The sequence below is a fragment of the Rutilus rutilus genome, assembly GCF_951802725.1.
Source record: "Rutilus rutilus genome assembly, chromosome: 6".
Classification (NCBI taxonomy): domain Eukaryota; kingdom Metazoa; phylum Chordata; class Actinopteri; order Cypriniformes; family Leuciscidae; genus Rutilus; species Rutilus rutilus.
The window spans coordinates 13,873,253-13,997,901 of NC_140214.1; the positions used below are offsets into that span (position 1 = coordinate 13,873,253).

General features: G+C 38.3%; 10 protein-coding genes across 15 annotated transcripts; 6 read left to right on the forward strand and 4 right to left on the reverse strand.

Moving 5' to 3' along the window:
* The first annotated feature begins 321 nt into the window (after positions 1-321).
* On the forward strand, positions 322-14,405 carry LOC311292835 (uncharacterized protein). Its single transcript, XM_084412643.1, has 46 exons — positions 322-564; positions 662-714; positions 1,656-1,691; positions 1,802-1,820; positions 1,987-2,046; positions 2,152-2,217; positions 2,344-2,427; positions 2,521-2,610; positions 2,724-2,783; positions 2,858-2,923; positions 3,052-3,138; positions 3,269-3,358; positions 3,489-3,575; positions 3,669-3,746; positions 4,238-4,327; positions 4,467-4,529; positions 4,756-4,818; positions 4,990-5,049; positions 5,182-5,256; positions 5,379-5,465; positions 5,535-5,612; positions 5,702-5,764; positions 6,453-6,542; positions 8,231-8,320; positions 8,405-8,494; positions 8,739-8,828; positions 8,995-9,084; positions 9,202-9,264; positions 9,355-9,414; positions 9,497-9,556; positions 9,718-9,783; positions 10,433-10,519; positions 10,605-10,685; positions 10,772-10,840; positions 11,099-11,188; positions 11,298-11,375; positions 11,453-11,542; positions 11,764-11,853; positions 11,946-12,035; positions 12,432-12,578; positions 12,734-12,823; positions 12,928-13,017; positions 13,145-13,249; positions 13,381-13,452; positions 13,566-13,592; positions 13,709-14,405. Exons 1-46 carry the CDS (start codon positions 492-494, stop codon positions 14,263-14,265), a joined length of 3,990 nt encoding a protein of 1,329 aa, XP_084268769.1. The 5' UTR covers positions 322-491; the 3' UTR covers positions 14,266-14,405.
* A 337-nt stretch (positions 14,406-14,742) lies between these two features.
* On the reverse strand, positions 14,743-16,491 carry cUnh14orf119 (chromosome Un C14orf119 homolog). 2 transcript variants are annotated; one of them, XM_084412655.1, is made up of 3 exons: positions 16,031-16,322; positions 15,241-15,659; positions 14,743-15,146 (listed from the first exon to the last, which is right to left on the reverse strand). In XM_084412655.1, the coding sequence occupies exons 2-3, from the start codon at positions 15,655-15,657 to the stop codon at positions 14,973-14,975; spliced, it is 591 nt and encodes a 196-aa protein (XP_084268781.1). In that variant the 5' UTR covers positions 15,658-15,659; positions 16,031-16,322; the 3' UTR covers positions 14,743-14,972. The 2 variants fall into 2 exon arrangements, with proteins under 2 accessions (XP_084268781.1, XP_084268782.1); XM_084412656.1 differs by having other exon boundaries at positions 15,241-16,491.
* Positions 16,492-16,628: 137 nt separating this feature from the next.
* On the forward strand, positions 16,629-39,806 carry acin1a (apoptotic chromatin condensation inducer 1a). Of its 2 annotated transcripts, none has more exons than XM_084412641.1 (18): positions 16,629-16,984; positions 20,430-20,495; positions 20,615-20,726; positions 25,331-25,389; positions 25,779-28,727; positions 29,436-29,588; positions 29,766-29,854; positions 32,555-32,615; positions 34,504-34,549; positions 35,553-35,701; positions 35,834-35,974; positions 36,057-36,240; positions 37,378-37,523; positions 37,665-37,772; positions 37,858-37,965; positions 38,061-38,370; positions 38,664-38,764; positions 38,872-39,806. In XM_084412641.1, the coding sequence occupies exons 1-18, from the start codon at positions 16,847-16,849 to the stop codon at positions 39,163-39,165; spliced, it is 5,214 nt and encodes a 1,737-aa protein (XP_084268767.1). In that variant the 5' UTR covers positions 16,629-16,846; the 3' UTR covers positions 39,166-39,806. The 2 variants fall into 2 exon arrangements, with proteins under 2 accessions (XP_084268767.1, XP_084268768.1); XM_084412642.1 differs by having other exon boundaries at positions 32,558-32,615.
* A 9,701-nt stretch (positions 39,807-49,507) lies between these two features.
* Positions 49,508-61,731, reverse strand: mmp14b (matrix metallopeptidase 14b (membrane-inserted)). The gene is made up of 10 exons (XM_084412649.1): positions 61,229-61,731; positions 54,816-54,964; positions 54,236-54,358; positions 53,559-53,866; positions 52,925-53,086; positions 51,765-51,931; positions 51,540-51,678; positions 51,274-51,424; positions 51,076-51,191; positions 49,508-50,158 (listed from the first exon to the last, which is right to left on the reverse strand). The coding sequence occupies exons 1-10, from the start codon at positions 61,313-61,315 to the stop codon at positions 49,695-49,697; spliced, it is 1,866 nt and encodes a 621-aa protein (XP_084268775.1). The 5' UTR covers positions 61,316-61,731; the 3' UTR covers positions 49,508-49,694.
* Positions 61,732-64,742: 3,011 nt separating this feature from the next.
* Positions 64,743-72,524, reverse strand: sall2 (spalt-like transcription factor 2). 2 transcript variants are annotated; one of them, XM_084412645.1, is made up of 3 exons: positions 72,008-72,524; positions 65,175-68,740; positions 64,743-65,036 (listed from the first exon to the last, which is right to left on the reverse strand). In XM_084412645.1, the coding sequence occupies exons 2-3, from the start codon at positions 68,430-68,432 to the stop codon at positions 64,899-64,901; spliced, it is 3,396 nt and encodes a 1,131-aa protein (XP_084268771.1). In that variant the 5' UTR covers positions 68,433-68,740; positions 72,008-72,524; the 3' UTR covers positions 64,743-64,898. The 2 variants fall into 2 exon arrangements, with proteins under 2 accessions (XP_084268771.1, XP_084268770.1); XM_084412644.1 differs by lacking the exon at positions 72,008-72,524 and adding an exon at positions 70,596-70,759.
* A 2,151-nt stretch (positions 72,525-74,675) lies between these two features.
* On the forward strand, positions 74,676-81,152 carry trim110 (tripartite motif containing 110). Its single transcript, XM_084412658.1, has 8 exons — positions 74,676-74,830; positions 75,574-76,058; positions 78,432-78,527; positions 78,642-78,878; positions 79,440-79,462; positions 79,828-79,973; positions 80,179-80,450; positions 80,776-81,152. Exons 1-8 carry the CDS (start codon positions 74,788-74,790, stop codon positions 81,046-81,048), a joined length of 1,575 nt encoding a protein of 524 aa, XP_084268784.1. The 5' UTR covers positions 74,676-74,787; the 3' UTR covers positions 81,049-81,152.
* A 3,469-nt stretch (positions 81,153-84,621) lies between these two features.
* On the forward strand, positions 84,622-86,349 carry cbln12 (cerebellin 12). Its single transcript, XM_084412654.1, has 3 exons — positions 84,622-85,021; positions 85,095-85,214; positions 85,531-86,349. Exons 1-3 carry the CDS (start codon positions 84,746-84,748, stop codon positions 85,726-85,728), a joined length of 594 nt encoding a protein of 197 aa, XP_084268780.1. The 5' UTR covers positions 84,622-84,745; the 3' UTR covers positions 85,729-86,349.
* A 1,324-nt stretch (positions 86,350-87,673) lies between these two features.
* chd8 (chromodomain helicase DNA binding protein 8) lies at positions 87,674-108,571 on the forward strand. 2 transcript variants are annotated; one of them, XM_084412639.1, is made up of 39 exons: positions 87,674-87,795; positions 88,453-88,628; positions 89,008-90,044; positions 90,172-90,450; positions 90,541-90,657; positions 91,175-91,650; positions 91,742-91,856; positions 92,037-92,240; positions 92,430-92,498; positions 92,599-92,654; positions 92,737-92,854; positions 92,990-93,073; positions 93,365-93,502; positions 93,672-93,793; positions 94,718-94,961; positions 95,322-95,498; positions 95,625-95,768; positions 95,883-95,981; positions 96,069-96,228; positions 96,941-97,151; positions 97,266-97,461; positions 97,578-97,748; positions 97,944-98,234; positions 98,335-98,555; positions 98,684-98,886; positions 99,414-99,570; positions 99,659-99,748; positions 100,062-100,165; positions 101,962-102,085; positions 102,193-102,268; positions 102,392-102,666; positions 102,735-102,967; positions 103,649-104,296; positions 105,266-105,612; positions 105,701-105,787; positions 105,928-106,029; positions 106,103-106,210; positions 106,588-106,692; positions 106,815-108,571. In XM_084412639.1, exons 3-39 carry the CDS (start codon positions 89,103-89,105, stop codon positions 107,190-107,192), a joined length of 7,671 nt encoding a protein of 2,556 aa, XP_084268765.1. In that variant the 5' UTR covers positions 87,674-87,795; positions 88,453-88,628; positions 89,008-89,102; the 3' UTR covers positions 107,193-108,571. The 2 variants fall into 2 exon arrangements, with proteins under 2 accessions (XP_084268765.1, XP_084268766.1); XM_084412640.1 differs by having other exon boundaries at positions 105,269-105,612.
* Positions 108,572-109,169: 598 nt separating this feature from the next.
* Positions 109,170-115,464, forward strand: tox4a (TOX high mobility group box family member 4 a). 2 transcript variants are annotated; one of them, XM_084412646.1, is made up of 10 exons: positions 109,170-109,282; positions 109,965-110,085; positions 110,229-110,288; positions 110,454-110,756; positions 110,931-111,176; positions 111,267-111,617; positions 112,645-112,725; positions 112,816-113,550; positions 114,156-114,307; positions 114,401-115,464. In XM_084412646.1, the coding sequence occupies exons 2-10, from the start codon at positions 109,981-109,983 to the stop codon at positions 114,456-114,458; spliced, it is 2,091 nt and encodes a 696-aa protein (XP_084268772.1). In that variant the 5' UTR covers positions 109,170-109,282; positions 109,965-109,980; the 3' UTR covers positions 114,459-115,464. The 2 variants fall into 2 exon arrangements, with proteins under 2 accessions (XP_084268772.1, XP_084268773.1); XM_084412647.1 differs by lacking the exon at positions 109,170-109,282 and adding an exon at positions 109,386-109,681.
* Positions 115,465-116,239: 775 nt separating this feature from the next.
* Positions 116,240-121,965, reverse strand: LOC311292843 (uncharacterized protein). The gene is made up of 4 exons (XM_084412652.1): positions 121,535-121,965; positions 120,108-120,262; positions 118,401-118,488; positions 116,240-118,173 (listed from the first exon to the last, which is right to left on the reverse strand). The coding sequence occupies exons 1-4, from the start codon at positions 121,806-121,808 to the stop codon at positions 117,308-117,310; spliced, it is 1,383 nt and encodes a 460-aa protein (XP_084268778.1). The 5' UTR covers positions 121,809-121,965; the 3' UTR covers positions 116,240-117,307.
* Positions 121,966-124,649: the final 2,684 nt, after the last annotated feature.

Consider the following 124,649-nt stretch of genomic DNA (forward strand, 5'->3'; position numbering starts at 1 on the left):
CAATTGTGCTTTCTCTCCAAGAAATGCGAAAAACTTCTCATTTTGTTTTCTTCCAGCTACGCTCCATTTTTCTGGCTGCTCTCTTAAGGGCCTGAGTGTGCCACAGTGTTGGACTATTTCCTTTAATATTCTTTAAGCGCAATGGAGCAACAGTGTCTAAAGCGCTTGAAAAGAGAGAGTTAATCATTTCTGTTGCAACATCAGAATACAGCAGATTAAAACTGCATGTACATGATCAAGACATGTAAGATGTTGTGACGGTGCAGATGACAAATGGCAAAATACATATGTGTCATTTGGCCCAAAGAAAGTAATGTCTTTGGTCATATAAGGAGTTAGTCAGAACTACATTAGCTAAGTCAGTCTACTGATGCTTTCTTCCGGCATGAGAGGTTAAATAGCCCAGTAAAAATGAGAATTGGGCAATAACGGACCAGTGTGTTTTTCATAAAGCACACAAGCTCACTGTGATAGTACTTTCACACACAGCAATGGGGTGGATAGATAATCTCCTGATTTGTTCTTTCTTTGTGTCAGTTTACCTGCTGACACAGGCTAAATGTGGTAAGCATTTCTTCCATTGTTCTGTCTGTCTCCTTTCTATGAGAGAAAGAAATAATTGTAAGACATAGATTGCATTGATATTTTCATTGTGATTTAGGTCCTATGAATGCAGCCTCATCTAGGAGTGATGAAAAAGACACTTTGTTTGTGGTGGGTTTCAAGTGCAACTGGTTAAACAGACATCCTTTTTTCAGATATGACTTCTTGTATTGTCATATGACTTCAGTTTACAAGTATAAGTGAAGTATATGAATCAGTATACAATCACGCTGTTTAAATATTTGGGGTCGTTATTCGAAATATTCAAGAAATCTCTTGTGTTCACAAAGGCTGCATTTATTTGATCAGAAAAACAGTAATAATGTGAAATATTGCTACATTTTAAAGTAACTTTTCTAATTTATTTATTTATGTTATTTATTCCTGTGATGGCAAAGCTGAATTTTCAGCATCTCTTCATTCTTCATTGTCACACGATCCTTCAGAAATCATTCTAATATGCTGATTTGGTGCTCAAGAAACATTTCTTATTATTATCAATGTTGAGCACATTGTGCTGCTTAATATTTGTGTGGCTACTGTGATACACTCTTTGATGAATAGAAATAACAAAACAAAACAAACAACTTTTTTTTTACATGAAATCTTTTGCAACATTATAAATGTATTTACTGTCACTTTTGATCAATTTAATGCATCCTGGCTAAATAAAAGTATTCATTTATTTCTACAAAAATTACTGAACCCAAACTTTTATGCCAAGTCAAGTCACCTTAATTTATATAACGCTTTATATATATAGATTGTTTCAAAGTGGGTTCACAGCAATAAACAGGAAAAGAACAGAATCAATTATGCAAACTTCAAATTCTGTTGTAAAGCAGCTCTGCAAAGTCAGTTCAGCGTGGATTCAGTGGTATACAAGAAGTTTAACTGGTGGTGTGAATGAGAAGTTTCTAACACAAAAAATGCAGCTTGAGAAATATATCATTGGCAAATTGTATATTTATATATTGTAATGTCTTTCACACTGTAAAAACTGAACAAAGTCACTCATTTTAGTCTAAAGTGAAAATTTCCACTCATTTTAGGAACGCAGGGATGTCATAATAGAAGGAACCGTAGAGGTGAGCCTGTTTTAATCTTTGTTTTTTGCATATTAGTTTTATAGGCATGCACTTTTAAATGTACGTTGTTAAAAAAAAATCACCTTTTTCATTATCTTTCTGTAAACTAGCCTACTAAGATCTATACAGGTATGTGAATTATATTTTATTCAAATTTTATTCAGATATTAAACCAATTTGGAGATTAGATTAGTTTTCACCCCAGGCCAGTTCTACCAGCTTGAAGTTTCCATCCCAGTAAAACATTGTACAACATGACTAGAAAGTGTCAGTCTTATCATCTGTACTTATTTAGACCACGCCATGAAGATTACATGTTGGGATTCTTACAAAGTAGCGAAGGATAATATTGATGGTGAGTCAACCATCTTCATCTACTCAAACTTAAATGTATCAACCATGCAGTTCCATCTTGCGCTCATATTCATTACAATGTTTATATTGGTGGACATGTTTTCAGGTCTTAAAAGGCAACTGGAGGATCTTTTTAAACAAGCCAGTGCCACCAAGAGTTCAGCCAAGGATGGTATGTTGAAAATGATACCTATGAACATAGCTGCTTTAAAATAATGAAATAAGTCTCCTTTTTTTGAAACATATTGTGAAAAGACAATAGATTGACACTTATTACCCTTGTTTTCCACCCATTCAGTCTTAAACATTTTCCAGAAAGTCATCGACCTACAGGAGATAGATGCGATAATGAACACTGAGAGAGATGTTGCAAGGACTGAAAGTGCGTTCCAACAATGTTACAATATTTTATCATTAACTTGAAAACCTGTACATTTCCTGTGTATAGTCATGCAGGTATTTTAAAAATCAACAGGACTGGAGAAGCGTCGACAGGAAGCAAAGAGAGACTTGTTAGAGATGAAGAAAAAAATGTCAGGAAGTGTTGAAATTTTCAAGCGTGCAGGTACAGAGACACCCCTGTGCATGGAGCAATACCACACTGACACTGCGTTTTGAGCCCTTGCTCAATTCTTAACCAGCAGGGCTAGAAGTAATTGTTTTTGTTTTTTCCTCTAGTTTCACAGATAAGCTCAGAGGCACTGAAAAGTGATAAGGCAACATCAACCACTCTTAATGGTGTGTATGATGAAAATATGTATGAATGTTACTTTACAGTTGGTTTTGCACATCCTTATGCATCTAATCCACAGAATTAAAGAAGTACCTGGAAGAAAAGCTCAAACAACCAGGGCAACAAGGTGGCATTGCAAACCAAGGTGAGTTTAATGAGGATGAGAACAGTGGATCCAGCCTTTCGATCAGAAATACTTTTATCAATGATTGTGGATAAAGTTCTGAAATTTTCCTCAATAGATGACTCAATACAGTTTGTTTTGTTTTTTAGTACTGCAGATTGTCACATTGCAAATAGAGGCAGTAGAACTAAAGACACGTCTCTCTGGTAAATATAAGATGCAAGTGCAGATGGATGGTGAGTGTTCATTCTTTGACGTTTACAAAATCCATATTAGGCTAGGAATTGTGAAGTTGCAGTTGTGAGATGATCTGAATGGATAATTTTATATGTGCACAATCATTTCATCTTATTTAATGTTTACCAGTAATTCAAATCAAACTGGAGTTCAAAAGTGGCCTCCTATCAGATTTGAAAGAGGAACGAGAAGAGAGGAGAGACAACATACAAAAAATTGGTATGTTATTATTCAGTGTTTGTTTTCCACAATAAATGTATAGTATCTATAATCCATGTTATGTGACAAATAAGAGGTAACTTGTGAGATCTGAAGCATTTCCTTCCCATTTTCTGTTATGGATTCACAGATAAACTCATTGCAACAATGGAGAAAGAAATATTGGACCTGAATGCTGAATTATCAGCACTTAAACAAGCACTTGCTCAGCTTATTGGTACTGGAATCAAACTAGTATTGATTTATGTATTATTTTGAATTTAGATATGTGAATCAATATTTCATCCTGCCAATGACTTGTATCTTGTAGGACAGACAAATGAATTTGATGGGAAAAGAACTGAAATAATTGATCAAATTGCCAAATTGGAGGGAAAAGATGAGTTAAGTAAGTTTCTTTCATTTTAACATACCTGATTCTCATTTTTCATGAATTATTCTATTTCGTGAATTCTAGTTTTACTAGGGGTTGACGAATATATTGTGTCTCAATATCACAATACATAAATGCAACAGTATGTATCGTGGATAGTGACAATCTGTATTGTGTGTAGTTCACCCAAAATAAAAATGACTGTGTTGGTCCTGATAATGCCAAATGTCTTATGTTAGCAGTAAAAAGTGGCCTACATTAATTTAAATATAGCCTATCTAGTCAGTGACAGAGTGAAAGCATATTCGTCTAAAATAATTCTGATGAATATTTGAATATTTTTATTCTGGTGTCACCATTGTCCAGTGCATTGGGTAACCAGCACCAAGTTCCGTGACTTCGGTATTGTGATATGTATCAAATTGTGACATGAGGGTATCGTTAGACCCCTAAGTTTTACTGTTGCATCATCAGTAATATTATACTTTTTTTGGTGCTATTTTTAGTTTCTAGAATTCTTACACTCCAGTTTGAATTTATGGAGGCGCTAATCACTGCACAGGGACAAAAGAAAGCAGACGAATTTAAGATAGCTGGTGAGATCTGGATGGTTTTTAATTATTATTATTTAAAATATATATATTATTTTGATTGATTGATTGACTGACAGGCTTTAAAAAGCAGCTTTAACAGAATTGTGATGTTTGGGTGTGATTTGGGGTTATGCCTTCTCAGATCTCCAGAAAGAGCTTGAAAAGGAGAAGGACAGGGCACTTTCTCTGGATTCTGACAACAAACGTAAGATTGATATATCATCTTGTAATTACTTGCCAACTAGGGATGCTTTTAAATCAATAATTTATATCCCACTGATGAAAAAGCTTTTTCTATATATGTTTACATTAATTTAAATGTACATTTATTCATTTAGCAGATGCTTTTGTGAAGCAATTTATCATAGGAGCCAACAATATTCGTTGTATATTGGGTCCTTCATTCCATCTGTAATCTTTTCTACACCCAGGTTTACGCAGACAGCTGATTGACCAGATAGAACAATGCGAAGACATGATGAATATGTGCACGAGTAAGACATTTTACTCTCCTTTCCTCCCAGCAAGTGACAATATGAAAGCTTTGTTGACATGAAAGCGACAAAATACATTTTAAATGTAGATTTAATAAAAAACATAAAGGTCCATCTCACGATTATTGTGTTGTGATTATTATGTATTTATGTATGAATCGTCTTTTCCAGATACAGAAACTGGCCCGGGTACTCAAGTAAATAAAATAACAGATTCAACCTTAAAGACAGGCAAGTTTAGTGACATTTTAGAGACACATGAAATATAAAATATATATGTATTATTTTTACCCCCATTATTTTCAGTTGAAATTAATACAGTACAGTTAATTTAATATACATGGCAACATTTCATTTCCACAGCCGTCCAGATTATTTTGCTGAGCTTTGAAATAGACCAGTTAACGAAACAAATTAAAGCATCTTCATCTAATGATGGTATGTCTATCTGAACCTTTTTTGTACTCGTGAATCTGTGAATTTGAAAAGCAATCAGCATTAAAAAATCACTCTGCTAATTGTACTATTTATTCTCTTTTTGTACTTTGAACATACAATAGAGTTGAAGCGAATACGGGATGAAAAACTCAAAGAACTTAAGGCAAAAAAGGAGGAACTTCAGAAAAGTGACTCTAGCTCTGAGAAAAGTGAGACTGGTTCTCTTTGCATTGATATCTGCCATAAAGTTTTGTGTACTGATTACCTCTGCTTGTCAGTTCTTAAGGTGATATCGGAGATGGAGGAAATCTGGAAGCTACAGAACAAAGATCCAGATAACTTAAATCAAATCAGCAGTGAGTGTATACAGTACACATGCAGAAATTATGTACTAATGGGGAAAATGAACAGTAAAATTTCAACTCATGTTCTATTCTGGTTTCAGAGCTGCAAAAGGATCTCTTGAAATTGATTTCAGAATTAGACGATAAAACGTCTGCAAAACCAAGTGAGTGGAGAATTATGGTTCTTGTGTGGACCTAAGGCTTGTGTTATTTGAAGTTGTTTACACTCATATTTGGCCAGTTTCACGAACAAAGCTTAAGCCTATAGTCCCAGACTAAAATGCATGTTTGAGCTGCATATCTTAAAATATGTCAGTGCCATTGTTTTGTCTCAAGATGCACACCCGTTATGTTTTTTCTAAGGCACTTTTATAAAAGGTACTTAAATGTCTGTGAAACCAGGCCATAGTTCAATAATTACACTTTCTGAAACCTTAAGGCCAGTTCACACCAAGGATGATTACTATGATAAAGACGTAAAACAATAGCAGAGTCCACAGCACAACTGGAATGATAACGGCACAGAGAAATTATATTGTTCGAATCACTTTCACAATGTTTTTTTCCAACTGATGAACAATAAAAACATTGACCAATTAGAATCCATCCTGCTTTAAAGAGCTGAAGCATTTAAAGCAGCAGACAACATATACTTAACAAAACATTATCATGAGTTTGTTGTGCATGCTATCTTTATAGGTGTGATCATTTGTGGTGTGAATGGGCCTTTTTGAGTATTACATTAGCTTAAATCAGTTCATCTAAATTTTATTATACCAAATTCATAATTTGTTCATATATTTTTGGCAGAACAATCAATATTACTTTTTTTTTTTTTTATGTTTGCCTCAGTGCTGAAAATCATGGCTCTCCAGTCTGATGTAACCTGGATAAAGGAAATGCTGAAAGAAGTGACTACACAGGCTGAGACGAAAAGAATTGGTTGGCACTGATACTTTAAAGAACTTTTAAAAGTGTTGATATTTCTTAAAGGGATCATGACATGAGAAATCAAATTTGCCTTTATCTTTTGACATATAAGAGGTTTTTGTACCATTAACTCTTTCCCCTTTTTTTGATCATTTTCACAAAATTTTCATGGCCCCCAGAATATATGGCTGTATGAATATCTGAACATGCAATATATTCAAAAGAAAGAACAGAGCCTCTGCTTTTAAACAAACAAACACACACACACAAAATGTTTTATTCTAGCTTCATGCATTATACATTTTTTATCAGCACTTAAATGTGGGTAAGTTTCATTAAAAAAGCAACATTTTGCATCAACGCATTTTTGTCAAAGACAACATCGAGATGGGATTCAGAACGATGATAAAAACATAGATGGAGTAGCCTAGATAGAGTCCATCAACACCCTCAAAGCTTCACAGCCCTATAGCTCGTCCTGGGTCGACATTTCATTCGACGATTTATATGCTGTTTAATGTTGATGATCGCGTTATTTTACACAAGCATCTGCTTATGTTTCTTCTTCCTTTCACCTGTGTTTTGATGTGGAGATTCTGTACTCTTTCAGAAGATGTCACAGCGCCCCCACCGTATAACAGTGAAAACACGGAAAGCCGGAAAATTACGTCAATGGCAGGGAAGCGTTGTCTCATAAATGAGGATTAAAACATCCTCCTCATAATAAACAAAGCATTTGTTTAATCAAGCTCCAAAAGCTCTGTCTTGTTTTGATATTGCAGGATCTGTGACGTCACCCTGGCAAACACATTTGCATACAACTGCATCGACGAATAGTCATACATCGTTACACCATATATAGGCCCCGCCCACTGGTTTTCAACCGCTTAACGGCTGACATGACATTTGCCTACACTGGATGTGAGTGTCGTGTCGCGTCAAAAGCAAATAGAACTCATTATTATAATTAATCACTGATGCTGTATACACCGGATACAGTATACAGATTAGCGATTCGTTTCTGACATACTTTACGCGCTAGTCTGTCGACCACATGACAAACGGAAGAGTGAAGAACGTTTGCTTAGACGCGTCTGTAGAAACTTCAGAAGGATCCCAGCGCCAGAAACAATTGGATGGTTTATTTTAATGCCGTCCCGGATCGCATCAGAGGATTATATGTTTGTTTGGAGAATTTTGTTTTGTAAACAAGGCACAGTGTAATGGAGAAACTTGTTGAAAAATGAAGCTGCCAACTGTATCGAATCTGACAGCAGCTGCATCACAAACCACAAGTTAATTATCACATAATGCTTCGTCTGTAAACCACGGTTTTATATGGATAATGTTTTCAAAACACTTACTTGCGTGCAATAGGGAGTGGGTATTGATTCTGTTTCCTTTGCAATGACTTTAGCCAATCATAACAGTGGCAAGTCTTAAAGGAGCCGCCCCTTAAAAACTGATCATTTCAGACAGAGGGACAGAATGAGGATTAAAAAGAATTGTTTTCCGCATACAGTATATATTGTTTATTTGTGCAAAAAATAAACATTATGAGTGAACCTCAAAGGAACTTATTAAAATAATTAAAAAATCCATTTCATGACCCCTTTAATATATATATTTTTTACATGAGCAGATTGTATTTGTTACTGCTCAGGTTGGATTATTGCTATACTTACACTGACTTCTGACAGAGCTCCAAAAAGCACTGGATGACGCGGAACGTATGCTGAAGGAAAAAAACAAAGAGCTGGCTGCTGGGACCGGTGACATCCGTCAGTTACGTGAGTGAAACCTTTCATTTTGACATCTGAGACAGTAACTAAATGGGAATCTAGTGGCCGGCCATTAAAATGCTTGATTTGCAGAGAGAGACATTGATCTTCTGAAGAAAGAAGTTTCGATGCTGAAAATGGAAAAGGACACAGCTGAACAGACTGCAAAGCAGAGGATTAAAGGTTTCAGTTTCACCCTGTACAGCAGTCAACATTTGAAGTGGATCAAAACCGTTCATCAAAGTTATACATGAATTTTGAACAATACCCATTCTTGTCTTAGGACAACTTTGATTAACTTTTTTGATCCACTTCAAATGTTGACTACTGTATTTCATTTCAGTCACATGAATTCAACAACGATCCATGAATTGATTTTCATTATTATTCTTTCTTTGATTAAAACTTATTGCTCAATCTGTCACAGATCTTGAAGGTAAACTAAAAGAGAGTAACGAGGCATTGGATGATGCAAATAAAACTCTGAAAGAGAAGAATGCCACACTATCAGAACAAAGTAAGTGGACAAGCACTGGAGAGATTCAGCCAATCAGAAAATGATGTCGGTTTGCAATAATGATCAGGATTGGAAGATAAAACATGCATTTGTCGATTTGTCTGCCAATGTCCTGTCAGAACATCAGATCATTGCTTTATAACGTTGTAACCTCATGTCCCCCTAGTTACAAAGATCAACGAACTCATAGGCAAAGTGAGAACCTTGCAACAGCAAGAGGAAGAAAAAGAATCACAAGTAAATGCTAGAATAGCTGGTGAGTTTATTCAATCCACGTATCCATCAGATACAACCTCCCTCACTTATTTAACAGTAAGCATATAAAAATTGGGCCTTTCCATTAATGAAAGAACACTTGATGTTGTTCTTTTAGAGCTTGAAAGGAAACTGATAAAGAAGGAGGAAGAAAATGTCAAAATTCGTGACGATAATGAAAGTAAGACCTTCAGCAATAAAATCTTCAACAATATTTAAAGTCATTGTCTAAAGAACAATTCCCCTTCTTCCCGATTCTGTCTCTCTCTAGAGCTGAAAGAAAAGTGTGTGGACACCCAATATTGCCCTGAACTCCAGGAGAAATATAAAGGTATGTCTGCTTTAAAGAGATTGTCCTTTCAGAACTTTCGGAGAGTTGTATAAACAGGATACTTGGTGGCTGTGTGTTACAGAAATGCAGGCTGAATATAACGAGACCATTTCTAAACTGAACGATGTACTGCTTCAGAAGGGTGAGTGAAGCCCTAATTTATAATTAAATGAATGACAAAATTCATCACAAAATATTGTAATTAAAAAAACATAATATTGTGTTAAACCTTATGTAAGTCTACTTCACTCTTATTTTGTCACATGATTCTCTCTCTCTCCAATGTTGTGTTGTTGTTTTCAGTTTTTATCATTAAAAATCTAATTGATGAAGTGGAGTATCTGGATAAGAAAGTTGAACAAGGATTAGGTAATGAAGGATGTATATCTATTGATTCTGATATCACAAACTGCAATACTTTTAGACATACATATAAAAAGAAGTCTCTTCTGCTAACCAAGGCTGCATTTATTTGATCAAAAAAATACAATAAAAGCACAATTTAAATTAACTGTCTTCCATGTTTGTGCTGCTTAATGTTTGTGAGAAAACGGTGATCGTTTTTGAGGATTCTTTGATGTAAAGAACATTCAAATAACAGCATTTATTTAATATATTGTGACAATGTAAAATTCTTTACTGTCACCATTGATCAGTTTAAAATGTCCTTGCTAAATAAATCTATGAATGTGTTAATTTCATTTAAAAACAACAACGTACTGACCCCAAACTTTTGACTTGTTGTGTACATTTCATACTATTTGACATCAGCAATGCAGGTGTAAGACTTTCCATAATTATTCACATGAATGAGCATCATTGAACAAATTACGCACAGACCTAACAGACTATTTTCACTGCACCTTTCCAAGACCTTAACTTTCAGAATATCAAAAACGTATTAATCTATTCGATTTTTCACTTTATGTGAATTTAAATGAAAAATTAGTAAGGGGAAAAGACCAAGGTTTATGTGTTTTTGTTCCATTCGCTCCATCTATGGTTATCTGCTTTTCAGGAGTGAGACAAGAACTGGAAGAAAAGCAAGAAGAATTGAAGGTGGCAATGCAGCAATTGAAAGCTGAGGGATCCATATCAGCCAAAAGTGAGTGAAACCCCATTTTACAGAATTTTGGACCTTCTTTATCTAAAGAGAGATCATTTCATACTTACACAGTGGTTTGTTACAGCTCTGGATGTACTTCAGTTACTAACTGAGCTATGGAAGCTGCAAGAAAATCCAACTGTAGAGAATTCAGAAAAGATTCAGAGTGAGTTGAAACAAATCCATTTTTCTTCCCTTTAAAAACATCTCATTCATTAGCTCACAATTAGTGATTTTCTTCTCTTCATTTAGAACTGGAAGATAAAGTAAATGGTTTGCTGACTGAGTTGAAAAACTCTGGAGAGAAGGGGCTTGAACTGAGTGAGTTTAATCTAATTTCTTTTTAAATTGCAATAGAGTAAAAACCTGTGGGTATTATCTTAATCTGTTGAATAATAGCATTGTAGCTCAAAGAGTGGAGCATGGTGCTTGCAATGCCAAAATCATGGGTTTGATTTTTTTTTTTTAGGGAATGCATGAACTGATAAAATGTATACCTTGAATGCAATGTAAGTCACTCTGGATAAAAGCATCTGCCAAATCCATAAATGTAAATGTTTTTCGTATAAATTCATACAGCCTTGAAGATCATTTCTATAAAGGAATCAGTGTCCAGACTAAATCAAGCAAAAGGAAAAATGCAAGAGGAATACAAAAGAGAAATCAATGGTAAGCCAATCTTAAATGCATCTCTTGCCATTAAATGATCTGAAGAGTGCGGATTGTTCATTTAAAATTAAAGCTTATACTAAACTTTCTTTTTTATGTTGTTGGTCAGGTCTAAAGAAGGAAATAGAGGACAAAGAAAAAGAGATTTTGATTTTGAAGGCTAACTGTGATCAGTCCACTCAGCTGAGTAAGTTGTGTTAGTTCCTACCATGTACTCTGCATTTTAACCCAGTATATTGCTAATAAAAACATGTTGCTTTCCAGAGGACAGGATAAAACAACTAGAGAAGGCGGCTGAGGAAAGCCAACAAAAATTGAAAAAACTACAAGAAGAATCAAAGGATAAGATTGCAGGTATACGTTTGATGTGCTATTAAGTTGTATAATGTATAAGTATAATAATGTTGAGACTCCTAAAGAACAGATCTTCATTAGAGGGAATGCATCCTGTTGGGATACAATCACAAATAACTTAAAAACTAAATCAAGAGTTTTATTAAACACGAAAACAATTATGATGCTTAATAAACACAGATTTGTGTTATTAAATATTATCGTTTCATTTTTTGTCTCAGCGCTAGAGAAACAAATTGAAACAAAGGACCAGCAGCTGGCAAACTCTGAAGATAAACTTCGGGAGACAAATGCTGAAAATGCTGCTTTGGGTAAGAAAAAAGATCATTTATGTTTGATTCCATATTGTGTCACCTATGACTGGTCATTCCAAGAATTCCAAGTTTTGTGTCTTTTGTTTCAGTCAAAAAGCTGAACAGTCTGAATGATGACATAAAGAAAATCACAGAGGAGAAAAATGACGCACTACAGAAAGCAAATGAAGAAGTCGCCGGTATGACGACACTATCAAAACACCAAAGACGTGCTTAAATTCATTATCTTTTATTTTTCATAATATTTTTTTAATGCTGACATGCTGAAAGACGCTCCAAAACAAAGAATAAAAATGACATAAAAGTATTCCTAGCATGTGAGAAATAAACAATTATAGTGCTATAAAGACATACTTCTAGTCAGTGTATGAAGTGAAGTATACAATGGCTAATGGGGTTCTCTCTATAATACTCATTTTCACTGGAGACATTAAGTCTTTATGTGCTTTTAAATATTTAACCTCAAATTCGACACATTATGTGTGCAGTTTGCAGCATCATTTTATATCAAGGTAGAATCAATTTGACCATTTCTTGTTGGAAATTTTCCTAACTTCATTTTTATGCACTGTCAGGTTTAAAAGAGAAATTGCAAAGACAGGAAAATGCGCTTTCTAAACAGAAACTGGACCTGAAGGCGAAGGATGATAGCATTGCTAAATTGAAAGAGCTACGTGACAAAATGGAGCAAGAGCTTGAAAAAGTGAAGAAGAAAAACGAAGGTCAGTGAGAAGAGATTAAAAGGGTTTTTGAACATGTGGTTCATAAACTGGGGAAAATTCAGAAAACTGTCAATCAAATTAACTACAGATAAAAAAAGAATGATGCTGCACATTGCACACTTGATGCATCATTACTTGTTGTTGTTGTTCTCCAGAACTAGTGACAGAGTCTAAAACAAAGGACCAGCAACTTGCTAAAACTGAAGCCAAACTTAAGGAGATAAATGCTGCAAATCAAGACTTGAGTAAGAATAAAATCTAGTAATGAATGACAGAGGTGTTCCAATATAAAATTGCCAAAATTAATGCATTATAGTAATTGATTCTTTCTTTCTTCCTTTTGTTTTAGTTCGCAAGCAGGAGGAAAATGAAAGGGAACTAAGAAAAATCATAGAGGAGAAAAACAATTTGCTAAAAAAATCACAGGAAGAAATCTCTGGTATGACAATACTGTCAAAACACTCACATGTCCATTATTTTTTACACTTTTATATTGCATTACATTGATTTGGATTTTATAATTTGGTCTGTTCTGTTTTATTCAAACCTCACTTTGACACTGGAAGCACAAAAACAAGACCTTGCTGAGAAGGACCAGAAACTCAAGGAAAAGGACCAAAAAGTTGCTGAACTTCAAAATGAGTTAAAACAAGAGAAAGATAAATTCAACGGTGAGTGGGGTGCCACTATCTTTTGGTACAGTCAATAAACAATGCAATGGTCAGGGACCAAAAAACTTTGATTTTGCATGTATCTGTAGAAGGAAATCTGACAGGTTTTAATATTTTCACAATATTTATAGGTGTGGTCATTGAGAAAGAGAAACTTGGACAACAACTGGAGGAGGCTAAACAGAGAGTGGAAGAACTTGAGAGTGAGATATTTCCTTTTTTCCTGAGCAAAAAAAACCTATTTGCATTATTTATTATCAGAATTAACAGTATGTTTTTGTTTCTTTTATAACTCATTTTTTATATTTTATTATAGAAGGGAAAAAAGAACTTCCAAAGGAAGGTAAGTTTGTGATTTCAGTCTGGTTGTAATAAACAGAATAAAAAAAAAAAACAATTAGTTACAGTCTGTAAAAATGCAATTAAACTGAAAAATGTCTGCCTGTGTGCCCATGCCAGAATGGCCGAGGTTTGACGCAAACACTGCCCACCGCAGACTCATCTTGTCGCAAAATGAGAAAGAGGCAAGAACCTCTTTATTTGCTCAGGGTGTACCTAACACCGCTGAGCGCTACGACACAGCCATTGCAGCTCTGGCAAAAGACCCATATAATTCTGGAAAACATTACTGGGAAATTGGGGTGGCTGGGAGAAATTGTTATGTTGTGGGAGCGGCCAAATCGTCCGCTCAGAGAAAAGGTATTCTGACATATGGCCCTTCGGCTGGCTATTGGGTTATTCTGAGGAGAAGAGATGGAGTACTTTTTGCCATTGACGACAATAATGTTCAAATAAACGTTCGTGGAACACCTTCTGTAATTGGGATCCAGGTGGATTTTAAAAATAAAGAGGTAACTTTTTATGATGCAGTAAAGAAATTTGAAATCTATAGGTTCACTGGCAATGAGCTGCAAGGTAACATTTACCCATATATTGAGACCTGCAGTGATTCCAATGATTTTGACCCTCCCTTGGTCTTAAAGCAAGTTCAATCCATAGATTGGCTCAAGCAATGATCTCCATATATTAGGAGTCTGCTTATGTATGCAAAGAAAATGCCCTCTGCTTTGAGATTTCGGATTGTTACTACTCTCAACTGCATTCTTCAATGTCTTGCATCTTTCATTTTAATAAAGCATTTACATTTGAAAAACAATATTTATCCTATATGTTGGTGTCTTTCAACATTAAAAAGGATAAAGTAATGCAAAAACTGTCATCATTTACTCACTTTAATATCGATCCAAACCTGTATCTTTCCTCATAAAAGAAGATATTTAGCAAAATGTCTTTTTTTTTTTGTCCATACAGTGGAAGTCAATGGTAACCAAAACTGTTTGGTTTCCTACATTCTTCAGAATATCTTATGTGTTCCATAGAAGAAATAAATGCAATACAGGATTGGAACAACAGAGGATAAACAATGACAAAATGTTAATTTTTGAATGAACTTGAACGTCTGAAGCAGCAAATCCACACAGAGGAAACATAAATGAAAAACATTATTTATTTTTTTATTTAGGGGAAAAAACAACAACAGGTTTTTGCTTCCAAACATGAACTTTTTAAGAGTAAACATAGTGCTTGAACTACGGTCACATGCATACCAAGCTCAGCTTTTCAAAAACCCATTTAACAGTATAATAGTCCATAGGAGACTTGATTTCAGTTACATTTTGAAGAGTGAAAAAGACAAACAAATAAAAAACACTGTATGAAGACCTCAATCTCTGCCTGCTGTTCCAGCAACCCGGCTATAGAAGTATGCAACAAAGGTTGGGTCCTTTTCCTCTAAGCTGTTCAAAAAGGCATTTCTCTCCTCTTCACTCCATGAATCAAACCACTGAGTCCACAGTCTTAACTGGCATTCAAAAATGTTGGGTGGGCGATCATTCACCTGAAATGAAGAGAAAAGAGAATACCCGTGTTAACATACAGATCTGCCTACAAAGCATCTTTTGACATGGATGGATGGGAAAAATATATAACACCTGTAGTGTGTTGAGCTGGTCTAATAAACTAGACACCTTTCCAGGCACTGCCTTTGAGATTAGATCTTCCAGAAATCGTTGCTTCTGGACAGCATTCCATCCAAAATACCAACCAAGTACACATCGTTGCTCCTGAAGCGTCACGAAAGTCAGCGGCACAGAGTTCTCTCTGGAGCCCATGTTGAGGGACGTGCAGGACAGAGCTTCCAGACGTTGGGGGACGATGCCTCCTGAGGCAGGGGGAAAGTCTGTGATGGAGACTGGAGGATGGGTTGACCAACCTTGTCCATCAGACATTCCTAACTGTGTAATGGTGTGCTTAGAGACCTGTGTATGGGACAGATCTTCCACTGTAGGGGGCATCATGGATGCATCTGGCTGGCCTGAGCCTTGTAAAGCCTGGTGGAACCAAGCCATTTCTAATAAGGTCAGAAAAAGAAGGATTTCAGCAGGCTTGACTTTGATGGTACTAAACAAAACTATAACGTTAAAAGAAACAGGTTACCTTAATGTTGAGCATTTTCATAACTTCATACATAAACTGAAACATTAAATAAGGCACCTTCATGCATTTAACATACATCATTACATCGGTTCAAAGGCTTCGTAAAACTGTTAGCTTTGCATCGTATCATATCATGACTGCAGTAGGCTACACTTGTATTCACTTCCTTGTTAAGACACACTGTGCTTGCTAACGTCAGATTGCTAGCTGACCAAAACAAACGGGTAAACTCTACATTACTACAACATTACTTGAGTCAGAGTGTCATTTTAAATAAAACGTCACCTTTTCTTAGCTGGATTTGTCACCTTCGGTCAAAAAAGCATGTTGTTACTTTCAAAATCGGAAATTAGAGGGTAAATAATCTCGATTGAGCCGTGAAGCTCAAACGGAGCCGCTCGATGCGTTCGGTTCAATAAACCGCTCGGACACTAGGGGGCTTTGCATGTTGTGATGTCCTATTCGTGAAACAACCCGTTTTTTAATTTTATTTTTTTGTATCGGATCTTTTCACAATGTTCACAATACTGCGCCTCGCTGACGAAACGGACTGAATGAGTCGTTCATTAAATTTACTGAATCCTTTCACCTTTCGAGTCACCAACTCACCAACTCGTTGAACTGAGAACCGGCTCTTCAGAACATGTCCGATTCGGAAAAATTAAGAAACAACACTTCGCCTCACTAGGCCATGCTATGTGATACACAAAATCTCAAGATCCGAAACTGCATCTATTTTTTTTTATATTATTAGGCCTATATAGAACATGCTTAAAAAGGTCAATGTGTTATTAAGACGGTAATATTGGAGGACACATTCAGCATACATCTTATTGATGATGTACACAAGAATATAAACAGTATAAACGCATAGCCTTAATGGATTTATGTTAAAAAGGAAAATGAAATAACAAGAAACAATAAAATGATGTAACAAGAATACATGTTTATTGCCTGTTACTTTGTAAAACATCAAACAACTTTGATGTTCTCTGTCTGAGCTTCCACCCCGCCTCTTCCGGAAGCGCTCGTGGCGCGCTGACGTCTGTGAGGAAGGCGTTGCGGTCCGCGCGAGCTACAGAACGAGCGAAGGGAATCAAGATGGCGGACCTCGAAGACGTTACGCTGGACGGGAGGCCGCTCCATTCGCTCCGCGTAGCGGATTTGAAAGCGGCATTGGAAGAGAGAGGGCTTCCGAAAAGCGGACAGAAGAATGCTCTCATCAAGAGGCTCAAAGGGGTGAGTGGGAGTTGCTGTTTTCTCTGCTCCGCAGAGTCCGAAGACCGTGATTCGGAGGCCGAGCGTCGGTGGTCTCGCTAGCTGCTAGCGCGCACTAGCTGGGGTGCTCATGCAGTTTGTAGTGTGTCATCATGCCCCCCCGCTGTTGCCTGTTTGTGTGTATGTGTGTGACATGCAAAAGCGGCGTTTATTTTCTATACATGTGAGTTTTGGGATGGAGCAGGCGTCGCTAAGGGTTCAGGGCGATGCGGTTGTGTTTACAAGTCTCTGGATGGCTGTGAACTGTGTTTTTTTTAAGTTGTCGGCGGGTTCGCGCTTTGTTAGTGCATACGGTGTTGGGGGGGTGGGGGTTATTTAACGGGGGGCGCACTTACTAAAAAGTCCTTAAAATATTACGTTTTTGTAAGATTGAACACGGTTTACCCCTTGAATATCATGTGCTTTTGTTGAAATAAACACAGGTCGCATCGCAGTTGCTTTGCGTCGGTGGGAGGATTTGATTGATTGTGCCGCGCGCAGCAGCTGCTTTGAAGTTTGATCTGAAAAGTTACTGTTACTGAACAGATGTAAACATATATCTGTCAATTTTCTGTTTGGATTATTATCTTATTTCGTGCACTTGCTTATTTGCTGAATGATGAAATCAAAAGGTAAATAAATCTACGTGCTTGATGTATTAATAATCAGTAAACAATCACTGAATCAGTAACTTACATGATTTCTTTTTGTATTTTTACTGCCTTTATTATTAGATCGTACGCTCTGATCCATACAAACCTTAATAACAAACCTGAATATTCACTTTTGACTACTACTGTACATAAGCAGTTATGTTAAGCCTAGATAAAATTGCATCTCATATACATTATTAAGAATGTGTAAAATATTTTGTACTTATAAGCATGTTGCATAGTTGTGCTTGGAGTCAGTTGTTTTATTTGTAATAATGCAATGAAACAATCCAAATTGTGCGGACATAAGTTTTGGCCAGGCTGACAGAAATAAATTATGAACACATGCAAAAACAAGAGAGAACCAATGAAATTTTAATAACTAATTATGTTGTAGTCATTGTATGCTTTTTCATGAGAGCTTTTTGTTTTCTATGCATTTATTTTAATTTTTTTGCATTGCAAAATGAAATCAAATCTCCTTCAGAGATTGACCTATATTTATTTATTTTTATTACAGATACCAATTATTTGTAGGTTTATGTTCCTGATTTACAGAACCAATATTTATTTATTGTTTTATTTCTGTTTTTGACAATTATAACAACAGCACTGAACTGAACAAACTGTTTTATTTAACACTTTTTAAATACTGTAATTTCTGAAATTTCATTCCCTCCTTGCATACAAACAAAACACACTTCTGCATCAATAAACAAATAAAAAGAGTCTGAAAAAGTGCAATAAAAACCCTCTTTCTTTTTAAATAAAATCTTTGATCAGGTAAACAAACAGGGATGGAATATAGCATGCAAAAATTATTCTAACAAATAAAAAAAAAGCAGGGGTCTATCAACTCCCCATAAATATAAGCATTTTTTTTAAACTACAGTTTTAAAAGGTTTATGTTTGATATATATATATATAGGCTAAAGAGTGAAGAGAATGGAATAAGCGAACATTGTCAGAAAAATAAACAAAACAGTGAATACATCATCGCAATTACCGAGTCCATCTCAATCTGGCATGTTATCAGAATTATTAATAATGTCAGTGTAGATGATAAAATAGCTGCTGACAGAGCGCTGTTTATCTGTGTTTACACAGAACTCCTCTCGCTGAGGTAATTTATTTCCACAGAGCTGTAATTATTTAGATGTTTATTAGCTAAATAAAGGTTATATAGTAGACAGACATTAATGTAATTTAAGGAGAATTAAACGAGTGGATCGTGATAAATATTTCTGAGCCTCAACCCAGTGAGTGAAAGGCACTATGAACGCGACTTCATGAGACATAGGGTGAGCATAGACTCATGACTGTTTTATTTAATTCATGGAAACTTGCATTTTTATTGGGACAGAGTCACAGGACTGTGAGTTTGTCTCTATTTTTTAGCGCCAAATTTAAACTACGCTAACATATCAACCATTTATGTAACATATCTTGTTTGTGCATTGAGGGCAGTTATGTTAAATAAAGTTTAATAATTAAGGGAGGCAAGTTATTTTACCTCTGAACACTCCTGTTGACTCATCTTGCCCTCAGGTCTTGCACACAATTTTCAAAACGCCCACAAGATGGCACCATTTATAGGTGAATCCGATATTACAAAACCACTACCCGATTATGGGAAAATGCTTAAATATGGGGAAAATATCGGTAAAACCGATTACCGGTCGATCTCCAGAGCTCGAATTTCGGTGCGGGTATTTAACACAACTTATACCGCGGGAAATTCCCTCAAACATTGATTCACTGATTCGCTGAATTAGTAAATTAATCCACACAGATTATAAAATCAAATCAGTCATTTTAAAACTTACTGCGAGACGCAATTTCACAAACAGCGTGAGTGATTCAGCGGGGCTGTGTCTTCTCTCGCTGTCTCTCAAAATAGGTTGCACAAGGCAAGCGTCAAGCGCGCTGCAGGCGGCAAGACTAGACATTAAAGTTTACCATTTGCACATATTTTTAAGTCTTACCAGTTTAAACATTCAAGCGATTCAGTACTTGCGCACTCTCAGAGAGTTTTTTTTCTGCGTCCATACACACAGTAAAGCCGCCTCACAAACTGCTCGCAAGTAACAAGTTATTTTTCGCGGATTATATCACTTTAACAGACAAAAACACACAAAATTGTCAAAATTCCAGTCTTGGTGGGCATCCTTGTAAACAGTAGGTTATGTCTTAAGCATAAAACGCATGTGACAGTATAATGAAAACAGTAATGGATCCGTGCACTAGCTCTTAAAGTGACAGCAGCCTAATATGTGTCTGTCATTCATTTTGTTGTCAAAACAACAAAAGATGGAATTTTAAGGAATCAGGATTAATAGCCTATGTATTTAATTTAGTCAAGACTAAAATACTATCCAGTGTTATTTTACATTTGATTACTTTATTCAGTTTCTGTAGTATTTCTGAATACTAGTGTTAGACCTATCCAAAAACATTTTTCTTTATTTCTCTGTATTTGTATCTTTATTCTATTGTATTTATTTGTGCTACTTTTTTCAATTTAATTCAGAGATTGAAATCAAGCTTCCTTGTGTAAACTCTTAACAACAAAATCACCCCATTGCAAAAACGCAATGAGTGAGCAAACATTTAGGTGAGATAAATGTAATAAAAAAAAAATAGTCTAACCCCCCCCGTCCCTCATGTGTCCATGAAGGTAAGAAATATAATCAGCTCGATTGTTTACTACTTCTTGTGCAAAGTGTATGTAGTATAGATAATAAAATGTGTTTGTCATTCTGCATGTGCAACAGGCTCTTATGTTGGAGAACCTTCAGAAAACCTCCACTCATCACATTGGCCTGCAGCCTAACTCCCGGGTGAGCCAAACTGAGATGTTTTACAGTAGAAATAAGCATGTTACTGTTTGTTCTTGTGTGGATGACTTAACTGCGCTATAACAACCGTACCATTTTGGATTACATGTGTGTTTGTTTAGATTGGGGAGGAAATGAGTCAGAACAGCTTCATTAAACAGTACCTGGCCAAACAGCAAGAGCTTCTCAGGCAGCGATTGGAGAGAGAGGCACGAGAGGCAGCTGAAACTGATGGTGAGTATCTGAAACCAAATAACGCTAATGAACTTAAATTGTACCAGTGCGTGTGTGTTTAAGCTAAATGTGTATAACAATGATGATAGCCAACACAAATGCTGCATCATTGTATAAATAGGGGTGAACGTGAACTATAGAAACACTGTTGACTCTAAAATGTAGAAGAACATTCAACATATGCTAACATGTAGCTTTTGTTAATATGCAGAACGTTTTGGTATTATATAGTGATGTGGACATGCCAAATATGTTTTGATTTGAGAATTGTAGAACATGGTTGTCTATTCTACATCATGAAATTGATATATATATATTAGTAGCGGGTGGTGCATTTCACACCTAGGCCTTCAGTGGTGTCCTACCTGAATGAATTCCACCTCTCAATACGCTTTTAATAGCGCACAGACTCTTTATAATTGTTGTGATATTGCTGTTTTATTTTGCACCGGCAGTTATAGGGTTAATGCGGTGAGTTCGGAAAAGGCCGGGTAGAGAGAAATGAAGCTGGTGCGTTTGTGTACAGTTGTTCTTGCGTTCCGATTAAAAAGTTCAGAAACGGAGCCTCCCTTGTCTGTCATTTTTCAGACGTTACAATAGTATGAATGTAAAAAAAAAAAGTTTCGATCATAAATTTACAAGAAAAATTAAGAAGAAAATCATATTCAGCACGGAAAAAACATGTACAAAAATAAGCATTATACTCACCAAACCTACTGATTATTTTTACACAAAATCCATCCTAATTTCTTTTCTCAAGAAGACTTCAATTACTCTGTTGTACAGGTTATCTGTGCATTTCAGTTCCAACAAGAAGTCTTTTCTATCGAGGCTAATACTGAAAGTCGAGTCGGTCTCGTCAAATTTCTGGCTTAAGTTTTAATTTGCTTTAGGGCTGAGAGAATGTCCGCTCGACAGAAGCAGTGGACACAGGGACAGTAACCGCCAAACATGACGATGTGTACAGCTGCCCCATGCTCTCACACAGATTTTTTGAAGGAAATCAATGAGATCTGCCTTCAAAATCAGACATGGCATACAGTACAGTCAGTTAATTCTGTTTTTACCCGGACAGATTGAATAGAGTTCCGTGACTTTGCGTTAAGCTGGATAAGGGATTTTTTTTTTTTCGGTAGGTTTGAAACTGCTGAGGGTCGAGGAGGGAGAGAGACATTAATTTGTGGGTTGAAAAACTATTAAATCTACAGAAATACATTTTAGTTTATGCAGTTCGCTACAGATGCGGTTAGCTAGCTCTGACTACTAGTAATAGTACGCGCTCTGACCATCAGTCAAAGGACGTGAAAATGCCAACGTTATTGAACGCCTGCTAGATGGCCCCGGTGCCAAAGACATAATAAATACATCGACGCCCTACTGACCACTTTCGGACGTTGCTGCGATACGTCAACGCGTCCGCCATATTGCTGAGGGCAAGACTGCGCTGTAAACAAATGCAAGTAAATGGGTGAGCTGCGGTTTTTCTGGATAAAAACTAAAATAACGTTTAACAAAGTGGTTTGTATGTGGTGTACAAAAAGTTCCATCTCTAGTTATTTAAAATCTCGATAGTTAGACTTAGACGAAACAAGCTTAGGCTTATGTATTTGGCTTTTTATTATTGGATAAGAATTGTGAAGACCCCCATACTGAGATATAATAAAATTTTCACATTTAAATGAAATAGTTTTCTCATTGTGGAAAAAGCATTTTCTGTCTTTAACCCGATTTGAGCTTTTCTTGTGCTTAGAATTGACCGCCATTGAGAAAATGAAACAAATCGGCAAATACAAATCACACTAGCAGGCTTCTTTCTGTATTTTTATAGCACTAAAATTATAGATATTTACAGATAGATACTCCAAATATACAATAACAAAGATAACTGATGGATCTTTTATGGTAATACATATGATATGGTACAACTACAGTGCAGTGCAAATAGTAAATATAAGATAAAGTGAGAAGTAATAGTAAATAGTTTAGTGTATAGTCAATAAAATAAAAAACAGCAAATAAAATAGTAATTAATAGTATTATATAATATCATAAGTACAATGATATAATAATATATTGATAATAGCATATAGTTTATGTATAATACTATAATAATAGCAAGAGAATATGAAATATCAATGACAGAATATAGACAATAAAAAATAAAGTTAAATAGTGAATAGTACAACTACAATAATTAAACAGCATAGCCTAACCATAATAGATTGATAATCGCAAGTGGTATAATATTATAACAATTATAATAATAATAAACAATAATAGCAAATACAATGTAATATCAATTGCAGAATAATATAGACAATAATAAAAATAGTAAATGAAATAGTGACACTTACCTACCTGAAACGAGTACTTGTCATAAAAGTCGGTTTTAAGAAAATATAGATTAATATTTCGATTTCAGGAAATTTACTTTATTATATAAAATATATTATTTAAGCTAAAACTATAATATAAATCATGTCAACTCATGGCTCAACTTTCACAGCTAAGTTAACTAGCAACATCGCTAGCTATTATAGTCTGACTGACTCCGTAACTAACACTATATAATTACCAAATACAACCAGAAACAAATGTTCAGTCTTGCTTGTGAAAGGTAATTCCCTGAGACCTGTTTTCAATTGTGCGGCGATTTGTACAGCCCCAAGCTGCACACGGAGCAGGCATTTTTCTCAATTCCTGTTATGAGATGTATGGGAAAATTGACCTCTGCAATATGGCTGCGCCGTTGACGTACGATCCAGCGGCCAATAGGGCGTCTGTGTATTTATTATGTCTATGCCCGGTGCAGTCAAATCGATATCTGATTAAATCTGACTGATTATCTGATTGATTATAGCAACAGTTTCATTGCTATTAATTTTAAGCTACAGGCGCCCGCAATATCGATTCTGAAGGCAGATTTCTTTGACCCTGGCAACACATGATGGCTGAAATATGATTGGATAAAAGCTCTAACATAAACATGCACTACTGGAAGCAGCGCAACCAAGAGAAAATCTTTGAAATTAAGAGAATGTACTATTGAGAATAATTTAATACACATTCATGGAAAAAATATATTAAAGCTCAAGTCAGTGATTCTGATAGTGTTTAGGCCAGCAGAAAAGGCCTGACGGCCCACCACTGATATATATATATTAGTGCTGTCAACGTTAACGCGTTAACGCATGCGATTAATTTTTGTCTGGTTTAACGTGTTAAAATATTTAACGCAATTAACGCAGCATCCGTCTTTTCTGCCATCCGTTGGCTAGCTTTACATTATATGATCACGCTCTTATTCATTTAAATGCTTTTAAACATTTCAAGCGCGGCAAGACAAAAGAGAAAGCGCTGTCTGTGAATGTCTTTATGTGACACACACACACACACACACACACACACACACACACAATGCATAGACAAGGCGCCAGAATCCAGTTCTCTTTCGCGCTTGAACTAACAATAACAATCCCAAAATGTCAGTTTTGTCGATTATCCTCATAAGAGCAGTCTTAAATGATTTATATAAAGTCTAAAATGAACGAAGAGTTGCGAGAGAATGAGGCGCGCGTGTGAGATCCATAGACAGTACGGTATATAAACGTTGAGATCCGCGTGTCTGTCTGCTCTTAAAGGGACAGCAGCCAATAAAGCTTCCTGTCAGTAAAGTTAAAGAACAAAGGGAACAGAGAAAATGACTCACTGCTGTTGACTAAATAACTTTTGTAGCTTTAATAAGGATTAACTATTTAATTTATAGTTTATGCAGTGCAGACTGCATATAACTTTGATAACTTTATTACAGTATATTTCCTAACTGTTAAGACAGGAAGGGCACGAATAAATATGACATTTATTATGGGTTTATGTTAGCATTGTTTTAAGTTCACTTAAATTAAAAAGTGTTATATTTTTGAAGCCTAATAAATGTGAAAAAGAAAAAAAAATCAGTAGCTGTATTAATATCAGTAATACTGGCCTTCATTCATAAAAAGATGCCATTAAAAAATTATTTAAAATATACTGTCTTTATGTTGTTTCTACATTAATTTGATTAACTGAAATTATTACATTATAAAATATATTAAAAACGTACAAAAACATTTCTTTTTTTATTGCGATTAATTGCGATTAATCACAGAAAAAATGTGTGATTAATCTAGTTAAAGTTTTTAATCGATTGACAGCACTAATATATATATATATATATATATATATATATATATATATATATATATAGCACTTTAACACTTAAAAAAAATTGGATTGATGTAGTATTTAGATTTGAAGTAAAGAAAATAATTCAATTTATATTTTCTTCATATGAAATGATGGGAAATTATAATTCTGTATATACCAATAAATTAAATCTTTGCACAGTAACTTTGTTCACTTTGTAATTTTGTTTCTTTTCTCTTTTTTTTCTGAAATACATTTTAAATGATAAATAAATTCCTGAAATACTAACATTTTTTAAAAACATTTTATTGCAATAAATGTACTGTTTAGACCTGAAATGGCTGTGGTCATGTCTATTATCATTTGATTCAAGCCATTAATAATTTAGACTTCATCATTTATTAATTTTTTTTTTTTAGGAACAGACCATGAAGATCACACAGAGGCCAATGACAGTATCTGTACTGCCCCTAACCAGGTTAGACATATTATCAATCCTCTGCTTCTACAGTGTTTGCTCAAGTTTGGACCATGAATTCTTACAAAATTAATATTTTGGGTAACACTTTATTTTACAGTGTCCTTGTTACATATGTTACATGTACTTACAATAGTATTAACAGTTAATTATGCATATTTACATGCAACTAACCCTCAACCAAACCCTAATCCTACCCTAACCCTATAGTAAGTACATGCACTTAATTAATATTACTCAGTACTTATATATATCATTACGCTTTAACAATGACACCATAAAATAAAGTGTAACCATATTTTAACATTTTTAGAACATTTTTATTTATTTGGACATTTGTTGTATGGCCTGAACTTACCTTCCATGTCCAACACATGTATTTCCACCAGGATGTTGCTCCCTCCTTAGTCGACCAACACAAAGGAGGTACAGCAGTTGGGGTGACTGCGAGTGAGAGTGATGAGCTCAAAGAAAAAGAAACACCTGGGCAGCCGTCCCCCTCCACACCTGCCCAGCCTGGCGCAATAGCCTCTTTGTCGGTACGGGTTGTTGGTGAAAGAGGACCGACTTCAAGCCATGTAATGGCCGACAGTGATGATGACAGTGAAGGTGGGGATGACAATGATGGCAAAGAGGCAGAATGGAACGCCAAAGCTCAACGGAGTCGTCGAGCACAGCCTCCAAAAAGCCAACCGGTGAGGGAAAGATCTGGTGGCTCACAGCAACAGCAGCAGCCACCCCCCCAACATATACCTTTACTTTCACAGCAGCTCAGACAGCCCACTCCTCCCCCATCTCCTCCTCCTGAACTCTCTTTCCCACTCCCAGACACCCCTAAACAGAGCCCCCCTAGTCCTGGAGAGCCCCCGTCTAGGCAGCGCATATCTAGCTCTTCAAGCTCTGGTAGTTCCAGTAGTGACAGTCGTAGCAGTAGCCCTGAACCAGCTGGGGACTCCACAGAACGCAGACCAGGCCCATTGACCTTACTGGCACGCAAAATGGAGTCTGAGGGAGCTTTCTCTGGGGCGGGAAAGCGTGATAGGGAGGGAACTGATGGACAGAGAAGCCACCAAGAGGGAGTTGTGTCCGCAATTACCCACACAGCTAATGCAGCGTCAGTTCTGTCATACCCTAGTTCAGTGATCTCCAACCAAGGTGTTAGTGTTGTTAGGACAGCGGTGACGGAGGAGAGTGATGGCACGAAGCAGGATGAGGGTAGTCATCTTTTATGGGAGCAAGAAAACAAAAAGAGGGAGAGGCAAGGGAAACAAGGAAGGCTGAAAGCCCTGGAGAAGGAGAGAGAGGAAAGGGAGAAGTTATTGGAACAAGAGCGAGCACGAGTTTTGGAACGGGAAAGACTGGAACGAGAAGAAGCTCTGAAACAGGAGAAGGAGAGGGCTTTACAGCGAGAAAGGGAAGAGAAAGAAAAGGCCTTACAGCGGGAGAGAGAAGAAAGGGAGAGGTTGGAGAGAGAACAAGCTTTGGAACGAGAGAAACAAGAAAAGGAGAGACTAGAGAGAGAGAGGCAGGAAGCTTTAGAGCAAGAGAGATTGGAGAAAGAGAGGCTTGAGAAAGAAAGACAAGAACGAGAACAAGCCTTAGAGAGGGAGAGACTCGAGAAAGAAAGACAACAAGCTCTAGAGGAGGAGAGATTGAAGAGAGAGCGGCTTGAGAAGGAAAGACAAGAACAAGAACGAGCTCTAGAGAGGGAGAGATTGGAGAGAGAGCGGCTTGAGAAGGAAAGACAAGAACGAGAACAAGCTCTAGAGAGGGAGAGATTGGAGACCGAGCGGCTTGAAAAGGAAAGACAAGAACGAGCTCGAGAGAGAGAGAGATTGGAGAGAGAGCGCCTTGAGAAGGAAAGACAAGAGCGAGAACAAGCTCTAGAGAGGGAGAGATTGGAGAGAGAGCAGCTTGAAAAGGAAAGACAAGAACAAGAACGAGCTCTAGAGAGGGAAAGATTGGAGAGAGAACGGCTTGAGAAGGAAAGACAAGAACAAGCCTTAGAGAGGGAGAGACTCGAGAAAGAAAGACAAGAACGAGAACAAGCTCTAGAGAGGGAGAGATTGGAGAGGGAGCGCCTTGAGAAGGAAAGACAAGAGCGAGAACAAGCTCTAGAGAGAGAGAGATTGGAGATAGAGCGGCTTGAGAAGAAAAGGGAAGAACGAGAGCAAGCTTTGGAACGAGAAAGACAGGAAAGAGAAAAGGCTCTTGAGAGGGAGAAGCAGGAGAAAGAAAGGCAAGAAAGAGAGCAAGCTTTAGAGAGAGAGAGACTGGAAAGAGACGCTGCTTTGGAGAAAGAGAGACAAGAAATTGAGAGGGCCAAAGAACAAGAAAGGCTGGAGAGAGAGAGGGCTTTGGAAAGAGAAAAACACGAAAGAGAAGCTGCTCTGGAACGCAAGAGGCAGGAGCGAGAAAGACTTGAAAAGGAGAAAGCTTTGGAAGAAGAGCATGAAAGAGAAGTGCATAGAAAAGCAGAGCAAGAGCGAGCGTTGAAAAAACAGAGAGAGGAGCAGGAGACTGCTTTAAAAGAAGAGAAGCAGAGAGCCTTGGAGGAGAGGGAAAGACTTTTGGAGCAAAAAAGAGTGCAGGAGGAGAAAGAAAAGGCTTTGAAACACGAAAAAAAGGAGGAACAAGAGAAAGAAAGTCGTCTTCCTCCATGGAAGCGTGGTCGTGATATCGGTTTCTCGAGTCCATCGGAGAAGCCAGATGAAAGTAAGGCTGGGGAACCACAAAGCCCCGGCAAAGATGCTCAATCTTCAGAGTCTGTCCCACAACAGTCACCCACACTTGCAACACCACCATCCCCTCAATCTTCCTCCAAGAAGTCCCGCTTCCTTAGAGATACCCCTGTGACAGTTCCTCTCCCATGCTCGCCAACGTCTGTGCTGAAGAGACCTCGTACTTTCTCAGACAGCCCGATGTCACAAGCCCCCTCAATTCCATTAGCATCTAAACCTGAGGAACCGGTGCAAGAAGATGCTCAGCCCCCTCAAACATCAGTCCTTGTTGCAGCACCCCATGATTTTGAGAGCAAGACCCCCAAGGTGGCCACCCAACAACATGCACCACAAGAGGAAGAGAAGATGGAGACATCAAAGAACAGCGTGGCAAGCAAAGACACTAAACATGAGATGTTCAGAAGAACTCAGGATGAGAAGAAAAGAGGAAGGGAAAGGGTAAAGAAGGAGGTGGAGAAAAAAGATAGGAAATCATCATCTAGCGATTCCTCTTCATCCGACTCAGATTCTGGGTCTTCATCCTCCTCGCGCTCCTCCAGTTCATCATCATCATCATCAGAGGAGGAGAAAAGTCGTTCCACTTCAGGTGGTAGGAGGGTGAGTTATTCAAGTGTTCCTCATCTTTTTGTCAGTCTTGCTCTCTCTCTCTCTCTCTCTCTCTCTCTCTAAACACTTTAAAGACATCGCCCATGAGAAAATTGATCAAATTACATGCTTCTCAAATAGCTTCAGCCAGCTGTGTTACAATAAGTGGCCAAAGAACTCAAGAGCATTAGAGAGCTGGCATAGTTAACTTAATAAGATTGATTGCCTGAGCTATAAAGATTTTTAATTTCATGACTCCATTTTCGAACCATTGTCAGTTGTTTTGTCTTTTGCTTTCCTCTACATGTGTAAATTAAACTTCTAATACTGAGTTACTGAGTCAGATGCTCACAAAGCAAACAAATGTCCACTTACAATGGAACTCTATGAGGCCAATATGGGGTGTTTTGACCCATAGACTTGGATTGTAAGAACGTAACTGTCCGTATGTGATGGGTTTAAAAAAAAAAAAAAAGTATACTAAATTGCAAAGAAAATAGTTGAAATATTCTGTTATAATTGAGCTAAAGTTATATGATGTAACCCAGAACATACTTTTAATTCAAGTGTGATAAATAGGCTTTCATTCTGATATAATTTCACTAATTGTTTATAATGCTCTTATATTGGATTGAATTGCATTGTATTATGCCTACATGCAACTCTCTTTTATATTCCCACAAAAGCATATCTTAAACAGTTACTTTCCATCTTCTTCAGTCTAAACAGGCCCAGAAAGATTCTTCATCTCAACCCACAGAAAAAGTTGGTCAAACTGTGACTGAAAAACTTCCTACATCCCAGCGCAAAAAACGAGTCTTCACAGAGCAGGAGGAGAAAGATGTTTGCAATGAGGATGTCATCCAAACCAAGGTCAGTAAGCAACCAACTTTTGGTAATATAACTTGGTTCTTAAACCCTGACTTAAGCCCAGTAGCAGTAATTATTATCTTGTACCACTTTCTTTGATTGACATCTGTTTGTCTCAGTCTACTCTAAGAAACTGGCCATAAACATTTTTATATACAGTGCTTTTTCTATACACTTTAGAAACCCTGCCTTGAACAACAAGATGAGAAGAGGGAAACAAGGAGAAAGGACAATATTGAGGAAGATGACACTAACAAAGACACTACCAGGTCTGTCTGTTTTCTACTTTGATTATAGCCTACTTGTTGTGCACCAGAAATGAGGGATTGAATGAACGCATTACTAAGCAGGAAAAAAAGGGATGGACATCTAGAGCTGCTGTAACAGCCAAAACAATCTTTGTTGCATTAATTTCCTATTATCACTGTAAAGCTGCTTTGAAACAATCTCTATTGTAAAATGCGCTATATAAATGAAGGTGACTTGACTAGATTCAAATTTCAGTTTGGTTGGAGGGTGAGATAAAATATGGTCATTATGAGGTGGTTTAAGATGAAAGCATGTGATTTTACAGTTGTAAGGTCTTTGTTTACAGTGTGAAGTTGGTGAAATGTTTGGGCTGCTCAAGTACTTGTATAGCCTATTTTTTGAATCCAGGAAATGCATTAAAAAAATAATTAATTGTACATGTACTGTAGAAATGTGCAATAAGAAGACAAAAACGAACAGAACAATGTTGAATCATCAAAGAACCACAGTGTTGTCTAATGCTGTCTATGCTACAAATAGCTTATTTATAATGGTCTTAGTTTGCACGGATTTGCACATTGCTGTTTTACACACTTCACAATAGACCTGCATGAGGTTCTGACAAAACGGTAATTAATGCAGTTTATTTAAAAATATTTTTAAAAAGTTGAAATTAATTATTTGAGTCACTCATAAAAATGTCACTTGTTTAATGACTGGATTAATCAGTGTTTTTGAATGAATCTCTTGAATGAACGATTTAATGAAAATCATTTTTTAACAGTCACTTGTTGCCACCTACTGGTGTAACAACGTAATTGATACAATCTTTATTTTGAACTTATTTTCAAAAGGTGATTTATTATAATTTGATATCTACCTTAGACATCAGTGTTTATATCCTAACTATAAATGTTTATCCCAGTACTTCTGTGATAATTAGAATTTTGGTAACACCGAAATGATGATACTGTGTGGTTTCATACCCTTCCATGACAACTGCTCTCTCTGGATCAGCTGCAGCGCCAACGCAGATCTGAATGTTCGCTGTCATCAGACTTGTCAAAGCTTTAATAGACAAAGGTGAATCGGAATAAGATTGCTTCAGTTTTTGAATCTAGATCACAATCTTTTAATGATTAATCTTGCAGCTCTACTTAAGATATTAAATACATCACCTTTGTAGCATGGAACAGAATTTTTATGGACTAATAAAGAAAGCAAATACATCGTATAAAACTAGAAAACACTTATCTAACTAAGTTAAATATTTTGTATGTTGCTACGAAACTGAAGATTTAATTAAATTAAATAAGTCAGCGAGTCATTTTTGAACAGCTTGTTATACGTGTTCGAACAAACCGATTCACCTCAAACGATTTGGTCTTTCCAAGGCGATACAATACAACACCACAGTTTTGCTCTGTTTTGAACAGTTGCTATTGGGCTACTAATGTAGTTTAGTAGCGTCGCTAGCTTGTTTGTTCCGCCCCAAATCGGCACGTAGCTTTACTAGTTTATTTTGAGAGCGCGTTATTGAAGTATGTGTGGATTACTGACAGGCAATCAGTGCGGCTGCCTCTCAGCCGGTGATAATGGGGTCCTGCTGCAGTGAGTCTCGCGCACCTCCCTTTCTCTCATCCAAACATGGCTTTACTGCGCGTTTGACCAATAACACGGGGCTCAAGGTGGCCCGTTAGCTTTGGACGAGCGTTTTTCAATGAATTCGCGAAGTCCCGTCCGTTTGTAGCCATTAGGGAGGCGCTGATAGGTGCGTGATCTCACTGTTGTGCTGCTCATCGGGGAGGAAAGAGAAGATGCTCAGCGCTACGCTCATGCACTCGCGTCCCACAATGCGGCGGAGCGTTGTTTTTCTTATGCATCTTTATGTGCTAGCGATATGTTAGTATCAGGGCGCACTTTATTTGAATCGACTAGTATTTTGGATAGTTTTGTCGGCCGTTCGAACGATCTAAAAGGGAATGAGAGTAAAACAGTGACGCCTCGCCACGCGTGTCACTTCACTCTGCGGGATGAGCTCTGATATGTAGCCTGGAGCTTTAATTTAAAAGGTCAATGAGAAACTGAATTAGCAAGGTTATAGATACAACCCAGAATTCCCGATCCTTCTTTCTTGAGCTCTTGTTTGTTTTTAAAGCAGGCCTGTAATTGTTGCGAGTGTTTGTAGAGGTGATTGATCAGTCTCTGTTTTGGCGGTAGTGGATAATGTAGGGATTACAACAAGATCTGTGTTTCAGGATACACAGTGTCTTTTTAGGTATCTAAAATGATCTCTTTCCCCCCCCACACATCTGGAATTGACAGTGAATCTGACTGAGCAGATTAGGAACTTGTTCTTTTAAAAGTCACTTAAAGGGACAGTTCACCCAAAAATCGAAATGATGTCATCATTTATTCACTCTCATGTTTCAACCCGCATGACTTGTTTTCTTAAATGGAGCAAAAGATGAGATGTTAGGCAGAATATTAACTGCAGTCACCATGCACTTTTCATTGCATATTTTGCATACAATGAAAGTGAATGGTGACTGAGACTGTCTAACATTGTGTTGGGGGTGAGTAAATGACTTTTCATTCCTTTAAATTCCAAAAACACCTTTACTGTGGGGGCTTTTTACTGTGGCTTTTGCAAATTTTAATGACTTATAATATTCACATACCACATTTTCCCCTGTTCTCTTTGCACCTGTCTTTCTTAGAAGTGAGGTGAAGGAGGCTGTCATGGCGGAGCCTGAGAAGGTTCCAGAGAGCAGTGAGGAGGTAAGAGTGCAGAGTGCTAGGCTGACCCATCTCTACCATTCGCCAGATATCCTCCACATAAAGAGGCAAACAACATTTTATAAAGGGCTGTCACCCTTCCCCCTAATTCAATCCAAATTAATTATTATTACAGGTATATGCAGGCATTACTAAGCACCTGTATGTAGTTAAAATCTGGTCACATGCTAATTTAGCAGCTCTATGTTTTGTTTGCCCTCTTTGTGGTCACAGATGATGTTTTGTGAACCTTTGCTGAAGCTGTCATAGACAGAAACAGCAGGGGGCACTCTGTCACTTTGGCTGATGTTTAAAACCCCCTTGATTGCTTTGTTGTAAAGGTGCTCATGACTCTTCCATTGCCCTTATTGGTACCTGCATACAACTACTACTACTTCTACTACAGCACCTGTTCCACTGTCTCCAAGTGCCATGGCTTTACCTGATAAGCCTTGAGTCTGCTCTGAAGTGCAACACACCTGGCAAAAATGGCCACATTTCCAGAATGGCGTTGGCTGGAAGCATCTGTTGATTGGACTGATAATGAAAGGCTGTGTAATGTGGGTTTGACGACTCGCTGAGTGTCTCATGAGCCTGTGTCAGTTTGGCTCAAGATGGCGGCGAGTGTGGAAAAGAAGTTGTAAGAGACCGTAAGCAGATACATGGACTTCTTTCAGGACTTTGTGATGTGACTTTTTTTGCTTTAAATGGAGACGTTTTCCAGTGATTGTTCCAGTTGCTCGCTATATCATGGGACTAGTTTTTCCGTTTATCCTGCAAAGAAAACATATTTTCTTTATTCCCAAGGAAACGTTGGACTCGTATCATTGCACTACTGCCTTGATGGCTGGATTTTACAGCTTTCTCATTTTCCTGTGGACTATCACAATCAAACTTAACTGTTAGTTTGAAAAAGGACTCCGTTTTGCTGTTTTGTGGCTGCTTGACTGAAACCCCTTCATTCAGCCTGAACAGACAAAAACCATGTGCAATTGTGGAGCTTCACAAATATATCGGATGAGAGATTGAAGTGACTCAGACTCTGCAATCTAACAACATTTCGCAGCAGTTTGTTTGAAAGACTCCACTCACGTTCCGGTTTCATGCCAATACGATGGACTTCAAAAAAGACACTCAGAGCCTCGCAAACTCTACCCACGTTGTTCTACGTGAGCTCTTCTGCCATCCAGCTCTCAGATCTCTGCCCAAACTTCCCAGCCTTCTTTCATTGGACTGTTGTTTCCTAGATACAGTACATACAGACGTGCGATTGGGCCATTCCCTACCCAGTGAAGAACATGTCAATGGTACCGGGAAATAAGTAGTCATTCTCCATTTTCTACTTTAAACGTTTTGCCTAGACAATGCAAATATTTGCCCAGACTCCCTGGTAACCCTAAAATGGAGCTATTGACTACAGGATAAAGAGTAGATGTTTATATGTAAGGCCACTTCAGAGCTAATTTAAAGCAATGCTTTATTTTAATTCCCCACTACAGTAACTACCTTAAAGGATATTTCAACCCAAGTAGTGATAGATAACTGCAGCATGGCCTTTAAGAAAGTATTTTGGTGTTAAGAGAGGACAAGACCGCATCTTCAGAGCAGAAATAGACCTTTTGAAATAGTCAGAAGACCGCTAACCACATTAAGAACATGTACACAGTGTGTGCGTGTACTCTGTGACTGAAGAGGCGGTCTTTCCTAATAGATTTCCTTTTATTTCTTTAATCAAGTACTTGTTGATGGCTCATTCTGTTTTGGTCTCTATTTGTCATTCAGTCTTATCTCCCTCATGCATACGCACATTTCCCCCCACTGTGAACCTTTCCCTATTTATTCTATCTATCTCACCTTTTCCCCTGGCTTGGATGTGTTTATTCTCTTTCAGAGCACCACGCTAAAGACCTTTTCGGCCCGAAAGATCTCTCTCGGCAGTAAGTATTTCCACAGGTTTCCCCTTGAGTGATTAATTTAGAGAGATCTTTCACTGTATTCACTGTTGAAAAGTTTTTGGTTGGTAATTCTCAGCAGGGCTGCATTTATTTAATCAAAAATACAGTACAATTTTTTGCAATTTAAAAACGTTTAAATTTTTCTATCATTTATTCATGTGATGGCAAAGCTGAATTTTGAGCAGCCTTTACTTTAGTCTTCTTCATTCTAATATGCTGATTTGGTGCTCAAAAATGTTTCTTATTATAAATGTTGAAAACAGTTGTTCTGCTTGAAAGGATAGGTCACCCAAAAATGAAAATTACCTACCCTGTTAATTTACTCACCCTCAGGCTATCCACGATGTAGGTGTATTTTTCCCCCCTTTTTTTTTTCAGTAGAACAGTAAAGAAACTGTGGTCCTTGGTGATTCATAAAATGCAAGTCAATGGCTACCGTTACTTTTAAGGTGTCAAAAAAAAACATATACAGGCAAAACAAAATAACACCTGTGGCTGACGATACATTGAGGACTTATGAAGGTGAAATGATCCGTCTGTGCAAGAGACTGAATATTATTTACAACATTATTACCTGTAACCCACAGCCTTGGCAAACGGTCCTGAGTGTCTTCACGGCAGTATGGAGCGCAAGCTTCCTGTTGCATTATTTCCTGTCCACTAAAACAGCAAATTTTCATTTTTGGGTGAACTATCCCTTTAATGTTTTTGTTGAAACCATGATAATTTAAGGATTCTTTGAATAGAATGTTCAAAAGAACAGCATTTATTTGCTAGTAGAAAGCATTAAAAAAGTTATAAATGTAGTCTTGATTTTGAGCAATTTAATGCATCCCTGCTTAATACAAGTATTAATGTCTATTTAAAAAAAACTCACTAACCCAAAACTCTTGAACAGTAGTGTATGATTTGACCGAGTTTTAATAACACACAATGTTTATAAAATTGAAATAAAAAAAGACGGCCATATGCTTGCTATCTTCAGGCAGCAAACCGTCTCCTGGGGTGGTGAGTTCGGAAGGGGAAGCAGAGACCGCAAGCAGTGCTAGTGCTGGCAGGAAGAGAAGATGGGGCTCCAGTACAGCTGTCACTGCCAAGAAACCCTCCATCAGTATCACCACAGACTCTTTGAAGGTCAGAGAAATATAAAATAAAAAGGAGTTTGAAAGATGATTTAATGCTGAAAAAAATGTCTCTTTCAAAAGTCTATTCCTGTCTGGCTTCTCTGATGAACAATGAACATAATGCAATCCTTACTCTTTACAGTCTTTAATACCAGACATCAAGCCTAGCTTGGGTCAGGAGGCTGTGTTAGACCTGCATCCGGAGGAGATTCATCTCTCTGGGGAAGAGGAAGGAGGAGAGAGGGGTGACCAAGACCTGAAAATTAGACGAACTGTAACACAGGTGCGTGTTGTTCTTCTGCTGTAAGTAAAAGTGTGTTTGATTACTTGCATGTGTTGGAATAACATTTTGGTAAACACAACAGGTTGTGCCCTCTGACACACAAGAGAATGGACAGAAAGAATCCAAAAGGAGTGAACATGAGGATGAGGAAGAAAGAAGTGAAGGGCGGGATAGACTTAGCCAGGAGGAAAAAATGGAAGGCTCCAATCAGGTTTCCATGGAGACAGAGCCGTTGTCCCCTTGGCGAGATGTAGATACGAAGACAGGTGAGAAATACAGAAGGAACAAATTCAAATTTATAAGGGTGCTCCGATTGGTCAGGCTCCGATCGTTATTGGTCGATAATAGTTTTATATAATTTGATCAGTGGTTTTTATAACAGCTGTTCAGATGACGCAAAACTCGCAAGACAATTTTTCCGTATCTTTTTTGTTTGTTTGTTTGTTTGTTTGTTTTTAAATGTAACCTAGGTTTTTAAGGAGGGGGATCTTGAGTAATTGTCTGTGTGTGTGTAGGAACGATAATGTTATTGGCTATTTGTGTTTAGGCATGTTAATTGTTATTGGTATTTTTTTTATCATATTGCTCCTTAACTTTTATTTACTTTTTATACACTCTTCTAAAACAATTAAGCACTTTTGACGAAGTTGTTTTTGCTATATAAATAAGTTGAAATTGAAGTAAAATTGCTTCACTACATTCACCGGTCTCATCTGGCAGTTCTACCAGATGTGTGAAAGACAAGAAACTAGTGCTGTGTGAATTTAATTTGATTTAATTTAATTTAATTTAATTTTTTCCTCATAGCGTTGCACTTTCGTTCCTCCCTAAAAGCCCAACCTTAACATCCAAATCAGCTAAATCAGTGATTGTTGTAAAATATAGTCTACTGTTGCTAAACTGCAGGACATGCTTGATAATGAAGAGTTAATTAAACTGCAGTTGCACATTTGATTAGCCTACTTTCTGTTGATAAAGACCGTTTTATTTTTTTATTATTACTAATTTCACTGGAAAGCTGTATTTGTTAAACTCTTAAGCTGTTCCTAATCACCTCTAAGAGAGGTAATGGAACATTTTGCTTGCCAATAAATAAAAAGTTGTCAATTCATGATACTTTCTAATCTTATCTATCTTAAATTTATCTAATTTGAACAGTTAACAGGCATTAAGAATAGCTAAATAACTGCCATGGGTCTATTTGAGGCCTTCTATTTATGTAGTAGTAGGATTTATTTTGGTGATCGGTATCGGACAATCCTGCTTCCAGTGATCGGCCCCAAAAGTCCTGATCGGAGCACCCTTACAACTTTTAAGTGCAGTATTGTGAAATTTAAGTTTTGGATAGAAAAATCTGATATGGGGTTCTCACCCTTTTCTCCTGTTTGTTTTCCCCTGCTTAGTCGCTCCCAGTGACACGCTGATTCGGCGTTCGATTAGTCAGCAGAAGTCGGGAGTGAGTATCACCATTGATGACCCTGTCCGCACAGCCAAACAACCCTCTCCTCCTCGTGGCAAGCTGTCTAACATTGTCCATGTCTGCAACCTGGTACGTCTACACACAGACACACATTGATGATTCTGGAAATGTTTTAATAAGCTAAAGATGCTACATGCATACAGTTTTAGCTGTGCCTGTGTCATTGTCCCAGGTTTAGTGACCTAAGACTTGCTTTGTGATGTTTCTAAGGTGAGGCCGTTTACCCTGGGGCAGCTGAAGGAGCTGTTGAACCGCACAGGGACTTTAGTGGAGGAAGGTTTCTGGATTGACAAGATAAAATCTCACTGTTACGTCACAGTAAGTCTCTTCCCTGCATCCCTCTGGATTTTTTTTTTTTCTTTTTTCTTTTTTCATACCTTTCACCATCTTTGCTTTCACTCAGTACTCAAATGCAGAAGAGGCGATGGCCACTCGTACAGCATTACACGGGGTTAAATGGCCCCAGAGTAACCCTAAGTTCCTCAGTGTTGACTTCTGCATGCAAGAGGAGGTAAGGTTTATTTTTTTATTTTTTTTGCTGAATTTAATCCTTTTTTTTTTTTCTATAAAAACTAATTCCCTTTCATTCCTGATACATCTGATCAGGTGGACTTCCACAGGGGTTTGGGTCCAGCAGGAGAAAAGCCACCAGAGGAGCCCCGTGGGGCGGCAGCCGCTGGACCTGGCCGTCCGGTACCCTTGCCTCTCCTACCGGAGCGTGACCAGTGGGCAGAACGAGAGAGGGAAATGGAAAGGAGGGAGAAATCGCGTGCAGAAAGGGAATGGGACAGAGATAAGGTGAGGGACTTCAGCAAACCTGGAGAGGAAGCTGGCGCCAGAAGATCACGTTCACGAGATCGTGAGAGGAGGCGCAAGGAAAGAGGGAAGAGCAAAGAGAGGAAAACCGATAAGAAGGGTGAGGACTTTTTCCTGTCTTTTTTTGCAGGATAGTAACTTCTTATTATTATTTGATATTTAAATGTATTATTATTTTAATTTAAGTATGTTTTATTTCATTTCTATTTACATTTGTAAATATGTATTATATAAATAATACTTATTTAAATCGATTACTATTATTATTTGTAAACTTAAATATCTTAAATATAAAATATTTATATATATATATATATATATATATATATATATATATATATATATATATATATATATATATATATATACATTTATATTTATTATTCTTTTTAGAAAAAGGACCCGAAGAGCCACCCGCTAAACTGCTGGATGACCTCTTTCGCAAAACCAAAGCCGCTCCATGCATATACTGGCTCCCCCTCACTGAGGAGCAGGTACATTTCTTTGCACATTTTAGTTACTTATAAAGTGGTAACGGTAAGGGAAAAAACTGATTTGATAATACAGTGGTACTCATTACCCACCACACTTTGAATTGCAGGCAGCACAGAGGGTAGCGGCTCGTGCTGAGCGCATGAGGGAAAGAGAGAAGAGGTGGAAGGAGATGGAAGAGGAGGATAAGAAACGTGAGGAGGAGCACCGGGAGAGGATGAAGACCAGCGGGGCCACCGGAGGGGACGGTGAGAGAGACCGCGACCGAGACAGAGGTCGAGAGAGGGAGCGAGAGGCGGACAAACGGAAGGAGGGATATCGCAGGCCTGGCGGAAACAGTGCAAGCGGGAGCAGGAGGTCCCGAAGCCGCAGCGGCCCTCTTCCCAGAGATCGACGACGCTAAGAGAAGTCTGGAACCGTTCAGTTTGTAACCCCTGTTCTTGTATGTGCTGTAACAGCTCTATGCCTACCTTCCTGAGGACCAACTCAGACTTCATACAAACACACATGCACACACACTCTGCGTAAAGACACACGGGTGCACACACACACACATTGGGACCACGTGGTGCTGTGTCTCCATATAGACTCGTCTCAATGTCTCTTGACTGGGCTTAAAGACTCCTGGTGTTCATTTCCCCTCCTCAGTGTTAATGGACTTCTGGTATAAGTGGGTCGGACTGCAAGACATTCACCAGGTTTGGTGACGTCCTCTTTCTCCTTCAGTGTAATGTCAACACAGATCTGAAAGAGTGAAGCTGCGTTCAGAAAGAGATGCTCTGAAAGCCTGTAGTGTCACTTACGTTTTCCTTTTCTGTTTTCCTCACATTCCTTGTATCCTTTTTCCCTTCTATTGTCTCCCTTTTATGACCCCTTTGTTTTTACCAGGTTGCCATGGATAATGGGATGCATATTTAACCTTTTCACATTTGGTTTTTAATTTTTTTATCGTTTTAGCATAAAAGCTTAATTTTGTTTTCTTTCAATTTTTTTGTTTACTCCTGTAAGTGCTGAATGTACAAATAATAAAAAGGTTACATCTAAGGACTGGAAAAAAAAGTTATTTGTCAGTTCTTGTAGGGGGTCAACTTGGACCATTTATCTGGAGTTTATCTGCAGATTTGCGCTACATCTACACGTCTGTTATGTGTCTAGATCCCTCTGAATATAATCAGCTGAGCTGTGCACATGGCACGCACCCAATGCAGTTGACCCATGTCCCACTTCTATTTTCGAGTTTATTCAGCTACTTGATTTTCCGGTTTGTCAGAAAAAAAAAAAAGCAGATTTTATAAAAGGATTTCTATGAATTTCATTCCCTAGGCTTGGTTACATCAGAGAAAGTCAGTGATTCTTCTAATCTCTGGACATAGCAATGTAATTTAGTCAAAACTGAAGTATGGAACGGGGATCCCCATTCACCATTTCACTGTTGCTGATGTCCAGACTCCAGCTCACAGCTGATGCTTTTATTGTGAACATAGTGTTGCTGGCCAGCTTGAATCCTACAGAATGTAAGATCTGCTCTCAGCAAATGGTCTACTGGCGTTTTATGACTTATAGCATTTTTCTGTTAGTTTTTTGAATGTGAATTGCTGCAATCAGCAATATCAGGTGTGTTGTGAGGGCATGAACTGTTAAGACCACGTATTTGACTTGAGTATTACAATTTAACTTTTTGCAATGTTCAAGTCGTTCAAGCATGATTACATTGTGTGAACTAACGATGAACTTTATTTCATTTAGGTTGTTAATTTATAAATATATTATTGTTAATTTGTTCATACATTTAATGTTAATTTACACAAATGTATTAGTATATTTAGAAGTTAACGTTAACCTAAATGTATGCTATTTATACTCTTCCAAAGTTTTGGGCCTTTCAGGTGTTCTTGAAAAAGTCATTTGATAAAAAAAAATTGATAGAGATAGATATAGAAAGAGATAGAGATAGATATAGAAAGAGATGGATAGATATAGAAAGAGATGGATAGATATAGAAAGAGATGGATAGATATAGAAAGAGATGGATAGATATAGAAAGAGATGGATAGATATAGAAAGAGATAGAGATAGATATAGAAAGAGATAGAGATAGATATAGAAAGAGATATAGATATAGATAAATATAGAAAGAGATATAGATAGATATAGAAAGAGATATAGATAGATATAGAAAGAGATATAGATATAGAAAGAGATATAGAAAGATATAGAAAGAGATATAGATATAGAAAGAGATATAGATAGATATAGAAAGAGATATAGATAGATATAGAAAGAGATATAGATAGATATAGAAAGAGATATAGATAGATATAATATGAAATTACTACAACTTAAAATAACTTCTAAAATGTAATTCATTCCTGTGATGACAAAGCTGAAGTTTCAGCATCATTACTTCAGTCTTCAGTGTCACATGATCCTTCAGAAATCATTCTAATACGCTGATTTGGTGCTCAAGAAACATTTCTTCTCAACAGTCGTGCTGCTTAATATTTGTGAATCATGAATCAGGATTCTTTGATGAATAAAAAGTCCAAAGAACAGCATTTATTTAAAATATATTTTGTAGCAATACATTTTTACTGTCACTCTTCATCAATTTAATTAAATGCATCCTTACTGATTAGAAGAAAAAAAAATTACTGACCCCATACCTTTGAATTGTAGTGTAAATGCTAATACTGTTAACAAATTGAACATTATCCCCTGGTTTCACAGACAGGGCTTAAGACTAGTCCTAGACTAAAATGTAAGTCTGAGCTGTTTCCACTGAAATAAACTTGCACTGACTGATCTTAAAAATATGTCAGTGCCTTTTTAGTTTTAAGATGCACATCGGCGATGTTTTTTTCTAAGCATGTTTATAAAAATTACTTAAATGTCCTAATTGATCTATGGTCTAATCCTGGCTTAGTCTAAGCCCTGTCTGTGAAACCGGGCCTAAGTGTTTTAACACTGTGTGGCAGGAGCCTAAAGGACTATCATTATTCAACACACCACAAGGAGGCAGGCTTTCCAAAAATCTAAAATCTACAAGTCACATGCTTCAGTTCTGCCTCTTAGACTGCCCTTTTAGTCCTGAAGGTTAAAGCAGCTCATATAGCCTACCTCAATTTTAAGCAACAAAACCTTGCAGTTGTATGTATAGGCTAATGTAATTGTGTTCCTTATGCAGCTCGTGATTGGTTGTGTGACGAGGAAGGTTCCAAACTCATTATCTCTGAAACCTATTGTTGTCTGGTTACGTATTGCACACGAGCAGGTAAATATAATGCCTCAAATGTTTACACCCTGTCTGTGTCTCAACTCCCACCCTTCTATTTTTATTGCATTGTTAGCTGCTTCCTCGCTCAGTTGCTTAGTATTCTCTCTCTTTCTCTCTCTCTCTCTCTCTCTCTCTCTCCTTCTCCTTTCTCTCTTGCTTCCCTCCATCCCTATGCTCCGTCTTTGACGTCCTTCCTGTCGAGCTCAGCAATGGTCCTCTGTAATTAGCGCCCTGGTGGCTGAGTGGAGCATTTTTCCGGCCTGATGCAATTTGAACACGCTGCATAGGGCAGCTGAACTGGGTCGACCCTCCCGTGCCCACACACAGCCCAGCCCAGCCCTGCCCCGCTCTGCTTCTGTGACCTACAGTTCCTTCTCGTAAGTTTGTAGATACTTTATGAGGAATTACTTGAGTCTTTTGCAGTTGTTGCATTTTCTTGATTAAGTCGCTTTAAGTAGGCTTAAAGGCCAGTTCACCCAAAAATGAAAATTTGCTTTTAATTTACCCTCAGGCCATCCAAGATGTAGGTGACTCTTTTTTTTCTTTTCTTTTTTTCTTCAATTGAACAGTAAAAAAGATTTTTAGCTGAAACCGTGGTCCTCTGTGATTCATATAATGGAAGTCAATGGGTCTCATACAAAAAACATGTAGACAAAACAAAATTAAAACCTGCGGCTACTGATGATACATTGAGGTCACTGAGGTACGTAGCCTACTTGAAATCCATTTCACAGAGTTCCTTTTTGTATGAAGTTTGTGTGTGTCAGACGGACTCTGGGATTAGGTAGCACTTGTTGCATCATTCTTTTCAGAAGTTTTGAATCTGGGTCATGTTTTTTTTTTTTTTTTTTGCCCAAAATAAGTTTTTCAGAAGTGGGTTTGGTTATCAGTGCAGCAGTGTACAGTAATTCACAAACCACACAGGCAGTTGAACCATACATAGGGCACATGGGAATAAATCCTAAAGGAATATTCCATGTTCAGTTCAAGCTGTCGACAGCATCTGTGGCATACAGTCGAATACCACAGAATTACTTTGGCTTTTCTCTCATTTTATAAAAACAAGTAAAAGTTGCGTTTACAGTAATGCATTTACAACGGAGGTTTATGGGGCATGGCATTTACACAGGGAAAAATGCTACAATACTGTGTATAGCACACACTACTTAAACATATCTTTAACATGTAACTAGTGTGATAAAAATCAATTACTAACTTTGTCTAATCAAAGTAATATGCAATTCTTCAATTCCTGTTATGGCTAATGCTTGTAAACCCTAAACATTACATAGAAAATCCACACGCATAATTGAGTCTATAATATATAACCAGATGTTCATTCACCTAGAGCATTACTTAGCCAGTGCTAAAAGGATGATTTAAACAACTTTATCGCCACAATAACAATTTGTACAGAAGAGATAAATATAAGCTCTTAAATACAAATAGACCCCCTGTACTTCTATTTTTAAAGGGTATTACTGTTGAAACATACATTTGTTACAAGCTGAGGAGGGAAAAAAATTACTCTAAAGAATACAAGAAAATGACAAAATCTATATACTCCATATGACAACAGTTCAGACCCGTCTATCAAGCTCCAGAAAATCATGAATAAAAAAATGTAAGCCTAGTCCATATGACTTCAATTCACTGTTATTCCCTTTCAATGAAGTTCACAATTCTTACAAGATTCAATTTAATTGTCACCAGGTTTCTATTGCATTGGTTCATGTTTTTGTAAGCTTTTTTTTTAAGCTGGACAGCTCTAGTCACTATAAACTGTCACTGTATGGACATTCTTCCAAATGTTTCTTTTTGACTTCTGAAATAAGAGCATGCAGGTTTGGAAGGATATGAGAGTGAATAATGACAGAATTGTCATTTTTGGGTGAACTATATCCCGGTAACTTCTTTTGAACCTTAAAAAAAAAAAAAAAAAAAAACACTTTAAGGGAAGCAGGGAGAAGAACAACTATGCATTTTGTCCTAAATCTTGTCCAGGTCGGGTAATGTAAGGATAGCATACTCCCCCACTGCCCTGGCCCTCAGATCAGGCTACAGTACCACATCCTGTCAGACTTGTGATAACTGCTGATGAATGAGCAGTGTAAACAGATTTTAAGCAATCTTCAGCAGACGCCCCCTTCCCACCGCACTGCCTTTTGTGTCCAGCAGTTGGAGAAACTAACCACAAGGCTCCTTTTTCAAAGCCCCCCTCTGATGTGGCATCTTAGAACTCTTTCTAACCTCCTTTCTTTCTCTCACTACCCCCAAAGCCGCTTGGTTCAAGCTGTAAAAACTTGAATTCTTCATGCAAAAATTCTGCTTATAGCACAAAATCTGGAAACCGCTGCTTTTCAGACGTTTTACGAACACGTTTAGAAAGAATCGATGTAAACCTCCTTGTATTTGTGCATCATGTTTCTCACCCGTTTCCTTTGCTTTGAGTTAGACTTTGATGACATAGATTTATATATGAGAACCATATGTGGTTTAGTGTTGGAGGAGGGGCGACGGGATCTAATGCAAGTCGACCTGACGAGAATAGAGGGAGCACATATAGGGGGGAGAATGGGGGGGAGGGAGGAAATATTAAATACAGACAAGGAGGGGAACATATACCTCATGCTTCTGATGTGGCAGTCCAGTCATTAAAGTCATAAGGTGAAGAAAGAGTCCAGTTAACTGTTGCAGGCCTGAACTGAAGCAGGGGGGTTTCCTGGAGGATGTGACTGGGTCAGAGTGAGGGTAGCAGGGTTTGGTGCTGTAGGAAGGGTGGGGGGAGGGTAAAAGACTGATTCAGCAGCTCCTGGTGGGGAGTCTTTTCCGGCCCAGTTTGGAAGTGTTTGCCTTTTAAAGAAGGAGGGAAAGAACCAACACTATGAGTTTAGAGATGTTGATTGTTTTACTTCCTATAACCTGTTTTTTTTCCCCCACATTCTCCTGTCTGGAACAGCAGAAAAAAACGACTCGCACCACACCCTGTCTTTAGTGTAGACGGTATGTTTCCCATAGCTCAACACGTTAATGCAGGTGCCTCTTCTTTTATGCACATTTCTAGCACACTCAGCATTACCTAACTAGATTTATTCTGTACTGGCATGTAAGAAAATGCAAACTCTCAAGAAAAGTAGTATATTGTGTTTGATTAGTAACAGAACATATATGATGTGTTTGCATTGATGGTAGCTGGAATATGTTCTAGGTAGAAATTTTTGAATGTTTTTTTTATATATATATATATATATATATAGAAGTCTCTTATGCTCACCTCCAAGGTTGCATTTGTTTGATTAAAATAAACAGTAAAATGACAAAATATTACACTTACTATTTTCTTCTATTTTAATGATTTAAAAATTTTATTTATGGTGACGGACCTGACGGTTGTATTTTGTATTTTATACATTGTATTGTCTTCAGTGTCACATGATCCTTCAGAAATCATTCTAATATGATGATTTGGTGCTCAAGAAACATTTCTTCTCAATGTTGAAAACAGTTGTGCTTGCTTAATATTTTTTGTGAAAACCGTGATACATTTTTCAGAATTCTTTAATGAATAGAAATATCAGAAGAACAGCATTATATATGTAACATTATAAATGTCTCTCTTTTGATCAGTTTAATCTGTCCTTTCTGAAAAAAAGTATACATTTCTTTCAAAAAACATATTACTGACCACAAACTTTTGAATTGTAGTGTTCATATGGAAATGTATTTAGAGAGATGAGTTTGCCAAATTTCATTGTAGCTGTTGTATGTAGGTGTTAAAAAGCCCATTGGAACCGAATGACTTATGATTTGCTGCTTTATGGCTTGATGAAACTAAAACCATGTGCATCCTACATTAAGACTTGTATTTTTTGTTAATTTACATCCTCTAGTCTACAGGATTGAAAGTTACTGGCTGTGGAAAAACATGTGTTTGCATTTAGGAGCATCACATTCACATGCCCCATATTTATTCCACAATTTTTCCGTAACATCGGAATCTTTTACCCCCATCACTATTAACAGATCCTTTTAAGTGTGATAACCTTAAAATGATTCGTATAATGGCTAAAAATCATTATTGTGGTCCAGGTTTTGTTTTGTTTTCCCTGAAAAGATTATAATTTTGTTTCCTTTTTTCTCTCCTTTCATTAAAGAGGTAAAATAGCCAAGATACCCCTTTGTCTATTTAACCTCTTTAATAAAAATAATTATTTCAGGGTTATTGTATGAAAAGAAAGTTTTCCCCCACTTCAAGGTCTGTCTGTTTTCTCATTAGGCTTGGAAAGACATGAATTCTCTCCATAAGGAAAGAAGTGGACACAGCTTGTCAAGTAAGGGTGTTAAATAGCATGTGACCGACTTCATTCGAACTAGCAGAGCGCCGTGAAGACGTAAAATGGATCGCAAAGAGCAGGCGAGTCAGCCAGAGACCTTCAAAAAAGAGAGAATGTGTTTTAAGAGAGAGACTTGAAATGTTTGTGGTGATACTAATGTTTTCAGTTAAGCCTTGTTTAAGAAAAAAAAAGTGAGTCACTTAGCAGAAACTGCAGGAAACTCAACTCTACTTGCCTGGAGAAAGAGAGAGAGAGAGAAATGGAGGGAATTGTGGGCAGAGCAGAAAGTGCTGAGGTTGTTCTTCGTACTGCAGAATCAGCTGGGAAAAGATTGAACTTGCTTAAAATGTGTGCAGAGTGAAATAGATTGAGCACTCGTGTAGCAAGATACGCTCTGGCTGAAATACGTGCATAAGTCAGTGCCTTTAGGAACAATGCATCACAAATACTTTATACATCTTTGAGGGCCTGTCATTGGGTATCTTATTAGAATAGATTGCAATGCACATTTATGTTTTGACATGTCTGATTGAAAAAAATAATAATTACATCAACAGTGTGTGCACAGATGAGCCGTGTTTTCCCCTCTCTCCTGTAGTGTGCTGGTATTAAGGCAGTTTGGATTCCAGATGTTGTTGATGGAATTCTCCTTGATCGTTGGCCTCCGAACGTCCGCCTCCCAAAAGCCTCGTGACTGGACCCAGAGTTGCCAAAACATTATCCATCTCCTGACGCTTATTCCAAACGGCAAATACATTCGGCTGTCTTCACTAAAATGTATATTAACACATTGAATTGAGTGTCATCTCTCACTTACATGTATGATTTTTCCCCAATCAGTATCTGGAAGTGTCATTATTCTCAAAGACGCACACGCTCGCATTACAACAGAGATATGTTTCCTTGTGAACAGTGCCAAAGGGGTTTGCAGAATTATAATCATTCCTGGTTTCGCTTAATCCTTGGACCTAGCCTGCTTTTTCCATCCCATTTATATGGCCAAGTGTTTCCGAGTGCCAGCAAAAAGGGAGGAGAAAGAAGTATGGACTGAAATGACATGAAAAAAGGTAGTTCTATGCAAAAGAAATATGCTTATGTGGGGGCATCAAACTGTATGTGTGAAAGAGCAGGATGTTTGTCTTATTCTGTGGTCATAACTTGAGGAGCAGAATGAGATGCGCTAATGCGAAATATGTTTCTTACAGGGAGTTAAAGAGCAGTTCGGAAAATATGGCTAAGGAAGGCAAGAAGTCTTGGAATCGGATGCAGGTTAAGAGGAGCAGCTGGAGATTAGGACACAGAGATGCATTTGCCTTCCCCTCGCTGTTGTGCAGGAAAGTGAGTGGGCTTAACAAACATGTTAAAGGGATAGTTCACCCAAAAATAAAAATGTTGTCATCATTTACTCACTCACATGTTGATTCAAACGTGTTTGACTTACTTTTCTCTGCAGGACACTAAAGAAGATATTCTGAAGAATGTTTTGGTGACCATTGACTACCATTATAAGTAAGAAAAGCACTGGGACATTTCTCATAATCAAAATCTCAAAATTCTCTGTGTTCCACAGAGGAAAGAAAGTCATACAGGGTTTTTTTGGGGGGGGTGTGTAAGTGATAACAGAATTTTCATTTTTGGGTTAGGCATTCAGCTATGACATATGTTTTAAAACAACATAGAAAGTATAAAAAAAAAGAAAAATCTGACAGCAAAGAAAACTTACAAAATATTTTATTTTTGACTTAAACATATAAAAAGGTTTGAAACAAGCACAATTTATTTTTAGATAATTATCATCATCATTTAAATATTATTATCATTATTGTTTTGTTTTAAATTTAAAAAAGCACCACAATTATCAATAATTGTAAACACAAGCAGTGAAAATGTTATTTTCATATTTAAAAATTTATTTCATTTCAAAAATACAAACCCACCCATTCACTTTCCCCCAAATTAAGGCCACTTCATAAGACATACATTATTGCCTGTCCAGCAGGACATTTTTAATGACAATTGTTAAAATAAAATAAAGAAAAACACATTCTTGACACGGAGAACAATAACAATAGTAATAATCGTAATGATACTGACATCATCATTATCAATAATAGTAATTATTTAAAATACAGTACAATATAAAGCCATACTACTGAAGGACACAGACAGACAGCACAGCTTTGCAGGCATTGTTAGTGGGATAAGTATCAATTATCTTTGGAAAGGCACATGACTTTGGATTCTTAACCTGAGTTGGGAGTTACATGGGGTGGGAACAGACCCTGTGTTGGTTTTAGTTATAAGAATTACCTTTCATGAGCCAATGCAGATAATGTTTCATGATATCTGGTGCACACTGAATCACTTACACAAGTACTATGGTGGTCCCATGGTTCAGAGATTACCCATGGTACGGAATTGTTAGTTTATTCATGCACTGTGGTATTTATATGGTACAACAGAGAATATCATATCATGGCACTAAAGCACTTTTTGACTGACTTTTCTAGTCTTATCCTGGAAGGATTTTTAAAAATTATTATCAATTATAAAATGATCACATCAATTTCTGACATTTTATAATATTTAGAGTATAACTTTAAAACTAGATTTACATTTTTCCTAATGATATTTCAAAAGCATTTTAAGTGTAATCATTTCAAACATTTTATTTCCATCACTGTGAGGACCCTTTACCATGGTACCACATCCAAAAACCATGGCTGTACCTGACAGTGGCACTTTTTTGTAATTATGGTTGCATAGAATGCGGAATGTGATGAGCATCGGCTGCAACCTAAAATAAGTACAAAGTCTTCTGATTGGGACAAACTCTGTTTTCGACAGTGGGTAAGAATTCACAATGAGTCAGACATACGACAACAATCACAACTTTAAAAGGACATTTACAAAAGGCTAAACAAACAGCGATGAGCTGGCGTCATGTTCTACACCAGAAGGGAAAGAAGAGAAAGACATTGAGAGAAGAGGGGAGAGATGAAGTGAATGTGACATGGGAGGGGAAAACAAGGACCATATGCCTTTGTACAGCGTGCAGGAAGAGCTCGGCACAGGTGTGAAAGCAAAATGTTCAAGACCACTAATTACAAAATATAAAAATGCAGAGATTTGTCTGAGTGGCATCATTTCTATAGTAAACAACAAAGGGTCCCTTTTTGACCAAAACCATTTTTTTTTTTTTTTTTACTTTTCTCAATGCTTTTCTCATTTTGGTTTTGCTTTGCTAGTAAGTCCCCTTCTTCCATATTCTCAATTCTCTCCTCTCCTCCCCTTCCCTTTCTTCCATTATCCCTTCTTAAACGTTTAAACCTTGTCCAGTAGGGAGCGTTGGCAGTAGAGCAAGCGTCTCGGTGTGCCGTACCTGCGGAAGAAGAGAAGTGCTCCGAGCGTAAGGATCACGCAGACCAGCAACATAAGTGGCACCACGACGGCAGCTGCTCCTCCCCCACTGCTGGGTGCATCTTCAACCTCGATTATGATCACCTCCGTCTCCTCCTTTTTGCCCTCTTCCTCAGTCTTGTCTTCTTCATGTGTGCGGTCACGGTCACGTTCACGCTCCCGTTCCCTTTCACGCTCCCGTTCCCTTTCACGCTCCCGCTCACGTTCACGATCACGGTCACTTCCTCCACCACCGCCACCTGTATTGGAGTCCTCATTAGGACAGCCCATCCAATCTTTAAGTGCAGACTTGGGGTATCCAGGCTCCACTTTTAATAACTGGTTGTTAAACTTCCAGTACTTATTGGCTTTGTAGAAGTAGGTATAACCTGTGAATTTAAGAGAGAAAAGGTCAGGACTATACAATAGTAATGATCCTTGGCCCAAAGCCTACATCCTGACTTTTTCAACAAAACTACAGTAATTTTAGTCACTATTGTTTTCCCTGAAAAGATTAGAATTTTGTTTCCTTTTTTCTCTCTCTTCATTAAAGAGGTAAAATAGCCAAGATGTACCTCTTAAATAAAAAATGTAACAAAATATTAATTCAGGGTTATTGTATGAAAAGAAAGAAAACAAAACCTGGACCACAAACCTTTTTTTTTTTTTTTGTATTAAACAGGACAGTGGAGAGAGTTATGAAAATATTTGGAAAGAGGAAGGGATGGGAGTCAGGAAATGACAAAAGACACAACTTGTGTCCTGATAAATGTGATAAATACTATATAAATCCCCAAAAAAGGTGTGTATATATATATGCTGATTTGGTGCTCAAGAAGCATTTATTCTTATTGTCAAAGTTTCCACAAAAATATTAACTGTTTTAAACCATGTTTTTTTCAGGATTCCTAAATGTATAGAAATAATAATAAAAAAACAGCATTTATTGGAAATAGAAATCTTTTGTAACATTATCTGAGTGAACTGAAAACATCTGATTGGCTGTTTTTGCTTTTTGTATGGACAGACAAATTGCTTAGAACCATTAGAAACGTGCTGTGTATGTTTTGAACATAGTAAGAGGTTACGAGGGTTTTGTTTTCTTGGGTTAATGCAGAATTCTGTGGGCCTATGTCTGATTGACAGTATACTATACAGAACTGACAAAGAACAACCATGTCAGAATAAAAAAGCAGATTATAAATCAAATTATAAAAAAATGTGTGAAGTGGAAGCTAAAACAGTTCAAGCACATAGACTGGAGGTTGATTTTTTTTTTTAAAGCAGAAGGTAGAAAAGGACTTACCTTGATCTCGACTCATGAAGGCAGCCTTTATGTTGTCTGGAACACCTTGCCATGTACTCACAGGTTTGGGGTAACCTGGATCCACTGACTGCGTGTCTTCGTTGAAACGATAATATCTGATTGAAGATAAGAAATGGTTTCAGATCTAAGCTCCCTTTGTGCTCATGCCTTATAATATGGGATATCAAAGCTACTAACTTGTTTCCTCTGAAGAAGTAGGTGTTGCCAGTAGGCGTGTAGAGGAGCGCTGCGTCCAGTTTGTCCTTCGGAAGACCATTACCCATTTCTCTCAGAGTCTTCGGGTAACCTGACTCCAAGTTCGACTCAGTGAACACCCAATGCCTGTCCCCTGCAAGCCAGAGATGAGAAAATACATTACTTCTGGAGCAATTAGCAGGCCTGTTAAAGCCTAAGCACAAATCCCCCTTTTTCCCATTGAAATCATGATAGAAGACTACTAGTACCTTTAAAGAAGACAAATTTTCCATCTTCCCTTTCATAGGCAGCATTGATAATTGTAGGCAGACCTCTCCAGAAATGTCCAATTGGCATGGGGTAATTTTCCATAACCCGATTATTACGTATGCGCCAGAACCACTTATCCTAAAACACAGGTACAGGAATTGTGATGAACACACATATACTGCATGATCTCCAACCCAATATGTCTACAAATATTCTGTTAGTACCTTAAACACAAACATTTCTCCTCTGAAAATGCCAATGGTGTCAAAATGGCCCTCGCAGATGTCAGGACCAAAGCTAGGTCCCCCAGGCCTGTATGGTGTGGGATATGGAGTGTGGTGGGGGGTCTGAGGGGTGACAGGTGGTCGTGGGCGTCCTCCTGTGTTTGGTCCTGCAGAGAGTAAAATTTCAGTGTAGTTAATTAGGTCATAAATTAAACCCAAATATTTAGTAAAATGCTGCTGTTCATCACTATATTTTCCACTGTTTTTTAGATTTCATTAGTTGTATAGATTGTATAATGTTCAAATCAATGCTTAATTAGCTTGTTTGCATTTACATTTATTCATGTAGTTTTTATCCGAAAAGAATAAGCTTTGGATAGCAAAGCAGAATAATTTGCTAATGTTATATATATTTATATACTATTACAGTTTTTATTAATTTTGAATTAGCTTTATTTTTATATTTATAGTTTTCATTTTTCATTTGTATAATGTTTTGTAATTTTGTTATGTGCTATTGTCATTTTTGTTAGTGTATTATAAAAATTTTTTGACTGTTTTAAATATTACAATTTAGGTTGGGTTTATTTTTTTTCAGTTGTAGTCTTAGTTTTGCATTTTGGCTGTTAATACACGACAATGGCAATTTGGGGGACTGAAAACAAACTTTTGAAAACGGTTTCAAAGTGTAAGTTCTTGAAACTGATACCATTTCTCTGTGTAAACTACAAAAATGCGCATTTGTGAAAACAGTGACTTCATGCACATGCGTATTACGTGTTCAGTCTGCAGGCTTGTAGCATTTCTTTACAAAGTTACATCTCCAACTACTGGCCTGGCATAAATAATAAAACAGTTTTAATCGTTTTCGCGCATCTGTGTGAATTTGGGATCGTTTTGACAACGTTGTCGTCTGTCCGTGAAAAACGCAAAGGAAAAACTTTTCCATTTTTAGTACATTGTTGTCATGTAAGCATACCCTGAAACTTATTTCAGTTAATTGCCAAGGCAACACTTATAATTTTCGTTTAGCTTGTTTTTCAATGAATATTCACTTTATTTAACAGTCGAATTAGTTTTAGTTAATGATAATAACCCAGACTTGACAGAACTATGGTGTGGTTTAACAATTAAAGTTGTGATGATATTGACTGCTATACCATAAAGCTGCTGAATCCCTTTACGGTCATCTTCAGGAAGCTCAAAGTTATCCGTGTCCATCCACTGGTAGAAGGGAGCCATGATGGCGGATGGGTCATTTGAATGTTCCATTCCCAGGGCGTGACCCAGTTCATGAACAGCCACCAGGAACACATCATTACCTGAATGAAAGTAAAAGATAACCATGTCAGCACAGGATAAATTTGGCTAACCTTAAATAGCATTCTGTATAATTGTGTAGTGCACATTAAAAACAACAATTTTAAGACGCAAAGAATAGATAGCACAGAATGACTGCTGGGAGCTATTATTCTTTTTCTTTCAAAGCTTGTTTTTAGGCATTCAGTCCACAGCAGGGAAACGTCAAAGAATGAATAAAGCTTTTCAGATAGAGACGTTGCAAACATTCTCATTAAAAGGCAAGGCTGATTCAACTCAATTACATAAAAGTGCGCACAAACACAACACTTGCTTGGACTTGCCTTACACTTTCTTACACAAATATTAAAACCAAGTAGGTTGAACTAATTTATGCATGTCTAAACAAGAACCACCATCAATACTGACACAAACAAGTGAAGAACCCTAGGAGGCCTAGAGTATTCCCTAACTTCTGGTGGTGCTGCTGCTTACCCAACAGGTCACGATTGCCAATTGTCCAAGGTTCTGCTGCATCGAAGTGTGTGTCCCCTCCTATGCCATTGCCTGGGAAGTAAGCATGAGCCAAGAAGCCTCCTTCACCGTCAAACGGACTGGCGTCTCCATGAAAGCCATCAGCGAAGAAGAGCATGATGTCGGCAAAGTCTTCAACCTTGTTTCTAATGTCACTGTAAGGGATCTCTCGGAATTGCAAAGGGGTAATGCTTTCCCACACTTTAAAGGCTTTTCTGATGGCCTCAAATGTCTCGTATTCACCAACTTTTGGTGTGTAGTTCTGTATGCTGAGAAAGAGATAAGAAAGAGGGATTGGAGAGGCAATTAGAGAAAAGTAGGCCATAGGAAAAAGAGGAATATAGAAAGGAGAGGGGGAGAGAAAGTGATTTACATTACAGACAAGTCACACAGGAATTTTGGCCCTGGCTGTAGTGGAGCAGAATCGTATAGTAAGGCCAAAGATGACTTTTCCATAAGTGTGGTGTGTGTATTTACTAAAGCATAGCCACAGCCATATCTAAACGTTTATGACAGCAAACCTCAATTAATTGGTAATGGTTTGGACGAGAGTTTTGCGCCTAAATTGACTTAAATGCAGTTTAAAATGCAGTACTTCTTTATTGATCCAGCAGAATAGAGTTAAGGTTGTCTCTTACCAGAATGTGAGCTCATTTTTATCCCATTTCAGTCCCTGGATTGCGTAGCGCTTCTTTCTCAGGTTGCTTTTCAGTTCGGCTCCGAACTTGTCTGGGACGCCACAGCGGGGCCTCTTCATTGCCCTGGCGATCACAGTCCAATACATTAGATCATCCACCGCACAACAGATTTAATTTCAGTGATTTTGGACAGGATGGCCGTTAATTTCTGTCCTCATATATTCTACATCTTCCGTGCCTCATTGCACACCAGTGGAGGATTGCTGACACAATGCTCTAGTTTTCCATTCTCTCCTTCCATGACTAACAAGCACATAACTGATGGGCCAAAATAATTCCACAGAGATATCTATAAGCTCTTGAATCTCCTGAACTAGCCACAGGTGTTCAGAAAATGCGACACGGATCCAATGAAGGAAATAGTGTATCATCTAGAGCCTTTTTTTTTTCAGGAACATATATATATATATATATAGTTTTTTCATTTATTTTTTAAGAAATGCAATCCTGGACATGGCAGCATTAATTACACTACAATACACTCTTGCTGTCTCCTCAACCATGTGGGCAGCTGACTTACTCTAGAGTATCGTTATCCATGCTGCCAGTGATTTTCAGGCCATAGAATCTCTGCATGGCAGCAATGGCAGAGGAGACGGAGTGAGGAGAGCGGGCCGTATGTGTGCGGAGATCACCAGGTGGCAAATAACCATATTGCTGTAGCCATGCCTAGAATGGGACAAAAATATTCATTACTGAACAATATTTCACAACTATATGAATAGATATTAGTTTGATGTTGAGGACATATACTGTCATGCAGATCTGTTGTATGACTGCATCATTAAACTCAGTTGCCAAAGTGTCCTGTTTCACCTGGTTAGTTTTTTTTTAGGTATCTGTATAAATTATTTTCTTGATCCTTATTTTGTCTTGTTTTCCAGTAAATTAAAAAAATAGTTAAATTTGAGAACATTTTTATTTTGTTAATGAACACTACCATTCAAAAGGGTCAGTAAGTGTTAGAAAGTGATGGTAAAGACTCTTAAGTTGTTACAAAAAATGGCTGTTTCCAACAAATTCTGTTCTTTTGAAAGCCCTGTTTCCACCTGATATTAAGATGAGTTCTGATAGATCAGAACACAAGTGGATGAGGCAGACACACCCGTTTACACCTGCTATATTAATCCATCTATTGACCGCTTTCAACCACTTCTGTCCTGATTTCTTTGAGGGGAGAGTCTATGGGCGGGTAAAAGTATGTTTTTTTCTTTTTTCAGATCTTTCGATCTAATGGACAAAATAAGCTTGTGCAATTTACATATGAACGCGCCCAGAGACGACGGGAAAAAAACGGAAAGCATCAGCTATAGTTTCTGCTCTGATAGCCACAAAACCACAGCGAACACGGTCAGTGTGAGTTAAAAATCAGGAATGGTTAGAGAACATTGTCCTTGGTAAGTTTTTTGACTACCTCTGGAAGTGGTCAAAAGTGGACAAGCTCAAAACGTTTTACACCTCATTTACACCTGTATTTAGCATCGTCCACTTGTGATCCTATCGACCAAAATGCATCTTAATACCAAGTGGAAACAGGGCCTAAGAATCTTGAAAAAGGTGTATAAAAATATAAAGCAGCACAACTGTTTTTAATGTTGAAAATGATGAATGTTTCTTGAGCTCCAAATCAGCACATCAGAAGGATCATGTAACACTAAAGACTGGAGTAATGATTTCAAAATTCAGCTTTGCCATTATATATTATATATTAAAATAGAAAACCATTCTTTGAAAACCAAGTTGTAATAACAAATTTGAGTCTTGAGTCTTCATTCAAAAACCATTTAAAAAAGTCTTACCGACCCCAAACTTTTGAACAGTAGTGTGTATCTTGATTTTATTTATCTTGCCCCATTCCAACAAAACTTTGCTAGATTTGTTGTAAAACAAGAAAAAAGCTATTTGTAATAGCTTAAGCTTAATTCAAGATTTATTTTGATTCTCAATTAAATGCTAACTTGTTTTAAGGACGTTTTTACTGGACAACCAAACAAAATACTGATTTAGAAAATGATTTTTTTGCATAGAGAAGATATGGTATATCACATATAGCTTAGCAGTTGATATTACTATGCATTTAATAAATAGCTTTGGTGAGTGTGAACTGGAAATTGAGTTGACAGAACAAGAACTTGGAGATGGTAGGAGATGGTCTCAAACCCAAGGGATTGGGCAAGGTTCCTTACCACAATTCATGAAACAAAAGTCCAGTAACAGGGCCTCTATTCAAAATTCACTTAAAGAAATACTTCTAATAAACAAATCTATATCTCAAGTGTGTGTCTAGACTGATTTATGACCTTGCTTTTCTTTGAGACAAAAAAAAGCTGCATTATCTCTGTCTTAAAACTGAGTCAGTGATGGCACAAATGCATTTCTGTTTGTAGCAATGTAGGATGATAGATGAGATAATGAAAGGTGAAATGTTATCTGTCTGTGACTCCCTCAGGGAGACAAGATACTGTCTCCAGTTAAACCAAACTGTCAGTAAGTAATTTCCCTGGGAATTTCTGGTTAATACCATTGAAACCTCAGAGACAGAGCCCTTATCCCGTAATCCCCCTGTCCCTACCTCCTCCACCACTCTCTCTCTCTCTCTCTCTCTCTCTCTCTCTCACACACACACACACACACACACACAACTGCAGGAATGAAGGGCAACAATGTAGACACACCCTGTGGGGCTTCACTACACCCTTGTTCAGCTGTAACTCATATAGAGAAAAACATGTGAATCACATGATTTGGCTGTCGTAGCATGTGGTCTTTGTGAGTAAAGTGTCAACAGAAAGAGGTTCCTCAGCATGATCAGCATGTTTTATGTCTATCTCTGGCTGAATGTGTTTTTGAGTGTGTGTTTTGGCAGCAGATGTGATTACGTCCACAGTCAGATGCTTCGGAGAATGTATTCCAAGTTGATGTAATCCTGGAAATTTAGTTTTTTTGTAATAACTTCCTGTTTTCTTGTACTCTTTATTCCCTTATTTTCTTCTATTTTTATTCATCTATTTACTCCATTCCTGCATCCTTTTTTGTCTCGGTATCTTTTCTCGTCTGGTTTTTCCTAACTTCCTCATAATGCTTCTCCATTCCTTTCTATCATCAGTCGGTGAATAGCGCAGTTTATATGGCTCTCTGTGACTCGCTCTTAGTCCTCCACAGCACAAACAAAGCTTCAGTGTGTTATATCCATATGAGGGAAGGAAGGCTGTTTATGGGATATGGATTGGTGGGGGATGGCTGAGATTGTGATAGATGAAAGTAGCGCGTAGTGAACTGGAGCTGGACAAACATCATGTGTGATGTATTTGCTGTTGCACAACATTTCTTGCATTTCCCTAAAAAACAAGTTCGAAAATTGGAGCTCAAACTTATCCCGGCAGAGAATATCTCTGTTTTCAAGTACTTGCTGTCTTCCTCATAGAGGAAGTCATTTCCAAAAATAAAAAAAATAAAAAGTCTTTAAATTTTCACAGGAAAGTTAACTCATTCTTCCCTACAGTTATAAATACAATGTGGACATAATATTCACATGAATTACTGGCTATGCCATCCTTGACTTCTGTGGTATGCTAAAGTGGTGGTACCAGCTTCACAAGATGACCGGTCTATGATTATGTCATTATACTAAGAATCAAGACTACTACTGGGGAAAACTATTTGCAAAGATCTGTTGGGTTTGTACCTATGAGTACCCAAAATAGCAAATGTTTTATCATTTGAAATAGCTGACGTCCCTTGTTTTTCATTTTCCGTTATTCAGTGGTTCTATGAGGTGATCTTGTCATAGCCATTCAGGATATTTTTATATTTTATTATAAAAAAATAAAAAAATACCACCCCGCACACACCTGGGTGGTTTCAAGAGGGTGTAATAAATCACTTCCAATGCAATGGAAAATACAGAAACAGTCCTGCTTGTAGTCATAGCTTGCAAATTGTATTAAATCATTTCAGTCAACATTCATTTTTGCCTGACATGCCAGAAAATACCTGAACCTTTTTTCAAAACGTTTTACGGGGTACGAAAGCATGCAATACCTTTTATAAAAAGGAGCAATAGGCACCATTTTGTGTTTGCACGCATATGCATAATAAAATCAGAGAGACTTGAGAGAAAGACATGCAATTTCAAGGGAAAATGAGTCACAACTTCCATTTACTCTGGGCCAATGGAATAACACAGAATCTGGGTGAGCATGTGGTGAATCCAAATCCAATGAAGCCAAATCATAAAAATGTAGTTCAGCTGCTCAGGTTACGCCATAGAGCCTCAACAGCTGGCTAAATGTGTCAACACCGTAACATCAACAGAAATATCCCCAAAAATAAATGGCTAATGTCATTGGAGTTTGCACAACCACGAGTTTATCAGTGAAGTTTACTTATCACGAACAAATATGCAAACTATGCAAATTCATGCACTGTGATGCACCTAAATCCCTTGGAATAAATTATATTCTTCAGTGGTATTTTATTATTTTACTGGTGAATGGATGCTGTTGAAAAAAATCTGAAGATATACCAGTTATAATTATATAATAACAGCCAATGTATTTTATAGATCACATTTTTTACACCTGGGGCACTTGGCTGTTTGATGACAAGAAAAATTATATTTTTAAATGGAAAGTGCATAATAGGAACATTAGGGAATCTTGGATATATAGGAAAGGCAGTTGGGAATTATCTTTCCAAGACTCTTTCTTACTGCAATAGTCTGTGGGTTGTTTGGCGTGAAGCGACAGGAACTGGACAATTTGTAGTCCAATTCAGCCTTTCATTTCTCTGTTATTCTATCATTTCTGAAATGACATCACTTCTCAGCCCACAATAACTTCTATTCTTTATGCAGACTTGCATCATTCGCACCCCACCACATTTCCTGCCTGAAAAGATCAATCCCATTTTATTCCCATCTCTTTGTGTCTCTTTTCTGTAACATGCCACCCCCTTCCACATCCCACGTCCTTCCTTACACTTTGACACTACATCCCTAACTGTTGGCATCATCTCACATCTGTTCTAAAGCCATGTGGTCAAGACCGTACGGAAAATCCCCAGGCCATTTCCTCTGGTTTTGTTCTATAAAGGATGTGACTTAGCCATATGTGGCCAAATACACATCCCAATAAAGTACTATGATGCACAGCTCCCTAGAAGTTCTTCATAAATGTAGTAGTACTCATCAGATGACTTATCCATGACCTGTCCATTGCTGTCAATGACGAGAAGTGCATCACAAAAATAACATGTCATGGTTAGTATTGAACCATAGTCTGACTTTCACAACAAAGGGAGGTGGATGTAGACAGACACTAATATTGTTTAAAACCACAGATGTGCATGAGTCTATAGCATAAGGATATCCTTAAGGAATTAGGAAAACTTCCTGCAGGATTGTGATGACTTCCTGTAAGCCAAAGTGAAGAAAGAGAGGAAGAAAAGAGTCCACATGGAGTTTACTGCCCTGTCTAAACCCCTCCTCTCATTTTTGACCATAACCAAGGACAGATGTCATACATAGCAGAAAAAACCTTTCCCCCCAAACTCATCCTCAGCATATCCTTCCACCCTCTGACCACAACATTACAGTTGAGGACTTTTCTTCCTGTTTTCTTGTGGTAATTGGTCGTTCTTTTTTGCGTCCTCAGCATCTTTCAATCTCTGTGGTCTCTAACTTGACCTTAATTCAGAATCCTCCACTCCTCTGCAATTTTCTAAGTGTTTACTTTGATCACTGAGCAGCCAGAGAGATCAGACATATTAAATCTAAACATCTGTGACTGAATAATGCTATACTGACTTTAAGCTAATAAAATCTTTCCCATTAGATTTTTAAAATCTAATGAAAACCTGTCACATGTTATTAACCCTATTTTAGGACTATTGAGTTGTTTTGCATCATGACATTATTTTCATGACACTTGAGCATGTTCCCTCTCAAATGTCTTAATGTGTATTTTTAAAGGATGATTTTCAAAATTACTGTAATGAAATATTTGTATTATTATTAATTTAATCAGCAGCATACAATAAAGAAGAGGGGTGAAATAAGACCTAGGCATAATGCATACATATACACACGCACATGAATATATACAAATCTTTAATGAGAATGAGATTTTTTGTGCTTCTGAAAAGAAAACTGGAGATAAAAATGTTTAATGCCACAATGCAAAAATGTTTCATTTTCTTTATGCCTTTCTTTATGCATTTCCTGATTTTGTGGTGAAATATGACCCTCATATGTTCTTGACAGTTATTGTCTGATTCACACGAATAAGACTTTAAATCAAGGGCCCTTAAAGGAATAGGTCACTTTTTTTTTTTTTTATTAAGAAGATATTTTGAAGAATGTCGGTAACCAAACAGTTGATGGACCCCCATTGACTTCCATAGTATTTTTTTCCCTATGAAAGTCAATGGGGTCCATCAACTGTCTGACTACCGACAATCTTTAAAATATCTTCTTTTTAGAAGAAAAAAAAAAATCATACAGGTTTGAAACAACTTGAGGGTGAGTAAATGATAACAGAATTTTCATTTTTAAGTAAACTATTCCTTTAATTCTCAGTCTCCCAAAGTCTGTACAGCATGAGTCTCATATCATAGGCTACAATCTGTTTTTATGTCAAGCATTGACCTACTTCAATGAAGGTCACACATGTGCATGCATGTATTATAGTAGTGTTGTACAGTAATTGCCAATGAAATGTAATTGCCAAGAGGACTAAGCAATGTTTGCTTAAAATTTTGCTTAAACTTTTATTAGACTATTTTATGGATTTAAGCATGCTGCTGTAGGCTACTGCTTCTAGTATGCATTGGTGATCTCCAGACACAAACACTTTGCCACCGCAGAATAGATCTGGGTGTGTTATCAGAGATAAATATCTGTATTAAGTCTCGACAATAATGCAGGATACTCACCTCAGGTTTCTGGTCTTGTTTTGAGGACGATCTGTGCGCGCACACAAATATTAGGAGCAACAGCTCCGTTAAGCCGCTCCAAATCATTCTTCAGTCGATGAGTCCTTTGTTGAAAAAAGTTTATTACTGTTAATAAAGTGTGGCTGCTCTTTGTAACTGTCAAAACATAACCACGCTTTAGAAGGAAAAAATATATACGCGGCTACCACTTTTGTGGTACGAAATTTCTCCAGGAGAAGGGAGAATACTGAAGGTTATCAAAATGTAAACAATTACTGCTATAGATTACTATTGCATCGCATTGACTGGAACTCTAAGTCCTAAAATCATATTGTTTTATGCACTACGCGCTAATATAGCACAGAGAGAACGCAGTGTAAATATAGAGAGTGATCCTTGGTAAATATCTCTTGTCTTATTTCTCTTTCATTGCGTTGTTAGATCAAATCTTCGGTTTCATATGCACAGCATCCCCTTTCTCGGGGCTGTAGACGTGGTCGCTCGATAGGTGTTGCCAAAAGCTGATCCTGAAAAGTCAAAGCCCTGCCTCCTCAACATTAGCCCATCCCTCTCCCTTCCACTGTTCGAACTTAATGGCCTTGCTGACTATCTTCAACCGCTTTGGTTGGCTCGACCTTGTGGACAAAGAATAGCCTACTTCATCTGGCACAGCCTTTTTTTTATCCCTAACTAGCCTATTGTTTAGCTTTTGCCATTTTAATTCATGGTTTTGCTCGACATTCGTTTGGTGTTTTGTGGTACTTGAATGACTGGTCAAAACATTTTGAAAGCAAACTGCATGACAAAATGATTTATTTCACATGATTGAATGGAAAAAATATGTGCATAATGCCAGGGCATTTCTTTAATCTAATTTATCTTTTTATGTTATTGTTTGTGTTGACAGTCATAAGTATGAGTGTGTATGGAAGTCATTGGAAAGTCCCTACCATTATAGAAAAACAAATAGGTCAATGTTTATTTCTTTTGACTCAGGTTTACAGGAAAGGGAATATTATAATTATTATCCATATCTACATTTTTAGATTTTAATTAGGTTAGCAATGGTGTATCTTATCCAGACTCTTTAACTTGTGACAAATTCCCACAGTCCATTATTTTATGATGTAACAGCCTTTCAGTTGCCAATGGATGCACAGTATCCCTTTTTTTGTTTGTAACCTACCGATTTTATGTCTTCAGTCTTGAGCTAAGGTTTAACACTGCCACCCACTGGTGGGATTCTGACATTACATGTTGCGTATATTGATAAAGAGAAAAATATACTGTATCAAGTGTCTAATCAGGAGCCTATCTTTTACTTTTAGAAGAGCTTCAATCCTTATTGCCTGGCCGCCCTGAATGATTTGTGGAAAGATAGAGGTGAAAATGTACTTTTATAAAAAGGTTAAATTGTCAAGGTATGTTGACGTCAGAAGACATGATGTGCGTTTTGAACTCATCCTGGTTTTTCTGAAACTTTAAGTTCTTTTTTTTTACAAATATGTATGTGCCATTATCAGTGCATCATTATCATCTATCTTGTGTTCCACACATCCATACATGTTGAAACAACCCTTGACCTTCTCTTATAGTAAATCCATTCAGTAGGTAACAAAGTAAAAGATTATTTATTAAGCCATATAAGTTTTTCTATTCCTCAAGTCCAAGTTTTTGTGCTTAGAATATTTTGCGACTCAGTGCGTTGGCCTTGGATACAGGATTTTTTTTTTTTTTTAAATGTCACTACGGCCATAAAGTCCAGCTTTGGGTTTACGAATAGTGAGCTTATACACGTGAACCACTTTGCATTTGTAACTGTAATTCTGTAGCCTTTTTATACAGTTTTAGTACTCACTTTTAAAACCCATACATCACAGCAGAATACACATACCCCTGCAAACAAACATGTAGACTATACACTTTCCCCCCCCGTCCTCCTTATGTGCCTCTGCATGGTTGTCATGGTGCAAGAGATTAGAGGCCAGTGCTCAGACAGATTGTCAACGCTTCCTCCAGTTTCTCCCTCACTGCGCTTGATGTGGCACACACAGAAGCAGTGCAGAGGAGTTTGATTGTGTTAGGGAGTGAGCGGATTAGGGATGCCTGTATGTGAAGAAAACTGTTTCCCACAGACCACCAAGGAAGAGTAACATCACTGTAAATGAGATTTATAGTCTTAAAAAAGGTGTGCGCAGTAAAAAAGAATGTCATATTCTGGTTATTGTCATGTATACACTGATTTTTATTTCCATTTTGATCTTTTAGCTGTACCATGAAATTACAACTCACAGTCAGACTCATACACCCAATTCATTTCTATGGAAGATACATGTAAAAGTATCGAGACAAAGAACAAACATCACCATAGAAACAAACATTTCCACCAAGAAATATAGAAAGGGTTATCTTTTAAGCTATAGTGGTTCATCTCAGAATCAGTCAAATTCTACCTTTTTCAATAACTACACTGACAATATTAAAGTAACAAGAGTTTACACTGACTAACATACAGGCATGTTAAACAATCTTTCCCGACTCTTTAATCTAGTTGGTGTTAAGAGCAGTATATTGTCTAGTACTGTACAGCTGGACAGGACAAACATGGATACAATGGACATAGGTTGACAGGTCATATTTACAGTTTGGTGTTTTGGTGCTTTCCAACTTTTAAAACTAAAATCCTGATGATTTAGTACAAATAAAGAATGTTTAAGTACAAGTCAACAATATTTCATGTGAATTTGCCTAGTGTAAATTGTATGAAGTGTATTAAATATCAGCTTGTCAAAAGCACTGGTTGGATCTAGGAAAACAATTGTACATGCATTTCCTCTGGGCTCCAGCTGTTCTGTCTGTGCTAAGAATTTTGAGAAGGATATCTTTTTAAACATTTGAGCTTATTAAGAAAATTGATAAGAGCTCGAATTTTTGGCCAAATGTTGATAAAATTGTCCACTTTGTGCATGACTGCCCTCCAAAACATAATGGAACAAGGTATCGACTCAGCCTAACAAGATCTTTGACCAAATAAAGACTTTCTCAGAATCTGTATTTAGTTAATTTTATACTTCTTCATTTGAAATGCACTCCCTCCCAATTTTACCATTCTTACAGAGTTAATAAAGAAATAGTACATCAATACAATAACTTTTAGTGAAGAACTAGTCTATTTTCATCATTGGCTTCATAAATTTTGCTCTGTTTCTCACCCAAATCTATTGTTTAAATCCTTAGCTACCTTCAGATCTTAACTTTGGAAGAGTAAACAAAACAGTCATGAAAACCTTGCACAGACAAAATAATTTACATTCATCAAAAAGAACATCACATAATATTAAAGGAAGTACTATAAGATATATTTAGACATTATTACATATATTAAAATACACAATGCAGGTATTTTAATATGAAAGATCAGGAACATTTTTTAAACCAAGTTAAGACCCTCTATGTGATTTCTGTGTGTACATGTGTGGCATTATGTGCTGTGTGGTTTTTTTTTTTTTTTTTTGGTGAAGTCAACCATCATAATTATCCTTTATAAGTTCCTTTTTCTTGTCAGCTATAAGATTGATCTCAACACTTTGTCTCTCTGTTTCTTTAACAGCGATTGGTGGAGAGGTCTCTGATGCTTGCTGATGTTTTTGGAGGGCTTGGTTTAAGAAACTCATTGATGCCCTGGTGGCAGGAAGGTTGCAAGGTGGTGAGTTTGTGACCGCTCATGATGCAACACTCTCTCTGGGCCCTTGGTCCTTGCAGGAGTTCGAGGTGCCTTGACAACTCCTCCATGGTGCTTCATATGTCCCTAGAAGTTATAGTAAGAGATGGTATTTTATTTCCATGTATCTCTCAAATTGCAACAAGACATTGTACCATGTTAAACTGTATATTCACATTGAATGACACTAATTGTTTAGCTTAATGAATTCAAAAGGCCACTCACCTTGAGTCCACTGCGACTTGCATACTCTTTTCCACATTCGGAACAATGGTAGATTTTTTTCTCTGGCATGGGAGGTGGAAGACTGGGAGTCAGTGATATGCATCCAGTTGATTCTGTTTTGTCCATTTCAGTTCCTGTTGCATCTTTAAGGTCCACTTTATCCTTTGAGGTTGAACTAGAGTGAGTTTCCTTCTTCTGCACATGTATGTCAGGCCTCTCAGTCTCAGCTGCGTCCTCACTTGTCTTGTCTACAGTGTCTGACCCCATATCTGCATTAATACTCAAATCTGGAGTTGTCCTTTGACCATTCTTTGGTGTTTTATGTATATTATCTTCCATCTTTTCTTCCTTAGAGAACTCTTGGGGGATTGATTTGGATGTTTGGACAAGGCTTTGGTCAGGCTCATCTAGGCGTACTGTATAAGTAGACACACTCTCAGATCTCAGCGCAAGAACAGAAGGTGGTGTTGATGTTGGATGTGGCCGAGGATCCCTGGATGCATTATGAGCTTGTATACCAAGAAAATCCTCTAGATTTGATCTGGATCCAGAGCAAGAAATGGGTGAGAGAGATGTATTTTCACTGAGTTCACAGTCATCTCTTTGTGGACTGGCTTTCATTACAGCAGAGGAGCATGAAATAATTTTGTCTTCCAAGGAGGCAGTGTTGCTGGATAGTTCAAAAGATAGTTCATTAGTGGCAGAAGGACCAGTTGTTGCTGATGCTGACTGAGTGGCAGGAGGGACAAGGGAGGCTGCAGATTCTACTGGAGAAGGTACACCGAGAGAGAGCTCAGGGGGATCAGGTCTGAATGTTGGAGGTGAATGGGGGGTTGGATTCAGGGAGGGGTCAGGGCTTAGGTCGAAAGGTGGTATACGACCTGAGCTAAGTGAAGCAGGTAAGCTGGAGGTTGCGGGACATACTGTGGGACCAGTGCTGTTAGCAAGGGATTCAGTATGTCTAGAATCTGATACTGTTTGTAGATCAGCATGTAATAACTGAACATCCATAGTGCTAGGGCTTATCTCTGAAGCAGAGAGCTCAATAGACTGGGGATGGGACAAAGTATCACATTCTGTTGAAGTATCAAGCATGTTCTCTGGTGGTAGCTGTCCTCCTAAATGCATGCGGATATGATGTTGCAGCACAAGGGCATTGGTAAACTTCCGTTGGCATAAGGGGCAAGAATTCTGGGCACGACTGTTTGGTGGGCGGGCTCGATGGGTAGCAAGGTGTGCTCGAAGGCTTCCTTTAGTTGAGAAGGAACGACCACATAGCTTGCAGGGGAAGGGTCGCTCACCTAAATGAGTAGCCTGGTGCAAACGCAACGCTCTTGGGCAGCTTAACACCCGCAGGCACACACTACACTGATTTGGGGCAAGTGTCCCAGCAGAGTTCATAAGTCCCAGGTAAGGTGACTCCTTGCTGAAGAGGGATGATGGTATTTGGATTGTAGATGATGGAAGTGAGGTGACCACATTTGTACTGAATGTGCTTGTGCTCATTAAACCACTGCTGCTATAGCTTAATGCACCTGCTACACTATGGCTGCTGGTAGAAGTCTCCCCAATGGATGAAACCCAGTGTGACTGACTGTGTGGTTCTTTCTCTAACTTTTCCACCAGTCTCTGCAGCTTTGATGTGTCCGAGGTGGAAGTTGAGATGGAAGGGGCCGCGGATGAAGCTGTGAATGGGGATGTGATATGTTGTTGTGGGGATGGCAGAAATGATCCGGCTGGAGTTGTCTGCCTCAGAAACCCATGGCCTGGAAGATGGTGAGTGGAAGATGCTGGGAAGAAGATTTTGGGTAAGTTTGCAAGCTGTGAGTAAGCAGAATGGGGCAGCATAGTAGGTATAGGTGGGGTGTTCTCATCAAAGCGCTGTTGTTTCACTCCTTTATATACCCCAGCAATGGAGGAGGTGGATGAGGCAGGAGCTGAAAGAAGGGTGGAGGCCAGAGAGGATGTTGATGAGGATGTTATTGAGGAGGTAGTGGCTGTAGAGGCTGCAGCAGCCGCAGCAGCAGCAGCACGGTTGAGCTGAAGGAGAGAGTGTGCAGTGGTCAGCAGAGCCAAATCAATACTAGGAGGCAGAGATGAGGGTGTGGCGCGTGTTGAGGCAGTAGTGCCCTCAAGACTGTCACCACACAGATCATCCTCTTGCTGGATCTGATGCTTCTGAATAGCATTTGTATTGTTGGAGGTGACAGTTTGAGTTTGTGCTGATCCTCCCATTGATCCCCCAGTTACAGATGCAAAAAGTGAACAGGGAAACAACGAAAAAGAAAGTTCAGGGTTTTGTTCACGATGGCGCAAGAAGTGGACCTTGAGGTTCCCTCGTGTGGTGAATCTACTGAAACATACTGGGCACTGGTAAGGACGCTCCCCTGTGTGTGAACGCAAGTGTATTTGCAGGGATGAATCGCTGCTGAAGAGTTTCCGACAAAATCGGCATGCATGATGCATGCGCCCCGATGATAAGACAGGCGTACCTCCTTGAGCAGAGAGTTTTGGACCCTGTGAGGGGGCAGTAGGGATAGCAGCTGTTGATAGAGATTGGTTCGGGAAGGTAAGACTACTGTTTCCACTGGCTGCTGTGGTGTTGGATGATTTTTGCGATGATAGGCCAAGGGAAAGTGTGAGTGGATAGTTTGAGGCAGCAGGTGTGGGCATTGATGAGGATGTGGCACCACTTGTATGATTGGTGAAGTTTGCTGGAGTAACTACCCCACTGTCATACTGTGCCTTATGGGGGCGTAAGACATTCAAGAGAGGGTGGGCATGTTTGGAGGACTTGGAGGTGGTCTGAGGTGGTAGCAGGGATGAGAAACAGGCCAAAAGAGGAGCCACAGAGGTAGGGGGAGGTGATGACTTTGGTCGGGAGGGTCTGGGGTTGTTATCAGAACCTTTTAAACAAAGCTGTGGCAGAGATGGAAGTATGAATGGCTTTGAATCCACTTCACAAGATCCTCCTCCCAGCCTCAGTACTTGCCTACAGATTTCCTCAGTCATCTGCATTTGATGGATTTGCCTCTGCTGCAGCACACGTAGCTCCTCCAAGATAAAAGCAATACTGACGGGTGCACATGCTGGGGCTGAAGGGACTGAGCTCGGGCTGGAAGAGGGTGTAACTGGACTTGGGGGACCCTGAGGCACAGAATTGGGGCTTCCAGGATGTGGAGGCACACAGAGAGAAGCAGCAATGGAGGAGGATGAAGAGGTTGTGGTTGCTGACACGCCTAACTTTGGAGAAGCCATGGGTGAGTGAGTGATGTTGTGGGTAGAGAGCACGGTTGGTGCAGTAGTAGTGATAGGCTGATTAGTAGAATGGGATGGTATGTCAGGAATTTTGGAAAGGTGAGACTCTGTTAGGTTTAAAGGAAATTGATTGGGCTGGCAGGGGATGTGAAAGATACGATGGCTTGGTCTGGTCAGAGAAGGTGTTGTGAGCCTCTCAACCGGTGGGATTAAAGTAGATTGGTAGCTTTGAGTTGTAGAGTATGAGGAAGAGCAGGAAGAGTTCTTTGCAAGAGTAGAGGTGAGGGACTTCACTGCCAACTGCTTCTCTAGAAAATTAGAGAGAAACTATTTATGCAACAATTTATGCCATACAGATACTAGTCTAGTCTAACGTTTAAAGTCCAATAAAAAGCAAGAATAAAAACGGTAACAGGTCAGGAAACTGATACTAAACAGTTATATAGTTGAAAAGACACTCATACACTATTTTAAGATTAAGGTAGCCACTACAATATCTAATAAGTATAATAGAATGTACAGTTTGATTAATCATTCTAAATGTATTATTTTAATTAATTTAATAATAATTTAATACATTCATTATTTTAAATCAGTCATTAGGTAATTGAGTAAAGAGAAAATAGATTGTATACATTTAATTACACAATTAGTTTTGTCATTTTATTCATTTTATTCTCGCTAGGTTCTTACATGTTCATTGTTTGTGGTCTGCCACATTATTGTTGTTATTGCACTTGTGACCTGACAAACCCAAATGTTTTTAGCCTTATGAACCTCATAACCCAATTTCGAATCTTTAGTTCTTTTCCTTTTATTTAGTTTGTTGCCGCCTTGATTGCTTCCAAATTGTTTTTACTCACTGCTTACACAAGCATCACCAAGGAAACATAGCATATGGAGAGGCTCACAGAAGAGGATACCTCTGGCTGACCTGTAACACTGTATTTCTATTAAATGCCAACCAAAGTATAGTATTGCTGTTCTATCCAAGGCTCCCATCAATGGCACCTACTGTGCCACTTAAACTCCCGTTATCATAAATCTTTTTTTAACATTTAACTTGTAATATAAATAAAAAAAATTAATTAAAACACAATTTGTACTTTTTATTTTTACCTCTTTTTTAAGTCAGTCTTGCACATGGCTGTCTTCTCCTCTCTCTCTATCCCCTCACTCCCTCGGAAATCCCATCCCTTGACCAGCTTACAATGCTTTTAGCACCGCTAACAGCCAACTTTGTTTCCACAGCAACAATGAACATGGACAATGAACCTCGCCACAAAATTCCCAAACCTCTTCACTGACCCACCTACCCACCCTCTAAATTGTGTAAGTGAATATATTCCATTACATCCCATATATAAAAAAATAAATAAAAAAATCTTCTCTCCTAACCCAGCAAAGCCTGAAAGGTCAGTGAGCCTTAGTGCCATAGTCTACCACTAAAAACAACTAGACTGCTTAAAATAAGTGACCTTTAGCATTGGAGCCATATCCAGACACCAATGTGAATTTACAGAGGACATAATAGCATGAATACAAAATTAAATAGAGATACATTCACACTCATATACTAGGGAGAGATGCACAAAGAGCTTCCCGTACTAATAGAACTCTAGAATTTAAGTCACAGATCAACACACTCTTATGCACATACTTCCTGGCAGTTAATGCCTGACTGCACGACCACAAAGCCTCACAGAGACAATTAAGTCTCATGCCATTCCCGCTCAAGTGGCTCCTTCTTTTTCAATGTTGTCCACCTTTTTCCACAACCTTTTTCTAATTCCCTTTTCAAAACCCAGTTCAGCATATTACGCATCTCTGTTCCCTTTAGGTTTGCTTTGCTATTTGGTCTTCTCATTCTCACTAGCTATACATACAATATCGTGGGTGGTCTCAATTCTTAGCTTGGGTCAGAAAAAGATGAAAGAACTAATTGGATATTCAACGGAAGCTGTTGGGATCTATGTATATGTAAATATTACTGAATTTCCTTTTATTTTTACTCTGCTTCATTTTACTTTTCTTAACTAGATCAGATATTTTAAACGTATGAATCTATTAATGTCACAGCAAATATCTCGAATGGCATTTGCAAGATGGCTCGCTGGCAGAAACAATGAAGCTTCTCTTACTAAACGGTAAAACATTTCTCACCATGTTGAAGTAGCCACGAAGTGTTGTGGATAGGGCTGAAAAAGTGCTGAGGTCTTTTCTGTTTCCGGCGTGACATGATGCAGGGGAAAGTCAATGGCTAAATGGCCCATGGGTTGAATCAGACTGAAAATCTTTCTCTTTAAACTAAATTACAGTAAGTCTCACTGCATTAGTTCTGAGAAACAATCAAAAATCCATGTTTCATTTATATAGAGAGCTACAAGGCGAAAGGCCAAGTGCATACATGAGCAAGCAACGTCTCAAAAGTGAACTAAGCACTTGGCAAACTAAATCTGTGTCTATTCAGTGTCTAACTAAAATCCAAAGACAACTCTCCACCTCCTTTTCCCTGTTTCTCTCTCAAACACAGTCTCGGCTTGTTCTCTCTGCATTTGCATTCAAATAACGCAGAACACCACCTACTCATGCATATACCCCTCCTTTCTCTTACACCCCCAAGTTTTAAGGCGTTCCCCTAAACCTGTTTTTAAGTCTCAAGGCATTCCCCTAAACCTGTTTTTAAGTCTCAGGATTGAGTATTTAATAATTAGACACCAAGAGCATGTAAGGCTGAGATACCGTACAATGTATGAAAAAATGTCTTGTAACCTGTTGCCAAAAAATGGCAGGGGACCAAATGTATTCATAGTTATCATATAGTGTTAAATCATTTCATAATGTCATATTCCTAGTAATGTGATTGCCTTTTTAAATCAATCTCAAATATGACTGTAAACTTTAGCTCCTTAATGTAATGCATTCAACAGGCCTGCATTAAGTTCATTAGAACTTAAAAGGACCTGCAGAGATTCTCACGTCAACGGCATTACTGTATAATTAAAATTTAAGCCAAATAATAGAATTTGAAACAATATCTAAATTATGATTGTCTATAATATCAATGTGTCATGTTTTCAGGTGAGTCCATTTCAGTAGCATAATCCAATGTCATGGTATTTATTTTATAAAACTATAATACATCCTTGTCCTCCTCAACAGTATGATGTATTTCATGTGCATGTTTTTTTATTTTTTTATTTTTAATCATTTGGCTTTCACAGCATTTGGTTAACCACATTCCTTACATATTACATTTATATTATTATATCATTTGTATAAAAACTCAAGACGTTATTATTAAAATAATATTACTGCCAAAACACAATAAAGTGTTTAGCTAGCATTTCAATTTATGCTATAATACACCTCGTAAAATTCTTGTACAAATGTCATAATTACGTCAGCAAAATGCTCGCGGGAACTACAGCTCTACTGTACGCGCGACCTGTTGCGTCCTCCGGCGCGCTCTATGATCATAACCAATTATGATTCATATTTCTTATGACTACATGAAATACTTTGACGTAACTGACATTTGGAGTCTACGGATTGTAAATGGTATAAACACTTACCAGCAGACGATAATCTTTCTCGGCTGTTTGTGAAATTAGGGTAGATTACGTCGTACAGTGTCTGGGTCGTAATATCATCATTGCTGTTCCGGCATTTTGCCACCGTGATGCGCAGTCGGCTTTGACAGCAGGCAGTTCGACATCTAAATTATTTATTTGCTGTACTGTCGTTACACTGTATATTGTTGTAGTCGTGACTGGTCACTTCTCACCCATTGTTCAGTGTTTGGTTTGATGGCACATTGCGATTTCGTAAAGTGATATTTCGCTATTCCTGTCATTCCCACAGTCATCCCCTCCCTCGCTGCTCTGCTTCCTTTGTATTTGGTAAAAATGGCCCTCTCCCCGGCCTGAGCCTTTGTTGAGCACACTAGCGCTGCGGCATCGACGGATGTCTGTCTGTGAGTCTGTCGGTCCAATCCGGACACTGTCTCCGCAGAGTAATTAACCAGCCATTACGAATCATGTTTGGTTTTTAACTGCCTAATGTGCGAGGCCTTTACGTTTGCCTGAGGTCTGTGACACAATTTTCTTTTTTAGATTATGTAATCTGGTAATAATTCTTAGGCTATTATGAAAAAAATGCATTTTATATGAGAATGGTGTAAATATGTCCAGGTGTTGTTCGCGTTGAATTTCACATACATGTGTTAGCCATAATATTGGAGTTGTACAAAAACTGTTCAGTTTACTGTGACACTGAGTAGCTACGTTGCTAACAAGTTGCTTAAAAGGACTACAACTACCACAAGGATGTTAATTTATGTGCTTGATGAGCTGGACAATGGTTGTAGTCCATGAATAACATGAGAGCAAGGCATAACACTTTTTGTCTTTCTCAGTTTGTGTAAATCGATTTGGTGTTAAGAGTATTTTCCCCCCCACATTCATTCTGCACATCTAGTACAATTATGTGGTCTTGCTTCATTAATACAGTTGAAAAAATACACACCCAAAAGAATGTAAACGTAACACCATGACCCATGTGAGGGGTACTTTGTTACATGACCCTATTACTGCTTAAAATGTTATCTGATCTAATAAAAAATATATATAAGCCAAACTAACATATTTGGTCAATAGAATACAATTATTAACTTTTTTTTATATATAAAACAATGGACATTTTTGAGTTTGGCAATGAACATACCAAAAGCACACAGCTATAAAGTATTATTCAAAACATAATAATTATCTCTGAACATTGACACTCAGTCTACTGTTCAGAAATTTGGGATGTGTACAATTTTGTAATGTTTTTAAAATGAGTCTCTTATATGCTCACCAGAAGCTGCATGTATTTGATCCAAAATAGAGTAAAAACAGTATTATTGTGAAATAAAATACCTGTTTTCTATTTGAATATGTTTTAAAATGTAATTTATTCCTGTGATGGCAAAGCTGAATTTTCAGCATTATTACTCCAGTCTTCAGTGTCACATGATCCTTCAGAAATCATTCTAATATGCTGATTTGGTGCTCAAGAAACATTTACTATGTTGAAAACAGTTGTGCACAATTTATTTTTAGGATTCTCTGATGAATAGAAAGTTCAAAAGAACAGTATTTATCTGAAATAAAAAGCTTTTGTAACATTATACACTACTGTTCAAAAGTTTGGGGTCAGTACGATTTTATTCCTGCGTTTTAAAGAAAATAAGAAATTAATATTTTATTCAGCAAGGATGCATTAAATTGATAAAGTGGCAGTAAATGCATTTATAATGTTACAAAAGATTTATATTTCAGATAAATGCTGTTCTTTTGGACTTACTATTTATCAAATATTTTTTACAAAATTGTAAACTGGTTTCAACAAATCAGCATATTACAATTTTAATTTTTTTTTATTTTTTTAATAGACAATTCAAATTCAAATATCCAATGTGGATTGACACAGAAGGAAATGAAGGGAAACACTTGAAAGTCCTTGGATCCACTGAGTATGTTGTCAATTCCCTGAAAAAAAACAAAGCTACAAGATTTTTTCTGCAGCACCAAATATTTATTTATTTATTCATTTGTTTATTTATTTAATGCTTTTATTATCTCAGACGTTCTATAAGACGCTTACAATGTTGACCTTGATTTTTATGTAAATCAGTGCAAATCAGTTTGTCCAAATGTGAGTGACTGAAATGTGAGAATTGCCATGCTTTTATTAAAGTTCACTTCATGAATAATATTATGTGACAAATGTAACTGAACAATTTAGCTGCAAGCAACAATTAAAAAGGTTGCGCACCAATGCACATTTTAAGACTGAGTGGATTGGTTTGGTCAGAGCACTCTGCTGAATTTTAAAGGCTATGTTTACATTTACCATTGTTTATATAACTTTGAATGAGTATGTAACAGAACATGTGCATGCTGTTCTGTTATAATAAAATACAGAGATCAAAAAATCGATTCTGACATACCTGTCACATGTAGTGCTTCCAATCTACACATTAATTCACTGTTAGCACTTTAATGTATTACTTGTTTTGTGTCTTCAGTAACTGGTGTTGTGTATTACAACAGCTAATTTATAAGAGAATACTTTATTATACTATATTTTGATGTATTCTAGATATCAGTGTTGATTAAACAGTCACCAGGTGACATTTATTTCTTTTCCTCACAAATCCCTCATATTGCTTCTGTAAAGAACAGGTCATGTGATGGCTTAGCTGTTCTCTGTGTCGAGAGGTCAGTCAGTCTGGTTAAGAAGACACTGCAGGATAAGCCAGCTGTCCCATTCGCACACTCTTACATGTACATTTTGGCCGTGCTTCTGTATGAAAACATCCAGCTTTCACAAAAGGCTGCAGGACACCAAGGGTAAGTCTATTTTTTCCCCCCAGTTTTGTTATGCATCATAATGCTAACCGTGTAATTGTAAACCAACTAATTCAGGTCAGAGGGCCACTGAGTATAGGTGATCTCTTGATTCCCCAGTTGGATCTGGTATTGTCTGCAGAGAAAACGTTTGGGTCAAATAGGGCAGATTTGTTGAGATTTGACAAAGGTGAAGTGTCATTTCTGCATGTCTGTGCCCTCAGCGAAACCAAACAGAATTGCAAAATGAATCACCGGTTTCAAACAGTTTCCGAACACTCTTCCATTGCTCTTCAAACAAATCTCATCCCAATCGTTGGGATATACTCAACAAACTGCATTGTTCTGATAGTGCCAGTGTTTACACTTTTTGGAGGAATAAACCTAAAGAGTGACTTAACGTTGTCTCAGCATATTAATTTACATAGACAAAAAAAAACATAAAAAACACACCTTTTATGTAATATCTTAATGACTTTAATAGAAATGCATAGGAGATTACCTCATTTATCTGGAAGTCAAATAGAACAGCTTTCTAAAAATAGTTGATTAGGAGGCAGATTAACTGAATAGTAAGCTAAGGTAATTAGTTTGTGCCAAATGGGCCTGTATAAATCCATGTGCCATGATTTGACTTTTTATGAGTAACCAATCATTTCCTTGCTTCTACTTAAGTGGGCACTATTAAAATGAGTAAATTGTTATAATTAAGTTATTATTAAAATTAACTGTTCACAAATTTACAGCTGCAATGGGCTCCATGGAGGAAGAGCACACATGCCCCATGTGTCGCAACCTGTTTTGTCGAGCTCAACCCTTTCCCTGCGGCCACAGCTTTTGCCCGGCCTGTGCGCAAGAGGCCTGGACCCAGAGTGGCAAGCGAAGATTTTCATGCCCACAATGCCTGGAGGAGCAGGGGCTGGTTGTGTGCGACTGTTGTCCGGAAGACGAGGGTGACGAGGTTCAAGCAGCTGTGAAGACCTGCCTGCGATGTGAGGTCTCTCTGTGTGAGCAGCATCTGCAGCCACATCTGCAACGGCCAGCTTACAGCACTCACCTGTTGGTGGATCCATTGATGGACGTAACCCGCCGCAGGTGCTCCACCCATCAGGAGGTATTCCGGTATTACTGCATGGATGACAGGGAGTATATCTGCCAAGACTGTATTCTGGAAGGACGGCATGCTCAACACCAGGTCAAAGCGGTGAGAAAAGTGGAGGAGGAATACAAAGTAAGTTATTATCTATTGCTGTTTAAGTGAAAGTCCTGTTGTAGGATTTTTAATAATGTCTTGGGACTGTTTACTCTGCTTTACACCAGTTTATTGTCTTTGTAAAATCAGACATCCCACCCTGCAAAAAGTCATTTCCAGGACTTCATATCCCCTATTCAAATAAAAAGAATAATACTACATTATTATATTATATTATATTGCTGCGTGACACGGGTTTGTTTGTTTGTGTGCTGAAAGTAAAAGTGATGTAGGCTAGAGTGTCACGAAATAAGAGGGTCTCGAGTCGACCATCAGAAAGCAAGTGGTCACAGGAGACGTATTTGAAACGCATTTTAGCCTGGTGTAAACGGTAATGTGTCTTGCTGAGCACTTGTGATCGGATCACCGAAAACTCATTTTAATAGGAGGAAACAGGGTTTCTCGCTCACTCGATTTCTGGGATATTGTGAATAATTTGCAGGCTTCAGCGACCCGCTATCACTAGCTGTGTCCCAATTCAGAGGCTGCATCCTTCATTAAACTATCTGCAAACAAAACAGGGTTCACAAACTGTCTAAATATGTTCACCATGTTCCATTTCTGTACATAATAAAGAGTATAAACTACTGTCAGCATTTGAATGGCTTAAAGATTTTTATTTTTACATTTGTATCATTAGATATTTGAGTAAGCTGAAACCCAATACGTACGTTTAATTGTGTAATTTGTAATTTATTGAGTGTAATTTGGCAATTTCTCTCAAAACAAGTAATAAAAACTCAGTGAGTGTTTTAGCGCAATTTTCTCACGTCATGGGATCACAACACTAAGAGATAGTAAATTAAAGAGAAAATAAGTTGCTTGAGAATATAACTTTCTCTTGAAATTCAAATGAACTTTCTGAAATCAAATCAGCAATGGATAATAAAAAAGGCACAATCACTTGACTAGTTGAACATCATTTTTATTATTAGCTCATTATTTTTTACATCTTGTGTTCACTCAATATCCTCGATTTTCTCTGTATCAGCTTCTTTTTCTGCTTTGTCCTCTTCAGATTCTTCCTTCTTTTCTGCTTGACTATTGGCTTGTGACTTTGTAAACTCTTCTTCTGCTTTCGAGATATTTGCCAAAACATCCTCTGAAAGCCACGAGTCATCGTAGAAATCAGATACGCCTGATGAGGAAGCCGTTGGTGTGGATGTCGCCATCTTTTGTCGCTTTGCTGAACGTTCTTCCATTTATTTTGCAACAACCTCTTGTCGTTTTCTCATATATTCTTGCTCCTTCTCCAAATCTTGATCGATACCTTCATTGATTTGTTGCCGCAATTCAGTGGAATTAATTGTGCTCATGACTCTTGTGAATACCTTCCTTACGTATTTCTGTGGAACAATAGTTTTATAGGTGAAAAGGCAATATTTTTCTTATTTCCCTTCATATAAAGTTTTAATTAATTTTTGAAGCATAAAGGAAAGATTTTTGATCAATTCTTTTTTTTTTTCTAATATTATTGTAAATTTTAGAAGCTATCGATTGCAATTTGTTTTAACTCGATAGCTATTATGGTTGCCGAGAAATTTGCAAAAAACTGATTTTTTTCTGGAATTTCCAGGAAATCCAAAATCTTTTCCTGGATTTTTTTTTGTGCGTTCCCGAGATTAGACCTTCCTTGACATAATGCCGAAAACCCGAAGTCTCTAGGTGGTCTGGTTGAGGAGTAGATAGAAGTGCAAGATTGGTGCGCACAGACAGAACAGAACAGAAATCATGAGTTGTTAATCGCAATTTTGTCCGGTGGAAAATTGCGCTAAAAATCCTGTCGTCACTAGCGCACATTGAATTCTTGGGTAGACAAGGTTGCGAAGGATCCATCTGTTGTATCCTTCATTGCCTCGGACGAAGAACGCATTTAGAGGCAGTATTTGAAGGAGCCTTTGAATTGGGACCTCTGCTGGCAGTGTTAAAAGTGTAAGAAACAGTTGTCTAGCTACAAACCAATCATAAAAATTAGAGGGATTAGGGCCCTCTTCCAAATGGCACACTTATATGCACTTACAGTCTTATGGACCTACAGTGGCCGTTGCGTGATTGTGAAGTCCAAGTAATCAGCAGTCGTATGATTCATTCATTCTTTTTTGAAGCCAGGTTTGGGTTATGCACTAATTTTCTGTCATGGTCTGTGGACCCCTTAAATTAGCCATGGCCACTCCATGTATAAAACACTTGTTCCTCCACTGGTGAAACATAACCTGAATACCTAGGATTAATTTGTATAACCCAAGGTATAACCCAAATATTGAACATTGTGAAACATGTTAAAAGACAATGAAGGAGTCTGTTAAAACAGGGTTCACATTTTTTTTAAAGCCCTTCTGTAATATTTTATAGGTCAAATTACAGAGCCTGTTCGAGAAAGCAGAAGAGAAAGTAAAGCAAGGTGAAATTATTCTTCAAGAACATCAAAATGCTTGTCGCACCATCATTGTAAGTCTTTGGTGTCTCATATCAAATAAACAAATTATTCCTAACCTGAAGTATAATGATTAATGGTCAGGATTTCATATAACTGAATGCATGCATTATGTGTGTTTATTTTAGGAGGACACCTCTGTGAGTGATGTCTCTCAGGTGTTACAGATGGGCTCAGCCCTGCAGACTGTTGCGGGACGACTAGTGTCGGCTGTAATAAACATCACTGAGCAGGAGAGACAGCAGGCCATGGAGAGGGTGCAGGAAGACTGCAGCAGGGTGAGAGAAGATCTAAACCAAACTGAGAGCATCCACCGCTTCCTCGGCTCCCTGCTGGACGAGAGAGACCCCTTCCTGTTAATTTGGGTATGAGGACATACTTCATGATAAAGGTGATGCAGTGATGATTTGTAGAGGACAACTAAAATGAGGAGCCAAAGTGTTCTTTCCATTTACATTTTTTTCCACCTATTTGATGGTTTGGTTCCAGGTTAAATGCTCATAAAACCTCATTTACCATACGTATGCATTTTTAAACTTAATTTTTTACTTCCTTTACATTAAAATAATGAATACAATAATACAGTAAATGCATATTTTGTGTAGATTTTATTTAATTATAGAGCTATTGTTAATCACCGTTTATGGTCAACAAATGCCCCCGAGAATGGCATTACATAGCCATCAAAAATTAGATGACAGAAAGACATGAACGACAGAATTATTTGACAGAAAGAGCATTGCATGCTGTTTATAAAACTTTGTTACAGATAAGTTAATTTGTTTATTGCCTTATTAATATTTTGAATGTATCCACAGGCTTAGTTATGGCATTATATATCACTTAAAGGGTCTTTACAGATGTCATTCAGAATAAAAGATGAGAGATACGTTTGCGATTGTTCATATAGTCCTACTTTTTCACAGGCATACCAAACAGAGGATTCACAGTGAGTCTTTAGATAAACTGTGATTGTTTTAGTGTGTCGTAGAAATATCTTGTGATTTGTGAATGCAGTTGTATGTTAGTTTTGAATTTTAATCAAAGTGTGTGTAGCCTATGGCCTGGTTTCACACAGAGTTTAGTTTAAGCCAGGATTAGGCCTTAGTTCAATTAGGACAATTAAGTAGCTTTTATAAACATGCCTTAGAAAATAACATTACTGGTGTGCATCTTGAGACAAAACAATGGCACTGGCATATTTTAAGATATGTCAGTGCAAGTTGCTTCCAGTTAAAACAGCATTTTAATCTGGGTCTGTGAAACCGGGGGGTAAACGTTTTACTGTATTAGTCACTTTCTTCTTTCTTGCAGGATGATAGCAGATCTCAACTCCCCTCTGTTCACACCGCCTCAACCCAGCATGAATAAGAAACGTGTCTTAGAGAACGTGGAAAATAAATACAGAGAATTCATATCTGAGACCCTGCACTGCCTAATTGAGCTCAAGAGAGATCTCTGTGCGTATTATCATTCATACAAGTCCATGATGCCCCATGGACATTTAGATTTTTTAAGTAATTTAATTCCAGCTAACCTAAGCATGATCAATATTTTCAGTGTGTTGAAACGGTAGTTTACGGTAGCATTATTGCTTCATTTGCCTTGTTCAATAGTGCCATCTAGTGGCTACATTTCTAATGCCTGTTTCTCTTTGTTATTTAGTAAGCAGCCCATTAACCTTGGACAAAAACTCAGCCCATCCACTCCTAAATATCTCTGAAGACCTACGCTCAGTGATGAGGGTAAAAAAACGTTTGCCTGTCCCTGAGCATCCTGACCGCTTCGACCACTGGTCTCAGGTGGTCTCCTGTCAGATTTTTTCTTCAGGAAACCATTATTGGGAGCTGGAGGTGGAGGGTTTCTGGGATATTGCAGTGACTTACCACAGCATTGGGAGAAAAGCAAAAGAGGGCACGGCCTTTGGCTGCAATAAGGTAGATTGTGTATTAGGACACAGGGGTTTTCTAACTTTTTGATGCCACAGACCCCCAAATCATTCATAATAATTGTGTACAATTTTGAAATCTCATTATTTATGATCAGTGGATAGAAACCAGATGGAATAATGTCTATTTTTAAAACATTTTAATAATTATTGTTATCTAATCTTTTTTTAAATGTAACATTTAGATTTTTTTTTTTTATTCATCGTGATCATATTTTCTCAGAAAATGTATCTTAATTCAAATTATATACACATTAAACTTGTTTATAAGCATCTAATGTCAATGTTAGTTGATTTTCTGTTATCTTGCTCAGATATCCTGGAGCCTGACACAGCAGCATGACAGGAAACTTGCTGCCTGGCATAACCGAAAGAAAACCCAACTCTCCATAAAAATGTCAGGCAACCATTTGGCAGTGGCTCTGGACTATAATTCTGGCTCCATCACCTTTTCAGAAGTAGGATCGGCTTCCACCCTGCTCCCCTTGCACAATTTCAGCACCAGCTTCACCCAGCCCGTCTGCCTGGGCTTTGGCCTCTACAAACCAGAGCTGAACAGCAGGGTCACCGTCCTCAAGAAAATATGACTGCATTTACCTCTCGGATTTGGGTGAAGATGGATCTGTTTATTTTATAAAGAGTTATGTTTCTTGATGGTCTGGTTGAAAAGGCAGACTTTATTTTTCCAAGTTTTAGTTTTTCATTTTCTTTTATAATTTAAGTGTTGAAAAAAACCTAGTCTAATCTTTTATAACTGCGGTTTTTCATCATCATGTTTTCACTCATATTTTAAGGGGAACGGAGATCCAGTGCATCTTTCTCCATTTGACAGCAATTCAAAATTAGCAACATATAAATCTCTAATATTTACTTCTAGCATAGTAGATATTTTGGGCCGTGAGCGCAGAATGACGTGTTCGGCGGTTCATCTAGTGGACGTTGTTTTCAAGCGCTTGCACATGCGCTGTTCAGTGCTGGGTAGATTACTTGCAAATTGTACCTGTTACTGATTACAAATTACATGACGAAAATTGTAGTTAGTAACATAATCTAGATTACTCATTTTAGGTAATGTATTCTGACAACTTTTAGGGGCCATTTACACGACACCGTTTTAAACTAAAAACTGAAAACTTGTTATGCAGTTTGACCGTTCATTTTCATGACAATAGTGTTTTGGAGGCCTGAAAATGCAAACTTTTGAAAACGGGTTTCGAAAACAACACCATTTTTGTCTCTGTGTAAACTACAAAAACGGTGTAGAATTAGCGAGAATCAACCAATTATGAATAGACCATTTATTCACACAATGTTATATTCATAATTTGCTGATTCTCCCTAATTATTCTTTTAACCCCCCTGCAGTCTTTCATTGAAAATATTTTCTCTCTCTTAGTTTTTTTAATGTAGTATCAATATGGTACACAATAATACCATCAAAACGAGTAAGGTCAAAAGTAATCTAAGGGTACGTTTACACGACAATGATGTACTAAAAACAGAAAGGCTTTTCCTTTGCGTTTTTCGTGTACAGAGGACAATGTTGTCAAAATGATCCCGTTCACATGGATTCGCGAAAACGGTTAAAAACGCTGTATGCAAGCCAGGACAGTAGATGGTGATGTCACTTTGTAAAGAAAAACTAGGTGCATGACGTCACCGTTTTCTACACCGTTTTTGTAGTTTACACAGAGACAATAATGGTGTTCAAAAACTTGCACTGTGAAACCCGTTCTCAAAAGTTTGCATTTTCAGGATCCCAAAGCACTATGTCTATGTAGTCATCATGTAATCCATAAAAAAGTAACTGTAATCTGGGATTATGATCATTTTTAAAATGTAATATAATCTAATTACAAGTACTAAATATTTGAAATCTGATTACATAATCCAGATTACATGTAATCAGTTACTACCCAGCACTGGCGCTGTTGTATGCGCACCGTCCGCGCGGACACAAAAATTGGGCAGTGAGCAGACCCTCCTGATGACAGAAAAATTACGTCACACGGACAGTCGCAGAATGCGGATGGCCGAAGTGTACTTTGGGCTTTAAATGGCTAAAATGGACTTATATCTTTCCCTGTAGGCAGCCTTTTATGTCACAATCACTAGTGAAGGGTTTGTGATTGTGTCCATTTTGGGGTGCCATCATCAGCCAATCAGCACTGTCAGATGTCAATTACAGTTCATATGATTGGCTCAAAAAGTTCTGCGCTCCCATGAGCAAAGATGACATGTTTTAAATCATGTACTTCCAAGTTGTCCTGTGCCCGCTGATGAACTGCCATTGAGATGAAAGGTAATGCTAACTTCTTAGCTTTCTCCTGGTGTTATTGACCTCATCGTTGGCAGTCCTTCCTTATGATCAACAACTAGATTCAGGCATTCAAATCATAGCTTCCTGAAGCAGTGCACTAATGAAATACTGTGTTTTTAAAATGCACGCACAATTTAACAAAATGTATTTTATTCATTGGTTTCATTTGTCGTGATACATTTTCAAAAAATAAAAAATTACTATGTATATTTGTGAAGTTATTCTGTTTTTTTTATTCCATATTGTGCCATTTGATGTTCATGATCCATGTGGATCAGTCATGTTTTGTAGGACACTGGGTCATGTTATGGTTCCTGTTTTGTTCATGCTTTCTGCTGACTGTTGGCTATCATTTACAGCTACAAATGCCAGTTTGGACATTCTGTTTACATAAAAAAATAATTACATGGATGTGATTATTAGAAAGTGAGAGAGGGAGAGAGAGCGAGGTGAAGCTGGTGGAGTGGGTGGGAAGGGGAGGGTCTTGAGAGACAGGATGAGCAGGAAGATCTGTCAGATTCAGTGTTTCTCTACAGAAGCTTTGACACCTCGCATCATTACACCTGGGAAACCGAGGAACAGCCCACTAAATCAGGTGATTTTGCTATTTTTTTCCTATTACAAAAGCTTATGAAAAACTTAATTTCATTGTGTGTTACTCCATAGGAAAGAGGCTTTAGTAAAAGACTGTTTAGCACACACACAAAGAAAATCTTTTTCTTATGTATTCTGACTTGTTTTCCTGTCAAATGTCTAAACAGCCTTGACACCTCAAACCTCAGATTATTTTATTAGATGTATGCTTTAATAAATACAATTTATTTGCCAAGAAAATAAGAAATCTAAAAGTCCTATCTTACACATTATTATTATTATCATCTTTTGCTTCTCAAGTAAATTATTATTTTTAAGGATATTTAGATATGAAAAACAAGGTAAAAATGTTGCTTAAGAATTATTATTATTATTATTGATTAGTGCTCTGAAAGGAATTGGGTAAGTGAAGTTTTCTGAAGAAAAAGAGGACATCACTGCACTGAGCAGAATTAGTTCTTATTGAAAGTGCACAAACACTGCGGTTTCACTCAAGACCAGACGCAAAGAAAGTTGACCTTTGTAAATGCCACTGCTTCATAAAGACTATAAACATGTCTTGAATAGTAAGTTAATGAGGTGAGTGGTGCCAATTAAGACCTGATATAGACCTCAATATTCCAAAATGTACATTCTTTGGTTTCAGGACTTGCATATTGTTGCCGTTGTAGTGTGCCAAAACACAGAGGAGAGAGAGAGGGCTAATACGCATAAGCAAAGGAGGGAGGGATAGAAGATCTGTGTGTGTGTGGGGGGGAGAGAGAGGTCCTGCATGTTGTGGAACGTCAGGAGGGAAGTGAGAGCGTGTTAAAGACAGATGGTCTCTCAGTGGAGTTGTTCTTTTTTCTCTCTCTTGTTCTCACTCTCTCCTGGACGCTATACTCCCCTCAGCTGAAAGAGATCCAAAGTGTTACCTCATGATCTTCATCATTCACTGCACCTCTTCCTCCTCCCCCATACACACAAGCATACCTGTTGGCTTGCAGAGCTCCTCTGACTCCCTCTCTCTCTCTGTCTTCTCACAGGTTGGCTATGATGATGGATTTTTTTTTTTTTTTTTTTGGATGATGAGAAACCTCTAAGTGTCCTTGTCTTTGCTCCCCTGCAGGCAATTTAACAAGATAGCACAGAAGTAGATCTTCGTCAGGAAACTGTGACAGACAGGAGGGTGACTGCAAAATAGAGAGAAAGAGTGAGGGTGAAACACAGAGCCAAGGATAACTTTTAAAATAGCTCATAACATCTCAGTTTTTCCAGGATCCTTCACTTACATCTCCCCAGTTTCCTGCAGACGACATACTTGACCAAATCGCAGGGAGCATTTGCACCTAATTTCGTCTAAAATATTTCGAGGGAATTATAATAAGACAATGCTGCCCTGCTCTGGGCCGCCAATGCCAATGCTAGCTCTACTTCTGCTAGTCGGCCCTCTAGTGGTCAGAGGGCAAAATGACACGGAGCCCATAGTACTGGAGGGTAAATGCCTGGTGGTCTGTGACTCAACACCCTCCTCAGAACCAGCAGGTAATGCGCTGGGGATGTCTGTGCGTTCAGGTACCGGCCGTGTGGCCTTTTCTGCCACACGCCAAACCAACCATGAGCCCACAGATATGAGCAACCGCACCATGATCATCTATTTTGACCAAGTAAGTATTTCACATTAAAAAAAAAAATACACTTATGTGTTTTTGCTCTGCTTAATCAGTCAATTTTTGTCAGATCTTGGTAAACGTTGGCAGTCATTTTGACCAAGAAAGCAGTATCTTCCTTGCTCCGAGACGAGGGGTGTACAGCTTCAATTTCCATGTGGTGAAGGCATACAACAGACAAACCATACAGGTACATACTTTCACTCTTTAAAATAAAGGTTCTTTATAGACATATATGGTTCCATGGAACCTTTCCATTCCTTTATAGTGAAAAGGGGTTCTTTATATTTAAATGTTCTCCACACTGAGAAACATTTTTTGTTGTTGTTGTTGTTGTTTTTTAAAGAAATGCCCACTGAAAAGTTCTTTGAGAAACCAAAATGGTTCTTCGATGGGGGAACCCCCTTTTGGGACCTTTATTTTTAAGGGTGTATAGGTAGAGACACAAAGCAACTGTATTTCATGAGTAATTAATACAAAGAATTGATAGTGTTTTCCATTCACAGGTGAGTTTGATGTTGAATGGATGGGCGATGATTTCAGCCTTTGCTGGAGACCAGGATGTGACACGGGAGGCAGCCACGAATGCAGGGCTCGTGATCATGGAGCGAGGGGACAAGGCTTACCTCAAGCTAGAAAGGGGCAACTTAATGGGAGGCTGGAAGTACTCTACTTTTTCAGGCTTCCTGGTCTTCCCCTTATGAAGGACGTCCGTGTGGGGAAGAGAAGAGGTGGGAGACGAGAAAGATAGAGGGTGACATGCTCTCTGAGGATTTATGTTAGGAAAATGAATGTCATAGAAAAGATCATGTTTGTTCTTCTCTTTCATTTAACTGGTGTCAGAGCAGAGAAAATGCATAAAATGGGAAGTTAACTATTATAATGAAATTTTATTTATATTGTATCATTTATATTGTTTAGAAATATTGTTAAATATTATTCTAATATAAATAATATTATAATTAAATATCATTGAGAAGAAGATTTGGGAGAAAAAAAAATGTTTCTAAAATGAGTTTTAATGTTTTTATAATGTATTTCAGATAATATGTTCATGTGTATGGTTAAACTGAAAACTGTCATTAGGGGAAGATACAATGTGACTGTCCTAATAATATTTTTTGAAATTATTTATTTAAATTTTTTGACAAATTCAGATTTCTAAAATCACATTTAATGAAACGAAAAATTAAAATATAGCTTATCTTTGTGAGGGATCTGTTTCTCATGTCTATGTTTGCCTGCTTATGGAGCTGTGTGTGTATATTATAAAGATTTGTAAAGATAAATCTCATTAAATTGACTCCCTTAACAAAAAATCCACATATTCTGTGTGAAATGTCCTCAACCTGTGTTCCTTCTCTAAATGAGGTATTTTACCTGTAACAACAGCTGTTTGTAAATATAGCTCTCAGCATCAGAGCTGGCATGGTTTACCAGGAATCATCGCAGATAGCAGCATAGGCATCATGGAGAACGGATATGAACTACAGTGGCACTGGTCGAGCAAGGCAGATGGAGTTTTTGGCAAGCAGAAGTGCAAGTGTACGCTGGACTCCTATGGACTATGCAGGGTGGGCTGTCACAATCAATAAGTTACGCTGCATTGGTTTAAAGACACACTTATTCACATACAGAACAAAGAAAGAGAGCATGCAAATGATAAGGAGGGAGACAAGTAAACTGAAAGAAATTAAAGAATCACTGATGTTAATTCAATAGTAATTTATTTTTCTAACCTGTCTGTGAGCATTTATTTTTTTATGAAAGGCCACACCATGACAAGAAATTATGATAAAAACTACTCATGTTAAAAATTTATGTGGATGTTATTTAAGATTAATTTGTCCTAGCACATGTTATAAATATTTATTTTTCATATGAATTTTAATTTCTAATCACTAGAATTAATCATTTGAATATTATTGAAAGTGTTTTTACATCATCCGTAAAGCCTGCTGTTTGAGATTTAATCAGGTGAAATAATTTATGTAGATGTAAGTTATTTATCATTAATTTATTGCAGTGTAAAACTAATAAATGCATTATATATGTATTTTTATATTTTTTTTTTTTTGTTTGAATCAAAATAATGAATAATGCAAATAATATTGAAAGTGTTTTAACATCATCTGAGTGTCTTTTGTGGTGGCATTTTAATTATAGGCTATCTTTATTTGTAATGTGTTTTCATGTTAAAATCGATAGATCTCTCTTATAAAACAAACAGCCCCTAAACCCATCAACTAAATTTATAAATATTTTTGTATCCATCTAAGACATATTAATTATATGCTATACTATAACATGCAAGTATTATGCAAATATTTCATTCAGCATCACAAGCTTGGGACATTTGGAAAAATACGATTTCTTAACGTAAAGTTATACGACATTGTTTTTCCCTCTTAATAATAGTCATTGAGATTTTTTTTTTTTTAATTCTAACAAGCGAGCATCTCAAACCCGGTGATAACAAGTAGGCCGCATTTAGTGCAGCCTCAACCAAACTACCCGTACGACCGATACCCATTAATGTCTCCCGCCCTGTAATTCCGCACACTGGAATGACAGACAACTTGTTCCACCAATGAAATGTTTACCTTTTGACAGCCCTTCTGATGATGGGCCAATCAGCGAATAGCAGATGAGATGGGGGGCTGCGCGTTCGACCTAGCGCTGGCAAGATGTTAGTTCCTGCTCTACGCTGGCCGTTTCCTGTAATCGTACAGTGTTGTGAGACGGAGAAAGCCATGTGTGTCGATGCAAAGGTAAATTTAGCACCCCGAAATTATTGCGGGGAAAGTTGGGGCAGTGGATGGCAGCGTTATTAGGGCATATTTTAGTTGAAAATACGCCCTAGCCAAGTCGAAACAGCTTTGCGGCCTTGTCCATGTCTGTTCGTAGTCGGGCTATGGTTTTTGTAGCACGTTGCCTTTGGTTTGGTCCGGTTTGTTGATGAGAGAGATTGAGAGTCCGAACGAGAGACTGTGAGATGTATTATGAATGATGGAGGTTCACTGATACAGCTTAAATCGGCCGTAAGAGAAAAACAAAATGATCGAGCACATATTTAGCATTTATAGCAATAGGAATCGCCATTGTGAACATTGATGGGGTTTGTCGAGTGTCTGGTTTGGGACTGTTGTTCCACATTGATGGCAAGTCAAGGAAGACAGTATTGATTCATTTGATCTAAACATCAATTATATGATTTGCGATTGACTTTAAAGAACATGACATTAGAGACAATACACATTTGCACTCTTTGACTTTTAAAAACAACGTTATGATACTTGTTAAGTGACATACAGATCAGTCAGACATGATGCCATGTGAAGTGATGACACTGCCATTCCGTAAGATGCAGCAACTGTTTAGTGTAAATGGTTTAATTAATGTGTTTTCCTATCCCATGTTTTCTCCAGAGCATCAATGCACACATTTATTGATGGATCTCTTAGTGTTCACTCCAACCAGAGAAGCACAAAGTAATTCCAGAGAGTAGGAGCGGATAGAGGGGAGGAAGAGAGAGAGAGTGAAGGAGGGTAGACAGGTGGACTCTCTCTTTTCCTGTTCCTCACTCCCTGATCATTCATTTCAGGTAAGTTTACCTGTCATACTGCATAATTCAGTATATTGAAATTTACATATTAGGTATGATGGATGTTTGCATTACTGATAAATTTGACAAGCTAGAAGTGTTATGATCTATAAATGTGAACTTGATAGTGATGTTGGACTTGATGATGGTACTTGCAAAAGATTTGTTTGCACAGAATAAAAAAGTAGTATGTATATATATATAAATAAACATACATACATGCATACATAATTTATTATATACTTTTGATAATTAAGGCCAATTATTACATTTGATGCTTGCTGAATGAATGTAATCCAGTAACTGGCCTTATTTATGCAAATAAAAATAAAAAATAAACTTGAAGATTTATCTCTATCTCTCTTCCTTTCTTCAACAGCATACCTACAGAATCTCTTCGGACTTGTTGGATGTTTTTGTACCGAAACTGGATATCTCACATTCTTTGCTTTTTTTCACAAACTATTTAACAATATGGCAGACCCTATTATGGACCTCTTTGATGACACACCACTGTTCAATTTGGATTCCCTGCCTGAGGATGCGTTCTCCCAGGGCTCCTCAGACCCAGTTGAGGAGGCGCTAAAGTTGGCACTGGGCCAAGTGGACCCACCTATGGACCCCACACCGGATCTTGGTGTCCCTGCGCTCAGTGATGTCGTCACAGTTCCAACACCTGTCGCAACTCCTGTTTCCGTCCCACTGCAGACCCTACCAACACAGCAACCCACCCAGATGTCGCATGAAGTCTCTCTTAACCCGGCTCAGATTTCAGTTCAGCCCTCTCTCTCGGTGGCCAGTAACAGCAGTGGGGCGGCAACGGTCCTGCTGAGCTCCTCCCTTGGAGTACCTGTGTCAGGGGCTCAAGTCACCACCCAGCAGCTGCAAACTCAGCAAATCGCTGCGGTTACGCAACAGGCGACAGGGCAGTCTGCTCCAAAAATTGTAATTCTGAAAGGCCCTCAGGGTCAGACTCAAGTGCTGCAGGGTGTCACAGGAGCCACAGGCTCTCCAGGGAAATTCACTCTCTCTAGAGTTCTGACAGGGACCCCTCTTAGGCCAGGGATGGCGGTTGTTTCTGGGGGGACAGTATTAAATGCCACGTCTCCTGGTCAGGGGCAGGTCAAAGTGGGCACTGGAGTGCAAAGGCTTGTTCAGACTTCAAATGGCCCGATGAAGCAGGTGTTACTGACCTCAATGCCCCAGACCCAATCGCAGGTGCAGATACCTGCGCAGACGCCGCTGCAGTCACCATCACAGTCAGCACAGATTCAGGCACAGGTGCAGCCTCAGACGCAGATGGCATTACAAACCCCAGTACAAACACAGGCCCAAGCGTCGACCGTTACATCCCCTGGAACGACAGCAGCGGCCGTCCGACCTCAAGGTGTCACCCTTTCAGCAGTGCCACAGCAGGTCAGTCTCTGCCAGGATTATTATTAAATAGTATATCAATGATACTGTAATAACAGTGGTCTCTGCACTCTTTATAGCACTTTTTTTTTTTTACTTTCAGAATCTTAATAGTTATTTCTTTATTCAGGGTGAAGCAAAGAGGATCACCCTGGTGCTACAGCAGCCCTCGCAAGGTGGAGCTGGCCAGACTGGGATGGTGACATTAGGGGGAACCTCAGCTGCAGGGGTGGGTCAGCAGGGCCAGCAGCACAGGCTGGTGTTGGGCTCTCTGCCAGGGAAGTTGGTCCTGCAGGGAGGCCAGCTGGCAGCTCTCGCCCAAGCTAAGGCGGGTCAAACGGGTGCACAGCCGAAAGTGCTCACCATTCAGCTGCAAGTTCAACAGCAGCCCAACCAACAGGGAGCCAAGGTGAGTAAAAGGACAAGTCGTGTTTGTTGGAAGATGTGCTTTTCCTTGTAACTTGGTGGTGATGGGAAGTTTTTTCTGTATTTGCAACAGTTTCAATTGGTTTCTGGGGCAGCTAATATTGGTGGCAGCCCTCAGGTGGTGCAGATTTCTCAAGGCCAAGGAGGACAAAGACTAGCAGTGCCTCTTAAACTACTGCTGCAGCCACAGGTAGGACATCCCCTCACGTCTGTTTTATGCCTCTGTGATGTTCTTTCGTGCTATTATTTGTGTACCACTTGGAATATGAAGAATATGAAGTAGGCCTATTATTTTAAAGTTATTCAAAAATGTTTGATATTATGTATACAGGTTTCATAAATGTAATCCAATAACTGGCATTATGTAAATAATTAAAATATACACACAAAAAAAAATACTAAAACAAAAAGACATTTACATTTAAATCATAATTTACATAAACATTTAAATCAATTTTTCTTTACAGTACTACTGATAAAATGCATAATGTGTATTTTGTTGTCATATGAACAGTCAGCCAGTAACTAGACAGATTTAAGTCTTGTACTTAGATGTAACTGTATGTAACTCAGTCATTTTCCTATTAGAGTAATTTGTAATAAATGGAACCAGTTCTGATTAAGAACTGATTCTCTGTTTCCAACCATTTTGTTGAGATGCTGGCAAAATACAGTGCTTGAAATAAAATATCACCTTTTCCCTGCAGTCAAACACTGTTTCCAGTGCTGGTGGAGCTGTTTCTGTGGTTAAAGTTATCAATACCTCAGCTGGCAGCTCTGCGTCCTGCACCACCACCACAGCTGCGTCTTCCGGTGTGCGTTTGGTGAAGGCCCAGGAGCCCGTGCGGAGAGTAGAAACCCTGTGCAAGCAGGAGAAAGCAAATCGCATTGTTGCTGAGGCCATCGCACGAGCCAAAGCCAGGGGCGAAAGGAACATCCCTCGTGTGCTCAACCAGGACGAACTGCCTGCCGGACAGACCTCAGCAGACCTAGAGGGCGTTGCAGGGGCTGCTGGAGCAAAAAAGAAAGGAGGTGGTGGTGGTAGTGGAGGGAGCAAGAAGAAAAGCCCAAGTGTGGGAGGAGGGAAAGTGGTGGTGGGAGGAGACAAGAAATCCAAGGCGAAGACTCCAGGAGTGGTTGCTGGAGGTGGAGGCAGTAAAAGTAAATCCAAGACTAAGCTCAAGTAAGTTGAGATTTTTTTATCTTCCCTAGAAGAGTTTGACTCATTGATGTATTTGCCTGTTTTGTTCTGACACTTTATTCCCTCTCCGTAGCACCATCACGCTAGTGGGTGGTAAGAAAAGGAAAAGAAATCCATCCTCTGACCACTCAGATGTAGATCTAAGCCCACCTGTTTCGCCCCGCACACTGGAGGAAGAAATGTCACAGGTATTACTTACACATTTACCTATTACTGTCACGTAGGAGCCATATTAAGCCACTGAAGTGTTGTACGTGTGGGCAGGTGTTAGAAGTGCATTATGTGACATTGAATTTTGAATATAGAGCATCAGATCAATGCCATGAACAGGATTCGTTGACTCTACTATGATTCTGTTCTCCCAACAGAAGCGACGTTCTAACCGTCAGGTGAAGCGGAAGAAGTACACAGAGGATTTGGACATTAAAATCACTGATGATGAAGACGAAATGGACGCAGACGTTGATGTGACCACAACTCCAGTGTCCGCTCCAGGGCATGTCCAGTCCATGGGAGTGGAACTACAGCAGGAGCTGGATGGGGACGGTCTTCCAAGCATGCAGTTTTTTGTGGTGTGTCAACACACCATTCATTGCCATTTGTTTCCTTTTCATAACTGGTTTTGTCAGAATTTTTCAGCTGTTTACAGTTTGGCACATTGCCACCAGTCATAAAAAAAGAATGCTTATATGTATGTAGCTTTGGTAGGACTATTCTCTTTATCTTCATGTGTGTGGGCATGTTTCTGATTTGTGTTTCAGGAGAATCCAAGTGAGGAGGATGCTGCTATTGTGGATAAAATATTGTCTATGCGGTTGACCAAGAAGGAGGTAAGTGTCTGTTTCTCACTGTCATTCATAAATATCTTGTGAAATCTTGTACTAGTATATTCTGACTAAACCTTCATGGTATTTTCTTGTCGTGATGCAGGTGTCTCCAGGGCAGTATACTAATGTGGAGGAATTTTTTGTCAAATATAAAAACTAGTAAGCCATCAACTGTTTTCTCAACCCTTATTTGTGGAAATGTATTTTTTTATCCCTTGAAAATATTGTAATGTTTTTCTAGCTCATACATGCACTGTGAATGGGCCAGTCTTGAGCAGCTGGAGAGAGACAAGAGGATCCATCAGAAGATGAAAAGATTCAAGACAAAACATGCACAAATGAGGAACCTATTCCAAGAGGTGAGGCCCTATTAAATTGAAATTAGGCAAATATTCCCATGTTTGGTTGGTAGTATAAGTCATATGGCTTTAGAAAATCTCACTAATTTTGAGGATAATTTATAAGTATATCTGGTACTATTTCCTGTGTTTTAGGAGGAGGAACCTTTCAATCCAGACTATGTGGAGGCTGATCGAATTTTGGATGAGTCACATAGTGTTGATAAAGACAATGGGGAGGTAAGGATTTATCCACCAAACACCCAATTTTCGAATTTCAGATGAGATTTGGGGAACTTGCTTATTCAAACCGATAATGCATGAGTGTGTGAGTCTGTTTGACTCATTCATTAAAGTCATTTATTCTTGAGTCAGACTACACTGGTCTACTGTGCATAGTCAGCAAAGACAGTGTGTTTTAAAAATATATTTTATTTTGTTTGTTGTTTCTTTGTACCTCTTCTTATCTAATCACATTTAATTCAAACTGCACAAATATGACTGCCAAAAACACTGTTTTCCCTCTCCCAGCCGGTTGTGTACTACCTGGTGAAGTGGTGCTCTCTGCCCTATGAAGATGCTACTTGGGAGCTAAAGGAGGATGTTGATGAAGGCAAAGTGGAAGAATTCAGGAAGATTGAAAGTCGCCAGCCCAGACTCAAGAGAACTGTGAGATACTGTCTTGAAACTCAATCATTGCATACTGTTTTATCTACCTCTTCCTCTCTCTTCTCAGTGCCTGGTCACCAGAGCGTTTTCACCCTGTCTGTATTCTTTAGTTTTCATTAAGAAACAGATGAGACAGTGGTGAATTATTAACGACTTCTTCTTCCATCAGCCTCGACCTGCTGCAAGTGCCTGGAAGAAGCTTGATGAGTGCAGAGAGTATAAGAATGGAAACCAGCTCAGAGAGTACCAGCTGGAGGGAGTTAACTGGCTGCTCTTTAACTGGTACAACAGGTAAATACCCTGCTGATACACTAAGAAGTGATCAAATTTAGCTTATCAACAAAAAAGGGTGTTTTAAAGACATCCACGCCTTTAAAAAAATTGTTTTAACCTTCCATGCATTTTGAAGAACCTTCCACACTGGTGAATGTTTAAAGATCCCTTCAATTTTTAGTTTTGTACCTTTTAGCTCTGATAAATCTTTAGGCCTATGCAATCCTAGTTGATAAAATAAACACACATGCGGTTTCTTAAAATTGCAAGCTTTCTCTTCCAGAAAAATGAACCAAAAATATTGATGATTCATTCCCTGGTCAGGGGTACATAAAAATGCTTTCTAGAATGAGATTTTTCCCTCCCACTCAATTATAAATACCACCTGCTACTGATCAAATGCTACAGCAGTGAGCAGACAGTAGCTCTGAGATACAAAACCAAAGTAAATAATTTGACAGCATACTATTTGGACACATCAACAGCCTCCTGATGAGGATCGTGTGTGTCCTTATCAGAACATTCACCCTGGGATCCTTGTTTGAATTATGGCCTTACTCAAATGTGCAGGCTCATTTCTTCTTTATTACCATCTGATTAGGCTCATTTCTTCTTTATTACCATCTGATTAGGCTCATTTCTTCTTTATTACCTGGCAGGACTGCAGGCATAGGTAAAGATAGTGCTTAGAAATGCACCACATTTGTTTATTAAGGTTCTTAATTGATTTTGTCCATGGTACATCTATTGTTGTCACCAAAATTGTATTCATCAAACAATTTCATGGTCAAAAATTATTTCAGTGCTGAGATTGAATGGTTTGGCAAACCGGTAGACTAGAACTGTTTTTATTTTATACTTTTTTGGGGGGGGGGAGAAAATGTTGTTCCTCTTTGTTCAATTCTTACACCCTCTTTTCTGTATTCATTATTTCCCACACAGGCAAAACTGCATTCTGGCAGATGAGATGGGTCTGGGGAAGACTATTCAGTCCATAGCCCTGCTATCAGAGGAGTATGCTACAGGGGTCCAGGGGCCATTCCTTATCATTGCCCCTCTTTCCACTATCACAAACTGGGAAAGAGAGTTTTCCACTTGGACTGACATGAATGCTATAGTTTACCACGGCAGTCTGGCCAGTCGACAGATGATCCAACAGTATGAAATGTACTGCAAAGATGACAAGGTTGTTATAGATGCATTCTGTTTCTTTCTCATCAGTTTCATCATTACTGAGCAGGAGTGTTGTTAATTTTAACTAAAACTAGTTTAGACTGAAGTGCTGAAATTGCTAAAACTAAAATAAAAATCAATTAAAACAAAATAGAAATGTTAACAGAAACATTATTAAAAATGAAAAAGCACACAATTATATAAAACTAACTGAAATCTACAAATATGAATAAATACTATAGTAATAAATAAATGATACTAAAATAAAACTGCTGAGCAGAAAGTAAAATTTGTTGGATGTTGAAAGGTTGTTTATACTAGTAGGATATTTTGAACTTCCTCTCTCCTTCGTGCTCTTTTCTGTCTACTCTAGGGACATTTTATACCAGGGGCCTATAGGTTTGATGCTCTGATCACAACCTTTGAGATGATTTTATCAGACTGCCCAGAGCTGAGGGAGATTTCTTGGCGTTGCGTAATTATTGATGAAGCTCACCGTTTGAAGAACAGAAACTGCAAACTTCTCGACAGCCTCAAGATGCTTGACCTTGTAAGAGTTTATCACCTTTCATTTTTTGCCCTCCTTAAAATAAACTGAATATATTTGTTAGTTACAAAAAAAGGGGATTAAGCGACGCTTGATTAATTAACAGCTCTCTCTTTATTCCCTTTTCAGGAGCATAAAGTGTTGTTGACAGGCACACCACTTCAAAACACAGTAGAGGAGCTGTTCAGTCTGTTGCACTTTCTGGAACCAGCCCAGTTCCCCTCTGAGATAGAATTTTTGCGCGAGTTTGGAGATCTTAAAACTGAGGAGCAGGTAGAGAAACGCTGTGATTTTTATTTATTAATATTTAAAAAATTGGCAGGTAACATTTCCTCTTTTGAGAGTGTCAGCAGTTTTGAACATTCTATCCCCATCTGTGATTATCAGGTCCAGAAACTGCAGTCAATTCTGAAGCCCATGATGCTGCGTAGACTGAAAGAAGACGTAGAAAAGAACCTCGCCCCAAAACAAGAAACAATTATTGAGGTATGACTGAGCAACAGTACTGTTTCAAGTTGTTTAATTCTCTCTGCTTTTGTAAATTCTGAATGCATCAATTTCTCTGGTCCCCAGGTTGAGTTGACTGATGTACAGAAGAAGTATTACCGAGCTATTTTAGAGCGTAACTTCAGCTTCCTTAGCATGGGAGCCACGCACAACAGCAATGTACCGAATCTCCTCAATACAATGATGGAACTTCGAAAGTGCTGCAACCACCCTTACCTCATTACAGGTACAGAATTTATGGCTGTTCCCTTGGAGTAGGTTTGCTGCAGTAGTCTGTGTTACCGGCATTACACGGTGTTCGGCCGTACATCGATTACATTACTTGGCCACCAAGCCCCTCACTTTGCTTTTTTTATAGAAATAAAAACCATTTAGTTCAGTTGGACAATGGACGCTACAATTATAATTTGAAAGCGTCTGCTCTGCTCCATACAGAACGCGCTGCAGAGTCGCAGCAGGAGAGATTTCACTTATTGCGTGTCGATGTGAGAGATGACTGACAGACGATGGTAGCAGAGGATTTGGTGCGCAACAGATCCTCATTCGTCATTGATAAATATAATGTAAAATGTGCGGTCAGTGCCGCTACTCCTTATACACAGAGTACATGTTATTGTGAATACGAAAGTGAAAGTAAAAAACAATCGTGCATTCAAAAGCCATAATGATAGCGGCTCCCTGATGCCTGCAAATTATAAGCCTAAATACAAAGAGTATGTGTGATTGCGCATTCAAAAGCTACCTCACAGTAACATCCCTACCTTTTAGTTCCTCTTGTTTATCTTTGTTTACATGTTGTTGAGCACAACAGGTTTTAGTTCACCTATGTGACAACTTTGGTCTTGTAGTACATGAAAAAAAACTCCTGCTTATTGGTTGAACATACTGACTTATTTTTTTGTTGTCCACTTTCCGCTTTTTGTCTCCCCTCCCTGCAGGTGCTGAGGAGAAGATAGTGGCTGAGCTGAGGGCAGTATATGATCCTATGGCTTCAGACTTTCATCTCCAGGCTCTGGTGCGCTCTGCAGGGAAACTGGTCTTGCTGGATAAGCTGCTTCCTCGCCTCAAAGCTGGCGGGCACAAAGTACTCATCTTCTCCCAGATGGTGCGGTGCCTCGACATCCTTGAGGACTACCTCATACATAAGAGGTACAGCTTTAGAAATGTAAAATGTGTGATTTGAGAAGCAACTGTAGCCAGTTTTCATTCTACCATCTGGTTTGTAAGATCTGGTCTAAAATTAGATGTGTTCTGTCTGATCAGATACCTGTATGAGCGCATTGACGGGCGGGTCAGAGGAAACCTGCGACAGGCAGCCATCGATCGGTTCAGTAAACCTGACTCAGACCGGTTTGTCTTCCTACTTTGTACCCGGGCTGGAGGTTTGGGCATTAATTTGACTGCTGCTGACACCTGTGTCATTTTCGACTCTGACTGGAACCCACAGAATGATCTTCAAGTGAGGATCTCATACCATGTTTTTCTTCATAGTGATTTCAATCCATTAAAGAAGATTTCTGTTCTTGTTTTCTGTCCCAGGTGTTCATTTCATAATTTTTCTTCACTTCCGTACAGGCTCAGGCACGTTGTCACCGCATTGGTCAGTCTAAAGCGGTAAAGGTGTATCGTCTCATTACCAGAAACTCCTATGAGAGGGAGATGTTGGACAAAGCCAGTCTTAAATTGGGGCTTGATCGAGCCGTTCTGCAAAGCATGAGTGGAAACAAGGACAACAGTGTTAACGGGGTAAGAATGAAAGAAATCTGTGTTTTATATTGCTGTATTAGAGGATGGTTTGCCCAAAAAAGTAAATCGTTGTTCAAAACATATGTTTGGGTGAGTTATTGCTTTGAATTGTTGACTAAAAAATGCAAGTTCAAGGCAGAAAAAGTTCTTTTGTGGTGTATCATTACTCAATGGTGTGCTATAAACTTTCCTCAGATCCAGCAGTTCTCCAAGAAGGAGATAGAAGATTTGCTTCGTAAAGGTGCTTATGCAGCCATAATGGATGAGAATGACGAGGGCAGTCGTTTCTGTGAGGAGGACATCGATCAGATACTTCAGAGAAGAGCAACTACCATCACTATAGAAAGTGAAGGCAAAGGATCCACCTTCTCCAAGGCCAGCTTTGTGGCCTCTGAGAACCGCACAGATATTGCTCTGGATGATCCCGAGTTCTGGGAGAAGTGGGCCAAGAAAGCAGACATTGACATGGACACTCTCAACAGGAAGGTACAGTGTAGTTTTTTTCTAAATGTGACTACTGTATCCTTTTTTTCTCTGCCAGTTTTCCCTTTCGTAATTTCTCTTGATTTCTTTTTTGCAAACTCAGAACACTCTTGTGATTGACACACCAAGAGTAAGAAAGCAAACGCGTCAGTATTCCACCCTGCGTGGAGAGGGTGGTGATCTGTCTGACATGGACAGCGATGATGACTACCCACCCCATAATTCCCGTCAATCTCGGGCCTCTCGACGCTCAGACCGGCATTCTGGTGGAGGTTACGGGCGCACAGACTGCTTCCGAGTGGAGAAACACCTACTTGTTTATGGGTTTGCGAACTTATTCTTCGTTATCATATGTAGTTGTTCTTAAGAAACGGGTTTTAGTTCACCTGTTCATGTTTGAAACTTCATGGAATTATGATTTCATACATTTTAACATGACTTTCTCTCTACAGATGGGGCCGCTGGCGGGATATCCTGTCTCATGCTCGCTGTAAACGGCGTCTCAGTGAACGTGATGTGGAAACCATATGTCGCGTCATCCTGGTTTTCTGTCTGATACATTACCGTGGAGATGAGAACATCAAAAGCTTCATCTGGGAGCTAATCACCCCTCCAGAGAATGGACGAGAGCCACAGGCTCTGCTTAATCACTCTGGTATAACTTTCTCTCATTATAATCTTTAATTGACACTCTTTCATACTACCAGCAAAGACCCTCAGGTAGTGGTAGAGCTCTTTAGATTTTCATGAGTCAACATTTTCCCGTAAGCCGCTTTTCCACTATCTCCGACATTTGCCTTTGACTGTTGCATTTCTCACTTTCAAATCCATTACCCTCCATTAATTTAACATAGTAAAATGAATGAACAATGAATGTGTGAAAATATCCACACAAAATAATTAACCGTTAATATGTCTGGGGAAAAAAAGCATAGTTGGTTTTATAGGGCTAATCAATGTTAATAATTATGTAATAATTGTAAAATAATTAGTTCGTATTATTCCTACACCGTACTACTCTCCATTGAAATTAAATGACTTCTGCTCTGTCGTTTCTCGGAGATAATGAAAAGGAGCTTTAGAATGCAACAGCTTATGTAAGTTTTAAAACAGCGTTACTTTCATGCTAAGCAGGCTATGCACTTTTCTAGAGGTGCATAATGACTTTTTCCTTTTCTTTAGGTCTGTCCATCCCTGTCCCTCGTGGCAGGAAGGGGAAGCGAGTGAAGGCTCAGAGCTCTTTTGATGTGCAGAAAGTTGAGTGGATCCGCAAGTACAATCCTGACAGTCTACTGCTTGATGACAGTTACCGAAAACACCTCAAACATCAGTGCAACAAGTATGTTAGACCCATCAGGGACACTGTTTGATGACGCTGAACTAAATATTACCGTAAGTTTCTTAATTTCATCCTCCCTCTTTTTCAGAGTGCTGCTGAGAGTACGTATGCTGTATTACCTGAAGCAGGAGGTCATTGGAGAGCATGCTGATTCTGTATTAAGAGGAGCTGATGCAAGGTATAGTCGTCGTCTGACCTCATTGCTTTTAATAAAAAAAAATCACTTTGTTTAAAAGTATCTGCTAAATGCATTAATATTCATCTGAATTTAAAAATTATCATTGCTTTGGATCGAAGCATCTGCTAAGTGCAAACATTTTAATTTCGTGAGCTGGTCATGTACTGAACATACACTAACAATTTAGTTGTCACCAAATCTTACATTCTTCTTGGATGTTTTTTAATGCCTAGCAAGCTTAAAAATTAAGTTTTCTTTGATGCATTGATCATAGTTTTTTGTACTTTAAATTAGAAAATGTGTTTCCTTGCAGGGATATTGATATCTGGTTGCCTGAAATGGAGCAGCAAGATGTTCCGTCTGGCTGGTGGGACGCAGAAGCTGACCGTTGTTTGCTTATCGGAGTCTATAAGCATGGTATGTGTAGGCTTTATTAACCTCGTCATCTTCAAGGGTGTCTAGTTAATATAACTTCCTTATAGTATAAGATCTTCCTTATAGTTTTGCCTCCATGTTACTCTTTTAAAACTGATGTTTTTGTCCTCTAACAACTAACAAATTTGTCTTACCCATATGGCTCGTTTCCACTGAGCGGTACGGTACAGTATGCAATTATTTCCGTTTCCACTGTCAAAAGTTGTGAATGATACCAAAATGCCGTACCATACCACTTTTTAGGTACCCTTCCGTTGGGGTACCTAGCACAGAGGTACGGTACTAAAGGGTGGAGCTAGACTCACTGCAGAACGTTGATTGGTTGACAGAGCATCGTCACTTGCGCGTGCTACAAGGGGAATGACAACATAAGAAGCGCCTTTTTTATATACAGTTGAAATATAATACTACTGTTTTTGTATCACGAAATGTAGTTTTAAGAGTTTTTCAGGCGAGAATGTAGTTGTTTAAAGCTCAAATCTGTGGTTTATTTATAAAGATTTATGAAAATTTTATCCAGGTTGTGAGATCCAGGCGATCACCGGGCGCTCGCGCTCATGTACCCCGCCTGGAACAGCCTTTCCTTGGCTAGTCGTTCTGACGTTTGCCGCTGACTCTGACGTCTCTGTAGTGGTTAAACATGAGATATAATTCGTCTTGTGTAGATCTAACGGGCGATTTTTGGTCTCATGAATCTACAATTTGTTCCCTGGCCAATCGTTTTGACTGAGGGCTAAGTGAAGTTTCATAACTTTATATAAGCTATTTAACTTTACCGTTGTATGGTTAGACTAGAGCGCTGACTTTGTATGTTTGACTGAATTGTTTGCTTTATTTGTATAGCTTATTGTACCTTTTACTTGTACTTTTATAATGGCTAATATTGATAAAACTGAAATTTAACAAAAAGAGACTGGGTTGAGTTTTGTCATTTTAAATTTGAATACAACGAAGATGATCTGTAATGTTATTTACAGCAACATCTGTTGTTTAGTACAAATGCACATATTGCCTGGACCATATTAAAATGTTTAATATTTTTATATTATATTTAAACGAAAAGAGGCAGGGTTGTGTTTTATATTTCGTTTTGTTATAAATACCGGTAGGCTAACGTTAAATGCAGTGAATATAATCAATACGAGTTGCCTGAACCACATTTGTGTGGCTATAATGTTTAAGATTTCTTTAAATGAAAACGAAAAGAGGCAGTGTGGTGTTTTATAACATATTTTGTTTTATTGTTGCCTAAAATATACAAACAGAGATAACCGGAGTAGTAGAGCGAGCTGAGTGACGCGCGCTGTTCCATTTGCAAAATTACCGGACTCGCGTCCTCGGGAGTCATTCCCCTGAGTCGGACTTGGCAAGTGCGTACTTGCTATTGAGAAACGCCTAATGTCAGCGCTTGGCTTCTTGTGGCAAACACGCTGAGAAGCAAAAACAAGATCTGCTGTATGTCATCTATTGTTGTTTATGTTGCTTTCTTCGTGCGAAAATGACGTCGATCGCTTCTTTCCGGCATAGGCTACACCACGCCTATCAAGTAAGGGTACTGTTGGCAGTGGAAACGCAAGCCGATTCATGGTTTACCGAACCGTACCGTACTGTACTGTACCGTACCGTACCACTCAGTGGAAACAAGCCATTAGTGAGGTATATTGGAGATTGTATCTAGATTTAAGGCTGACAAGTCATCCTGATACCTGCCAAAGACCAAAATGTGTAGTTGTGCATATCCCTGATGTGTTGTTTTCCTCTTAACTCTGCCATTTCAGGATATGAAATGTACACCACCATGCGTGCTGACCCCTGCTTGTGTTTTGTTGAACGATGTGGCCGTCCAAATGAGCAGGACATTAATGCGGAGCAGCAAGCAGTAGACCCAGAGCTTGGGGAGGGGTCAGTTTCAAATAGAGCTGATCTCTACAAATGCATTATAATATTACAGCTTGTATGGTTGGCTGGTATATTTAAGCCTAATTTTTTATTTTGTTTTTGTTACTTAGAGGAGACTACGACAAGTACTCTGAAGATCCAGAATTTAAGCCTGCGACAAGGCACGCTAAGGAGGTGTATGAGGAGGTATGTGCATTTTGAATCACTTTTTTGTTCCTGTGTATGTGTAATTCTGGCACATTTATCTTGTGGTGGTGTTGTTAGGAATTTAGATATAATAATAATAAATGTGGATACTGTGCTCCTCAGGCTGATTCGGTGAATGCAGATGGTGATATTTGTGTGGAGGATCGCTCTGTTCCTGTGCAGATCGAGGGGCCATCTTCAGGATCATCAGATTTGTGTTATTGGCCAACGAGCTCATCGCTGACAGCCAGACTACGGCGTCTTATCACAGCCTACCAACGCAGTTACAGGAGAGAGCAGCTTAAGATGGAGGCAGCAGAGAAGGGCGACCGTAGACGTAGACGGTGTGAACAAGCCACTAAACTCAAAGAGATAGCCCGACAAGAACGACAACAAAGGTATGTTCCTCAAGAAACCTGTTACTGAAGCTTCCTCTTCAGTCTTCTCATAAGCTTCTCTGTTTCAGGTGGACTCGTAGGGAGGAGTGTGATTTTTACAGAGTGGTATCAACCTTTGGCGTCGAAAGGATAAAGAAAGAGGTAGAGGCTCTAGAAGGGGATGATCATCATATGGACTGGAATCATTTTCGTTCGTTTGCTCGGCTTGATAAAAAAACGGATGAAAGCTTGACGCGTTACTTCAAGTGCTTCATGTCCATGTGTCGGAAAGTGTGTCACCTACGGCCTGCACGCGGAGAAGGTATTGAATGAGAACATGTTTGGTGTAATAATGCATTTTCATGAAAAGAATAAAAGAGAAAATGAAAAAAATGATCTTTACAAACACTAAAAACATACATCTTTTAAAAATCCCATTTTTTTTATACTATACATTAGTGTTGTTATTGTAAACTAAAACTAATTTTTGGTAACTGAAACAAAGCTCAAATAAAATGTAAATATCAGATGAAAAACTTGAAGATTAAATGGAAATTTAGGAATGTTGCCTTGCCAGTTAACTGAAAGAATTGTAAGTACTAAAACTGAAATAAACACAAAAGCTATATAGAAATATAAAATAAAACTAATGAAAATGACAATCTCATAAGTTCTAAAACAAAAGTGCTAAAATTTTAAATGAACTGAAAATATTAAAGCTAATAAATTATTGGTAATAAATGCTAAAATATAAATAATACAAAAATAACATTAAATACATTATAATGCCTAAATTGTAGAATTTAAGAGGATTTTGGAAATGATTAATTATTGTTTTCATTTATTTAGACAAAATAGTATAGCATTTTAATTGTGGCTATTGATTGTGTATCGACCATAACATTAATATAGCCATTAATATATATATATTTTTTGTAGTTTACAATGACGTTTTTTTTTTAAATAACACATTTTCTACTGTTATCTCTTCTTCCTCTATTAGAATCTCAAGATCTGTCCCAATCCCTGGCCCCCATCACAGAAGAACGAGCCTCGCGCACACTCTACAGGGTCAGCTTGCTGTGTCGGCTACGTGAACGTGTTCTTCCTCACCCCTCGTTAGAGGAACGCCTCAGTCTGGCACCACCCAGCTCTGATCTGCCCAACTGGTGGAGCTTCCCACAGCACGACCACGAGCTGCTCTTAGCTGCTGCTAGACATGGCGTCAGCCGCACTGAACTCTCGATCTTCTCTGACCCACAGTACTCATTCAGTCAGGCCCGTCTCGTCTACCTCCAGAACCAGCAAGCCCAAGCTGCTTCACAGATGCACTCGTTAAGTCAGTCACAGGATTCGACCAGTATCAAAGAGGAGAGCCTAGATGATGAGTCTCGGCTGCTAGGGGTGGAGACCCTCTGTCCGTCAGACTCCCCAGCCATGCTCCTGTCCCATTCTGAGGGGAAAGTTGGAGTTCAGGCTGGATGGGCCTGGAAGAAGAGCAAAAACAATGGGCCGGGTGAGAGAAAAGGAGGAGAGAGAGGTGAAGGGCCTTCAGACTCTGATTCCGATTCAGACTCGGGCTCGTCGTCTTCCTCCCGTCATTCGGGCAGCTCGGATGATAGCGGAGACAGTGATGCAGAGAGAGAACGAGGTGAGGAGGGGACACTGTTGCATTTAAATCAGGTTTATGGTATCCTGCAGCAGGAAAATATTATTTCTTAGTGTTTAGCCAGCCTATTGATGATGTTCAGTATGCGTTTTGAAATTAATATTATAGCTTTTTGTTCTGAAATGCCTTTTTTTGTGCAATCCAGCGAAATCATTACCAATCGAAAATTATAGTCAATGTTTTATCCAAGAAGTAAAAATATAGTAAAAATCAGTTCGCTCAAGCCAATATTTCCACAATACATGATTTCTTTCAGAATTACAAAATTAATACTTCAGCAAGGATGCATTACATTTTTATCATGTTACAAAAGGTTTTTATTTAAAATAAATAATGTTCTTTGAGTCTTTTATTCCTCAAAGAAACCGGAAAAACAGATTTCTGAAAAATATTTAGCATTCAGATTTACCATTACAGGAATAAATTACATTTTCAGAAAAAACTAAAACTTATTTACATTATTGTAATATTTCACAATATTACATTGTAATATAAATAAATGCAGCTTTAGTGAGTATAAGAGATTCCCTTCAAAAACGTTAAAAAAAATGAAATATTTCGAACGATACTGATAAAACATTTGAATACATAAAAAATTACTCAAATTAATAAATCATTTTTGAATCAATTGCGTTCCAAGATTCATTGAGTTTAAACAGTTTCAAAGAAATAAATCAAACATGTCGGCTCACGCAGTGTTTGTTACTTAAGCTTAAAGGAATAGTTCACCCAGAAAAAAAATCTACATTTTCAGAAAATAAAACACTCAAACTTGTATTACTTTTTGTCTTCCATGGAACATAAAAAAAAAAATTAGGAAATTTCTTTTCTCAATCATTCTAATCTTCACTGAGTGTTACTTTTTTTTTTTCTTTGCCCAGCTGTAATGGTTAATGAGTTAATTTGGGTAGATTTATATGAGATTTGTAACTAGAATGACTGATCTCTCAGCAGCAGCTCTTAAGATGTGTGATGGTGATGAAGAAAACAGCCTCCTCTCACTCACACCATCTCAAGAAGGCGCCCGACCCGAGTCCCTCACTGACCCTCTAAGAGTCGACTGGCCCAAAGACCGTGTGCTGATAAACCGAATAGACAACCTCTGTTCGCTGGTTCTAATGGGGCACTGGCCGTCAGGTCGCCGCTACGTCTCTGACATTCAGCTCAGTGCTGCGTCTGACGAGCGTGACCTCAGCGATGACCTGGGTTACCCCCGAGTGGGACGCAAAAGCAACAGTGCCCTATCTGGAGAAGTTCTTGACGGCCAAGAATCAGAGTTCACAGTAAAACTCCTGAAGGTGAGGTGGTGTTCAGACATTTAGGAACCGTTATGAACCTCAATGGTGTCTCTTTCTTCTGCTTTAACGTTTGTTTCGTTTTCTTTAGGAGGAGGGGCTGAAGCTGACATTCTCTAAGCAAGCTCTGATGCCAAACGGTGAAGGGAGTGCACGCAAAAAGCGAAAGGACCACGAGGTACAGAAATGCAGCCTCATTACACTTACCTAACTAGGTTTGGGGAAGAAGTAATGTTTAAATTTACATCAAATACCTTTATGTCCAGCTGTATAAGGTTTTTTTTTTTGTTTGGTTTTTTTTTTTTTTTTTACCTTTAGCTGGTAGATGGCGAAGGCGTTCTCCATGCTCCCCGCAGGAGGGACCTTCCCAATTGGCTCAAAGAAAACCCAGATTATGAAGTGGAGGGAGACATGCTAGAGGTAAGTGAAAAACTCAGGTTGAGCTCTTCTTTTTGGACTGACACGCCTGATAATGTTCCTCTCGTTGTTGCAGTTACTGGTGAATCGGACCAAAAGGAAGAGGAGGAAGAGGATAGAGAAAGGAGCAGCTCTTACTGGCAGTGAGAGAATAAAGGTCATAGATATAAGGACGGGCAAGAAGGTGAGGGAAGACATTTGGCATTCATTAGATTTCTTATGTTTTATCGGCAAATCAGCATATTATAATGATTTCTGTAGAATCATGTGACACTAAAGACTTTGTCTTCACAGGAATAAATTACATTTTAACAGTCTAAAATAGAAGTTAAAAGTTATTTTAATTTGTAATATTTCACAATATTACCGTTTTATCTGTATTTTTGATCAAATAAATGCAGCCTTGGTGAGCATAAGAGATTTTATGTATTCATGAAAAGTGCACAAAAAAAACTACAAATACACCAATCTACAATGTGATTTGTCTGGGATAGTTATCGTTCTTGATATATTTGGTGCAGTTCAGTTGGTCTTAATGATCTACACTCCCCTGCTTTTCAGTTTGGTGGAATTTACGGGCCTGCACTACAGGACCTGAGAGAGCACCTGGAGGAAAATCCTGACCACGCTGTAGCACCGGAATGGTCTGAGACTGTTCGCAATTCGGTTAGTGTCTCCTTTATTAGCTCGGTGGTTATCCTCATCAACCCTGGTTGTATAGCGTTAGACCAATCATAGTCAGATATCAATTTGACTGAAATTAATGTGATCCTTCTCTTCAATCTCAGGGCTTCTTGCCTGAGAGTTTATTCCACAGACTGTTGAGTCCCCACGCTTCAATCCCCAAAAAGAATCGCCATTACCTCTCCACCCCTTCGATCCAGACTGATGACCCTCTCCTCGGAGGCGGCGAAGGCGAGACGTTAGTTTCCGATGGCGCTTACATGATGGACGATGAGGACCTGGAAGACGGCGGTCACCTCACGTCATCTCACCACTTCCTTACTCCAGCCTACGATGTGAAGATGGAGCCAAGCGCTCTAGATATGGACGGAGGTGACAGTTTGTCACAAGGTGGATATGATAGTTCAGACAGAGAGGCCATTTTGGATGATGTCATCATGGCGCCGAAAAATTCAGACTCTTCCTCAAGCTCAGAGGATTGACCAAATCTCATGTTAGATGTAGTAGACCGAGATCATGACAGTCTTTTATTTTATTATATTCTGCCTTCATTATTTTTATAATTATTGTTGATGTTATTGCTTAAAATATGGAGTAACAGATTTTTTTCTTGGGTTGGATTTGTACTCGACTGTTTTGCGTAGATTGAGGAGATACAGGTGCCGTTTTTTTTTCCCCTTTTTTTTTTGTTGTTTTTTGTTACACCTCATTCAGCACGTTGTGCTTAATTCCAGATGAAATATGAATTTTTTTCTCACAGACCCACAGTAAGCCCCTTTCATCCTGTATTGGCTGGGAAAGGAGCTGTTTGTCTCTCACCCTCAGGCTGAACTGTTTAACAGTGTGCTGGAGGATCCATAGTCATGCACTGAGCTGAGCCATCGTGGTGCCTCGGTCTGGTTAAGAACATGGAGTTTTTTTGTTGGATGTATATCATTTTTTTGTGTGTGTGTGTGTGTTGGGGGGTGGGGACAGGGTAGGATTTGGGGTTTAGGGTTAGTTACTGAAACAATGTTAGACAGATGATGGCTGTATTGTACAAAGTAGAGTTGGTCCTATGCCTGCAATGATGCAAAAATTATGCGTTTATTCCCGTTTCAATAACTGACTCCAACTGTCTCTGTGATATAAATATGAATAGCAGTCTACAGTGGAAACTGATGTCTGTTGAATTCATTTCATCAAGTGTTTGTTTTTATTTGAATGACCACTCAAGGCTCTTTTTTTTTGACTGCCTGGAATACATGCTGAGTAGAAAAGCAAGTTTATTCTCTCTCTCAAACTTCATACTTAGATGTGGAGAAAGATCATTATCCTTAACGATTGTTTTAATGAACAAGTAGTTTCGATTTTGCTGTCTTGTAGCTTTAGTTGACATCAGTAACTTGACATTAAATCACAAATTTAGAGTAGTTTCAGCAATTCAAGTAAGGTTGAAACTAACACTTTGAAAGAGACAATAAATATCACAGAAATTCAGCGTGTGGCAGGGTTAACGTTTCTTGACGCCTGCTGGAGGTAAGTCAGGTTTCACAATTTATTATGGTTATTTGCCAGCAATAACAAACTAAATTAAAATTTGTCTTGGTAACGTTTACAAACATTTTCCTAAAACCTGCATATATAATGTGGCTTTTTACATTTGAGAACAACTGAATTTGCTTGTGGTGCAAACTGCCTTCTCTGTCCAGCATGTGGTTTAACCATTGGGTGATCAGTATTACTGTAGTATGAGACGAATAGATTGCTGTTATGTGGTGCCTTTTGAGCTCTGTAACATCATAAGTTAATATGCCTGTTGAAATTTTAGGAAGTATTTATTAAAGAGATGAGGAGGATTAAAGTTATCAATTCCATTGCTAATATTTGGTAATCTTTGTGCCATGTTTACCCACTAAAAAAATGTCACTTCCAGTGGGGTATCACAAAAAAACTAGAACAACAAGTGATAGAACACAGGAGAAAGCTGAATTGACTAATTAAAACATTCACAAGAAGAAGAAAAAAAATATTTTGTTAGACATTTTCTTAGTGAAAATTAATGCGTTGCACCAATGGACATGGTAACATAGAAACATCAGCAGCTCAAACTAGAGTAGTTATATGATTACGAGTTTAATTTTTATATACCATTATGAAAGGGACTTGGAAAATGTAAGTCATGATGGGGTTAAGCAAAAAAAAAAAAAAGTGATTATCCTTTAGGGGGCACATGTGACCTCATATTCTCTTTTGAGATGCATTCAAATAACAAAGCCATTTTTTGTCTTATTGAAAACAGTAGTATACTTGTGAGAATTGGCTCTTGATGTAAAAATGTAAACTCCATTGCTTTAGTCTCTATGAAATCATTAAATACCATAGAAATACTAGGATTCCTTTCCCTATAATCATAAACGATTGTGATTGGTCCAGCTTGATCTTCGCTGAAAAACGTAACGGCTGCCATGTGACAATCAGCGGCGCTCTGGAAGAAAAAAAATTGTGGTTATCGAATTGGTAGTAGAGAGTGATGGCTCAAAACAGAAGAACTGTTATTTAAACTTAAGGTGTATTACCTACTACAGACAACGTGAGTCGCGTTAAGTATTTTCAGAAAAAAGGTTTCATTTTATGAGCTACGAATAAATCTATGATCGGAATGCGATTAATGTGACTTGTGAATGCAAGCAGACAAACGTAACAGAGCACCGATCGAATCGGTCCATTTTTTACACTGGCAGCAACTGTCTTTGCAGGGCCAGCAACTCTAATACAAACTTTCTTAAATCAATTTGAATATATATTAAGAATATACAGTTTATTGTGTTACGTAATGAGACGCTGGATATTACATATAGCAAATATACCAGACGTCTCTCCGCGAGGCCTGTGATATGAATGAAACCTCACGTTGGGTTTAACAGCAACACCTTTGTGAACTAGCACCACTTAGCTAGTTAACGTTAGCTGCTGCTTGCTGGCTGAATTGGTAAGCCTATTAATAAACGTTTTTAACTAATCTGGTACTACTTGCGGTGAGTGTGGGATCGTGTAATGAAGTTTACTGGCATTATTCAGCCGAGCAACACATACCATACACAATTGGACAATACCGAGAACAAGATGTTGTGTTTCTTGCTTCTTTTCTTTTAGAGAATAGAATATATTTTTTTTCTTAGATGACTTTGGTTTTTTATTTTTTTTGCTCTTGGCTTGTTACAAGATCAACCTCTTCTTTGATATCAAAAGACCCAATTTATCTATTTATTTAGTCTTAATATTATCCTCATGGATCTGAATTTTTACTCGGATCTCTCTGACGGGACTGGTCAACATGTTGATTCTGAGTTTATGGAAAACTCGTCTTACAATGGATATGATTCAGTGAACAAGGTAAATTTTGACTTTGTGTGTTTAACATCTTTAGTTGAATATAAAACGTATATTTGTATTTAAAATTGCAGCATGTCATGTAGTGTTCGTTTGATCAATATGTCTGCAGGTAAATAATACACATCTTAACCTCTGTTTATTAGTTTGCAGGTGCCAATGAGTCATACCTGACCATCAGTGGACCTGGTCATCATTTTCTTGAGGTGGTGCTACTTTTGGTCATAATTAACTGGGTTAATTATATATATATATATATATATATATATATATATAATTTTTTTTAATTAATTAATTTTTTTATATATATATATGTGTGATAACATGTGTCTGTGTTATCATTTTATTTATGCATTTACTTTTGCTTGTAGAAAACATTCCATACACCCTGTCTGGGTGATGAAGAGTTTGAAATCCCAATCTCCTTGGATCCAGATTCTGCGCTCACCATAGAGGATGTGGAGGCCCATTTCGGAGAGCTGGCCGAACAGGCTGAGAGCTCAAGGGGTCCTGGAGTTGGAAATAGTCTTTCCAGTAATACTGTAGTTGGGGGGAATGATCCCTCTTTTGCCTCTGCTTTCATGAATCCGTCTTCTCAGGGCATAGAGCACCTGAGTTTGGGTGTTATTAACCAGCCGGGAGGAAGTGCACTACTGAGCTCAACTCTGGGTGTGGTAAGCTTTGTTGTTTTGTTTTTTCAGTGATCATTTATTTTCTTGCTTTCAGCTTGTTAGAATGGGCACTTGAATTGCTGTTAATGTAATTAGATCTTGAGTAAAGTATAGATTGGCACATCATATAATGATTATTTTTTTTGTCTTCTTGTTGTCTTGTTTTTTTTTCTGTAGGATCTTGGCCATTCTGTTGGCTCCCATTTTAATAGTTCCTCCTCCATGACTATTGATGTTCCAATAAACGACATGAGCCACAGTCTCTTAGGACACAATCAGCTCACCACCATAGACCATTCAGATCTAAGTGCTCAGTTAGGGCTCAGCCTTGGTGGTGGAGCCAAGTCACCTGACCAACCGCTGTCAACCACACCATCTCCTGCTGGGTCATTGCAGGATGAAGACATGGAGGACTTCAGACAAGTGAGTGTTTCAGTGATTTCATTGAATTCATGATTGTGGCACATTTTCTTTCTTCTTCCATTTTGCAAGCTATCCCTATTTCTGTTACAGAAAACCATGCTGGTAGACTACTCCTCAGCCTCTGCGACGATCATACCACACCTCCCCAACTTGACGGGTTCCGCCCAGCTCTCTTCTGCTCCTCCAGCTGTGGTGAGGAGGGTTGGCGGTAAGCCAGCCATGGTGCCTGTGACCACATTGGACACGGGGGCAACACTGGGAGGCAAAAAAGGAAAGAAGAAAAAAGATCCCAATGAACCACAGAAGCCAGTGTCAGCCTATGCTCTGTTCTTCAGAGACACCCAGGCAGCCATTAAGGGCCAGAACCCCAATGCCACATTCGGAGAGGTGTCCAAGATAGTGGCATCCATGTGGGACAGCCTGGGAGAAGAACAAAAACAGGTGGAGTATAGTTCTTTGAAGACTGACAGTGTTTGCAAAAAGTGCAATGCAATTCAAATATGCACAACTATTCAAAGATTTGGGGGCATATATATTTTTTTTTTGCTTGTTTTTTATTAACACAAAATATGATATCTTGAAGGTAACCAGTCAGTTGATGGGCCCCATTGACTTTCATAGTATTGAAAGTATTTTTTTCTTCCTACTATGGCTATTAAGTCAATAGCCATAGTAGGAAGAAAAAAATACTTTCAATACCAAACTTTGATTGGTTTGATTGCCAACATTCTTCAAAATATCTTATTGTGTTCAGCAGAAGAAAGAAACTCATGCAGGTTTGGAACAACTTGAGGCTGAGTAAATTATGACAGTTTTCATTTTTAGGTGAACTATTCCTTATAAGAATTTTCTACAAAAATATTAAGCAGCACAACTGTTTTCAACATTCCATTGGTGGGATAAACAGATGGTCCCACCCCAAATTCACACCACTGGCTTATACTGAATAAACTTAAGGTCAATTAAAAAGTCTGTAGACACACATTGTGCTGGAATTGCTTTAGATTTATAACAGTATTTCATAATTTGACAATGGAGTTGCATTTTATTTTTCCAAATATTCTCTCAAAGTATTAAAATAATGAATAGAACTGTTACCGTGCGTTCACACCGCCGCCGGCGAGAGCGTCAAAGTGGCTGGCCTGGAAGTCATTCATTTTCCGGCGAGGGCGGCGCGTCTTGGACTACGAGAGCGGCGAGAAGAGTCGAAGTCAGCTCAACTTTATGATAATAAGCTATGACGCGGTTCGGCAGCAACCAATCAGAATGTAGAAGTCCTCCGCTTGAGAGGATTCCAGAGAACGCAGTCAACTAATTCGATCTACGTCAGAGCGTCCCCGAATCTTTTTTACGGCGTCGTTGGCAAGGGGCGGCGTTGTGAACTGAATCTGAGGAATTGGATCTGTAAATGGTACATTTACATTCACATGCATTTTGTGTCATTTTGAATTTTTATGAACTTTTGCAGGTTTACAAGAGGAAAACCGAGGCAGCTAAGAAAGAGTATCTCAAAGCTTTAGCATCCTACAGAGCAAATCAACTCTCAAGAGTGAGTGAATTGTTTCTAGTTCTTCTTTTGAGTTTTTTTATTTTATTTGCTGTCTTATTTTATACTTGCTTTCCTTTATTTCTCATCCAGCCATCTTCTGAGGTGGATGATAGTGCTCCTTCCACTCCTCCCTCTGTCCCCTGTCCTGCACCCGTCATCCCTGCTCCTGCTGCCCCTGCCCGTCCACGCCTGACCCCCATCCCTGAGCAGAACACCATCACCAACATCTGTGCATCCAATATTATCCTCGACCTGCCTCAAGTCACCACCCGTTCCCGCACGGGTTCTCTACCCTTGGCCATCGGCCAGCCCCTGACCCCTAACCCCAGCCCGACACCCACTGTCACAAAAATCATCATCTCCAAGCAGATGCTGCAGGGAGGTTCTCAGCTCCACCACATCCCCACGTCCATGGTGACGGTGATTCCGGCTGGAGTTCGAGCCGTGCATCCGGCTTCTGCTGGACGACAGCCTCCACCACTGCAGCAGATGCAGGGCACCCCACCTCCGCCACGTCTGCAGCAGATGGTACAAACCCAAGCCCCGCCGCCTCTTCAGGCCAAGCCCCGTGGAGGGGCAGGAAGTTCTGTGGCCGTCACGGCTACGCCTCCACCGCCTCTTCAGATTAAGATTGTGCCCGCTTCAATACACTCGGACCTGTCCACGCCAATTATTGTTACTACAGCAACAAGTGCCAATCCTGTTATTTCCTCATCCACCATCTCAGCCTTAGCACATCCTGCCCCTGTTGAGGTGAAAGTGGAAGAGCCCAAAGAGGAGTTGGCCACTGGGACGGATGAGGCTCTGACGGAGGAACCCGAAGAGGTTTGTTTTTCCAATAATTACCATCAACAGCTACTGTGGTTACACTTTATTGTCCCTGTTACAGTGTAATTATAACAGTTAAGTACTGAGGGATGGCCAATTTATTTCAATAATTACTCGCCCTCATGTCATTCCAAACCTGTAAGACTTTTGTTCATCCTCGGAACACAAACGAACATCTTTTTGATGAAATCTAAGAGCTTTCTGACCCTCCATTGACAGCTATGCAACTACCACTTTGAGGCTTTTGAAGATTCTAACTGAAGTCTGACACTGTTTTTATGCTTAATACTATAAATATGCTCTACAAAACCTAAGTGCTATGCTATATAATTTAATGTGAGTGTGTCTATAGCCACATCGCTATGATCTCTCTCGACTCTCGTCGCTGTCATTTTTATTGTTTATTTTGTTATTGTATTAACATATTAATCCATGTTCACTACCAGTATTCAGCACAGGTATTTTAGACTTTATCACTAAGCAAAGAACGAACAAGAATGCTCTGTAATTTTATATCTGGGCCTTAAGAGATCAAACACAAGTACACAGCAAAGTTATTCAGAGTGTAGCCTAACTCTGCTTGTTTTATCCTGCTTTTTCAGATGGAGATGGAGGTAAGTGTTGCTCCTGCGGTCTCCTCTTCCACTCCTCTTGTGAATCTCTGTGTCCGCGCTGGATGCACAAACCTGGCTGTGGACAGTCGAGACTGGGATAAGGAGTATTGCAGCAATGAATGTGTGGCCACACACTGCAGGTGTGTTGTTGTTTTTTTTAAGGTGCTTTTTTTTTTTTGTACAGTCAGATTCCATTTACTAACCGTCCGTCCCTATTTTTACTTTCTTAACAGGGATATTTTCATGGCCTGGTGTTCAATCAAGAGCCAGAACTCAGCCACTGTCAAATAAATGAAACGAAATCCTCCTGATTCTGGGTCTTAGCATGCCTGGATGTGTCTTTTATAATAACACAACAGAATTTTACTGGAATTACTAGTGAAAGTTTAGTGTTTTTGTTGTAAATATCTAAGGCATGAAAATGGCAGTGGAAAAATCACTCTGTGAAAGGACAAATGATGTCTTTGTTACAACTGTGGATGAATATACTGCGAACATCATGTTTTGACATTTGTTTTCCTAGTTGAAACTGTCAGAAAAGGACATACAGTCAATATTGTTTGTTTTTTTGGACCTTGTATTGTTTCCACTCAGTTTTGGGCCAGTGGTTTATTTGTATTTTTTTTATGTATGTTACTAGTTAATGTGTTAAAGTGAGACAAATCTGAACCGTTGTATTATTTTCAAATGCAGTAATTTTGATTATGATGACAAATTTAAGAGTATTAGTGAACCTCAAACAGTAATGCAATCAGTCTGCAATTCTATTATATTTTCAGTTTTCTTGTGTTGTACTGACAGTGTCTTAGATCAGTTTTCACAAGTGCTCTTGTGTAAAATCTTTTTGCCTTAGTTATGGGGTTTTGCTGACTTTTTTTAGATTGTGTTACAGAAATTACTCAAGTATTAATAAAAGGCAGCCAAAATGGACTAAGTTTCAGAATTCACTGCAAACGTACCCATTTTAATGTGACACTCAAATGGTTGTCAGTGCACTACAAAAACTGCAGAGATCCCTGTTTTGCCCTGCTGGTAGAAACATAGGCTATATTATTTTATTATAGATCTCTGACCAGTATGTAGACAATTTAATTCGTAAGAATTTTGATTCTGAAAAACATAAATGTGACTGAATAGAGAGCACTTATACAAGTCGCAAGCTTTAAATAAATAAAAAATCCATAACAACAGATGGCATTTCTTGGCCATGTTCAAGGATGCATTATATGACATTCACAAAATTTCCTTTAATTTAAAAAGTATCCCCTAAGATTTTTTACTTGTGTTTAAAATGTATAAAACAAAAAAAACAAATGTGTATATATATAATGAGCAATTACATAATTAATCCATTTTCCTAACCGTGTTTTTGTCTTATCCAGAATCACTACGGTACACCTATAATAAGTGTTTATATTCAGACAATTTTAGACTGGTTCGGCGGAGTAGCCCAGTACCTGCGTGACACATCATAAACATAAACAGAGATAAGTAGTTCCGGTTGCAAGATTCATGCAGTTCTGTTTATTAACCACTAGAGCGCAAAAAGTTACGGACTGCAGCTTTAAATTAAACTTTTGATGATTTGATTAATTATTTGCTTTCAATAACTCCTGAAGTCCCCCTAGCAGCCCCATTTTGGGAAACCCTGATCTAGATCAGTTGTTGTGCAAGGTTACATTTAAAGAAGGCTGAAAATATAAATTTGCCACAAAATGTGTAAAGCAAATAACTATTTGTCCTTTCAAAGGCCCCCAAAAAATGTCTTCTATAAAATACTCTCAAAGATTACTGCCCCAGGAGACATTTGCATCTCCCAGTCCATAAGAAAAACAAGGTTTGGTTGGAATCATTTTCAAATTCACTGGCATGTTTTTACATTGAATTGCTCAAACTTTTGTTATTGGACGTGTGGAATAGTTTGTATGTCTTCAGTAAAGTTTCTCAATTGACTGGAGCTGTTGGAGATCATTGTCCATACTAATCATTCTATTGAGTTATATTCTCCAGAGAGAATACATATATATATATATGCTTTAGCCTTTTAATAAAAACAACCCATTAAACAAATATATGAGGTTATTGTTTATTCAAAAAGAAACTATATAGGTTTGTCATAATGGTTATGAGGAATGGTTAAAAACAAAAAGGATGTATAGCAAAAGCTAAGGTTGAAACCATTTCTTTTGTTTGCTGCAAACTCACAAATCTTACTACAAACGTTACTACATGTTTTTAATATCAAACTAAAATCATGTGATTGACAGCATGTTTAAAAAAAACAGTAAAAAAAAAAAAAAGTTAAGAATTAAAAAAAGCATGTTTATAAAACAATCTCTGATAAATGTTTGCTTGGTCCATACAAAGAGATCACATCAAATGTTAAAAAGTACAAGTAAAAGAAAGTGGAAATGGGAGCAATAGTCTGAGTAACAGCTTTTTTTTTTTTTTTTTGCTTTTTAAGAAGCTTAAAGTGAGCAAAGCGTGCTAAACAAGTAGTGAACAACAAGACTCTAAAGTATGTTGCTTTAAAAATTATTACAAGGACATATAAACCCCTGTGAATCCTGCAGCATCCAATTATCTCCAGTGTTCAACCACACACACACACAACAAATCCTCCTGAATGAGTCCAGACAGGCATGTTAAAAAGGTCCAGATTGTTTAAAAAGTCATTTTTACAAATAAAAGAGTTTAAAAGCATCATATAAGTATGAAAGTATTTACAGCAAGCAATAATTAGTCAAGTCTGTTTGTGTTGGACTGCAGGACTGAACCCTCTAAATGCCCTGGATATTTTACATTTAGCGGCATGAAACAACTGGAAAAAAAAATCTTGTTTTTCAAAGACGTGTATATGATTAGTACAGACGCGGTCAAGGGCAAAGACTACAACCGAAGAAAACTGTCCACAAACGATCCTAATCAACACGAGAAGAACATTTACAACGTGATATCAAGAAAAAAAAAAAAAAAATGAAACCTGAACACATAAAATGAGTCACCCCAATGTTCCTACATCCTGCCTGCTATTGTGCGTCTGACAACTCGGGTGCTAGATTTACCGGCTGGATCCAGTGGTTCCGATGCGAGGTAGAAATATGGCGTTTGGTTTAGGCCACACAAAAACATTTGTTCTGTTACTGAAGAGTTCGAAAGCTAACTGGCGCCGAATGAGTGAGTCTGTGTTTCTCAAGGTTCTTGACGATCCTAAAACCCTTCGAGCACAGGTTGCAAATGAAGGGCTTTTCACCAGAGTGAAAGCGCAGGTGAGCCTTGAGATTGTTTTTGAGACGGAAGCCTTTCCTGCAGTGTGGGCAGACGTGAGGTCTCTCTCCAGTGTGGAAGCGCTCGTGCCTTCGCAAGCTTTTCCGCAGGGCAAACGTCTTTTTACACTTTCTGCAGGAATACGGCTTTTCGCCCGTGTGAAAGCGCTCGTGACGCTTTAGGATCTTCTTGCGTTTGAACTTTTTGCCGCAGATCTTGCAGGCATGCCCTTGTGAGAGGACTCCCTGCAGGCGCCAAATGCCGTTCCCGCAGTCTTTAAAGCAGCACAGCCGACGTCCCGTATGGACACGCTGGTGGGCTCGCAGATCTTTGGGTGTAGAGAAGCATTTTTTGCTGGATCCGTTCGCCCTTTGCGCACTTGACAGCATCAGTAGGTTCACAAGTTGCACAGAACAAGGCCGTAACAGTTTGCAATCGAAAGGCGTTTGGCTCAGCTGGAAACGCACCTTCTTTGCATTCAAAGCACTATCACCTGATGCCTGGCTGAGTTCAGTGTCCTCCGCTGGGGTTTTGCTGGATTGAGGAGGTTCTAAGTGAGGTGACTTTTCAACAGACAGCGAAGAATTTACTTCCATAAGGCCATGGTCCCACTGGTTTATACTGTCAGTGGAAAGGTCAGCACTGGGAATGTTACCCAGAACAGAGCTGAATGGATGAGACTCTGGATCTACTATAGAGTGTGAAGATGTTTCCTCAAGAGCATCAAGTCCTTGAAGACCTAAGAGACCACAAAAAAAGCATAAAAAGGAAGAAATTTGTTTTCATTCTCTAGTAATTTCAGATTTTTTGTTTAATATTTTTGTAAATAAACCATTTACTTTTTTTGAGAATCAGTTTATTTCTGGATAGATTTGGAAGAAAATTTGCATTTTATATATATATATATTCAGCTCATGCAGTAAAATATAAAGGATTATAAATCAAGCTGGTCTAGTTTCTTTATACCATTTTCCTGAATTGTCTCTGGTTTCTTCAAGTCATCTGTCCATGGGGTTTCACGGATTAAGCTGTCTCCTCTCCCCACTCCAATCTCCTGAAAAACAGTAAACAATATATATGACTTGGTCAATAAGGGAAAAGAAATCTTTGATGCAGTATATTATAAATTCACATTAATATCTATTTGTTCTCTAGGTCAGGGTTAGTACAGGAACTGCAGGGGGTTTGTGAGTTAATGAAAAGCTTATAGTTAATTATACCCAAATTACCCAATATAAAATTAAAATAAATAAATGGGGTTTCAGGATAACTGGAATATAGCTGTGATGTTATTAAATAACTGTAGTCTCATGTGCTACATACTTCAGATTGAAACACGGGCAGCTTGTGATCTTGTGTTTTCAGCATCTCGATTTACTTTATTTATTACACTGTCGCATAATTTCTTACATTTTTTTCATTTCCCCAGTATACTACCAAAATAAAAGCTTGAGGATTCGAAAAGGTAAATAGCTTAAGGGTTTGAACTTTGAAAGTGAATAAAACTTTCTTTTTTTTTATTATTTATTTATAATTGTTTTATGAGAAGACAAATATTACTATTGTACCTTATGGTGTAAAATAAATTAATTAGCAAATATCCATTTATTTCACAGTACAATCGCAATTTACAACAGTAATATAGTTATTTTTATAATTAAAATAATAATAATAATAATAATAATACATTTGATTGGGTTCCCAAAAACACTAGTGTGAATGTGGACTGAGACTATCACAACTAACAAAGCTGTTTGTGTCAAGTTAAAGGGATACTCCACTTTTTTCGGAAATAAGCTCATTTTACATCTCCCCCAGAGTTAAACAGTTGAGTTTTACCGTTTTAGAATCCATTCAGCCGAACTCCGGGTCTGACGGTACCACTTTTAGCATAGCTTAGCACAGATCATTGATTCTGATGAGTCCAGTAGCATTTCTTTCAAAATGACCAAAGAGTTTCAATATTTTTCCTATTTAAAACTTGACTCTTCTGTAGTTAAACCGTGTACTAAGATCGACGGAAAATGAAAAGTTGCGATTTTCTAAGCCTATATGACTAGGAACTACTCTCATTCCAGCGTAATAATCAAGGAACTGTGCGGCTGTACCATGAGTGCAGCAGGCGTAATGATATGACGCAGCGCCTGAAAATAGTCCCCAGCTCGGTAACTTCTTCCAACGTGACCGGGACTAAGTTTGTCTAACCTATTAGACCTATTTTCAGGCGCTGCGTCATATCATTACGCCTGCTGCACTCATGGTACAGCCGCACAGTTCCTTGATTATTACGCTGGAATGAGAGTAGTTCCTAGTCATATAGGCTTAGAAAATCGCAACTTTTCATTTTCCGTCGATCTTAGTACACGGTTTAACTACAGAAGAGTCAAGTTTTAAATAGGAAAAATATTGAAACTCTTTGGTCATTTTGAAAGAAATGCTACTGGACTCATCAGAATCAATGATCTATGCTAAGCTATGCTAAAAGTGGTACCGTCAGACCCGGAGTTCGGCTGAATGGATTCTAAAACGGTAAAACTCAACTGTTTAACTCTGGGGGAGATGTAAAATGAGCATATTCCCGAAAAAAGTGGAGTATCCCTTTAAATAAAAATTCAACTTGTGTCTAGTTGAAAGAAATCTAAGAAGAGAAAATAAAAAATCAGCGCCACCTACAGTTTCTTTGAAGATTGTGCATGGAAGGTCAACCATGCATTGCAAATCCACTTCTTCTGGAGACTCCTTGCAGAGACTTTCAGAGGGAGAAAGCCCCTCCTCTCCTTTGGAATCCTGAAGATAAATCCTGTCTTTCTCAGTGGACACACACAGATCTGAATGGGGTTTCGGGGTGGGAGAGAATACAATATATTACAATTTAAAAACACTGTGTTCTGTGTCTATTACAGTGCTGCTAGTTTTCTTAGTGCACATTATTTGGGATCTTTTGAGCATATTGTCCTTTTGAAAATCATTTTAACTTTTACGTCTGAAAGAAGCAGAAGTCTGAGAACCAGCTCAATTTTGCATGGACATGTGAATAAACAACGTTCATAAAATATTTTGATCAAATAGTGTAATATTATAAGTTCTTATTTTATGAAAAGTCACAGGCACAACAAACTGCATTGTTTGCATTGAAACCAAGCAAGGTGGACTTCAACCCTGAAATATCAATCAGCACTACTGCTGCAACTACTTTTCTAAATATGGTAAACCATTTTAACATTTATTACTCCTTACAACTAAATAGTATTTATTTTATGTTACTAGTTATTTTTACAATTCAACACAAAGTGTGCACATCTAACAGGCAAAAAGGGTGCTCAACACACAAAAAAAAAGGTAAAAAAAGCAAGGAAACGTTGGCACACACCACTTCCTTCCTTTTTTACTTCCTTTTTTACTTTGTTGAACCAATCCAATAAATATTACCTTTTCAGTTTCAATAAGTAACTATTCATTACATAGTAGTACTTATTCCAAATAATGACTTGTATCTATTGATTTAGTCACTATTTGCTCATGTCTTTCAGTTTAGAGTACATCATCAGATCACGTATAGACTTAATAAATATAGACAATTAGACAAAATTAAAAGATACATAGTGTGTTCAAGCGTATCTCGCTAGCAGTTTTTCTATGACAAATCATTTACTTCAAGTACTTCTCTTCATTGCTGTATGTTATTATTTAATATCACTAGAAATGTTATTGCAAATATATCATATTCAGTAGGTTATATGTTTGGTGTACAGTAAAGAGTTAGTAATTCGGTTTTAGTACTTTTATTTTATAGCCTACTAGTAAAATTTAACTAAATACGAAACACTACTGGAATAGAGACTAATAGCAAAGGATGATGAAAGTATACTAGTATCTAATGAACTGAACTACAATATGCTAGAGAGTATAAAAAAATAAGTATAGGCGGTAACATAAAAAAGGTAATAGTTCGTTTTTAAGCAATGTATATTAAAACGGCTTGCCATATTCCACGACAGCCTTCTTCCGGTTTACTCCTGTTGAATTCAACTAATGTGGAAGTAAAGCCAAGCTACATGTACACAGCTAGAGAAGTGGCTGTTGTTTACGCAAAAACATACCCTGATGGTTGGACAGCAGTGTCTCTCCCACTTGCACACCGACGCTACAAACCATCTTGTCCGAAAGATTAGTCAATGCACTTTCCATATGAGCCCTGATGTCAGGGACACGCACCAGATCGTCTTTGATCTGAGCTTCTCTGTCGACCGTGCAGCCATGGGAATCCAATGCGCGTCCTTCGAAAACTTTCGTTATCTCCACGACGGCCACCTTCAGTAACACCTCCATAACGGCCGCCACCTCTGCTTGAAACCTGGACACGGACTGGGACATTTTGCTCTCGGTCTGAACATGCAAAATCTAAGTTATAATGCATAAACAAACGGATCGGTCGTGCAGTCGTTTGTGGTCACTATCCACATGGCTAAGATGGAAGTAATGGGCGTGTCTGCTGACATTCCACAATGACGTAGCACGTATTAACACGGGTGGCGCCAAATCCAGACGTCGCTTTTATATAGGAATGTTGATTGTAAAAAAATGTGTCATATGATAGTATGGATCATTTGGTTATTTATTCTAGAATATCTTTTTTTTAGAGTTTGTGTTTTGTTTAAATGCATGTTAAAACCATATTTAGCTCCACGGGCACGGAATACTATGTGGCCAGAGTAGAGGTCTGCTACCCGACCCGAGCCCGACGGGTCCCGAAAAATGTGCGGGTTTCGGGTCGGGTTCGGGTTAATGTTTATTGAACAGCCTCGGGTTCGGGTCGGGTTCGGGTTTGTAACTAAGAAAAACTAAATAGGCTATATATAGTTTGCGTGTCGTGTGCTTTGCCTGCTTGCTGTGTTGTGGTGACCGGCACACGAGAGAGAGAAAGTTGCGTGAGCAGATGTGCAATGTGTGCAATGCATAGGCTACACAGACCACAGACAGGCTCTCTCTCTCAAATTTGATATATATACATACCGTATTTTCCGCACTATAAGGCACACCGGATTATAAGGCGCACCTTCAATGAATGGCCTCTTTTAGAACTGTTTTCATATAGGGCGCACCGGATTATAAAACGCATAGAATAGAAGATACTGCAGTCAAACGTTTGACTGGGTTTGCGTTATGCAGTGGTCACCAACCTTTTCAAGCCTAAGATCACATCCAAAGTCCAAATGTAAACCAAGATCTACTACTTGCAAAAAATTATGAAAAAACAAGTGGCTGAGCTGTAAAACCTTGTTTATACTCGACGCGTCCGCATGAGCGCGAAGGTAATAAAAAAGTAATATCCGTCTGCTCGGGCAGATTCGGCTCATAGTCGTGCATCTTCGGATTCGGAGGCGCGCGCGCGGCAAAATTACGTCATTGTAACAGCGCGCGCGCCTCCGCATCCGAAGATGCACGACTTTGAGCCGAATCTGCCCGAGCAGACGGATATTAGTACATCTCATCACACCGGCACCCAGTTAAATCAGTTGTATGGTCTGGTGTTCAGTCTAAAACAAAACAGTTGCGTCAAGTAGCCTATAAATGCCTCGTCTGTTTGGGGAGGTGCGCGCGCAGTCAGCTGAGGCTCGCGCTCCGGTGCCAGGCGAAAGTATAAACAAGGTTTAAGTCAGCGGTTGTTTCACAGACAGATCCATATATAAGGTATTGCTGTTGTTCATTTAATTTGTTTAAAAATTCACATTTCATCCAGAGCGGTTTCTTCTCGCTAATATTTTGGGATTCACCTGCACGCCAAAGAAAATAAATTCTGTCAGCTGCCTACCGAGTTTGAATTTGATATAAAATGGTATTTATTTGCTGTGAGAAATAGAGTGGACCTCGGGTTCGGGTCGGGTTCGGGCTTAACATGTAAATGTAATTGTCGGGTCGGGTCGGGTCGGGTCGGGTTAAATGATCGCGGGTACGGGCCGGGTTCGGGCTTCAGTTTAAAGCCCGTGCAGACCTCTAGGCCAGAGTGACAATAAACCAACCAAGCCAATTTATTAAGCCTCTATATTTAGAGTTTAGTTGAATCGTAGATGGCACATTTCCCGAACCTTTTGACGTCCTGTGAAAAAAGAGCCACATAAGCTATCCTATGTTTTAGCTTAAGGCCTATTTGATATTTTTGATAAACTAATAAAAAAAAATACTGTGGGCTTCATTATATATAGTTGATCGAATTAAACACATCGAATGTGTGTACCCCATGTCAAAGGACTGTATCCACCCATTAAACTTATACAGCATTAATTATTTTGGTACAACTGACCACACGTGACCACAACCGCTCTTGGTTGGTCGTAACCCCAGTGACGGGTAGGTTTAGGGGCGGGGTTGGGGTAGGTCATCACATGTGGTCCGATACGAAACACATTAATACACAAACATAAAATTTAACAAAAAATATATTTGAAATTGCATATTTTATCTTTTTTATAATGTTTATATAAAAAATGACAAAATTACACGAATCAGGTATTTAAAGTCGTGATGAAACAGAAGTAGCAGCAGATACATTTTTTTTCTGTATTGTGATGTAGGCCTACAAAAAAGTATAATGGATTATTGAAAAAGGAAAAATGCAGGGCAGGGCAGGGCTGGGACTTGGTTCTATGGGTCAGTTATTATTGGATTTTATGATGTGGGCATTGCACCAAAAAATGGAGGCAGATGAACGCAAGCTTGCCGAGGTGGGGTTTAAACGGACTAAATTATGTGTCACCAGAGAGAAGTTTTCACACGAAGATCCAGTTATGACATTTTGTTTAAACATTACAAAGTCAAAAATAAATAAATAAATAAATTAGTAAATTTTCATTTCCTGTCGACTTAAAGGAATAGTTTACTTAAAAATGTAAATTCTGTCATCATTTTACTCACCCGCAAGTTGTTTCAAAGCTGTATGAATTTCTTTCTTCTGCTAAACACAAAAGAAGATATTTTGAAGAATGTTTGTAACCAGACAGTTGATGGACCCCATTGACTTCCATAGTAGGAAAAAAAAATACTCTGGAAGTCAATGGGGTCCATCAACTGTTTGGTTGCCGACATTCTTCAAAATATCAACTTTTGTGTTCAGCAGAAGAGAGAAATTCATACAGGTTTGAAACAACTTGAGAGTGAATAAATGATGACAGAATTTTCATTTTTAAGTGAACTATTCCTTTAAGCAGTAAAATGAAT

Bases quoted from the DNA above. Each gene is read 5' to 3' on its own strand.
- sall2 (XM_084412644.1), bottom strand. From the start codon at position 70,671: ATGTCACGCCGGAAACAGAAAAGACCTCAGCACTTTTTCAGCCCTATC. The intron at 68,741-70,595 runs GTGAGAAATGTT...CTAATTTTCTAG, and splicing joins TTCGTGGCTACTTCAACATG to AGAAGCAGTTGGCAGTGAAG. The intron at 65,037-65,174 runs GTGAGTGGCCTT...TATAACTTCTAG, and splicing joins CAAGTCGCAGTGGACTCAAG to GGACATATGAAGCACCATGG.
- tox4a (XM_084412646.1), top strand. From the start codon at position 109,981: ATGGATCTGAATTTTTACTCGGATCTCTCTGACGGGACTGGTCAACAT. The intron at 110,086-110,228 runs GTAAATTTTGAC...TCTGTTTATTAG, and splicing joins GATATGATTCAGTGAACAAG to TTTGCAGGTGCCAATGAGTC. The intron at 113,551-114,155 runs GTTTGTTTTTCC...CTGCTTTTTCAG, and splicing joins TGACGGAGGAACCCGAAGAG to ATGGAGATGGAGGTAAGTGT.
- acin1a (XM_084412641.1), top strand. From the start codon at position 16,847: ATGGCGGACCTCGAAGACGTTACGCTGGACGGGAGGCCGCTCCATTCG. The intron at 29,855-32,554 runs GTCTGTCTGTTT...TGTCTTTCTTAG, and splicing joins ACTAACAAAGACACTACCAG to AAGTGAGGTGAAGGAGGCTG. The intron at 35,975-36,056 runs GTGCGTGTTGTT...TAAACACAACAG, and splicing joins TTAGACGAACTGTAACACAG to GTTGTGCCCTCTGACACACA.
- LOC311292835 (XM_084412643.1), top strand. From the start codon at position 492: ATGGGGTGGATAGATAATCTCCTGATTTGTTCTTTCTTTGTGTCAGTT. The intron at 2,047-2,151 runs GTGAGTCAACCA...ACATGTTTTCAG, and splicing joins AGCGAAGGATAATATTGATG to GTCTTAAAAGGCAACTGGAG. The intron at 2,924-3,051 runs GTGAGTTTAATG...TTTGTTTTTTAG, and splicing joins AGGTGGCATTGCAAACCAAG to TACTGCAGATTGTCACATTG.
- cUnh14orf119 (XM_084412656.1), bottom strand. From the start codon at position 15,657: ATGGCTTGGTTCCACCAGGCTTTACAAGGCTCAGGCCAGCCAGATGCA. The intron at 15,147-15,240 runs GTGTTATATATT...TCTTCATTTCAG, and splicing joins ACCAGCTCAACACACTACAG to GTGAATGATCGCCCACCCAA.
- LOC311292843 (XM_084412652.1), bottom strand. From the start codon at position 121,808: ATGTCCCAGTCCGTGTCCAGGTTTCAAGCAGAGGTGGCGGCCGTTATG. The intron at 118,489-120,107 runs GTAGGTGGCGCT...ACTGTTTTTCAG, and splicing joins GCACAATCTTCAAAGAAACT to GAGATTGGAGTGGGGAGAGG. The intron at 118,174-118,400 runs GTATAAAGAAAC...GTGGTCTCTTAG, and splicing joins AGAGACAATTCAGGAAAATG to GTCTTCAAGGACTTGATGCT.
- cbln12 (XM_084412654.1), top strand. From the start codon at position 84,746: ATGCTGCCCTGCTCTGGGCCGCCAATGCCAATGCTAGCTCTACTTCTG. The intron at 85,022-85,094 runs GTAAGTATTTCA...AATTTTTGTCAG, and splicing joins TGATCATCTATTTTGACCAA to ATCTTGGTAAACGTTGGCAG. The intron at 85,215-85,530 runs GTACATACTTTC...TTCCATTCACAG, and splicing joins ACAACAGACAAACCATACAG to GTGAGTTTGATGTTGAATGG.
- trim110 (XM_084412658.1), top strand. From the start codon at position 74,788: ATGAAAACATCCAGCTTTCACAAAAGGCTGCAGGACACCAAGG. The intron at 74,831-75,573 runs GTAAGTCTATTT...ACAAATTTACAG, and splicing joins AAGGCTGCAGGACACCAAGG to CTGCAATGGGCTCCATGGAG. The intron at 78,879-79,439 runs GTATGAGGACAT...ACTTTTTCACAG, and splicing joins ACCCCTTCCTGTTAATTTGG to GCATACCAAACAGAGGATTC.
- chd8 (XM_084412639.1), top strand. From the start codon at position 89,103: ATGGCAGACCCTATTATGGACCTCTTTGATGACACACCACTGTTCAAT. The intron at 90,451-90,540 runs GTGAGTAAAAGG...TATTTGCAACAG, and splicing joins CCAACCAACAGGGAGCCAAG to TTTCAATTGGTTTCTGGGGC. The intron at 91,857-92,036 runs GTATTACTTACA...TTCTCCCAACAG, and splicing joins TGGAGGAAGAAATGTCACAG to AAGCGACGTTCTAACCGTCA.
- mmp14b (XM_084412649.1), bottom strand. From the start codon at position 61,315: ATGATTTGGAGCGGCTTAACGGAGCTGTTGCTCCTAATATTTGTGTGC. The intron at 53,087-53,558 runs GTAAGCAGCAGC...ACTTTCATTCAG, and splicing joins TGGCAATCGTGACCTGTTGG to GTAATGATGTGTTCCTGGTG. The intron at 51,932-52,924 runs GTATAGCAGTCA...TACTCTCTGCAG, and splicing joins AGGGATTCAGCAGCTTTATG to GACCAAACACAGGAGGACGC.